General features: G+C 39.8%; 7 protein-coding genes and 5 long non-coding RNA genes across 13 annotated transcripts; 8 read left to right on the forward strand and 4 right to left on the reverse strand.

The window, feature by feature from the left end:
- Positions 1-17,102: 17,102 nt before the first annotated feature.
- LOC134819835 (uncharacterized) lies at positions 17,103-18,581 on the forward strand. The gene has a single exon (XM_063829983.1). It carries the CDS (start codon positions 17,103-17,105, stop codon positions 18,579-18,581), a length of 1,479 nt encoding a protein of 492 aa, XP_063686053.1.
- Positions 18,582-23,547: 4,966 nt separating this feature from the next.
- On the forward strand, positions 23,548-30,334 carry LOC134819459 (uncharacterized). The gene is made up of 3 exons (XR_010160761.1): positions 23,548-23,625; positions 27,049-27,087; positions 30,046-30,334. It is a non-coding gene; the product is annotated as an uncharacterized LOC134819459 (long non-coding RNA).
- A 200-nt stretch (positions 30,335-30,534) lies between these two features.
- On the forward strand, positions 30,535-31,019 carry LOC134819461 (uncharacterized). Its single transcript, XR_010160763.1, has 2 exons — positions 30,535-30,623; positions 30,790-31,019. It is a non-coding gene; the product is annotated as an uncharacterized LOC134819461 (long non-coding RNA).
- Positions 31,020-31,162: 143 nt separating this feature from the next.
- Positions 31,163-32,258, forward strand: LOC134819458 (uncharacterized). Its single transcript, XR_010160760.1, has 2 exons — positions 31,163-31,241; positions 32,023-32,258. It is a non-coding gene; the product is annotated as an uncharacterized LOC134819458 (long non-coding RNA).
- Positions 32,259-32,308: 50 nt separating this feature from the next.
- On the forward strand, positions 32,309-33,571 carry LOC134819460 (uncharacterized). Its single transcript, XR_010160762.1, has 2 exons — positions 32,309-32,480; positions 33,336-33,571. It is a non-coding gene; the product is annotated as an uncharacterized LOC134819460 (long non-coding RNA).
- Positions 33,572-33,705: 134 nt separating this feature from the next.
- On the forward strand, positions 33,706-34,650 carry LOC134819462 (uncharacterized). Its single transcript, XR_010160764.1, has 2 exons — positions 33,706-33,793; positions 34,411-34,650. It is a non-coding gene; the product is annotated as an uncharacterized LOC134819462 (long non-coding RNA).
- A 275-nt stretch (positions 34,651-34,925) lies between these two features.
- Positions 34,926-64,261, forward strand: LOC134819871 (WD repeat-containing protein 97-like). Its single transcript, XM_063830021.1, has 14 exons — positions 34,926-35,009; positions 37,926-38,076; positions 39,196-39,305; positions 39,430-39,549; positions 39,891-40,024; positions 40,526-40,663; positions 40,818-40,887; positions 41,220-41,329; positions 46,430-46,553; positions 46,975-47,142; positions 49,284-49,366; positions 52,225-52,330; positions 59,427-59,519; positions 63,581-64,261. The coding sequence occupies exons 1-14, from the start codon at positions 34,989-34,991 to the stop codon at positions 63,683-63,685; spliced, it is 1,533 nt and encodes a 510-aa protein (XP_063686091.1). The 5' UTR covers positions 34,926-34,988; the 3' UTR covers positions 63,686-64,261.
- On the reverse strand, positions 50,401-51,459 carry LOC134819133 (QRFP-like peptide receptor). Its single transcript, XM_063828908.1, has one exon. It carries the CDS (start codon positions 51,457-51,459, stop codon positions 50,401-50,403), a length of 1,059 nt encoding a protein of 352 aa, XP_063684978.1.
- LOC134819870 (uncharacterized) lies at positions 52,565-58,215 on the reverse strand. Of its 2 annotated transcripts, none has more exons than XM_063830019.1 (2): positions 57,766-58,215; positions 52,565-54,467 (listed from the first exon to the last, which is right to left on the reverse strand). In XM_063830019.1, the coding sequence occupies exons 1-2, from the start codon at positions 57,884-57,886 to the stop codon at positions 52,876-52,878; spliced, it is 1,713 nt and encodes a 570-aa protein (XP_063686089.1). In that variant the 5' UTR covers positions 57,887-58,215; the 3' UTR covers positions 52,565-52,875. The 2 variants fall into 2 exon arrangements, with proteins under 2 accessions (XP_063686089.1, XP_063686090.1); XM_063830020.1 differs by lacking the exon at positions 57,766-58,215 and adding an exon at positions 54,671-54,910.
- Positions 64,262-81,858: 17,597 nt separating the features above from the next.
- On the forward strand, positions 81,859-84,100 carry LOC134819270 (uncharacterized). Its single transcript, XM_063829104.1, has 2 exons — positions 81,859-81,994; positions 82,198-84,100. The coding sequence occupies exons 1-2, from the start codon at positions 81,877-81,879 to the stop codon at positions 83,787-83,789; spliced, it is 1,710 nt and encodes a 569-aa protein (XP_063685174.1). The 5' UTR covers positions 81,859-81,876; the 3' UTR covers positions 83,790-84,100.
- Positions 84,021-99,799, reverse strand: LOC134819838 (uncharacterized). Its single transcript, XM_063829988.1, has 5 exons — positions 99,718-99,799; positions 99,140-99,307; positions 86,848-86,930; positions 84,337-84,442; positions 84,021-84,032 (listed from the first exon to the last, which is right to left on the reverse strand). Exons 2-5 carry the CDS (start codon positions 99,272-99,274, stop codon positions 84,021-84,023), a joined length of 336 nt encoding a protein of 111 aa, XP_063686058.1. The 5' UTR covers positions 99,275-99,307; positions 99,718-99,799.
- Positions 99,800-119,847: 20,048 nt separating this feature from the next.
- On the reverse strand, positions 119,848-129,618 carry LOC134819839 (uncharacterized). Its single transcript, XM_063829989.1, has 5 exons — positions 129,598-129,618; positions 128,443-128,523; positions 128,036-128,180; positions 120,101-120,274; positions 119,848-119,960 (listed from the first exon to the last, which is right to left on the reverse strand). Exons 2-5 carry the CDS (start codon positions 128,521-128,523, stop codon positions 119,848-119,850), a joined length of 513 nt encoding a protein of 170 aa, XP_063686059.1. The 5' UTR covers positions 129,598-129,618.
- Positions 129,619-144,179: the final 14,561 nt, after the last annotated feature.

Genomic DNA, 144,179 nt, shown 5'->3' on the forward strand with positions numbered 1-144,179 from the left:
AAACCACTATCAGAAGTCTCTTATAACCTCATCCCTGCCCCTATGATGGAGTAGATGTGTATATATTTGATTTTTGATATTTCATATTATATAATATTAACCAGCAGATTGTACCGCAAGCCGCAACAAAAGGATATTACCCTGCACAACAACTCTTGCCATCCTGAGTCTGTTAAGATTAATACAGTGAAGAACCTATATAGCGAGGCTTGCCGTATCTCATCTGGCCCAGCGGAAAAGGAGCACTCTCTCAGACTCCTTGATGATCTATTACAGAAAAACGGTTACCAGAACCCAAGACGTTATTGTAACAGTAGTAATTCTAACAGGCGTCAGAGTGTTGAGGATGATTCCAGGACAGTTCTTAATTTAGATTTTATTTCGGACAGTACTAGCAATAAGATTAGAAATTATGTAAAGCAGAACAATTTACCTATTAAAGTAAACTTTAAACCTACTTCGAAATTGAGAAATATTTTATGTAGTAACAGACCGTATGATAAACGTGTGTGCAGTATTAATTCATGTAAAATTTGTCCTTTGATAGTTTGTAATAAAGATTGTGAAGTGAAGAATGTTGTATATAAGATTAAGTGTAAATTATGTGACCAGCTGTACGTTGGAGAAACCAGTAGGAAAGTACATGCTCGTGTAGGAGAACACTTACGTTACGCTACCTACCCTGCTACCCCTTCTAATGTTAGTCAAGCTTTTGCCATACATTATTCGAGCTGTCATGAGGGGTTAAATCCCAGTTTAGAGGTAGATATTTTAAGAATTGAACCCAATACTGTCAGAAGAAAGATTTTCGAAGCGATGTTTATTATTAATCTGAACCCTACAATTAACAAGAGAGAAGAACTGGATACTATTAAACGTTTTATCATAGCTAGTACTGAAGAATTTTAGATATTTTAGTTTCATTCCCTTTTTATTGCATACAGTTTAAGTTTTCTAGCAGTAGTAAGTTTTAATGGTTTTTCACATCTCGCTCACAATCAGTAACCACTCACTATATTTTCACTCACATTGTGTATACACCATCTCACATGTATTGTATCTTTTACCTTATCATCTGTTATCACTTACATCTTATCATCTGTTATCACTGTACATGTCATTCCATCACACGATCACAATCACGTACTTGCTGTTTAGTGGATGTTTTAAGTTTATTGAATAGCAGATCGAGTAGTGTTGTATATATATAGATTTTGATTCTAATTTTAGTTGAGTATTTGAACAATTTGTTGTCGTTTAGCCATTTTTGATTAATAAATTTTATGAGACAGTTTTCTCACATATTTACCAATTTTGTCAGCATGAATAAGAAGTTGTTACTTTGAAACGTCGTTTATCCTAACAGTGCAATATCATTTGTCGCAAATCAGAATAATCAGAAACTATTTGGAAAACCCAAAAACTGTCTAATATTGGTAGCAGTGGACAATTTCCGTTACCTCTGTATTGTGCTCTGCCAATTGCAACACTGGAATTAATTTATTGTATATATACTGTTTGACACTCTTTTTCATAGTTGTGACAAAAAAAATCAATGACAAAATATTTGCCAAACACAGGTTTTAGATAAATAAAGCACAGTACATAGAAGTTCGGACTGCGGTATAGAGGGGTTATGATCTACAGTAAAACCTTGATACAGTGATACCCTGATTTACCACTGTGTTTGAGAGAAAGAGAAAAGCCACAGTATATATACGTATATTGGGGTTTGCAGTAAATCGTGCAAGGTTATGATTGTTTACATTATTTGTTAATGTTGGATTCTGTCTCAACAAACAAGAATTCAATGACGCCCTAGCCCTTAGGTACAACTTTGGAATAAAAGATGCTGCAAGAAAATGTGTATGTGGAAGTGACAACTCAATAAACCACTCATTGATATGCAAAAGGGGTGGGTATGTATCTCTCCGCCACAATTCATTGAGAGATGTGATAGCAGAGCTATTAGAAACTGCTGGCTGTAAAGATGTTACCACTGAACCTCTCCTCATTCCTGTCAACGGGAGAGAACAGAGAGCAGGGGCCAACAAAGCAGATGGAGCTAGATTAGATGTTAGTGCTAGGAGTGTATGGAACCCATTGGAAAGGGCATTTTTAGATGTAAGAGTATTTCATGCTCAAGCTCCTTCCAATAAGGCTCTTGGATCTCCAACCACTATGTACAATAGCCACGAGAGACAGAAAAAGAATTTATACAATAAAAGGATTGTAGAAGTCGAACATGGGACGTTTACACCGATAGTCCTATCAACCACTGGGGGTATGGGAAGGGAAGCTAATAAGTTCTTCAAGAAATTAGCGGATATCAGGCCAACGATATAGCGAGGCAATGACATTTATTAGGAAGAGAGTAAGATTTGACTTATTGAGAACAACAATCATAGCTCTTAGAGGAGAGAGAGGGTTAAAAAGTAGTAGTGCAGTAAAAATAGCAGAATTAGATATAAATTTGGAGCCAGTTCTTTAAACTGGTTTAATTATACTACTTAAAGGGTGTTTATAAATTTTATTTAGTTTTCTATTGAATTTCTATTGAATTTTTATATAGGGTAATTGTTATATTATGTGTATATTGTTTGAATAATTTTGTTCCTTATGTGTTAAGCCCTATTTGGGGGAAGGAAATGACCGCAGTCAGGGTTTGAGGTAAATCTGGGCACGGTTAATTGGGGTATTACTGTATACTGAACATGATTTACCACACACCCCGTATGGACTATTTTGTAAATAGTCAAAACACCAAGTTTTTTGCAAACCCCAAACCAAAAATTTGTTTTCCTAAGAACTGCATCAAAAATAAATACCAAACCAATATTTAAAAGTAGCAAACGTCGAAGAAAGCTTTTGAAGGATTCAAATTTTGAGGGATTTTTCAATAAAAATATTGCTTGCTCAATTTTTCTACCAGGTTACTACATAACAACTCCAATACAAGAAGCAAAGCAGTTATATAATAGAGGCTCAAGTTTAAAGACTTTAACTTAAAGATAGGTGATAGAATAGATCTTGATCTTGACACACGCTACAAACCCTTTTGATCGCGGCCGAGAGAGGTATTATATAAATTGTGTAGCAAAATATATCCATAATTGGCTTCATTTCGACCTTTCAAAATAAACCAAATATTCTAAATGTGACATGTAATTGTAAGATCATAGCAATTATTAACGGGTGATACTCGTAAAATATTTGTTCCAACTCGGTGCGCGTCCTCGATCCTGGTAGGTTATTTAAAAAATTGGATTTTATCTTGAATAAACCCCGCGTGCGGCGCTTGCAGCCGCACCTAAAGATTTTTCGACAATGTGTGCATGTGGCTGTGTGCGCGGCGGGCTGTGTATGTGGTTGAATTTATTTATTTATCATTTATGAATATAACATAATATGTACTAATTTTTTGTGCACAGGAGGACTATTATGGTGCAAAAACTGCTGCTCACTGCTGCTCACTGCTGCTCACTATTGCTAACTGCTGCTGTCGCGCGCGCTTCTCGCAACCACACTTCGGTAGATCGGCGAAATGCACCACTGTGCCTCACAGAGCTTCGAAGGATTGAAATAGTGAATCAACAGTTTCTTTGCACTATAGTCCTCCTGTGTGTGGTAAATACAATTTTTTTCTGTAAAAATATTTTTGAAATATGTTGTAGACATTTTTTAAAAAACCTTTGTTAATACTAGCTTACGGCGCTTACTACTTAACCTAACAATTTTTATTAATTTTTTCCATCTTCACTTAAAAGAAATTGCTTAATGCTTGTGCAAAATGCTAAAAAATAGTTACCTGGGGACCCAGGCTATTATGTTCATAAACATAGCCTGGCGTAATTGAACCCTCTAAAACGCGCAAATAGGCGCGTTTATGCGATTTTACAATCAAATTATCAGATTTTACAATCTAATTCAGCGCGCGGCTCTTGTGTAAGGTAGCGTTCGTGCCCGCCCCTATCACACCTGCACCCTGACTACGCTTACGGCCTCGAGTCCCTACTATACGACTGGAGGCTAACTCTACGTGTGAAGTTATGCACTTATGAATACTCAGGACTGTATATGTTCACAATGACTCTTAGGCCACAATTCCCAGCTCAGTGTGCGATACACAGTATATAACAATCTAGGCTCAACATAGCCGTGGGGAGTAGGAACAAGGAATACGCTTGAATAAACTAAACTAAAGCTAAAACGGATATATACAATAATTGAATGAATAAATAGATACAATTCAGAGGTAGTTGGAATATAACGGCAAGATACATAATATCTCCAAACAAGAGTCTATCGATCTAAAGTAAGCTTCTAAAACATATTTAAGTTTAACTGCTAGTCCTGCTCGATACCACACCTCTTGTGCGGTATCTCACGTGTAGCACGAATGCTAAAGAAGTATAAAGGGTTTAGGGTGGCTATCCGGTTGGTGTCTCGGGGTACATGGCTATCCAAAGGCTGTTCAAGGTTACTGAGGCGCACCCCTATGATCGGTGACACTAAACCAAACTAAAGGCACTCCGGCGTCTTGTTCTCGTTCTTTTATAGGCCTTGTCACCTGACCCGTTTTACACCAATTTATCCATGACGTTTGCCCTCGTGATAACCCATAGTAAGCCAAAGCGATCCATAGTCGTCCATAGCACACCATAGCTACCCATTGTAGCTCATAGTCGTCCATTGCCTTCCATAGACAGCCATTGCGAGCCATAGTCGCTATTAGCGATAACGACCGTACGTTATTGATACTTTGTGCGGATATGATTCATTTAAAGAGCTTCTATAACGACTTAAGCGGCTTGAGGTCAGTGGTTGGCATTTGCACTGTTGAGCGCGCGCGCTGTCTATGTACTCCTCACGACAGCTGATGTTAAATTCAATGAAGAATATTATCCCTGATTGATTCTGATTTGTGTAAATCTTGCATTTACATATTCGCCCGTCCTTTGATGACTGGCGGTGTGTTGTGCCTATTTGCTGTTGCGCTGTTGGCTGTTGGCTGAGGGTGTTGTGCGCGCGTCTATTATGACATTTACATATGTAGCGCATACGTCACTTCTTTTTTATTGGTAGTTAGCGTGCACGTGATCTTTTGCGCGGCTGTAATTGGTTCTGAACGATCACGTGAATGCGAGTCACGTGCGCTCTAACGTCCAATGAGCATTCGCACTTTTTTCAGGGCGGTGGAGGTCGTAATTCACTCAGCCCGAATAAAGATTCGGCGGAATGACAGGCTGAGCGCCGCCCAGTAAAAAAATAGCGCCGCGCATACGATTGGTGTCAATTAAATTTAAATTGGGGGACCCCCAACCAATGTAGCTGAGACACTTCACAGCAAATGGCTTACATATTATAACCAACATTGCTTATATTCTGCCTTGTAAACAAAGAGCAAATCTTCTTAATGCCTTCTTCCTGTCCTAAAACTAAAACTTCATCCTATTAAAGTAAAGGCCAGTTGTTACCACAAGCTATTATACCGTCCCTCTCAAAAACATGCCTCAGCCTCCATCAAAAACAATTTTAGTTTTCAGTCCTTCTAGTTTCCAAAAATCTACCGAGCTAGTGTTCTGGTGTGCACAAAAGCCCCTAAGCCCGTGCATTCCTTGCCCCTGCTAGCTGCCAGTCCTTGACAAACTTCCAATAGCAAAGATCAACTAGTCATTTACAAATTGAGCACTATACAATTTTAATTGTTTTAAATATTTGACTTTGTAAAATGAGCTAAAACATTGATTTATTAGTTTCATTGATTTATTAGTTTCATTGGCTCTTGCTTGTGAATGGTGCGTCAATTACCCGCTGAAGCGGCGGGTTGAGATTTCTCCTGGGATCATTTTGTTGATTGCATACAATCTAAAATAGTATCATAAAATATTTACAAAATTTGCATAAACAAATCTAAAAGATTTAAAAACTTTTCTTTTGAGGGATGAGGTCAAGTGAAACATTTTGCAGCTCTAGATGCGGGGCCGTTGATATTCCATTGATTCTTATTAGTGCAATGAGTGTACTTTTTAACAGATCAAATTTGAATCGTTTTTGAATTGATTTTTGACCTGGCTAATTAGTTACTGTGAAATTGTATATTTTAAGCGTGCAAAAAAAGCGTGCAAAAAAATTGTATATGTTTGCTTTTACCAATGACAACTTTAAATATTTCATTTTGTTGGCTGATAAGAAATGGGAAGAGCCTAATCAAGTAATATTAGTCACGAACAATAGAATCATCAAAAACCAATACAATAAAACATCTTGATCAATAAATGCCTAGCAGCACCAGACAGCAGCCGTGTACCTTTTTCGACTCCGTGGAGTCCCTGATGGACTCTTGTTTACTTTTGTTAATAATCGGACCAACCTTTCTTTCTCGAAACATGTATCCTATTGTATTTCATTTATAATTATAGTATTAAGATGTGAAGATATACTAGATATTACAACGAAATAGAGGTATACCAAATTGGCCCTTGATATGAACTATAACCGTGTTGATGGTTTTCAATTTTGTATGTTGTAAGCACTTTAGTTTGTGAAGCGTTTACTCCTCCCCCTCAGCAAGACAGCTAGATTATAGATTAATGATAATAATTGTCAAATGTCGTTATATATTATATAACAGTTATAAATGTTCAATAGTTGTAGAGCGACTTCAGGAGTAGTGGTCCACAGGGGTCCGAAAAAGCCGTACAGGCACTTGGGTCCTTATCCTTGTCACTAATCTCAATTGGATTCGGTTTACACAAAGCATGAACATTTAGACGTACACATTGACACGATATTTATTAGAAAGCAAAAAGTATAAAATAATACGTGCGTGCGCGGCTTGAGCCGCGCCGCATAAGAACGGATGCGTGCAGGGGCTGGAGTACGCTTGTATGTAAATTAATGAAATGTTGCATTGTAAATATTTAGAATTGACGATATATTTTGATCTAAAAGTAAATTTTACAAAGCTGGCTTTGGATTTAGGTAAGATTATAATTTATTTTTTAAAAAACCACGGATAATTTTAAATTTATTTCTATTTGTCGTTTAATCATAAACAATTTAATCATGTTTTTAAGAATGCGCGGCTTTGGCGGCCAGTTATTGACTTATACATTAAATTGAATTTTAAATAGAAATGTGAATATATCAAAATTTAAAACTTTCAAAACGGAGGCTTATAAATATTATTATATTATGATTGTAAAATAAAGGATAAAATTTTAAATTTGTTTCACTAAATTTGTTTCACTAATATTTCATTTCCTCATCCAGATAAAATTTGTATAAAATTGACCATTAGCACAATTTCCAGTGCATGTGATCGTTTTGTTAATTAATAATTAATTAATACTAGAGGCTCTTACGGGCATTGTCTGCTCGATACGTTAGGGACCCCAGATACACCTTACTAGACGTATTTTTGACCGTAGAATCGATTGAAAGTGGTTTCAAGATGATTGGACTGATTGTTCTGGGGTAAAATCGCAAAAAACCGATTTTTGGGCCAAAAATAGGCCAAAAAACCATGTTTTTTGATATTTTGAGCAAGTTAATTTTGTTGGCATGTCGGCAAAACTTGCATAAAGATAGCTAAAAGACAGCCGCACAAGATTGTATAAAAATAAAACAAATCCCTCTATTTGTTCTGAGGTAAAAATCCAAAAAAGTGGTAAAAATTTTGACTTTTTTGCTTTAAGTTTGAATAATTTTTTGCAGTTGTATTAAATCAACCCAAAAATAGTCACATCGTGTTTGCCTAAATTTTTCCTTTCCGAGAAGTACCCACTTCATATACTTAATCGAAGTTTGAATATTGTCACTCCGCAAGCGTTTTTGCCAAATTTTCGACGCGCACTACGCGCAAAAGCATTTAGTTGTTATCAATTGGCACCTGCGCGTTCATCATAAATTTCAAACAGCTATAACTCAGCGAGATTATGTCCGTTCTAGCTCATATTTTCACACTAAATAGAAAATAATGTGATCTTATTGCTGACAAAATATGGATATAATTACTTTATTTGCCTTAGAGTAATAGACTGTCAAAGTTTAAAACGCGCATTGGTATAGCACGTGACTAATAAGGCCAAATTTATACTTCTTAACATATTATCGATCCTTAGACATCATACTATTGTGTCCAATTAGCGGTTAGGTCTCTAAACTCGTAGCAGAAAACACGTCTTTTTGCCCGTAAGAGCCTCTACCTACTCTTTTAGATAAAAATTATTGGATAAAATTTAAATGTAAGTTCCAATGGTGAAAAATGGTTTAAATTGTACCATTTGGAAAGTCGGTTCACCAGAAAAATCATTCACAATTTTGCACCATTTTACTCCATTTTTCACCATTTGAATGTTTTGATTTAGAAATATCAAATTGAAATATTAAATTTGTATTCTGGAGCTATATGACGATACCAGATCTCAAGATCTCAGTTTTGATGTACCTTACTCGCTGTGTTCACTAAAAGTTACCTGTTTTTGAGTTTTGATTCACCTTTTTACTACTTTTTTGTTTTAATACTTTCAACACTACTATATAACAAATAATTTGAGGACCCGAAACCGCTGAGCAGTCTCTATCTTGAACTTGCTCAACCCCATCTCACTTTGAGAATGGTGGAATCCGGTCAAACCGATCAACAGCCAGTGGGGCTGGGTACCTCAAATTATGTCTTTCAGGAAGATAACAAAGGAAATGACAATGAAAGGCATGATTTGGGGTCCCAGATTAAAGACAATCAGACATCAGCCCCTGCTGCACCTGAATCCTCAGAAGCTGTTGCAGAGAACAGAACCCCTGAGGACTGTGAAGCAGACGTAAGCAGTTTTGTTTCATTTTGTACCAATGCTTCAACACCTTTTGATACAATTCTTTTGGCCCATTCAAAAAACTTACGATCTGAAGTAGACAATATCAAACTGAACTTTTGTAGTACTTTGAAAGTAGAAGTAGACCAATTTGCAACGTTGACCCCTACAATCATCAAAAACTGTTCAACACTTAACAAATATACCCTGGCAGACGGCCTTCTGTCCCTACTTTCTCTGTCAGAGAAAGTATGTGCAGTAATAGGGGGTAAAAGGTTGTCTATCGGTGACAACCCCATCGATGAAGCAGCAGTTGCTTCTTCCGTAGCTGCTGACTCCATTTCTGGAAATGCTACCCTCCATGAATCCCTTCAGGCTATTCAAAATAGCATTCTTAAGAGAGATAAGGTGCACAATGACACTCTCAAATCAATCAGTGGCCAGCTTAACACCCTGACTCTCTCCATTGATCAGTACATGAAACCATCAGATATGTCAACTCCAGATGTACCACGTAACACTGCATTTCCTTCTTTCCCAATAGGCCTTCCTAATATCAATATCGAAAAACCAGATCCTAAGATTGACTTACATACAGTGCAAAATCCTATAGACACCTCCATTGGTCACATTGAGTCATTCACACCAGATTTTGTTGCCCAAGAACTTTCGGATAAACTCACTGAATACCTTGACACATTCAGTGAACAGTTTGATGCAAACTCAGAAAGAGGACATGGTGTCATAAGCTTTGGGGATGCATACAACTATCCAGGAGCCAAAGCTGCAAAACCTATATCCAAAAACATCCCTGAACCCCTAACTGAACTTGTTTCGCTCATCCAGGCCAAATTCCCTGAAAGTGTCATTAATCAGTGTTTAGTGAATCGCTACCTTGACGAGAAATCAGAGCTGCCGAAGCATTCGGACAACGAAGCCTCACTAATGTTTGATAGTAACATCTTCACTATATCACTAGGCAGTACCTGTGATGTTCTATTCAGTAAAATCGAAGGATCTGAAACCAAAACTGTATCAGCTACTGGAAAAAGTCTATATGTTATGAGTAAGCAATCTCAGTCTGTTTGGCAACATCAAATAGATCAATCTCCAACCACACGTGAGAAAAGATATAGTGTTACATTTCGTTATGTTACATCTAACAACGAAAATGCGACAATAATAATAGGAGACTCCAACACCAGATTCTTGAAATTCGGTAGTGGGAAAGGACGTTTCGGTCATAGAATGCCAGGGAAAAGGGTAGAATGTTTTACTATTGATATGATTAACCCAAGTTTGTGTGAAGGTTACAGAAATATTTTTATTCATTGTGGAGTAAATGATATTAAGAAACGGAGCTCAAATATCGAGCAGTGTGCCAGTGATCTCAAGGTAAAACTTGATGATATATGTCGTAAATGTCCATACTCCAAGGTTACCGTTTCGCCAGTACTACCCACTAAGTTTGGCTGGTTGAATGAGAAAGCATTATATTTTAACAAACTTATATTTCAATATGTTGACATGAACCCAAGGGTGGGAACTCTAGATTTTAATGAATTTGTTGGTGAAGATGGTAAACTAGCTGACCAGTTCGGTCGTTTCAAGGATAAAAGTGATGCCATCCATCTTGGGTCTACTGGTATCTTTAAGTTGTCTAGGCTAATAGTGGATAAAATACAGCGCAATCCAATAGATGGGCGCCAATTTAGTGATATTGCTAGGAGTAAAGTTGGGATGTTCAATTCACGTGTTCAAAGAGCTCCGAAACCATGAATAGAACAAATATATGTGAGAACTGTATCTGCTGCAGCAAACCTATTCGTGCTGGACACCCATTTATAAATTGCAATAAGTGTGATTGCATCATTCACAAGAGATGTAAAACACAGGAAAACATTGCCACTTTTAGAGAAAAAACTTACTGCTCAAATTGTATTCAAAATCATGATATAATTCGTTATAATCCATTCTATCAAGCACCTCACTTTTCAAACAACGAACTACTTGACAATGAACCTCACGACTATATAGACTCAATAGGTACAATCTCAAAAACTCTTGAGAACTGTCAATCATATTCTACTAAAAACTTCAACAACCTCATAAAGCAGATTCCTCAAACAACATCAAAGCGCATATTCTCACACTACTTTCGAAATATTGATGGAAATGGTACTAACTTTGACAAATTGGCCTTAGAATTAGCCTGCATAGACCACAAATTTTCTGTGATAGGTTTAGCAGAAACAAACATTGATCCCTGTAATAGTCAGCTGTACCAAATTAAAGACTATACTTCATGTTACCAAAAACGCTTCGTTTCTAATAAGACACAACAGGTAAAAAGTAAAGGAAGTGGAGTTTCTCTCTACATTCACAACTCCTTTAACTTAAGTGTGATTGAAAAGTTATCTGTTTGTACAGAGCAATTTGAGTCCCTATTCGTAACAATAAGTAATGCTCCAGAACCAGTAACAGTTGGAGTTGTATACCGCTCACCAAGCAATCCACTTGCTAACTTCAATGCACAGTATAAAGAAGTTCTTACTGCACTGAAAGGACATAAAGCATACATATTAGGGGACTTCAATGTTAACATAACCAATTTATCAGGCCCAGATGAAGATATATTCGAAGAAGTTATTTATAGTCACGGGTTCACGCCCACAATATCCATTCCCACACACCAAATGCCCCACTGCTCAAAAACGTGCATTGATAACATACACACTAATGACATTCACTCATCAACTATATCTGGAGTAATTCAGGATAGTGCTTCACATCACCAGCCCATTTTCTGCCTTCAAGTAATGAATTCTGATACTAGTTCGGAACAGAATAAATCACCTGAAAAAACAACCATTTATTATAACTATAGTAATGCAAACCTTGATAAGCTCTGTGAAGAAATTGAAAACGACATAGATACATTTTACCACAGATGTGACTCTTTTGAATCCTTCATGGATCTGTTTCAAGAAAAGATAGATATATCTTGCAAATTGGCTTCACCAAAAACCACCAAACGAAATAATATAACAAATCCATGGATCACAAACGGCCTTATCAACTCTGTGGAGAAAAAAGCCAGACTTTATTTTGAATGGAAAAAAACAAAAACATTGTTAATTCCAGATGGGGATCTGGAAAGACATAATGTTTACAAGGACTACTCAAAATATCTTAAAATTGCCATAAAAACTGCCAAAACCAGGTATTATGCTGAAAAGTTTGAGAAAAATAGCCATAACTCCAAAAAAACCTGGCAAATAATTAACGAGCTTCGTGGCAAAAAGAAGAATCAGCTAAAAGATGACTTCATTATAGATGGAACTAGAGTAATTTGTAGGCGGACAATTGCAAACAAATTCAATAGTTACTTTACATCTTTAGCTAGTAATTTAAATGAGAAGGTTTTGTCCGAGAACCAACTGTCTATCCAACCAATGCAATCATTTGTTGAGTTTATGTCGAAATCAGTCAACAGTTCAATACATCTAGAAGAAACTCATCCTGAGGAGATTCTTGAAATAATTCAAGAATTCGTTAACGGAAAAGCCAGTGATATACCAATAGCAGTTATCAAGAAACCGGCTCATCTCTTATCCAACATATTAGCAATTTTGTATAATACATGTATTCAAAAAGGCACGTTCCCATCCATATTCAAAATAGGCAAAGTAACTCCTATCCATAAAAAAGATAATAAAGAAAATATTGAAAATTATAGACCTGTGTCAATATTGCCAATCTTTGGTAAAATATTTGAAAAAATAATATACAAACGGCTTTATACCTTTTTCACTGCTAATGACATTCTCAGTAATGAACAATTTGGTTTTCGAAAAGGCCACTCAACCTCACATGCACTCCACAAATCAGTTCATTCAATCACAACATCAACATCCAGTGGTAATCATGTTCTAGGAATCTTTATTGACCTAAGCAAAGCTTTTGATACTCTTGACCATGGCATTCTCCTGAGGAAACTGGAAAATTATGGGGTTAGAGGTCTAGCTCTAGGACTTCTAAAAAGCTATTTATCCGATAGATCACAGTATGTTTCATTTCTCAACACTACATCAGAGACTATGAATGTAAAATATGGAGTTCCCCAAGGTTCCATACTAGGCCCTCTACTTTTCTTATTATATATGAACGACATAATAAACTGTTACAAAGGCGATGAATGCAAATTTGTGCTCTATGCTGATGACACAAATATATTTATCACTGGACCGTCCAAAGAAGCAACATACTTGAAGGCCAATAAAGTTCTTGATTTCGTATGCAAATTCATGAGAAGTAATCTCTTACATATAAATATGTCTAAATGCTGCTACATACATTTTCTACCTGCATACGAATCTGATGAAACCTGCGCCAGGGTTAGGCCGTATGCCAATGAACATGACAAATCACAAGGAATATTTATAAATGGACACAAAATTGTCAAGGTTAGCAACACCAAATTTCTTGGTGTAGTAATTGATGAAAAACTTAGCTGGGGCCCACATATAGAATATCTAAGAAAAAAAATTAGATCCACTACAGGAGCACTTAACAGGATTAAACATTCAGTTCCAGGGGAACACTACCAAAAAATATACTCTGCATTATTGGAATCACATCTTGCTTACGGAATAAGTGTTTGGGGCTCAGCTCTCAAAGACCAACCAAACGATAAGCTGTTCATAACTCAGAAACGTTGTATAAGAATCCTTTTTGGAGACCTAAATGCATACCTCGACAAACATGCCACTTGTGCACGAGCCAGACCTTATACAAAACAGAGGTTAGGAGCTGCTTTTTTCGAAAAAGAGCACACCAAGCCCATTTTTAATCGACTAAAATTGCTTACTGTTCAAAACTTGTACAAATACCACTGTATATCTGAGATATTTCGAATTATGAAATTTCGCACTCCATACTCGTTGTATTGTACTATAGACTCATCAAAACGTGATACAAGCAATGTCATAATCCTCCCAAGAAAAACCAACACTTTTCTTTATATAGCCTCCAAATTGTGGAATAGCATACATAAACGGATTCTAAATGAGAATGGGGAAATCCTCACTACTTCTGTAGCTTTGGTTAAATTACGCTGTAAAAGTATCATCCTGGGATCTCAATCCATCAACAATAATAACACCTGGACTTACCACAACTTTCACATCGCCCCTCACTCAATCACAGACCAAACCATTTCATCACTCACTCACCAAATTGCCGACCCAATATCTATTGAAGTGGCGAAAATTTTCTAGACAAATGATATTTCGATATTATTGCTGCAGCAGATACAAATACCAACATTATTATATTCCCAAACGTTTGAACCTTTAAATTAACTAGGAAAGTCAATCCTCAACTTGACTTTTACTGTTTTAAACAGATATGATGATATTAACTTAATTTATTATTATTATTATTATTATTTTTTTTTACATACTCCTTCTTAGTGTGGTGACTTGGGGTCCATAAATATAACAATACAAGCTGATAAACCAAAAAGAACAACTGGGGTAGGTAGGTAGCCCTGGTGGGTGCGTAAACTTTACGGTCTGCTCTCTCCAAGATCAGCCTGCTTCTCCATTTTACCGTGAAGCCTAATTTCTAGTTTTTATAAAATATACAATGCAAGTGCAGGTTTACTAATCTTAATCTACTTAACAACTCGATAGCCCAGGTCACCATACCCGTAGTATATTCCATGGTAATAGAAGAGCTTTAAAGTTTTTCAAATTGTTGCTATAATTGATTTAAATAAAAATTTGTTGTTTTCTTGACCTTACCCACCATGATCAACAAAAGTTACTAGTTTTGACGTACCTTACTCGCCAAGTTCACTAAAAGTTACCAGTCTTGATTACCTTCATAACCATGAATCATGATAACTAACAAGAAATGCGGCCGCTTTTCTTTTGTGGATGGCCGCTCAATTTCCCGATCTGTGATGGAGTATTTGATCATATTCCATACCACCTGGGGACCCCAGTCTTCACTGTTTGTAAGCATGCAGATATGGCGGAGTGACAGGCCGAGCGCCGCCCAGTTGATATAATTCCATATTTAATTTGAAAATCGTGTATATTTCTATGTAACCATATGTTTATTGTTTATGCAACCTGACACGGATCTGTGCAAAATAGTAATACTAACTCAAAATAATAATACTATGCTATCAATTAGTCTCTAGCGGGATGCGTACATGGTGAAATTAACAATGTACTTGAACATTTCAGCACCGCGCGCCAACAATTGTTTAATTCAGATTTTTGCGCAAAATTAATTTGCGCAGGCAGACACGTGGGCGACACGTACGCAGGCATGCACGGTTGCAAAGCTACCATATCCCAAAAAAAACCTCGATCGCTAACCCTTGTCCTTGATAAAGCTTTGATAAGACCTCATCTTGAGTATTGTGTCCAATTGTGGAATCCAGTTGTGGCTCATGGAAGTTGGGGGACTGTTTTGGAGCTGGAGAGCGTCCAGAGGCGGTTTACCCGTCTTGTTGATGAGGTGGGTACTCTTCCGTACAGCTGCAGACTGGATATCCTCAATTTGACAACGCTGGCAGAGCGGCGAATACGTGGGGACCTTATCGAAGCTTTTAAAGTAACTAGTGGTTTGACTGAATATGGATCGGGTTTGTCACTGACACCATCACCCGGCAACCAATTTTAAAGTAAAATTTATTATCAATCTGACAACGTTCCCCGTATAGTAGCTCAACGGAGGGGGTAATCAGGGCACGTGTTAATGAAAAATGTACGTGTCCTTCCACAATCCCTTCTGTTGGGTCACACGTTATTGGGAACTGAGATCGCTATCGTGTAACTAGAAGCAGTATATGCAAAGTAACTTTGGTGATAGGTGATAGGCAATATGAAATTACACATCTTACTTTAACTTTATCCTGTCACCCATGGACTTATTAATTAACGGCTGGTGGTGGTGTCATCGTTCGTCGTACTCAAAACGTTTCACGGTTGCGAATGCCGGCCCATCGAGGAAAATCTTTTTACTTTGTATTCTAACCATTATAAAGTATGATTAGTCGGATATAGTACTGAGTTCAAACAGTCCCCTGAAACGAAAAAGCAATCATTTGATTTTTGTTTCGGCGACTGAATCGTTGATGGGCCGGCAAATATTTGTTGTCGAGTAGTGTTGAATACTCATATTAACATGATTATTGATTTAATTTAGGAATTGTATATAACTATCTTTGACCAAGTTTAATTGTTAATGAGAATGCACCCCAGCACTGGTGACTGGGCGCGCGCGCGGCAGCTTTGATGTTAGCGGCTAGAAGCTTGAAGCTAGGCAGCTGCAGAAAAACGCAGCGCGCGTTCACAGTTCAGCGTACGGCTTTTCGTTTTTGATTTTACAAATGACAAAGCAACTTTTAATGATTATTAATGGAATTATCGGATATTTATAATTCAATATGTATTGATTCTTCTGTGGAAAATAAAAATTGTATTTTACTTAAAAAAATTGTATTTTACTTGTTCAGAATGAGCAGATCTGGTCTTAATCTAGTTTCAACCAATAGGTGTAATAAGAGTGTAACTAAAGTTAAGAATCTCCAGTCTTCTTTTCTTCCGGAGCGAGTCATTCCTTACTGGAACAAACTCCCTTCAGATGTCAAGAACTGCTCGACAGTTTTAAGCTTTAAAGTTAGATTGGAAGGATTTAAGAAAGAAATGATTTCTAAAAACAGTGTAAATGATTTTTATTTTTGGAATGTTTCGAATGAAGTTTTAGGGAAAATTGAAGGACCCAGTTATTTAAGCAATAAGGAGACACATAATGAATATCTTTGGTTTCATCCTTTTGTGGCAAAGAAGCGTTTTATAAATCTTTATTCCACTGGGAAGTATTAATGAATTATTTATAGATAATGTATTAGATTTTATTAATTAATAAAATTGAATTTGATAAATTATTAATGTTGATGGAAAAATATATTTATTTAAATTATTTTTTTATTTAGTGCGGTGATATTTTGTAGACACTTGTGATGATGTTATGTCATAATCTTTACTTACTTACTTACTTACTTACTTGACTCTTTTGTGCCTTCGGCACTTTGAGTCATGGATCGGGAAAAAATAACCAGTTTTGCTGTATCTTATTCACCATGTTCACAAAAAGTTACCAGTTTTGATGTAGCTTCCTCACCATGATCACTAAAAGTTACCAGTTTTAATGTAAATTTCCTACTATTTTTGTTTCTTTACATCCTCTAATGGTGGGAGTGCTCTAATGGTGGGAGAGCTCCTCAAGTATGGTGGGAGTGCGCTATGTGTCCATTACGCCAAAATCATCAACACCTGCTCTGAAGAGAACCTGTTCCTTGACGCTGTCGGAGAATGTTTCATCACCCCTCTTCAAAAGCCTGGCAAGACTCCTGGTGAACTGAAAAGCCTCAGACCCCTGACATTATGTAACTGTGCTCGTAAGCTGCTATCCCTCATTACACTCAGGAGAATTGAAGCAAAGGTAGATGCTTACACAGCTACAGGTCCATGGCAAGCTGCCTACAAGCAGAAGAGAAGCTGTGGAGACCTGGTATGGTGTCACCGTATGTTGATCAGCATCGTAAAAGAAAGAGAGTGGTCTTTCCACAAGATGGGCCTAGACATGTCCAGTGCCTTCGATACTATCAGTAGGCAGCCTGTGCTCAACGACGCAGGTTGCACAAGAGATGAGATCAGACTAGTGAGATTCCTCCTGAGCAACACCAAGATCAAGGTGCGAGTCAACGACGCTACCTCCCTTGAATTCACCAGCACCAATGGAGGACCCCAGGCCCAAGGTGATAGTGTTTCAGGCCTCTGTTTCACACTCACTCTAGCTGGTGCCTGCTACCACCTGCATGCCGTGATGCTGCGCCCAACCCCTCCTATAAGCCCTAGCGGCATGCCTGAAGAAGATGCCTACTCTGATGACATCGACTATCTTGGTGCAGACAAATATGCTCTAGAAGCTCTCCTCCCTATCGCTACTAAGGTGTTCAAAGAGTGGAATCTGAATATTAATGAATCAAAGACAGAGTTTGTACACGTCTACATAGCTGGGAAAGATGAGGTCATGGATGATGGTAAACCCCTTAAAATGAATGAAGAATGGTGCAGTAGCAAGTTGTTGGGTTCTCTGCTAGAAAGTAGGAAAGATGTCACCAGAAGAATCATGTTAGCCAATGTAGCATTCCAGAACTTCAAGAAGGTCTGGTGCCAGAGTAAGATCCCCCTACAGAAGAAGCTGATGGTCTATGAGGCCCAAGTAGTATCTATTCTCATGTATAACTCTAGTTGCTGGGGAATGCCTAAATCGTACTGGGACAACTTAGATGCATGTCACCGTAACCACCTCAGAAAGATCATGAATGTCAGCTGGCCACGCAGTATGATGTCCAAAGATACCCTCCACAAACAGAGTAACTCTACCCCTATGTCTGAGCGTGCTGAGTTATCTAGGTGGAAGATGCTAGGACACATACTGAGGAGCGATGAAAGATCACCAGCTCAAGCTGCGCTGTGTTTTGCTGTCGAGATGTGTAGTGAAGTTGGTAGACTCGGGGCTCACAGACGTAACCTCCTACACCACCTGAAGGTTGACCTCTGGAAGCGTTTCATCTTGCTGGAGTCGTATGATGATATTCTCCATTTGAGAGAACTTGCTAGTGACCGTGGTTATTGGAGTAAATTGTTCAATTTTATACTTGAGTACAAGTCAATTTGACTTTTGGGACATATAATCTTACAAAGGATCACGTTTCGGTTCTAAATTATTTTAGGATTGTTGACATTTGTAAGATTGACATGTTTGATAATAATAATAATAATAACTACATCCTCTAAATCGGAGTTAAAAACTAAATATTGTTTTAGAATTATGACATAAGGTCAAAACTGTAGCTAGAAGTCAAATACGTATACTCATTGGAAAATGGCGAATAAATAATGAAAAATATAAAAATTTACAATTTTGGACTATTTACAATTTTGCTCATAGAAGAATAAAGTTCTTAAGGTATATTATCATATTGTGACTTTAAGTCACAATATTCCTACACACTCCCTCACCCTTTTATATTCCCACCTACTCCCCTACCCTTTTATATATTGAAATACGTCCCCTCCCTGTATTTTCAGACATAATGTTATCTAACAATAGTATCGCAATTATGTATCATTACATGTAATTAGATGTATATTATATACACTTTATCTCTCCTAGCCCATGACTCTTAGACTTGCTATTGGTTAGCAAAGGACGTTCTTAACCAATAGGCTTAGTAGCACGTTTCTCACGGTAACGACAATAGGTGACACGTGGTAAACTGTATATAACACACATGTGTGTGAGGTGTTTATAACATGAAAGCTTTACTAGTTATAGAACAATTAACTAGATAACACGTGATAAACTAACTTCCTTGTCGTGACGTCATGTTAGGAGCAGCGCAAATGCTCGAAACACGTGGCATGCACAATAACCAATGGGGTTGTAGAAACTTACATCGCTGACCAATAGGAACCAATGTTTGTCACGAGGGGCTCATGTACTCTCTTGGAGTACATACAAAGTAGGTTGAGGAGAGGGAGAGGGAGACAGTTTTTAGTTTTTAGTTTTTACTCGGACAGTTTTGATTAATATTGAACTCTGTTGTTTCCAATAGTTATAGAATCCATACAATTTGTTTTATTTAGTTACAACACCATCTCAAGTCACCTCACAATATCAACTTATTTCCGAAGATAACTTACTAGTTACCTTTTCCAACTTGAAAGTTAAACACATTGGGTTCCTGCAGTACAACAGGTAAGTTACCTGAGCTAACCCACGAGAGGAGTCTAACAAAAGGGGCGATCTACTTAGGACGTCAGCCAAAATCGCAGATTTTCAGACCACCCCCTCCCCCTGTCCGGGTGTTTCCGAATTTTCAAAACCACCCCCCCCTCCCCCGGACGTCCAGATTTCCAGCTACTTTTACGAGTACAAATAAAACCAACTCAAATTCATTGTTAATAAAATGTGTAGTTACTTGAAATATATGCGAGTTGTGTCTCGGCTCTTATGAGCTGCTCTGGGAATCGACTTCTCGTTCAAAATACAGGGATCTAAACTTACAGAGTAATTGTGCCAAAATTTCCGGACGTCCGGAATTTCAGAAACAGTGCGTGTGATCTTCTGTCGTATCAAATCAAATTTTTTTCACTATGTTTTTAATAAATAAATCATAATATTATGCAAGTTTTAATTTTAAAGTTTTTGGTTTAAAAAAAAAGAATAAACAATAAAGGTTGTAACATCATAATTTTCTACTCTCATTTTCACTTAATACTAAATAAAATTATATTGTTATATATCACATGATTTTGTAAACATTGGCCGGTGTAACAAAAACCCGAAAAACGTTCCCCAAACAAACTACAAACTCTAACATTCTAGTTTAGAACGACGATTTTATCTCGTACTCAGAAAATGTCGTCTAGCTAGAACGACGATTTTATCACGTACTCAGAAAATGTTGTCTAGCTAGAACGACGATTTTATCACGTACTCAGAAAATGTTGTCTAGCTAGAACGACGATTTTATCACGTACTCAGAAAATGTTGTCTAGCTAGAACGACGATTTTATCACGTACTCAGAAAATGTCGTCTAGCTAGAACGACGATTTTATCACGTACTCAGAAAATGTCGTCTGGCTAAATAAAAAATTCATCCCGTAATGTGAAATGAACAGCTGGTTCAAGTTTACAAAATTATCCTGTGGAGATAAAAGACATTTTTCAGGAAACATTTTACATGACGTCAATGGGAAGTGTGAAGGTGGATTTCACTGTAATAATTGTGAGATTCAATAACAGAATTGAGTAAGATAAGTCGGACTCCTTTACAAATACTGTACCCGGTTAGTTACCTGGCAGACACAACTCCTGGTACTACTGTACCTAATCTTCACCGATCACGTTTTTCCACCTAACCCTGGCAAAAGGCCAGTAGTGGTGATATCATGCCTCAAAGTTCAATTTTGCACCTCATCCGGACCTTTTTTGCCATGATTTAATTTGTGAGATAATCTCATTCCATAATTGTGTTGGTATTTGCTCCAAAATTGTCCAGTAACTTGCTCCAGAAGGCTCTAGCACATCACGTCAAGCGCATGATCAGGCGCATGACACTACCACACGGGGTGGTGAGGGGGTATAAAGAGGACCTCTCCGTTCAGAGAGCTTCATTCTGCACACTGCTCAGCGGGGTCAGCTGCACCCTGTTCAGAGAGCTTCATTCTGCACACTGCTCAGCGGGGTCAGCTGCACCCTGCTCAGATAGCGTCATTCTGCTCCCTGCACAGCGGGGTCAGCTGCACCCTGCTCAGCGGGGTCAGCTGCACCCTGCTCAGCGGGGTCAGCTGCACCCTGTTCAGAGAGCTTCATTCTGCACACTGCTCAGCAGGGTCAGCTGCACCCTGCTCAGAGAGCTTCATTCTGCTCCCTGCACAGCGGGGTCAGCTGCACCCTGCTCAGAGAGCTTCATTCTGCACACTGCTCAGAGAGCTTCATTCTGCACACTGCACAGCAGGGTCAGTTGCACCCTGCTCAGCGGGGTCAGCTGCACCCTGCTCAGCGGGGTCAGCTGCACCCTGCTCAGCGGGGTCAGCTGCACCCTGCACAGCGGGGTCAGCTGCACCCTGCTCAGCGGGGTCAGCTGCACCCTGCTCAGAGAGCTTCATTCTGCACCCTGCACAGCGGGGTCAGCTGCACCCTGCACAGCGGGGTCAGCTGCACACTGCTCAGCGGGGTCAGCTGCACCCTGCACAGCGGGGTCAGCTGCACCCTGCACAGCGGGGTCAGCTGCACCCTGCTCAGCGGGGTCAGCTGCACCCTGCACAGCGGGGTCAGCTGCACCCTGCTCAGCGGGGTCAGCTGCACCCTGCACTTTAGAGAGCTACATTCTGATCCCTGCACAGCGGGGTCAGCTGCACCCTGCACTTTTGTTGAGCTTGTCCAGCTTTTCACACCAAACCTGCTTTAGCTGTAGTAGTGCCGAAAATATTTTGTTTGCCATTTTGATGATCCAAAGTAAGGAACAACGAGTTTCTCTTGCCATCTCTGCTATTCCCAATACGGCGAAATGGCGAGAAATTTGAGTAAAAATTAGATCTGATAATATATGTAATATGTAATATTATGTATTCTTGTATAAATTTCTATTGATCCTGTTGTAAAGGAGAATCAGTAGAATTCTCATGAACCTAGTTCACTTTTATTTCTAGCGTCCTATGAAGTTTCAGGAACGTTGCGTTTCAGCCATATAGGACTTTCATTATAAGTTGTTTGAGCCGTTTTAAATGCACCGTTACATGTTTCCGGGTAAAACGGTGTATTAAGGTGTAACTGTTTCACAATTGTTTAAATGGAAGGGTTTATTTCAATTTACACATTTGAGTGTAAGATTGGTTGACTGGCAAACCAACTGTCAGTTTGGAGCCGTCCGCTCACCTTTGCACCTGACTGTCAGCCAGGCCTATTGTTGGTCCTCGCAGCCGCAGGGTGACTGCTAGTGGAGTGCTCATTGGCGAGACTACGTGTCACGTGGTGCAAGCAGATGCGTGTACCGTCACGCAGTATGGCGTGATAGAATTTTGAGAGTACACCCGGAGAGCCGGAAGTGGAGAGCTCACTTCTTGGTTGCCCCTTAATCGTTTTAAGGATCCGATTGACGATAGCCAGTTTGCCTGAACACTATCTTCTGTGATTAGACACGTCGAGTGATCTATATATCACGTCATTGTTTCTCCATTTCAATTTACTCGTTTCATTTCTACCATACGGTACGCCCTGCTGCTCGTGTTACGTGACTAGAGCTTGACTAGCATACACTTAACTCCAAGAAACTCGCTTTCCTATAATCCCGTTTGATGCGACAAGGAAAAATCAAATCAAATTCCATTTCCAAATAAGAGCATTTTTCCTTGTGGCATCAAACGGGATCAATAGAAATTATAGACATTTATACAAGAATACATTGCAACCATGTGACTCATAAACAATATTCCAATCCGGATTTTGCATATAATATTATATTGGTGAGGGTATAAACTATAAATTAACTGGTACACACTAACCCCATCCTGCCTCCCCCTTTAATTTGATCAGCCTGCATGACATCAGGCTTATATTGAGTTGTCATTAATAACGGCAGGATACAGCTCCATATATGGAATAATTGGACGCTCTAAATAGTTTGCTCATTCTCCGAGAGTCATGAGTTGATTTGGCACGAGTCCAGGTAACGGATTATATAGCTCAGTACAGCATCATATGACCATATTGTCAACTTTGTATGGTTACTCGTTACTCTCTACTCTCTGTGTTCCTATCGCTGTTGAGTGACGTGCTGTATATATCATTACTAGTGTACGGTTACTATGGTTAAATACTATGGTTACTTTTGCTGCTGTAGCTCTGGTTTTAACACATCTTATCATCCCATCTTTGTATTCTCTGAACTGTTGTTGTTTTGTTCCGTGTTTGTGTTTCTGGTATAAGTATCTAAATCTCACAAATGAGAGTCTCACAGTCTCAACCAACATAAGAGTTATTCTTTGGTTCGATATTTCAATATAACTAAAGTACTAATTATGTTGGTTTGGCTTCTGTTAATCATTATTTACTTATAATTCAACCCCTCGTAGCGTACTTATAACAAAATGGCTTGTAAATGTGGATGTGGATGTGCTTGCACTAACTGTGCCGGAAAGGCTGACTGCTGTGGTGAGTAAAGTAGTGTAGTTTGCTAACAGAGTAACTTTAGTAGCGTTAGTTACTTAGTGTAGTTATTAGTGTAACTTGCTAATCTTCCTAATCTTCTCAGCTTCTGTATAGTGTATAGTGTATTATCACAATGCTGGCAAGCATAACCGTTGCCCTTATATTCACAACACTATTTACCCCCTATACTATTATATCCCCTTTATTGTTTTCCAGGCATTAAGATTCATCGAAAGTAGTTCATCAGGTATATTTAAGTTCAAAACATTCTAATTCAATGTTAAAGATGACAGGAATAAGAAATAGTTATGTGGAGGTTTTTAAGAAATTTGCGCAAAATACGCGCCAGCATGTTATACGAAATTAGGTAAAAAACCCAAAATCGCCATATTCAGGTGCCTTAAAAACCATGTTAAAATTGAGTTAGAGATCTGAAACTTTGCAGGGCGTCTAGACGTTGACCAAATCGAGTGTAAATGAAATTTCAAGTTTGAGGAGTATCGGGAAGTGGGTTTCCTGGAACCCCTGTTTTACAACAGATTGTCGTGAAGTATAGTATATAATATGTATATATAATATAGACGCTTTGGCAGTCAATTGTAGCCTACATTCAAGTATCTGTAGATTCAAAAGTATAAACAATACAGTCATTTCGAACCATAGGTCTTGAAGATAATCGTTTACACTTCAGTTTACATTACATTAAAAAATAATTTAACGTCATTCTAGAAGCTTACGGCATTCCAGTCAAAATCGTGCAGCTTATACGGCTCATGTACGAGAAGACAATGGCCAAAGTCCTAACTCCAGACGGAGAAACTGAATTGTTCGAGATACTTGCAGGTGTGTTACAGGGTGATACCTTAGCACCTTACCTCTTTGCAATAGTCATCGACTACTGTATGAGGCAAGCCATAGGCGATGATGCGGAGCGACTTGGACTCACCCTCGAACGTAGAAAAAGCAGAAGAGTGGGGCCCAAGATCATCACCGATGTGGACTTTGCAGATGATATAGCACTTATATCTGAGGACATGGACAAGGCTAACGAGTTCCTGCTCAGAGTAGAATCGGCGGCAGCAAGCGTGGGACTACACATAAACGAAGGCAAGACCAAGGTCATGACACTGAATATGGAGGATCGATCTAGCGACCTACAAAGTCGATCCGGGGAAGCCATAGAAAATGTAGATGATTTCATCTACTTAGGCTCCTGGATTGAGAGCACAGATAGGGAGATAAGGGTTAGAAAGGGAAAAGCGTGGGGTGCCCTACATAGACTGAAGGATATCTGGAAATCCAAACTGTCAAAGAGCCTAAAGATTAGATTGTTCATAGCGGCTTGTGAATCAGTACTGCTCTACGGATCAGAAACCTGGACACTGACAAAGGCTCAAGAGAAAAGTTTGGACGGGACATACACAAAGATGTTGCGTATGGTGCTGGGTATCTCATGGAAGGACAAGGTCAGCAATATAACTTTGTATGGTAGCCTCCCAAGGCTGTCAAACAAGTTACGAAGCAGGAGATTAAAAATGGCGGGACACTGCATCCGACATCCTGAGCTACTTGCCAGTGATTTAGTCTTATGGGAACCTACGCACGGTAGAGCACAGCAAGGCCGACCAAGACAAAGCTACTTGTCTATGTTACTGAAGGAAGTTGGGACAAACTCTAAAGAGGAACTGCGAACCCTGATGCGGGACAGGGATATATGGAGGGGGTTTTCTGGCGTAGATCGGACTTAGCTCCGACATAGTAGTAGTTAACGTCATCATTAACACTTGATGACGTCATCAAAGTAGGTGTTTTTAAAACTTGATTTTTGACAAAATAACAACTTTTCTAATCGATTTTACACTATTAAGGAGTAATTTTATTCAAAATCTGAGGAGATTTTGACCTTAGATAATTGTTCAAGCATTCTGAAAATCTACCGGAAAATTTTCCTACCTTGCTCCTTCATAAAGATATTTGCTATTGAAGTTAGTGCTTTTTTGAAGAATAATTTTATAAAAACACAAAAGTTGTGAATTAGTATTCTCTGGTGTTGGGCCATCCCTTGGGTTGTGGAGCTCAATTTTGCTTCTGAAAGGTCTAAATTGTGTTATAGGCTAGTTTTAAAGTTAAAAATCAAAAAGTTGCACACGCCCAAAAGTTGCACACGCCCAAATTGATTTAAAATAGCTAAAATCACTGAAAATTGTTATTTTCATGATTTTTATCAACTTTGGAGTCCCGTTGTGATCCAAGTTCTTTTTAAAATCTTCTGAAACTTTGGATGCTTATCAAACTATATATCAAATACCACTATGCAAAAAGTTATGGTGATTCAATATTGTATGCGCACGCAACGTCCACTCAAAGTTTGCACGTGCGAAAGGTGAGAATTTTGCTCATTCGTGATTTCGAATATATTCTGCTTTCCCACGATATTTAAATGGCATTATATATGAATTAAATGCCAACTTGAATGAGTAAAAAGTACCATTTTTTTAAAAATCTCAACACTTATTTTTACTTCGGACATTCCAACAGCCACATTGTTACACAAGTGTGTAACCAGCCAATTACAGGAAGCCGAAGGATTCAATTATACATTAGGCCAGTGACGGTTAAGGTAGTGTGTACCATACTTTCTTCGCCCGAGACTTTGCTGCAATGGGCAGCTCCTCATTTAACCCTCACACCCGATTTCTCGAGTATTTGGCTGAGTGGACCGGGGGGCTGCATAGACAACTCAGGATCCTTAGCTGAGTGTCGACGACGCTCACCCCACGGCTAGTGACAGAGTCGGGAATCGAACCTGGTACCTCAAGCAATACCAGGCGGATTAACCAACTGAGCCACTAAACCATATTCAGTGTGTTATCGACAGATATACCTACCTAAACACAAGGAAACGTTTTCAAAGGTAAAATTCCGAAATCGTTGAAATTACCTTCTTCTTAATGACGTTTCGACAGTGTAAATTATCCTGACATTATAATCAAAAAGAGATGATATTTGACCAAAACCCATCATCATGGGTGGAGTGAACCGCTGCCAGTGTCCCTCTTTTCCAAACAAAAGGAAATGATATTAATTTGAATAACCGTCCGCAAATGCAAATTGATACCGAGAATGAAATCGGTCGCTCGCTTTTCCCATTCATTGAAATTCACAGCTTTATACGAATTGTAATAAAGCTTATTGAATGGAAAAAGCGAGCGACCGATTTCATTCTCGGTATCAATTTGCATTTGCGGACGGTTATTCAAATTAATATCATTTCCTTTTGTTTGGAAAAGAGGGACACTGGCAGCGGTTCACTCCACCCATGATGATGGGTTTTGGTCAATAGTGTATAGTGTATAGTGTATAGTGTATATGATATCTAGTGTTACAGGAATATTAACTTATTAACAACAACCTTCTTATTTACAGGAAAGAAGTGCTGTGACAAGTGCAAATGCTAGACATGTGGCGAGTAGTGTGTAGTGTGTAGTGTGTACTACAGTAGTTATAGTAGTGTGTACTACAGTAGTTATAGTAGTGTGTACTATAGTAGTTATAGTAGTGTGTACTATAGTAGTTATAGTAGTGTGTACTATAGTAGTTATAGTAGTGTGTACTATAGTAGTTATAGTAGTGTGTACTACAGTAGTTATAGTAGTGTGTACTACAGTAGTTATAGTAGTGTGTACTATAGTAGTTATAGTAGTGTGTACTATAGTAGTTATAGTAGTGTGTACTACAGTAGTTATAGTAGTGTGTACTATAGTAGTTATAGTAGTGTGTACTACAGTAGTTATAGTAGTTATAGTAGTGTGTACTACAGTAGTTATAGTAGTGTGTACTATAGTAGTTATAGTAGTGTGTACTATAGTAGTTGTAGTAGTGTGTACTATAGTAGTTATAGTAGTGTGTACTATAGTAGTTATAGTAGTGTGTACTACAGTAGTTATAGTAGTGTGTACTATAGTAGTTATAGTAGTGTGTACTATAGTAGTTATAGTAGTGTGTACTATAGTAGTTATAGTAGTGTGTACTATAGTAGTTGTAGTAGTGTGTACTACAGTAGTTATAGTAGTGTGTACTATAGTAGTTATAGTAGTGTGTAGTGTGTAGTGTGTACTACAGTAGTTATAGTAGTGTGTACTATAGTAGTTATAGTAGTGTGTACTATAGTAGTTATAGTAGTGTGTACTATAGTAGTTATAGTAGTGTGTACTATAGTAGTTATAGTAGTGTGTACTATAGTAGTTATAGTAGTGTGTACTACAGTAGTTATAGTAGTGTGTACTATAGTAGTTATAGTAGTGTGTACTATAGTAGTTATAGTAGTGTGTACTATAGTAGTTATAGTAGTGTGTACTATAGTAGTTATAGTAGTGTGTACTACAGTAGTTATAGTAGTGTGTACTATAGTAGTTATAGTAGTGTGTACTATAGTAGTTATAGTAGTGTGTACTACAGTAGTTATAGTAGTGTGTACTATAGTAGTTATAGTAGTGTGTACTATAGTAGTTATAGTAGTGTGTACTACAGTAGTTATAGTAGTGTGTACTATAGTAGTTATAGTAGTGTGTACTATAGTAGTTATAGTAGTGTGTACTACAGTAGTTATAGTAGTGTGTACTATAGTAGTTATAGTAGTGTGTACTATAGTAGTTATAGTAGTGTGTACTACAGTAGTTATAGTAGTGTGTACTACAGTAGTTATAGTAGTGTGTACTACAGTAGTTATAGTAGTGTGTACTACAGTAGTTATAGTAGTGTGTACTATAGTAGTTATAGTAGTGTGTACTACAGTAGTTATAGTAGTGTGTACTATAGTAGTTATAGTAGTGTGTACTATAGTAGTTATAGTAGTGTGTACTACAGTAGTTATAGTAGTGTGTAATGTGTAGTGTGTACTACAGTAGTTATAGTAGTGTGTACTATAGTAGTTATAGTAGTGTGTACTATAGTAGTTATAGTAGTGTGTACTATAGTAGTTATAGTAGTGTGTACTATAGTAGTTATAGTAGTGTGTACTATAGTAGTTATAGTAGTGTGTACTATAGTAGTTATAGTAGTGTGTACTATAGTAGTTATAGTAGTGTGTACTATAGTAGTTATAGTAGTGTGTACTATAGTAGTTATAGTAGTGTGTACTATAGTAGTTATAGTAGTGTGTACTATAGTAGTTATAGTAGTGTGTACTATAGTAGTTATAGTAGTGTGTACTATAGTAGTTATAGTAGTGTGTACTATAGTAGTTATAGTAGTGTGTACTACAGTAGTTATAGTAGTGTGTACTATAGTAGTTATAGTAGTGTGTACTATAGTAGTTATAGTAGTGTGTACTACAGTAGTTATAGTAGTGTGTACTATAGTAGTTATAGTAGTGTGTACTATAGTAGTTATAGTAGTGTGTACTATAGTAGTTATAGTAGTGTGTACTATAGTAGTTATAGTAGTGTGTACTACAGTAGTTATAGTAGTGTGTACTATAGTAGTTATAGTAGTGTGTACTATAGTAGTTATAGTAGTGTGTACTACAGTAGTTATAGTAGTGTGTACTACAGTAGTTATAGTAGTGTGTACTACAGTAGTTATAGTAGTGTGTACTACAGTAGTTATAGTAGTGTGTACTATAGTAGTTATAGTAGTGTGTACTATAGTAGTTATAGTAGTGTGTACTATAGTAGTTATAGTAGTGTGTACTACAGTAGTTATAGTAGTGTGTACTACAGTAGTTATAGTAGTGTGTACTACAGTAGTTATAGTAGTGTGTACTACAGTAGTTATAGTAGTGTGTACTATAGTAGTTATAGTAGTGTGTACTATAGTAGTTATAGTAGTGTGTACTATAGTAGTTATAGTAGTGTGTACTACAGTAGTTATAGTAGTGTGTACTATAGTAGTTATAGTAGTGTGTACTATAGTAGTTATAGTAGTGTGTACTATAGTAGTTATAGTTGTGTGTACTATAGTAGTTGTAGTAGTGTGTACTATAGTAGTTATAGTAGTTGTAGTAGTGTGTACTATATTAGTTATAGTAGTGTGTACTATAGTAGTTATAGTAGTGTGTACTATAGTAGTTGTAGTAGTGTTTACTACAGTAGTTTAGATTTATTGTAGGAACCACCGTCACACTGCTCTGCGGTATTTCAATAATTGTGTGGTAAATTGGCTCAACTACATTAGAAAGCAAGCTGTAGACTTCAGAGGTCATTTTTAATTGACAATTAGATAATATTATGGTTACTATGGTTACTGTGATATCATGGTGATAATGTAGTATTCTATTTTAGTACATATCTAGTTAGCGGTAGGTTTGTTGCTTCGTGGTAGCTGTACAATGTGTTGCGTGGTTACTATAGTTACTATGGTTACTATGGTAATTACATTGTGTTGCGTGCTCTTGTTTCCCATAAGCTCTAACACTATATCCAGGATAGAAGAAATGCCAGCTGTAAGAGTGAAATCTCGTGATTACAGCGATTACTGAGGATGTTGTGCATTAAACTTCTGTAGAAAAAAAAACAGTTGAACTGTGATATATATTTTTCTTTTGAAATCTTTTGAAGCCGACTAAATGTTTGAAAAATAAAATGAAAATGAAATTTGTTAGCTATATTTGTTTTTGAAATTGTATGAATGATATATTATTATAATAACAATATTAAGTGTGACTCGTCACGGTACTTACCTATTATTACTCGTTGTTAGCCGAACTATAACATTTGCTTGTTTTAATGTTTCTATCATATTATAATACTCTGACAACTTGTTTAAACTGTTTAAAATCATTGCTGAACTGAGAATAATATCCGGTTATGTTGTAATAGTGAAATAATGTATTGTATGATCTTACAGAGACAAGCACAACTATGAGATTTATTTTGTGTTTGTTAAACCTAACTAATTGTTATTTATATAGCGATAAGCGTGCTGTTACCTGAACAAAATGGCTTGTAAATGTGGATGTGGATGTGTTTGTAAGGGCTGCGCTGGAACAGCTGCCTGCTGTGGTGAGTAAAGTAGTGTAGTTTGCTAACAGAGTAACTTTAGTAGCGTTAGATATAACTAATTTAGTTATTTAAATTTCATGATAAATTTAATGAAAAAGGCTTATAATTAAGTTTACAGAAATGACTTTGTTTCTGTTTCACATATTGCTCAACTCTCATGCTTCAGGAAAGAAGTGTTGTGCCAAGTGTAAATGTTAGACGATGAGGTTATTAAGGCTGATACTGACAGAAGATGGCCTGCATGGAGTATTAAACTAATGTTAAATTAAAAACTCTTACTAATTTGATCTACTAAAATTATAATAAATGACGTAATTATCTAATGTAATATATAATTTCTAATGTAATATATAATATGATATAATGAACTGATTTTAGTTTATCTTAAATTTCAAACTGCGTATTCTTATTCTGTCGAGAAGTTAATTACAAAAGTTGTAAATACCTGAAATAATCAGACATAATGTGTTTTGTTTATAGTATACAGACTGAGATTAATATATTATATTTTTACCTAACCTCCCCAATTTTCATTAGCGTTATACCTGAACAAAATGGCTTGTAAATGTGGATGTGGATGTGTTTGTAAGGGCTGCGCTGGAACAACTGCCTGCTGTGGTGAGTAACACTGTTAAACTGTTTTAATGTACCAATGGGGGGGGGGGGGGGGCACTTTCCTAATGGGGGAAGGGGGGGGGGGGGGGCACTTTCCTAATGGGGGGGGGGGGGGGGGGGTTGGTGCACTTTCCTTAAGGGAGGGGGCACTTTCCTAATGGGGGGGGGGGGGGGGGGGGGTTGGTGCACTTTCTTTATGGAGGGGGGCACTTTCCTAGTGGGGGGGGGTTGGTGTACTTTCCTTTAGGGGGGGGGGGGGGCACTTTCCTAATGGGGGGGGGGGGGGGGCACTTTCCTAATGGGGGGGCACTTTCCTAATGGGGGGGGGGGGGGGTTGGTGCACTTTCTTTATGGAGGGGGGCACTTTCCTAATGGGGGGGGGGGGCACTTTCTCAATGGGGGGGGGGGGGGGGGTTGGTGCACTTTCCTTATGGGGGGGGCACTTTCCTAATGGGGGGGGGGGCACTTTCCTAATGGGGGGGGGGGGGGCACTTTCATTATGGGGGGGGGGGGCACTTTCATTATGGGGGGGGGGGGCACTTTCCTAATGGGGGGGGGGGGGCACTTTCCTAATGTTTTAAACTACAGACGTCAACTTTATTACTGATGCTGATTTAGTGAAAGATAGCAAGATCTCCTGTAATAAAGGTGCAGCATATAAAAGTAACCTGATTGATTGAGGAGCACTACCCGGAGGCACTACTTGGCACTAACCTTAATACGTCTCCAATAATGGGTGAATGTATAGATAGACTTCTCAAGCTCACTGTTCTATTATTTACAGGAAAGAAGTGTTGTGCTAAGTGCAAATGTTAGACGATGAGGTTATTAAGGCTGATACTGACAGAAGATGGCCTGCATGGAGTATTAAACTAATGTTAAATTAAAAACTCTTACTAATCTTATCTTAATCTACTAAAATTATAATAAATGACGTAATTATCTAATGTAATATATAATTTCTTATGTAATATATAATATGATATAATGAACTGATTTAAGTTTATCTTAAATTTCAAACTGCGTATTCTTATTCTGTCGAGAAGTTAATTACAAAAGTTGTAAATACCTGAAATAATCAGACATAATGTGTTTTGTTTATAGTATACAGACTGAGATTAATATATTATATGTGTATCTAACTTCCCCAATTTTCATTAGCGTTATACCTGAACAAAATGGCTTGTAAATGTGGATGTGGATGTGTTTGTAAGGGCTGCGCTGGAACAACTGCCTGCTGTGGTGAGTAACACCGTTAAACTATTTTAATGTACTAATGGGGGGGGGGGGGGCACTTTCCTTAAGGGGGGGGGGGGGGGGGCACTTTCCTAATGGGGGGGGGGGGGGCACTTTCTTAATGGGGGGGGGGCACTTTCCTTATGGGGGGGGGGTAGTTTCCTTATGGGGGGGGGGGGGGGCAATTTCCTAATGGGGGGGGGGGGGGGGGGGGGGCACTTTCCTAATGGGGGGGGGGGGGCACTTTCCTTAATGGGGGGGGGCACTTTCCTAATGGGGGGGGGGGCACTTTCCTAATGGGGGGAGGCACTTTCCTAATGGGGGGGCACTTTCCTTATGGGGGGGGCCGGGGGGGGGGGCACTTTCCTAATGGGGGGGGGGCAGTTTCCTAATGGGGGGGGGGCACTTTCCTTATGGGGGGGGGGGCACTTTCCTTATGGGGGGGCAGTTTCCTTATGGGGGGGGCACTTTCCTAATGGGGGGGGGGGGCACTTTCCTAATGGGGGGGGGGGGCACTTTCCTTAAGGGGGGGGGGGGGGCACTTTCCTTAAGGGGGGGGGGGGCACTTTCCTAATGGGGGGGGGGGCACTTTCCTAATGGGGGGGGGGGGGCACTTTCATTATTGGGGGGGGGGGGGGGCACTTTCCTAATGTTTTAAACTGCAGACGTCAACTTTATTACTGATGTTGATTTAGTGAAAGATAGCAAGATCTCCTGTAATAAAGGTGCAGCATATAAAAGTAACCTGATTGATTGAGGAGCACTACCCGGAGGCATTACTCCGCACTAACCTTAATACGTCTCCAATAATGGGTGAATGTATAGATAGACTTCTCAAGCTCACTGTTCTATTATTTACAGGAAAGAAGTGTTGTGCTAAGTGCAAATGTTAGACGATGAGGTTATTAAGGCTGATACTGACAGAAGATGGCCTGCATGGAGTATTAAACTAGTGTTAAATTAAAAACTCTTACTAATCTTATCTTAATCTACTAAAATTATAATAAATGACGTAATTATCTAATGTAATATATAATTTCTAATGTAATATATAATATGATATAATGAACTGATTTTAGTTTATCTTAAATTTCAAACTGCGTATTCTTATTCTGTCGAGAAGTTAATTATAAAAGTTGTAAATACCTGAAATAATCAGACATAATGTGTTTTGTTTATAGTATACAGACTGAGATTAATATATTATATTTGTACCTAACCTCCCCAATTTTCATTAGCGTTATACCTGAACAAAATGGCTTGTAAATGTGGATGTGGATGTGCTTGTAAGGGCTGCGCTGGAACGGCTGCCTGCTGTGGTGAGTAACACTGTTAAACTATTTTAATGTACCAATGGGGGGGGGGGGGGTACTTTCCTTATGGGGGGGGGGGGGTACTTTCCTAATGGGGGGGGGGGGGGGGCACTTTCCTTATGGGGGGGGTACTTTCCTAATGGGGGGGATACTTTCCTTATGGGGGGGGCACTTTCCTAATGGGGGGGGGGGGGGGGTATTTTCGTTAAGGGGGGGGGGGGGGGGCACTTTCCTTATGGGGGGGGGGGGCACTTTCCTAATGGGGGGGGGGGATACTTTCCTTATGGGGGGGGGGGCACTTTCCTAATGGGGGGGAGGTACTTTCCTAATGGGGGGGGGGGGGCACTTTCCTTATGGGGGGGGGGGGGGATACTTTCTTTATGGGGGGGGGGGGCACTTTCCTAATGGGGGGGGTGCACTTTCTTAGTGGGGGGGGGGGCACTTTCCTTATGGGGGGGGGGGGGGGCACTTTCCTTATGGGGGGGGCACTTTCTTTATGGAGGGGGGGTGGGGGAGGGGCATCTTCCTAATGGGGGGGGGGGGGGGCACTAACCTTAATACGCCTCCAATGATGGGTGAATGTATAGATAGACTTCTCCAACTCACTGCTTTATTATTTACAGGAAAGAAATGCTGTGATAAGTGCAAATGTTAGAAGACGATTATTATATTGATGGAGAGTCATACTGCTACTGAATGAAAGTGGCCTCCATGGAATTTTAAGAATGCAGTTCAATTAGATAATTCTGACAAACTGAAACTTATGATTTTATTATCTGATGTAGCCGATTTATTTTCTGAAAATATTACTATTATGTTATAAAAATATAACTGTTATTATGTTGACAATTTAAAATGTTAAACTGTGTATTTTATTCTTTGTTTGTCAAAAATGTAAGTTCAAAAATTCCAAAAATTTTGAACTCTTGTCACCATTAGAGACGAAAATACGTCTCTGTAACGAATCAAATAGATTACTGTCACATTCCAAAACAATGCATTCAATCAATTATTAAAGGTACAACAATTGCACAAATCAGTTTGCCGTCTCGGTGTAACAATTACATAAATAATCAAATAATAGTTAATACGATACACTTAATTGATACAATAATTGAAATGAATTCTAACGTCACATAGACTTATAGGGATGGAGACTGATCATGACAAAAGGTTCTGAAAATGAGTAGTGTGTAGAACAATGTCTGAAGAGGATGTTCAGGTATTTTTAACTTGAATCATTTAATTATTTGTTTCAATTTTTCTGATTTCTCTTTGTTCAGATCGAGAATTTTTAATATTCAACATTCTCAGACTTCAATCGTATAACATCGCTTCTTGAAAACATTTCATATAATGTTCCAAAACCCATCTATAATCTATATTCTATGACTATAACTAACTTAGCCTCCAGGTAAAATAAAAGAGTTCAACTAATTACTCCAATATTCTAGTTACGGAGCAGCGGCTTTCACTCTAGGCGAATCTGTTCTTGAGACTGAGATTTTATCGTATTACATAGCACTCGAGGATCAGCAACATTATCCAGTCTGAGATTAAATGGTCTCGTATTAAATTGTCCGGATCTAACTCTAGTTATCGTTTCACTTTATCTGAAAAGTAAACTGTCTGAGTGAGATGTGTAAAGCTTGATTCTCCGTACGGCTCTGATTCTACTTTACAAGAGACCGTCTGGTTTCACGTCTGCCTGGCCCGGAATATAAAGACGAATCTCGCCGGTGTTGGGGATGCATGTGTCCTTCAACCATGTGTTTAGGTATTTCCTGTCTTTTGAGTTTACGAAGTGCTCCTAGTAGGTACACTAGCTGAAGTGGTCGCTTCATGGTCGGCCCTGTTAATTCTTTTATCCCATGCTCCTCGACGTTTTGGATCTTTTGGGAAAACCATAAAGCTCTCTGATAGTGACAAGGAAACGTTTAACTAATTTACTTAGTAATTTCATAATTGCAAAGCTCCTACAGTGGGTGCCATATCTTTTCGTCAGAGCCTGCAAAGTATTCTGATTATGACAATACAAACAGTGTTAAACCGACAATTTTCATTGAACCATATCTCCACTTCCGGACCACCGATTTACAAAATTCAAAAATGGGTGTTTAGACTTTTCTCGGACGTTAGAAATTATGGTCATTCGTGCTTCAGAAGAGACTGGCAGGCCTATAAATAAGGGGTTTGATCGCGATAATGATAATATTTATGAAGGAGCACAAGTTTTAATAGCAAGTGACGAATTTCTCTCTACATTGACATTACCATGGAGGTTAAAAAGGAATATCTTTATACTGCATTGTTCGATTTTGATGAAATTTACATTCCGACGGCTGTATCCTGGAGCTGGAGTCCGGAAATGACTTGAGAAAGTTCGTTAAAGCTGCTTTGAATTGCATAGTAGTATAATTATTACTAACCCCACTAGTGAAGCAAGTGTATCGTACTCTAGTACACAGCAGTGTACTGCTGCAATTACTCTAGCCTCTAAAGTAACTGTAATAACGACGGAGCAGCAGGCTTATCTCAACAACCAAGATCTCTTTAATCAGCACAATTTTGTAATTTTAGCCTGTGAAGTTATTATAACCTGCAAACAGCAAAGTCACTGCAGCGTACTGTTCAGCTAATAGCTTTATGTCACAAATCCAGTGTAGAGCTTATAGCAAGCAGTGTGTATTCAGTACCTCGAGACAGTGAATGGTATGTGTGTCAAGAGAACAAGCTGCACATGCTCCGGTTAATTAATCTCTCGCTCCTGGGTCCTGCACGCTATTGTTTTTCTGGGAATTAAGCTGTTTTGTCGGTAAACAAGGTGAAATAGTGACGGGATAAGCAATAGTGGTTCCTGAAACCTAAATTGTTCTTAATGGTATAGAACCTGTGTTCTATAAATTTGCCATTTTGAAAGAATGTAACCCCAGGGGATTAAATAGGGAGGAATTTAGGTATATTGAGAAGTATAGAACTAATTGCTTGGGTTTAAATAGATGCAAAGTTGAAAGATAAGGTTCTTAGTTTTTAATTCTTCTTTTTTGAAGCTTCATTTTTGAAGCTATATTTTTGTGTAGTTCATCTCCATTTACCTTGTGTATTTTATTTAGGTTATTTGATTCTCGATTGTTTGAGGCATTTTAGATCTTCGTATATATAGTACTAATAAAACTAACCAACTTAATTCCTTTGTAGATAATGATGTAATTTAACGAAGTATACACTACATTTGCGTGTTTCACTGTCTAGCCCACCAACCATAAGATTAGAACCTGTGTTGCTTCATTTGATTGAAGTGGTCCGCTCGAGGCATGAGTCCAGTGGCGTAACGTTGCCTGTTGGCGCCCCCCGCCGAAAAAGCGCCCCTGTTGGCGCCCCTTCCCCTTTTTGTGCCCCTCCCTAAAATTGAACAAATTAGGTGATTTTAGAGGATACGCTGGTAAAATCTCTAAAAAAGTGTGTATCGCGCAGTTTTGCTAGTACTTTAGTTAAGTTTTAGAAATTGTCCCACATTCAAACAACGATTTGGCGCCCCCCCCCCCACAAAGCGGGGCAAGCGGGGCCCTTCGTTACGCCACTGCATGAGTCTCGTACGAACTAGAGTTAGTAAACTGGGTGAGTGGGTGTTTACTGGGTGTTTATTAGGAACAAGCTCTAAAGTGCGGGAGATATTAATCACTAGGACCTTCTCAGGTGTAGTAACCATAGTACCTACTCAGGTGTAGTAACCATAGTAACTACTCAGGTGTAGTAACCATAGTACCTACTCAGGTGTAGTAACCATAGTACCTACTCAGGTGTGGTAACCATAGTAACTACTCAGGTGTAGTAACCATAGTAACTACTCAGGTGTAGTAACCATAGTACCTACTCAGGTGTAGTAACCATAGTAACTACTCAGGTGTACTAACCATAGTACCTACTCAGGTGTAGTAACCATAGTACCTACTCAGGTGTGGTAACCATAGTAACTACTCAGGTGTAGTAACCATAGTACCTACTCAGGTGTAGTAACCATAGTACCTACTCAGGTGTAGTAACCATAGTAACTACTCAGGTGTACTAACCATAGTACCTACTCAGGTGTAGTAACCATAGTACCTACTCAGGTGTGGTAACCATAGTAACTACTCAGGTGTACCAGTACGGGTTCCAGCAACGAGCCTCGTACCACCAAAGCGTTAAGAGCTCAGATGTCATCAGCATAGCTTACAGTCCTTTTTCTGGGGACTTCGCTCTACTGGATGGTGCAGGAATAACACATTGGAATAAAGACACCCAAATAGGTATGAGGGGCATTACATCATTCAAAATCAACCACAATATTTCCTATTCTCTGAGATTTAACTTTAAGTATTTAGTATTTACAATTATGTCAGATCGTTTCATCGAACTGTCTATTTTAGGAGGTCTACATTATCGAACTTCAGGAACGCGCGATTGTAAAATTTGTTAATAAGATGCGCATCAGTGGCGCGCATTTGCGCGCGCCACGCGGTTTGCATGTCGATTCACATGCATAACATGCTTCAGGTGCTTCTCCAACGGGGTGTTTGTTATTACTTGACGTGCTATCCACTGTTTTATAAATAGTAAAATAAATGCTACGTAGCAGGCACGTCCACGATGCTATAGTTCTGCCGTCATTCGACATGTATCAGAAAACTCATTTTACCGTTCGAATCACGTGCTGCACCACGCTGATTTGTGCATGTCGAAGGATGTTAGGCATAGTTTGTGGATAGCCGTTGAGGCAACAGGTCATAAATTCGGCCTCATTCTGCGTCAGTACGATACATCATACATGCCGCTGCAAGTATTACAAAATGACATGATTGCAAACAAACGTAACAGATCAACCATGTGGACCCCTATATTTAAATATACAAAAGCGCACACTCATTATGATTTGCTCCTTTATAAACAAGAATTGCGCCCGTTGTTTCGTTTTGGCGGACGCTAGATTTCCATTTCACAATAACTATTAATATATGCTCTAATCAGCTCACCTTATAATAATAATATTGAAACATCAGTAGACTACGCGTGCCACATTCAAGTTGGGCTTATTACAAAATACTATACATTACTAGTATTATATACATTAAAATACGCTCGTGCCGCGCATTCATTGACCACAGACTAGCTATACACCACATCTCCGCAAGCAATCCCCGTGCGCGTGCGCGCGGCAAGTTGACATGGTAACGAACGGAAGCAAGCAAGTAAGGAACACGACATATATTTGACCCACCTACCGCTATCTCCAAAATCCACGTTTTTCTGCAAAAACGTCCATTCGTAACCTTTCACTATTGCCTTTTTTCAAAAGGGTGAAAGGAAAAAATTGTATTGTTTTTTAAAATCAGGACATTATTTTTGAAACACCCTGTATCTTCTTACAGATAAACGGCTGCTAACCTACCCATCGAACAAGAAGCAGTTGTTGAAACAGATTATTTTCATACCAAAGTATGGTATTTACTTTGCTCTTGCGAAGGATAATACACTACAGGTAAAAACTTAAAATATAGATCAGAAGATTACAAATGAATCATTGGGGATGCAGTTATACATAAAAGCAATTCACATTTCATAATCATCCGCAATTTAACATTATATTATATATTTCCCCTCAGCTGCTGAATTCAATGCTGCAATGCAGTTTTGTGTTTGACGCGGACAATGGAACAATTCTCTGCATGCTTTATGATATGAGAAGAGATATCATAATCACAGCTGGAGTCGGAGGAGTCAAGGTGACTTTATCGTTTATCATTAATTTTCATCATTATTACCTGATATTAATTGAAAGTCCAGACAAACATAATATCTAAATTGTTATGTATTTTCGAACCCTCCCACATTTCTTCTAATATTTGTCCGTTACTGCGGACATAGTTCACTATGTGTTTACCGTGTTTGGGTGCCCATCATATTTTACAGATGGGGGCGATATTTTGAACGATTCTATTTTATATTCATCTATTGCTGTACTCTGTAAAATTTGAAAAGTATTTAATAAAAAATTTTAAAAAAACCTCACTGTTAAACTCTAATAGCTAGTATTGAGCGCGTTTAAAAAGCTTTATTTGTGCAGATGTGGAGGTATTTGCACCACAAGTGCGACAGAGACAGTGCGGGAACAGAACAGTTTTTTATCCAGTATAAACGCTACACAGTCACACCCTCTCAGTGGATCACAAGAGTTCAGCTGGACGATACTAACGACAGGTACTACAAATAGCTGATTAGTTATGGGTAATAAATATTGTACATTGGAGAAATTAACTTGAAGCGTCTGAAGGTGAGTAAAAAGAAAATTAAACGTTGCGGGGGGGGGGGGGGGGGGGGCGTTGCGGGCATTTAGTTGTAAGTTATAACATACCAAATCGTTCGTGATAAGTCAGCTTCAGGCTGGTAAATAGTTTCATGAAAGACAGATTTAGTCTTTCAAATAGCCCTTCTATTAGTATAATAATACATTAATACATTAATAAATAGCCTTATTGTCTCGACAGGCTACTGTGTGTGGCACAGAAGGAGATAATAATCCTAACATCAGACTGTGACTACCTGTTATATGTTACCATGGCATGGTTACTAGTTATGTGTTACCATGGTTACTAGTTATTGTTACAGGCTACTGTGTGTGGCACAAAAGGAGATAATAATCCTAACATCAGACTGTGACTACCTGTTATATGTTACCATGGTTACTAGTTATTGTTACAGGCTACTGTGTGTGGCACAAAAGGAGATAATAATCCTAACATCAGACTGTGACTACCTGTTCACAATCTCCACCTCCCCCTGTCTCCCCCTCACAGACTGCTGTTACTGCGCTAAGTTCAAATACTACATCACTGCCAGGTGGGCTATTTATAGAACACTTTTAACATTTTTAGAGTGATTTCAAACAGTGCGTGACATGTGCAGAAAGCTTTTATTTCATTCATAAGATTACAAAAGAAACTGCAATACTTGTTAAAATTGTATAAAATACTTAACAAGTCTGATTTAACAGTATTGACACGGCTCTAAAAGTTTGGTCAGAGCAGGGGACAATGTTACATACCTTCACCTCTCACAGCAAGGTAATATATTGGTAGCAGTCTGCCACAAAATCAATGTAACGATTATTATTGCTTTGCGTACCACTGCACTTATCTATTGTTTTTGTGTTTTTTGATATGATTTGTGGCCAAAAAGCTGTGATTTATAGCTTTAAAACTCAATTATAGCTTTAAGACTGTAATTAGGTTAAAAAGGTAAATAGGTTTAACGAGAAGATGTGGAATTATGAGGTCTCTATATCTCTATAGTAACTATAGTAACTGTGTGTATATATATAACGCTATATAAAATCAGACGGTAACTATAGTAACTGTGTGTTTCAGGCGGTAACTATAGTAACTGTGTGTTTCAGGCGGTAACGAGCGTGTTGATGCACCCTCAGTCAGATCTGATCATGGTCAGCGCCAGTTTGGATAAGAGCGTGAGACTCTGGAATTTGGAGACATTCGAGGAGATTTACAAGTCAGTATTTAGAACACAGATACTACTACTATGTAGTAGTGTTTTGCACATACAACATATTTATATGTTAGAAACGTTTCAATAGTTCATCATGCAACTGGTTAGTGGTTACTGAGTGTAGCAAACAAAATTGTTAATTTTATCATCTGACTTGATTAAAGGGAGATAATCCGTGTAAACTTCTTCTCACGACCCAAACTTGTAACACTCTAAAACATAACTTAATTTCACGCAGAGGGATACAAAATTGTATCCCCAATAATCACGCTTGAGATAAACCAAAAATATTCATTAATGAACAAATAACCGTTACATAGATTTGTCTACAACACATGTTCCGATGAGGCCCGTGTATCAATATTAATTACATTCTTACTATAAGCACGATACACTGCTGTAATTCTCCTAAACACGTCTTTTCGCGCGTCTTTATTGAAATAAAGAAAAACCGCTGGATTAAAGACGGACAAAGAGTCTGGTATAAAACAAAACAAAACAAAGAGCAAGTTGCCGCCCCTTCTCGCAAGTACTTTAGCGTACCCGGACCCTATGTAGTTATAGACTTTACTCTTCACTGCGATACTCACTGCAACTATAGAGGATATGAGGATGAGGAAGAAGACGAAGTTTCCAATGTTCATGATGAGGATCACAATACTACTCCCCCTGTTTCGCTTCTCTGTGTATTTGTTAGAGATCTCACTGTTCTGAGAGAACAGGATCCTCACCGTGAGAAAAGAAGCTGCCACCGCTGACAAAACGTTCACAATGTAAACCATCGCCAGTCCTAAGTGCCAGAACACGTTCAGCTCTCTCATAGCCATCTGTTGGTATGGGAACCAGGCCGTGTTACCATGGTGACCATTACCCCCCAGCAAACACCGGAGCAGAATAGCAAATACAACGAGACTGGAAGCGAGCAGATAGAGTGCTAGCCAGGACTTCTTGATAGCAGTGAGGGGTTCTCTTATCTTGAGGTACCTCGTTACAGAGAGGAGGGTGGTGGTGAAGGAGGAGAGAGCTTGCTCAGTATCGACAACAGGAATATAGTTATCTGAGAGTTGAGGGGGTTTAAAGTTCTGATATTATCATGGCAGACTTTACCAAACATATTAAAACCATACCATTACATGATTATATCATACACATGAGGTAATGACAATTACCCTGGTAACCATAACAATAACCCTGGTATTGCTGGTAATCATAACAGCAATTACTCTGGTAACCATAACAATTACTCTGGTAACCATAACAACAATAACTCTGGTAGTAATCAGATCATTACCTCTAGAGTGTTGGCGGGAAGGACCACGTCCTCCGAATGCTCCTTACTGAGGAGGTTGTAGAGTGTGAAGAAGGATAAGAGACTGGTGATGAGGTCTGATCCGGACAGAACGAGGAAGAGGAAGGAAGCTGTTCCGCTCCTCCTTCTGTAGTTGTGTCTGGAGGAGATTAGGGAGTTAGGTGAAATGAAGGAGTTACGAAATAGGACACACAAAGGGGGACTAAACTACAAATTATACTTTCCAGAAAATGTTCAAACTACTTTATCTTAAGTTTAATAAGATAGTAAGAATATTGGATCCAACAATAAATTCTAATAAGGGAAGCAGAAAACAAGAAGAAATAAACTCACAGGAAGACGATGGGGTTGAAGAGAAGGGACATTATGAGAAGAATAATGTAGATAGTCCCGAAGATGATGTTAACTATCCGACTCTCTAAAGGGTTGCTGTAGAGCAGTACCCTCCCTCTGCCATCAGTGTAGTTCCAGTATATGTCACCGAATATTGCCATCTAGTAGTTACTATGGTTACTAACACGCTATCTAGTAGTTACTATGGTTACTAACACGCTATCTAGTAGTTACTATGGTTACTAACACTAGTAGTAGTAGTAGTTGTAGTCTATAAAGTTATTTTTTATTAAATACTTTTCAAATTTTACAGAGTTCTATACAGAGTACTATACAACAGCAATAAATGAATATAAAATAGAATCGTTCAAAATATTGCCCCCTTCTGTAAAATGAGATGTCGGTAATAACTTGGACCCTAAACATCAAATAAATTTAAATCCAAAACTTTATGAAAAATTATTCAAGAATAAACAAAAACAAATCAATGGCGAATAACTGTGGATATAGTATAGACACGGTTATTTAAATCTTAAACAAAATGTTTACAGAACCCATATACTTTGGAAATAACAGAACCCAATATACTTTGAAGTGGACTACCTGTAAAGGGAGTTCATACCACAGTAGATGGGTTCTGTAGAAATGTTGTTAAAGTTATATAAACAAAATGCTGGTTTTAGTAGGATCCCATCTCGTTAGCTTTTCTTGTTAAAAGCGATTTCTCGACGGTTATCACCTCTTTAGATGATGCTTAAAACATTTGGACTCTGTTGCATTTAGTACAGAGTTTCCCTTTCGTCTCGAACTATTTATTTATTATTTAATTTAATATTTTTTATAATCTATGCAGCCCGTCTGAATTGCCAATGAGCAGTGTTTATGAAGGAGCAGTGTTTATGAATTATGTAACCTATGTATGGACGGGGGACGTAATAAAAACAAACGGAATCAAGAGGTATTATGCGATGTATAGATAGATAAAGCACGTTTTTGCTAAACAGTGGCCGGCCCGTGAGGAAGGTAAATGATGTTATTGTGAGAAACGATGCCTTACAGCGAGGGATATTATAGTGTTACCATGGTAAAGATTATAGACGGAAGGTTTTAAGAAAAACTTCCGAACGTGGAGGTTTTTCCATTCTCCCAAGATGGAGGTAGAGGTACCTAGAGGGAGCAGTCGTCCTGATTCCCGGGATGAGACCGCTGTTACCCTAGAGGGAGCAGACGTCCTGATTCCCGGGAGGAGACCGCTGTTACCCTAGAGGGAGCAGACGTCCTGATTCCCGGGATGAGACCGCTGTTACCCTAGAGGGAGCAGACGTCCTGATTCCCGGGATGAGACCGCTGTTACCCTAGAGGGAGCAGACGTCCTGATTCCCGGGAGGAGACCGCTGTTACCCTAGAGGGAGCAGACATCCTGATTCCCGGGATGAGACCGCTGTTACCCTAGAGGGAGCAGACGTCCTGATTCCCGGGAGGAGACCGCTGTTATCCTAGAGGGAGCAGACATCCTGATTCCTGGGATGAGACCGCTGTTACTCTAGAGGGAGCAGACGTCCTGATTCCCGGGATGAGACCGCTGTTACCCTAGAGGGAGCAGACGTCCTGATTCCCGGGAGGAGACCGCTGTTACCCTAGAGGGAGCAGACGTCCTGATTCCCGGGAGGAGACCGCTGTTACCCTAGAGGGAGCAGACGTCCTGATTCCCGGGATGAGACCGCTGTTACTCTAGAGGGAGCAGACGTCCTGATTCCCGGGATGAGACCGCTGTTACCCTAGAGGGAGCAGACGTCCTGATTCCCGGGAGGAGACCGCTGTTAATTCTGTTTAATCCAAGGGGAGGCTGTATAACAAGGTGATCACTCTATTGTAGTAGTATTGTGTTGACAAAGTGGGGAAGGGGAGTGCTAAGAGAACGCTGCTAGCAGGTGCTCAATATAAAAGTTCGTGTAAAGAAGAGTGTGCAAATCTCCTATAGAAGTGATCCCCTAATCCTGAATGAATGATCTGATTAGCAGGCCAGATGTGATCACGAGTTGTGCAGTCTTTCTTGAGAAATGACAAACGTGCTAAGTTGTACACATGCGGAGCAGTACATTCACGTTAATCTGCAGTTTTAATCTGCGGTTTTAACTGGGAGACTAATTACTATCACAGAATAGAACTCTTCTTATTTTAGGCATACAATGGTATTGTAAACATCCGTTGTTCCTTGAAATAAAAATGCTATCACATAACCAAGCTAATGTTTTATTTGGAGTAATGGTCCACCAGGTGGTATAGGTATATTCCACCTATACCATTTGGTCCGGTAAGTACCTAAATCACTAAAGAGCTTTATATAAGGAGATAATAATTTTTATTTCAAAATTCAAATAAACTTTACATCAATGTATTACAGTAATATTTAGAAAAGTCCACAATATCTCCTGTGAGGCAAAAACATGGAAAAAGAGAGCTAGAAAAATATTCATGAGACTCAACACTACCAGACTGCAGCTGGAGAACATTATGTAAACATCATAGTAAAATTTATTTCGGCTGAACCAAAACACGGTGGTAAAAACCATAATTACATTGGTGCCGACCCTACATAAAATCATTAATAAATAATCAAGAGAACAAATTAAAATGTATACTATACCTTCTTGCTACTACTTCACAGACTTACACAACATAACAACAGAATAACATATTTATATATTATAATATACCAATCTATCTAACCATACCATTGGATCAAAAGAGAAAATAAAGGAGCAGAGGAGAAAATATTATTTTTATACAAGGCGCAGATTAATCAAGTTAACATTACATTACACCATAACGGGACCATAACATAAAGTTAGTCAGTAATATGTTTTATGATGTGTACAGGATATAATTTTGAAAAGACTTAAAGGTCACAGGGGGGGGGGCTCAGTAAAGTGGGCAAGCCATAACCTGCCCGGCACGCAGCCCCCCCCCCCCCCCCCCCCTCAACAGTACAACCCGTACCTTATTATAAACATATAATTATAGTTAATGTTAAATTCGGCATTATTACATCATTTAGTTAAGCAATAGTGGCTAGTATAATAACTCATGACAAGGACTGGCTGGTGGGTATACTGACCATGCAACCTATATCTCATTATATATAATAATTATACAGCGTCATATAGGGTCTTAACTATTATTAAACTAAAGGGTTCTTAACCAACCTATATAAAAGGTTTTTAGACTAGCCATATAATACGTTAATTTATCACATTTGCAATAATTATTTGAATGGTGGATTGTCAGTGGAGCGTACTGCTCAAATTAAACGTTTTTCAATTTATTAAAACTATTGTTATATTTTATATTATAATTATAACTTGGTGGTCGGTATGTTACCAGGACGATAACCCTGGTAACCACTCTTGTTACCGTAGCAACTACCCTGGTAGCCATGGTAACAGTGTGTTCTCCTTCAGGTTGCAGGTGTGCGAGCATGGTATCCAGTGGGTAGGATTAACACGTGACAACTACTTGTACTGTGGAACATCACGTGATCTCAGTGTCTGGTCCATCAACTTCCTCGCTCACTTCTTCTCTCAGGTTACCATAGTTACCATAGTTAACATAGTTAACATAGTTAACATAGTTAACATAGTTAACATAAATAACATAGTTACCATATAGTTACCATAGTTACCATAGTTACCAAAGTAACTTCTTCTGTCAGGTTAGCTGCTCATTTGTATCTTTTAACTTCCGTTAGAATGTTCCAGATGAAGTATCGCCATGAGTCCCTACTATAATAATTAATATGTTGCAACTTGCAGTTAACAGAGAAGTGAACTTGTGCACTATTGTTTATCATACGTTAATACTATGGTGCTGATATGATTTCTCAAGAAACTGTGATGATTTCTGTCCTGCCTGCCTACTATTCATTAATTTAAGAATCTGTTATTGAATCTGTAATTTGATTAATTAATTTAAGTTAATAAATGTTCCAATACAATACTCCACACAGACACGTGTACCAGTGAGTAAGATCAGTCCAGTAATGCACTGCAACACTAAGAAGACTCCACGTGTCGTGGTGCTGGGAGAGGACAGCTCAGTTAGACTTCTCTCAGCTCTGAGTGGTAAAGGTATATCTACAATACTACCCCCTCCTGACATCAGTCCTCTTAACAAGGTCAGTTTTATATTGTTTATATCTTAGTTACCATAGTTACCATAGTTACCATAGTTACCATAGTTACCATAGTTACCATAGTTACTATAGTTACCATAGTTACCATAGTTACTATAGTTACCATAGTTACACTACTAGTTACCATAGTTACTATAGTTACCATAGTTACCATAGTTACCATAGTTACTATAGTTACTATAGTTACTATAGTTACCATAGTTACACTACTAGTTACCATAGTTACTATAGTTACCATAGTTACCATAGTTACCATAGTTACTATAGTTACTATAGTTACCATAGTTACCATAGTTACTATAGTTACTATAGTTACTATAGTTACTATAGTTACTATAGTTACTATAGTTACCATAATTAAGCAATAATCTCTCCTCCTGATATCAGTGCTCTTAACAAGGTCAGTTTTATATCGGTTATATCAGACATATATTATATCATGGTTACCATAGCTACCATAGCTAGTAGCTACCATTGCATAGTTTCCCTATTTCTACTCAAGTATAAGTTCCGGTAATCTGGTCTCCAATATTCTAAGTATAGAGTACTGGAGTAATGAACAATTGTGTAGAAGCTGTTACATGATACTCCACCTAGCGCTGCTATAAATCCTCGCGTAGGAAGTGCAATGCTCATATATGTCCGACACATTGCTCAATCCTTTTTGTAACAAACATCAACATGTAGTTGATTTTAATTTTAATAATTTGTGTTCCCCGTCAAGTGGTGCCATCGGTTCAACTCCATCGAGCAGCGATTCAAATCAGCAGCACCATGAAGACAAACAGCATGACCAAGGGGGAACGGTCATCGTCTCCATTCTACCGACTGGATACGACTACAATGAAGAAAACAAAGAATGTCTAGGAACGGGGGACAGTAAATTGCATGATTGTATATATTTTAAGTTAAGTTCTGTTGATAATGTGGCTGAGAAACTTCTAGGTGGTGAATACGAGGAAATTATCATGGAGGCAACAGTTACACACATAGCAGGTCACAAACGTCCACTTGGATCTCTTAGTAAGGATTACCCACCTGTTGGTTACCACGCATTTTTGGTCCTAAAGACAAACATTGGAATTTCCCTGACACTAGAAAAATTAGGAGACGGCATCTACATTGGCAAGGGTCCACTGATTAACGGCTCGGCTTGTAAAACTTGTGCATTTTCATACAATTCAAAACTCATGATTGAAGATGAATCCAAATATTCTCTTTTAGAGCTGATAGAACTCTTAAAAAATGAAAAAGATTACTACAATCCGGTAAAAGATAATTGTCAGGATTTTGCAGAAAGATGTTTTGATAAAGTTGCTAGAATGAAGCGTTGGGGGTTCGTGTCAACTCGAGAATGTCTGAAAAGTTGTTGTATACTTATCCTTATTCTTCTAGTGATTATACTTATTGGAGTGATTATTATCGGGTTTCTTAATAAAATGAAATGATATTCTCTTCTATTCAATATTTTTTATAAGTATTCAAACAATATACACATAATATCACTATGAACCTATATAAAATGAAACCTTTAAAAATGCAATATATTCCCAACTAAAATATTGGCAGAAACATTTCAAATACACCCTTGGCTCCAAGTTCAAATTGAGACTCTCTATTGTAAATCTACAAAGTTCTTTCTCGCTCCTCTGTCTCCTCGGAGAGAAATCACTGTTCTATTCGATTTACACAGTTAAAATCACCAATGTTAAATGTCTAAAGGTTTTATTTTAAAATATTATTAAGCTTTTTAATTTTTAAAAAGGAAAAAAATATTGAAAATTTAAAAAAAAGAAGCTTGGTATGAGAATTAGTGTGGAAATTAGTGTGGAAAAAAAGAGTTAGTATCGACATGAATGTTACGATTGCAGTTTATTTTTTATTATATTATATTCAATATGTTTATATCACTTTTAGTTTAGCTTTTTACTTACGGAATTCGTGTTACTTGGTAAAATTGAGAAAATAAGCCATCCATCTGTCCATCATTTTTCTCGCAAAGTTGAGAATTTGTTGAGACAATACGGCACCTTCAGAATACGGTACAATCAAGGTAGGTAGGTTACAAAAATGTGAGCTTCAGTAAATCCTACTAACTAAGGTAACTATGGTAACTATTTCAGATTCTAGATGTGAGCTACAGCAGATACTACGGTCTTATCTTCCTCCTGATAGACAGTCTCACTATATGGGTCTACACTTCAAGGTAATTACTTACAAAATAATGTTGTCAGTAATAATGTGAGAGACATCGTTTAGCGTTTTTAATATTTTATTTCATTATGATCGATATCCCAATTATTCCCACAAGATCCCAATTATTCCCAATTATTCCCACGAGATCTCAATTATTCCCAATTATTCCCAATTATTCCCACTCACTCACGGTGATGTCAGATATGGTTTATATTTTCAGCATTTCGTTTTACTACATTTTTCAGTTGATTATTGAAATTAAAAAGACTTGAACCGTTGCGAATTGTTAATCATTGGTTAATCATCCAGATTCCAGTTAACCGCTCACACTTAACAAATCATTAAATTCTTGAAACTCTGAAATCATAATTTGGTTATCAATATTCGAAAATTATTCCAAAAATACTTAATTGGAACCAGAAAATGTATGTGCAGCAACAATTTCCCACTGTAATTGTTTCTAAGTGCCTTCTCAAAAGTTCACCCATAGTATAGTTTCTTCTTTGTACTTGCCGATCAATTACAGTCTCAAAATCAAGGCTAACTGCACCGCCCCTCTTAATACGGTAGCACACGTGCTGTCTCAAAATCAAGGCTAACTGCACCGCCTCTCTTAATACGGTAGCACACGTGCTGTCTCAAAATCAAGGCTAACTGCACCGCCCCTCTTAATACGGTAGCACACGTGCTGTCTCAAAATCAAGGCTAACTGCACCGCCCCTCTTAATACGGTAGCACACGTGCTGTCTCAAAATCAAGGCTAACTGCACCGCCCCTCTTAATACGGTAGCACACGTGCTGTCTCAAAATCAAGGCTAACTGCACCGCCCCTCTTAATACGGTAGCACACGTGCTGTCTCAAAATCAAGGCTAACTGCACCGCCCCTCTTAATACGGTAGCACACGTGCTGTCTCAAAATCAAGGCTAACTGCACCGCCCCTCTTAATACGGTAGCACACGTGCTGTCTCAAAATCAAGGCTAACTGCACCGCCTCTCTTAATACGGTAGCACACGTGCTGGACAGTGTTGTTTGATGAACTTCTTAGATGGACTCCTCCAGAACCTGACTCCCTCGCTCAACAGATCTAACAGCTGAACCCCTCCTCGGGACCCCTCCCCCAGAACCCCTCCCCCCTCCTCCACGCCGTCTCACCTCAGCTGCTGTACTTGGAGAATTCAGCACCCCTACCCTCTCTGCTAACTGTCGGGCTGAAGTGCAGATGAACTCCCTGAAGCTGGTTACAGTGAGACTATACACGTAGAAGTTAGCCATGATGTTGAGGTTGGAGATGAAGAGAACAGTTCTCCAGGTGGAGGTACTAGGAGTCACTGCTAGACTGGACAAGGTCACTACAAACCAGGGCAGGTTGGACACCAGGTACACCACAGTTGTGGAGACGACTGTCAGCACACCCTGCCACCGGAGACACTTCCCTCTCTCCAGGGCTAGCTTCCTTGCTTTTAGGAGGAGTAGAGTGGACGTGGTCACCAGCACTAGCATAGCCAGGAGGAGGCCTCCGAACGTGAAGACAGCAGCAGACCATTCCAACCAAACAGGAGCAGGTGTCTGCCTGTAACTGCACGTGTAGTCCAGATAGTTGAAGTAGAGATCTTCAGAGCTGCAGAAGAAGATGTGGAGGAGCTGACCGGGTTGGAGGAGACCCAGGACCCAGAACACAGCACACACCATGTGAACCCGTCTCTCTGTCCAGGAGCCAGCTCTCAGAGGGTGGACCACTATCAGGAGCTTGTTAGTGGTCAGAACACAGGTTAGACCTGCAGTGGCAGTGATGCACACAATGTTAATATTGGGGTTCAGCAGACAGAACACCTCTCCCAGCACCCAGTCCTGTGCTGACAGGGATATTATTTGGGGAACAGTCTCGAACGTGGTGAGAAGAAGATCACTGACTGCTAGGTGGATAATCACTACGACCACGGCTTTGTGCAGCTTGATGGCCTTGTATCTGGTGATCCCCACTAGGATTACAGTGTCTCCTACCAGGGAGGAGAGGGCTACGAGAATGTTGAAGAAGATCCAGAGGTGGAGTTCAGTGCTCGTGTGTATCCCGAGCTCTGTGAAGTTGTTTGTGTGTACCATCCTGGCCTGGAGCTAGAGAGTATTGTGTTATATATAACATCACAAGAAGAAAACCACAAATAACAGCTGAAAAACCGACAGATGAAAAGATGGTCTGAGACTGACAAAAATTAAGAAAAATTCAAAATTCTGGTCGTCGATGGTCTCAAAATAGCAGTATAAACGGCCCCAGGTGTCTCGAAACCACTCTTTTTAATCTACCCTCTATACTGTATAGGACCGTGTAGGAATGTAACAGAGTAACTACCAAACCACTGGAGCACTGGGTGCAAGTTGTAGTTACGCATATCAGCCTCCGCCAAATCAAACGTGTAGTACGTTTCTTAGGGAGGTCAGGTGCTGTCATAGGAATTTGAACAATGATCTCATATCAGCTCCATATCTCATAGTTGATGATATCAAATATCAGCCCAACAATCACGATACCAGGTCAAAATGCAGTTTAGTTATCTACTCATTCGGGTTATTTAACAGCGCAAAGAATCCGGTAAAAAATTAAATAGTTAAATGATGACATATCAGGGTCTAACACGCCTCCCTCCCTCCCTCCCTCCCTCCCTCCCTCCCTCCCTCCCTCCCTCCCTCCCTCCCCTCCCTCCCTCCCTCCCTCCCTCCCTCCCTCCCTCCCTCCCTCCCTCCCTCCCTCCCTCCCTCCCTCCCTCCCTCCCTCCCTCCCTCCCTCCCTCCCTCCCTCCCCCTCCCCCTTCCTCCCTCCCTCCCTCCCTCCCTCCCCCCCTCTCTCCCCTACTAACAGTGAAAATTCAGGACAGACCCCGCATCTCGAGTGGACCATTGGGAGGAAGATGTTTTGAGGCTGATGCTCCATACTGAGGACGTTTCTGGAACTCTAGGAGTAACCTGTTCTATCCAGGTAATACTATGGCAACCACTTTTGTTAATTTATATATATAATATTAGTTGCCTGTTATATCCATTATCCTTCTTATTAATATGCTATTTCAATCGGGCACTCGGTGACCTGTGTGTTATTCAGTTATTTTCGTATGATTTTGTACTGTTCAATCACAATTTTAACTGATTTGGAACTTAAACTTAACCCGAATTACGGGTTTCAACTGGATACCGCAGTGATATGACAAGTTTTGACAATCTAGCGAAATCTCAACTAAACAAGAGCGTACTTTGTTTCCGTTACATAAAACATTATATCAGATAGTTTATTGAAGAGAAAGTGAATTAACGAGGCAGACATTGCTCACTCCGATTAAAACACTTGACTTTTAAATGTTTAATAGTTTAATGAATCTTTAATAATGGTTTAAATAGACACTTACATTTTTTAAAGCTACGACGAATAAAAAAACAAACATTTTCCTTGTCAGCTAAATCAAGATGAAATCAACAAACGGAATAGTAAATCACTTCCCAAAAAATGGAATAAAACTAGTTAAAAGGTTAATGTAAAATACTAATGAACTCCTTTACATTTGCCACAATCTTCTCGTTACTCTGTTTCTTCAGTAGCCACATTGCTGGGGAGACCATGTCTTCAAGAACGTACATCTCCTCATCAAGTGAACTAGATCTAGCTATCTCCACCATACACTTGGTCACGTTTTGTAGATAGTCCAGCTTGTGAGGGGGTTCTCTTTCAAGGGACTTAGTGATAATGTCAGAAATAAATTTGAAGATCTTGGCGAGTTCAGTTTTTCCTGGAGCAGTATATTCGACTGACTTGTCGCAAGATAGCTGGCAAAGTTTCTTGAAGACCCGCTTGCAGTTAGGAAACTTGGCAATCATCCAAAGCAGTTTGAGGAGTGTTGTATCCACAGGGTTCAAACGGAAAGCTGGTTCAATCACCTCGTTCACAAGGACGCACTCGAGCACTGAGAGGTCCAGAGAACAACAAGACTTAAGGAGTAGAAGCATGACACTGTAGGTGAACTCCAAAGATACTTTCTCCATGTGCTTGGATAACTTCATCTTCTTCCAGACGATAGGCATTATCTCTTCCAACTTTTCTTGCGTAAGAAAGTTCAATTCGTGCTGTTTAATCATTGCCTGAAGACCAGTAGTGACAATAGTAGAAGCCAGTAAGTGATCTCCAGTCTGTTTTAACACATGTGCGAAGGAAGGGATAATATTGTACTCTTTTTCCATAGCTTCAAGCTGGCCCAGACGGTCGGCACAAATCGTATCACGGAGGATCTTTATGTTCATCATTAAAACCAAATTTCGGCCTTCCATATCTGCACATGAAAGACCTCGGCGGCCACATTCGTCTACATGATTTGCGAAAGCAAGACGGTTTATGCACTTGGCAGAGAAGAAAGTAGCCTGCTCTAGAAGCTGTGAGGTATTTTCAAAATCATCAAGAATTCTAGCGATCACCCTTGACACCAAATAAAAAGAGAACGGATATTTATGACCGAACGATATCAAATTGGAGACGAGCCTATTTTCAGGACTTGAAAACAGATCTTTGAGTTCATCGGATTTTGAATCTTCTTCAATGACCAATTCGAAAGCAGTCAAACAGAATTCAGCATAGAAAGGACCATCCCCTACTCTCCGGAACAGCATATCACTTTTCAAGAAAGCCTCCATCAAATGAAGCAGCACTATTCTATCTTTCTTGGGTAAAGTAGAAGGTCCCACATCATTCTGTAGTAATATAAAGTAAGTTATTGCATTTCTAATCACATTGCAGGGATCCGACTTAGAATCGCTTGCTACACGTTGTATACCTCTCGTGCCGGCCTGCGCGAGCTCAAAAGGGGTTACAGCGTGTGTCAAAGAATCGCTCAATGAGCAGAGGTTGGGAGTATTTTGCGGAAATGTGTCCAAAAAGAGGACCAGTCTTTCCATGATTGTGGAGCTGAGAATTAGTTTCAAGTATGTTTCCTGTGTAGAACAACTTTCTGTTACAGCTAAGGAGGAGAGTGTGCGAGCTATCAGTTGTAGAGCATCCGATTCCACCGCCTGTCTGCAAATCTGATGGAAAGCTTCTTGACCTCCATCAGAAGAAACCAGCCAGCTTACCGTTTCTGAAATAATTAAAACATTAATTTAAAGTTAGGACCATTATCTTGTAACAGGGGCCCGGGCCAGGGTGAAATGTAGGGGCAAAAAAGCAAACCAAATTTAATATGATCCTGATTTTATCAAGAATATAAAATAACAAGTACGCTAGTAAAGACGAATTCAGAAAGTTAAAGAGTTTAAATTGCGAATATTATAGTATTTGTACCTTTCAGCAGATTATCTTCTTTATTGATAAGAGCCAGTAGTTGTGTACAGAGTCTAGTCGCTTCTTCCTTCTCTATTGAACCCTTTAGTCGTATCAGTATCTTCTTTACCGGCTCCATCGTTCACTAACGTATTCTGTGTAAAATTATATTTATCCCGGTTACTGCGACAAGTAAAAATGCTCTTATTAGGGAAAAGGAGTTTACTCGACCTTTCAATGTAACTACATCGTATTCATGATTAGATCTAAAAACAAGTGTTACAAATTCAAAACGTAAAAAACATATATCTGAGGCGAAATTTGTGTACATTAATTCTTTAATTTATTTTAATTAATCAACTTTATCCAAAAATGCGATACAAAATTCATAACAAAATTAGTTTATACGACGACAAACTTTTATAGTAAATACCGTACAGTCCTAAAACTACTACAAGACAAAATATACTACACATGATTCATAAGCATGGAATGCTACAACGGTGAACAAGTGCATGATGTGAAGTGTGTAGGAATGTATCTAGTGTGGAGTGAAAATGGTGGGAATGGTACTGACCAATGAGAAGTACGAAACGTGGGAGCCAAATATGGTTTGATTGAGGTAAAGGGTTAGTGTGTTGAATGTGAGGCGTAAGTGTGCGTGTGTGAGATGTGGTCCCTGTACTCAGAAAGTAAACAAAACCTATAAATATCACTAAATATTATCACTACATGTGTAGACGATCCCTGTCTGTAAAGTATAAAATATGTTACATTCCTTACAGTAGAACACTGGTTAGAAGTGTAACTTATTTTACTATTTTCTACTTACTAATGAAACTTATAACTCATGAAGACAAACGATTACGTAAGAAAGAAAGTCACAATATTCTGAATAAATTGCAAATATCAACGGAGTCCTCAAGTGGAGAAACGACATCAAAACATACAGAAATTAGCAATGAAAACAGTTATCAAACTACCAGTTATAACGCAGTCAAACCTTCAAGAAATGTGAACCCTTATTAGCAACTAGCTAATCTCGTGATAGTAATTACACGACGAGTACAAGTACATGTACACGAAATGTACGAAATAAGAGAAGATAATATATTCTCAGCCTCACAACTAATTGGCTCGACCCCATTGTTAATCATGATATGATTAGCTTTAATGACAAGCTTGAGGAAAAGGCATCTTACACAATGTTGAGGCTAAGTGACGTATTAGTCGCGATGTAGAATCGAAACATAACAAGTTTCCTTACTAAATTAAGCTAAATCAAGATGAAATCAACAAACGGAATAGTAAATCACTTCCCCAAAATATGGAATAAAACTAGTTAAAATGTTAATGTAAAATGCTAATGAACTCCTTTACATTTGCCACAATCTTCTCGTTACTCTGTTTCTTCAGAAGCCACATTGCTGGGGAGACCATGTCTTCAAGAACGTACATCTCCTCATCTAGTGAACTAGATCTAGCAATCTCCGCCATACACTTGGTCATGTTTTGTAGATAGTTCAATTTGTGAGGGGGTTCTCTTTCAAGGGTCTCAATGATAATGTCAGAAATAAATTTGAAGATCTTGGCGAGTTCAGTTTTTCCTGGAGCAGCATATTCAACTGTTTTATTAGAGGACATCTTGCTAAGCTCGTTGAAGACCAGTTTGTACTTCAAGGGATATCTGGTCATTAGCCAGAGCACTTTAAGAAGGGGTGGATCAAAACAAATAGCCACTCCAATCACATCGTTAACAAGCATGTGTTCTAGTCTTGATACGTCCAGATTGTGGGACTCTGGGAACACAATTATACTGTTCATGAATATTAAAAAATAATCCATCATGCTTTTGTGCTTCTCCATCTTCCCCCAGATAATTGGGAGGATGTTTCCTATCTTTTCTAGAGTAAGGAAGTTTAACTTATGCTCACGAATCATAATTATGAATGTGTAGATAATGACACCGATCAAGTCATGATGGTCAGTACACTGCAAGCCGTGTAATAAAGAGTCCACAGTTTTGAACTTTTTGTCCATATCTTGAAGTTCATCCAAAGTGCCGGCACTGATGATGACTTGAAGTGTCTCGAGGCTTTTATGAAAAGCACATTTCTGACTCGAAAAACCCCTTGAGTAAAAGGTCATGCTGCTAAAATATTTCTCCTGTGTGACAACAAAATGATTTATGTGCGAGGCAGTGAAAGTCATCACCATTTCTAAAAGATGTGAAGTTTTCTCAAAATTCTGCAGAATTTTCGAAACAATATTTGACGTTGACGAGAGGTAAGATGGATTTCTTTTACTGAACGCCAGCAGTGTCGAAATAATCTCATTTTCGGGACTGGAGAGGAGATCTCTTAGCTCGTCAGATTTTGCGTCAGCTTTAATAATCGAATAGATAGAACTTAAACATGAACTAGCATGTTCTGGTTTTATTCCAAGTGAGTCCAAGTGAGTTTTCTTAGTGTACGCACCGAACTGAAAGATCGATCCCGCTTTGAACACTATTTCACTTTTCAAGAAGTCTATTATCAAATGAAGCAGTGCAATTCTATCCATCTTGGGTAAACTAGAAGTCGTCACTTGACCCTGCAGTTCTATAAAGCTAGTTATTGCATTTGTTATCAAACAGCAGGGATCCGACTTAGAATGGCTAGATGAGCTGGGTTTGGGAGTGTTTTGCGGTAATTTTTCCAAAAAGAGGACCAGTCTTTTCATAATTCTGGAGCTGAGAATTAGTTTCAAGTATTTTGCGGTCATAGAACATCTTGTGACTAAGGAGGAGAGAGTGTCAGCTATCAGTTGTAGAGCATCCAATTCCACCGCCTGTCTGCAAATCTGATGGAATGCTTCTGGACCTCCATCAGCAGAAACCAGCCAGCTTACCGTTTCTGAAATAATTTAAACTTTAATTTAAAATTAGGACCATTATCTTCGCAATATTTTCAAGACATGTAACAGGGGCCCGGGCCAGGGTGAAATATAAGGGCAAAACAGCAAACCAAATTTAATTTAAACCCGATTTTATCAAGAATCTAAAATAATAAGTACGCTAGTAAAGACGAATTCAGAAAGTTAAAGAGTTTAAATTGCGAATATTATAGTATTTGTACCTTTAACCAGCTTCTCGTCTTTATTGATAAGAGCCAGTAGTTGTGTACAGAGTCTAGTCGCTTCTCCCTTCTCTATTGGACCCTTTAGTCGTATCAGTATCTTCTTTACGGGCTCCATCATTCACTAACAGTAGAACACTAATTAGAAGTGTAACTCATTTCACTATTTTCTACTTACTAATGAAACTTATAACTCATAACGACAAACGATTACGTAAGAAAGAAAGTCACAATATTCTGAATAAATTGCAAATATCAACGGAGTCCTCAAATGGAGAAACGACATCAAAACATACAGAAATTAGCAATGAAAACAGTTATCAAACTACCAGTTATAACGCAGTCAAACCTTCAAGAAATGCGAACCCTTATTAGCAACTAGAGCCTCGCGTGGCTGCACTACACGACATGTACTTTGAAATAAGAGAAGATATATTCTCAGCCTCACAACTAATTAGTAATTGGCTCGACCCCATTGTTATTTGTTAATCATGATATGATTAAGTGTATACTAATTAAGTGTATACACTAATTATTATAGTGTCCACTGAACACTTTCTAACGGCGATCTGACAAGCAAAGGGGCGCACAACAAGGACAAGTTCCAACGAGGACAAGTTCCAACGAGGACAAGTTCCAACGAGGACAAGTTCCAACGAGGACAAGTTCCAACAAGGACAAGTTCCAACGAGGACAAGTTCCAACAAGGACAAGTTCCAACGAGGACAAGTTCCGACGAGGACAAGTTCCAACGAGGACAAGTTCCAACGAGGACAAGTTCCGACGAGGACAAGTTCCAACGAGGACAAGTTCCAACAAGGACAAGTTCCAACAAGGACAAGTTCCAACGAGGACAAGTTCCAACGAGGACAAGTTCCAACAAGGACAAGTTCCAACGAGGACAAGTTCCGACGAGGACAAGTTCCAACGAGGACAAGTTCCGACCTAATATCCAATAACCAATCAACCGAACCTTCGCACTATTTGAAAACTTTGAGCCAATCCCAGATAACTCACAGCAGCCTGTATTTCCAGCTTAAAGCCAGTACTAAGTACCGTTGAAGGGTCATGTTGCCAAGCAACGCAGAATTACTAATTAATAAGTGGCAGACAGCACTGTCCAGTGTATACTGTGTGTAATAGCCGGACAGTGCTGTAAGCTGAGTAGAGATAAGATAACAGAGCAAGAAACAAGCGGCACGGGTAATACCCTGCTACTAGATAATAATTAATTATATATATTATCTGCTCAACTGACTGATCCTGCTTAAAGCCGTATTATATACAGGGTGTTTCAATTACATATTACACTAAGATGTACACACTGTTGAAAGTATTAAAACTTTCAACATTATTATATAACAAATAATTTGAGCCTCAAGATGGCGTTGACGCCGAAAATTTGCCTTCATTCTTTACTTCCTATTTCATTTGTCCTTGTCTCTTCCAACTGGATATTATCCAACTATCAATATTTCAACCATGGTAACGTTACAATTTGTCTTAATACAACCCCCTCAGTGCCTGACAGTGTTACACAGTCACGTAACCATGGTAACGTTACAATTTGTCTGAATACAACCCCCCTCAGTGCCTGACAGTGTTACACAGTCACGTAACCATGGTAACGTTACAATTTGTCTTAATACAACCCCCCTCAGTGCCTGACAGTGTTACACAGTCACGTGACAGTAGAAGGAGAGGAGGGACCAGTCACTCCCACATGTGTTAATCTACTCGTCCTAGCTCTACTGGTAATGTTACATATTTAACATAATTAGCAATATAATTTATTGTAATCATTATAATGATTAGCAATATGTGTGTGTGATTAAGCTCGCCTTTTTATTTGGATTTGAATCATCTCGTGGGATATTTCCATATTTATGAATGTTGTAAGGACTTGGCTAAATAAACAAGGCTATCTTTATTTGCTCTCGATTTCCTATTCCAAAGTATAATGAACGTCGCTATATCCGTTATCTTCACCGAAACACTACGTTAAAGCAATTGTCATGGTGATAAATCCTTATCGTCCCTATCAGCCTGGGAAACAAAGATAAAGTTATATTAACGGCACAAATCCTTTCTCCTTCCGTCATCTGATTGGCAGTGCTGTAGTCACGTGGTTTGTCACGTGGGCTTATTCAAAGTGCGCGTACAAGTACAGTCATTGACCAATCATGTGCCGTCAACGTAATTCCTCTGTTGTCATAGGCTGGTCCGTTACCATGGGCGTTACTACCCTCCACAATACTTAGAGACTACAGGGTTCAATGTTTACCCGCGCTTTTTTATTGACTTTTTCGCCTTGTACTTGTATTTCGAGGGGACATTGCCCTGGCAGAAGTCGGCAATGTATCGATACTTATGGGCCATTCGCTGTGGACTAAGGTCTAACAGGTAAGATTATTGCCTTTATTCCAGTCTTTCCTGATCATATCATTTTAATTGTAGTTTTAATCATTGTAACAAATCATCAGAATTTATATAATGTGTATCAAAAGAATTGTGAATAAGTTGGTACAAAATATCTCACAAGACATTGAAATTCTATTGTTTACAGTATAGTAATACTTGTTGTTCTCACAAGACATTGAAATTCTATTGTTTACAGTAATACTTGTTGTTCTCACAAGACATTGAAATTCCATTTTTTACAGTAATACTTGTTGTTCAATAGTCCCGCAACATTCCCAAAACTTCGAACTAAACTTGATTTGAAGCTCAGGATTTCCATTGTATGGGTATTTAAGCGAGTTCCGAGTGTCTTCTCGTTCCATTGATACTGCATTATACTGTTCCATTTGTTTATCATTCCTACTCGTAGTTTACCACTCTGTACAATTCCTGTTGTAGTTCTGGATAGGACAGTGTACTTCATTTGTAGTAGTGGTATTAGCTGACCAAGTTTTCAGTCTCTCCTTGTAAACCGCATTTTGTAGTGTGTGTATAGTGTATAGTGTATACTCTGTAGTGTGTGTATAGTGTATAGTGTATACTCTGTAGTGTGTGTATAGTGTATACTTCACAAGTTCACACTCTAGGCGAGAGTGCTTCATCTGAAGATTTGATGTTTAATTCCTGTTTAATTCTATTCTCGCTTCAGCCAAGAGGAAGTTTTCAGTATAATCCAAATGGTAGTACTGGGCAGAGAAAAGTACATAGTAGTACATAGTAGTAGAAGTGCAACTAGTAGTAGAAGTGCTATTCTCATTAATACTAGAAACCTTGACACAGAGCTAGATCAGGTATTATAACCTTAACAATTAAATGGAGATGTGATCCTTAGCTTAGGAGGAGGAAGCCGGAGACTCTCGATTAAAGTTTTCAAGTTTTGATTCTTGCGGAGTGAAGGATGATTGCGGAGGGTAACATGCTTGAGAGGGGTATGTCTCTTGCGAAGAGTAGGAAGGCGTGTAAGGATGATTGCGGAGGAGGTTATTATCCGTTGGCTCGTGGTACTGTGTGGTGTCCTCCTTCTTCATGAACACTACAGTGAGTACCAGAGCAGCTGAACAATGAATAACCAGGGTGATGTACCCGTATGTCTTGGAGTGGTTAGACTTGATGAGATCACCAGAAGTAGCACAGAACATAGCCCACCAGCCCACTCCCCCTAAAGTTAAGTGTATGATAAGTGAGCCGAGGAAGGTCACCAGTAACATAGACCCAGAAGCCCCTGTCTTCACGTAGTTGAAGATAGTGAGGATACAGGAAACAAGCAGCAGCTCTAGCCAGCTCCCCAGACCTCCTCTCTCGCACAGAAAGTCCGCCCCGTCCGAGATAACATTGGCACAGTTCCAAACTGTGTACTGAAAACAAACCCCCAGTAGGATTACATCTGGATCCGGGACACTGTCTCCCGACGTGTGTGCTTCTGTTTGCTTGCTTAAGAAGTTGACCACAATCACGAGTGATGCTGATGCCATTACCGGTGTTGTAAAATAAGTGTAGTTTTTGGAGGATAGCAGTTCACTGCAACTAAGGGCTAGGTATCCGAGGTTGTTCCCGCTGACGTTGAGAATAAAGGACCCCACAAACGCTAGCACTCCCTGAGCGGTTCTGTTGCCTTCACTTTTACAGGCGGTCAAGATAGCTACCCCAGCCGACAGAGCAATGAGCAGGAACCAGGGCACTCCGTCGTTCTTGCAGACCCACGAGCCATCTACTATAGAGATTATCTTGGATAAAGCGAGCTCCGCAAAGAACCCTGCTAAAATCAAGGAACTGGGTAGGATCTGGTTTGACATGCTGGTCCTGAACAGTGTTATGTTACCATGGTTACGTGACTGTGTAACACTGAACAGTGTTATGTTTAAACTGCTAGAGACTTTACTATTTAAAAGATATATTACATAAGTGTTTAGCGAGTTCTTCTAAGACAGTAGAAATCAGGAGAATTGAGACTATTTAGCAATAATAAATGTAAAACTGGTGGGGTTCTAGAAACATATGAAAAGCATTAATATGAGTGATACTGTAATACTACGTGATGTAGACGTTTAGCACGTATCCTGGGAAATATGTAAAGAATGCCAGCCATTTCTCAACATCTGGAGACGCGTGTTACCCTCCGCAATCATCCTGGAGATGATATTAACAATTTGCTCGCTGTGACGCAGTGAAAATAGTTAACCCGACCAAAAAATATCAACATGCTGGATAAAAATCAAGATTTAAGCAGCACACAACTCTCCTGGTTGCTATGGGAACACAAGTACGATATAGCAACTAAGTCACATTGGTGCGGACGTTGCTGTTTTTAACTGTTTTTAACCAGCACAGAACTGGAAGAGGTTACTGACCGGTGGGAACACTACGGGAACTCTCCTGGATTGGTATTGGGACAGTGTGGGAACTCTCCTGGTTGCTATGGGAACATGCCCGGTCCTTACTCTGCTTGGCAGCTACGTCACGGAGTCGGCACACAGTTAACCCAGCACACTTATTTAGTTCAGATTTTATAAGTTTACAAGAAGTCTAGATCCCAACTCAACATGTAGTTTGACACGACATCCCGGTTGCTATGGAAACAGTTTGACAAGATGTCAGACTAAAGATTATAGTTGTTACGTTAGCAAAGTGTGAGATTAACTAACAAGTCGTATAATTAGTTGCTAGACTTGATTTCCTTCAAGTAACACACAATATCCTGCTTTCAACAGCCAATAACCTCTCGACTGGCTCGAAGGGTCCAAGGGTTAACGACCGGCCCATTTTTGGAATCCTTTTTGGTCCAGGTCAAAACTAGTTACCATAGTTACACTACTAGTTACCATAGTTACACTACTAGTTACCATAGTCAAAACGTGTCTATTAGGGCGAAGTTGTGGTATTTGAGTGCAGTTGATTGGCCACCCTGTTGACTGATTGGGTACCCTTGTTGAATGTGTGGGAACTATATCTAATTGGGAGAAGTTGTTACCCTCCTCCCCCCTCCTGTGTTACGGCCCCTTGAAGTTACAGGAGATCTGTCTTCTAACTGCTACATACTACATACAACTATACTGAGCAAATGAAAAACTTTCAAAGTTTAAATCCGTGACACTGTAATGAGACAAATAATTTGTCGTACGTAAATTTGTATGTAAATATTAAAAGTATCCTGAAAGAGCTAACAATAGGTAACAGAACACAACAACATGAAGAAGACACATTGTAAAATATGCGTCGTAGTACAACTACCTGAATATGTTTAGGCTAATTGTTCAAGTAATAGTACTGGAGTTTATTTAACCAAGTAACCTAGCAACTGTAACCTAGTAACTGTAACCTAGCAACTGTAACCTAGTAACCAAGTATTGTTCTTCAGGACGGTAGATTAGTCTTCATTGATCCTGTGGTTAAAGGACTGAAATATCATGCGATATCTGTGCACAGGGACCCAGTGAGTATTCATTGTAGAGAACATCTTTAACATCGTTTATTTGAAAACAAAATCTTTCTATAATGTGTGTTATATAATATGTAAGTTAACACTGTTCATATCAAGCTACCAGATATAAACACTGTTTATATCAAGTTACCAGATATAAACACTGTTTATATCAAGTAACCAGATATAAACACTGTTTATATCAAGTAACCAGATATAAACACTGTTAATATCAAGTTACCAGATATAAACACTGTTCATATCAAGTTACCAGATATAAACACTGTTCATATCAAGTTACCAGATATAAACACTGTTCATATCAAGTTACCAGATATAAACACTGTTTATATCAAGTAACCAGATATAAACACTGTTCATATCAAGTTACCAGATATAAACACTGTTTATGTCAAGTTACCAGATATAAACACTGTTCATATCAAGTAACCAGATATAAACACTGTTCATATCAAGTTACCAGATATAAACACTGTTCATATCAAGTTACCAGATATAAACACTGTTTATATCAAGTTACCAGATATACGCTGTTGAAGAGCACGGGGACAAGTTGCTGGTTACCACGCTCTCCCACGTGACCACTCTAACCTTCCTCTCTCTGCCTCATCTCATCACTCTGGGAAAGGTGTGTTTATTGTTACTATACGTTACTATGCGTTACTATGCGTTACTATGCGTTACTATGCGTTACTATGCGTTACTATGCGTTACTATGTGTTACTATGCGTTACTATGCGTTACTATGTGTTACTATGCGTTACTATGCGTTACTATGCGTTACTATGCGTTACTATGTGTTACTATGCGTTACTATGTGTTACTATGCGTTACTATGTGTTACTATGTGTTACTATGTGTTACTATCCGTTACTATCCGTTACTATGTGTTACTATGCGTTACTATGTGTTACTATGCGTTACTATGCGTTACTATGTGTTACTATCCGTTACTATGCGTTACTATGTGTTACTATCCGTTACTATCCGTTACTATGTGTTACTATGCGTTACTATGTGTTACTATGCGTTACTATGTGTTACTATGCGTTACTATGCGTTACTATGTGTTACTATCCGTTACTATCCGTTACTATGTGTTACTATGCGTTACTATGCGTTACTATGAGTTACTATGTGTTACTATGCGTTATTATGTGTTACTATGCGTTACTATGCGTTACTTTGTGTTGCTATGCGTAACTATGCGTTACTATGCGTTACTATGTGTTTGCTATGCGTAACTATGCGTTACTATGTGTTACTATACGTTACTATGCGTTACTATACGTTACTATACAACACTACTTCAAGTATAATATAGGGGGGGGGGGGGGTCAACCTCATTTTACCTCATGAGGCCAGCCAAAAAAGGCAAAATTGGGATGAGGTAAAATGAGGTAAATAAATCTAGTTTTCTAAGCCTTTTTTTTAGAGACAAAAAAGGTTTATTCGAAGTCATTATACTATAATTCGAGGCTGTGCATGGTCTCCCATGATATTTAATGGTTTATTAGGTTTGATGTGGTCCCTGGGCCTGGAAAATTGAACATTTCAATTTCCATGATCCATTAGGAAATTGTTAATAGCACTTGCTAAGTTTTGTAAAGGAATTAGCAATAACTTTAGTGTCACTTTGGCAGTTGCCAATTTATTGGGATATTTCCGCATGACATGGACCATTTAAATAATATCTTAAATTGATATTGCGATTATCGAGTCACTCTGAAACAAATTGTGTCTAACTAGACCAAATGTAAACAACAGTTGTGCATGGAACTGGATTGGATATCTACATGAATTTAGTCGAAATTGCATAGTGAAACTTTCACTATGCAATTTCGACTAAATTCATGTAGATTTCACTGTGAAAGGTCATTTCATAATAAATTTCTCATATAAACTCATAGATGGACCGTATGGGTAACGCCAGCGGCGGAGAGACGACAACATCGCCCTCCGTAATGTTTACCTCAGCTACAGGACGATCCCTGTTTGCTACACTCCTCATCAGCTTCGCCACCTTTAACATACGTGGCCTCGGTTCTTGTGATGATCCAGACGACATCCACAGCAAACGGGAGCAACTGGGTACCGATTGTCTACGGTACGGCATAGATATCTGCGCTATTCAGGAGACTAAGGTTGTAAAACCGGATTCTTGCAGTCTTAGCAACGGATACAAACTCTTATTGTTTGAGCAGAAAAATGGCCGGCACTATGGACTCGGTTTTGTTATCAGTCCCCGATTTATTGACTATGTGGTATGCTGGAACAGTATCAGTGATCGAGTAAGCTTTTTGGACCTAGAACTCCCTACAAAATCAGGAAAATTTATCAAATGTAGGGTGGTCAATGTATATGGGCCACACAAGAAACTTGCAGAAAATGATCAACAACTGTTGATTAATTTCTACGGCCAAGTTAGGGACGCTCTAAATGTCCCTGCTAATGTTGAGATATTTGTTTTGGGGGATTTTAATTCAAAGTTGGGAAAAATGACTACTTCAGATAAAGACTTTGGTTTTGGTCGTTTCATGGGTAAACATGGTATGGGTTTGCGCAACGATATGGGGGAAAACTTGTTAGACTTGTTATCATAATTTGACCTCTTTGCCTCCAACACTGGTTTTTATCATCCTGCTCGACATACGACCACCTACACTGGCTGGAGGAAGGACTGGAGTGCCGGGCGAAATAGTAAAAAGACGATCCCGGTCTATTCTCAGATCGATTTCATCCTGTGTCGGAGTAGGTCGAAGCCAATGCTACAAGATTCTAGATCTTATGCAGGCACTTTGACATACTCTGATCACAGATTTGTTGTCACTAGAGTAGACTTTAAGGACATCTGTCTTTGCTATAAACGCCACTCCAAGTCATCCTTAAAGTTCAACACCTCTGAACTCACCTCGAACCCCACCATTCAGGTGAAATATCGTCAATCCTTAGATGATAACTTAAGTAACACTGTTTCTGCTCTGGATCCAAATTCAGACTTGAATGGCTTACTTGAGTCCATAAAGGATGCTGCAAAATCGTCAATTGGTGTCATCAGACACAGGAAACGTAATCGCAGCGACGATGATGAGGTGAAAAACTTATCTAGCCAGCGTTACTTGTTGAGACAGCAGCTTAATGATAACCAGTCTTTAGACAGAACCTCACTTAGATCATCTATTAACTGCCTCACCAATCAGATCAAGCAGAGACTTTCTAACATACGATCAGCTGCTGCTGATGCTATCTGTAATACCATCAGTTCAACAACAGATAGTAAGAAAATGTTTGAAGCTGTTCGAACCCTGAACTTACCTAAAGCCCCTTCTAGTATTGGTGTTCATGATGAGAAAGGGTGCAATATTGCAACAGACACTGGTAAAGCTGCCGTAGTTGCTAAGTACCTTGAGCAACAACTTACTCGTGATGAAGCACCTTTAGAACCTTTTGTAGGACCTCCTCGCCCACTAGTTAAGCCATTCACTAGTGAAGAAATCGGATCAGCTGCCAGAAGTCTCAAAAATGGTCGAGCTAACGGCCCAGATGGAATTCCTAACGAGCTTCTCAAGTATTCTACTGGATCAGTACACAGACGTTTTGCAGACATTATCAATAGAAGCTTCGAGACCAATTCCTACCTTGACCCCATTGGACAGGCAAACATTACCCCCTTACAGAAGCCAAATAAGCCCATTGGTCCAGTGAAGAATCTACGACCCCTCACTCTCTCAAATGCTGTTAGAAAGATTCTTTCAATGGCAACCTTAAAGAGAATTGAGAATAAAGTCAATGCCTTCACTGGTCCATGGCAATGTGCTTACAAGCAGGGTAGATCATGTGCTGACATTGTATGGTGCCAGCGTGTGATGTTATCAGTTGTCCAGAGGAAGAGGTGGGAATACCATCGTATGGGGATCGATATGTCTAGTGCCTTTGACACTATACGACGATCTACCATCCTCGATCTTCTTGTTGAGTGTGGCTGTGATGATGACGAAGTCCGTTTGGTAAGAATTTTGCTTTCCAACACCAAGCTCAAAGTCAACATCAACGGTACACTGTCTGCTGAATTCCAGAGTTTTCTCGGTGCATTCCAAGGTGACTGTCTGTCTGGATGCTTGTTCACACTTGTCTTAGCGGGTGCCTTGCGTGACCTCCGTAACAGGCTTGAAACTGCAATGAATAGGCCTAACCCACCTATCACCGATATCGGTCTTCCACTTGACAGTGAGTATGCTGATGATATCGACTTCAATGATGAAGATGAGGACAATTTGAGGGAGCTGTTGCCTATTGCAACAGAAGTCCTTAAAGATTGGAATCTCTTCGTTAACGAAGACAAAACTGATTTCACTCATGTGTACTTAGCTGAAAAGGGAGCTAAAGACGATCAGGGTAAGCCAATTGCGGGGAACGAGCTCTGGAGAAAGAGTATCACGCTTGGCTCCATGCTTTGTAGTAAGGAGGACATCTCTAGAAGGATATGTCTGGGATATGCCGCGTTTAACAAATACAAGAAAGCTTGGAACCATAAGATCCCTCTGAGCAAGAGGCTTCTGTTGTATGAGGCTCTGGTAGTATCCGTTTTAATGTACAATTCATCTTGCTGGGCTGCCCCTAAATCAGTATTGGAAAAACTAGATATTGCTCACAGACGTCATCTGCGATCAATTTTGAATTACAAATACCCTCACATCATTTCCAACAAGAACTTGTATAAACGCTGCAATAGCGAACCATTGTCAGCTAAAGTGGCTCGTAGTCGGTGGAGGATGCTCGGACATGTACTGCGTGGGCCTACAGATGGTCCAGCCTATTCGTCGCTTGTTTTTGCTGTTAACACCTTACAGCTTCAAGGGCGGCGTGGAAGACCGCAGTCAAACCTTTTCTCACTGATTCTACACGACCTTAGTGTTCGAAAATTATCGTTAAATAATTTATGTGATTTAAACTATTTAACTTTAATCGCTCAAAATAGAGTTAAATGGAGAAGTATGCAAATTGCATGACTTTTGTGTGAGAAAGATTAGGGGACAGAAATGTTTACTTTGTTTACTATCTGTTTCTTAGAGCTTTTGTTTATATATAAACTCATACTTCATACAATTCTAAGTTCTTATGTACATGTTCAATGTTCATGATTCGCTGTAGAATATAGGGCGGTTCAAAAAACCACTTTTCGTTCAAATAATTAGATATCACCTCTAATTAGTTGCTCTATAGGGTCAGGAACAACCAAAAAAATTTTTGTGTCTTTACGGTTTCGTATAATACTGACTTGGGCCACGCCCATATTTTTCACCAATTTTTGAACAGGTAAAATTCTCTAAATCGTCAATTTAGTCACGAAGGAGTATGGGAGGAGATCTAAATGTGTGCTCCTCTAATATATACAGTAAGAAATGATTAACTTTAGTCGAGGTTTCAGGTCTCTACAATGTCGGGAAGTTCCTGCAGGAATTTTCGCATTGCGCTGAAGCGCAAAATCTTCTTGGAACAAGGGAATTAATGAGGTCTTCATTTATTTGGGAAGTTGGTCGTTTAGCTCCGGACAGTCTATGCACGGTCCATGCAACAACAAGAGAACACTCCATGCACGGTCCCTGCACGGTTCCTGCACAATGAACACTTGATGCACGGTCCCTGCACGGTCAGTCCCTGCACACTCCCTGCACGGTCTATGCACGGTCCCTGCACAGTAACATATGAACACCGGCTACTAGCCGGCTAGTAGCCACTTTTGTAATAACAGCTCCTCAACTTCACATTACCAAACCGGCTACTAACCGGCACTTAAAAAGTGGTCACTAGCCGGCTACTAACCGGCTACTAGCCGGCTAGTGATCACAAAGTGGCTACTAACCGGCTACTAGGCGGTCACTAGCCGGCGATTAGCTGAGCTCTAAAGCAGACCTACCGGCTACTAACCTACTAAGCAGACCTACTAAGTAGGTATGCTTTAGAGCCAAGCTAATAGCCGGCTAGTGACCGGTTAGTAGCCACTTGGTGGCTACTAACCGGTTAGTAGCCGCAGGGAGTGTGCATAGACCGTGCAGGGAGTGTGTAGGGACTGACCGCGACCGTGCAGGGACCGTGCATGGAGTGTTCTCTTGTTGTTGTATGGACCGTGCAGGGACCGTGCATAGACTGTCCGGAGCTAAACGACCAACTTGCCATTTATTTCTTCATAACTCGTCACTGACAGTCCGGACAGGATGAGCATTGACGAGATCCACTGATTACTTCATAGCTCGTCATTGATAGGATCAGTATTAAATGAGGTCGAATGATTACTTCATAGCTCGTCACTAACTGGATCAGCATAACATGACTAACAACTAACGAGGTCCAGTGATCTTTTGCTGATACGTCAAGACAAGATCAGTAAATAGCTATAAATATCGAAAAAAATTAGCTTAGAAATTACAGAGTACAAATGCCTTCTTTACAACTAACTCTTTGGCCTCATCTTTTTAAATCACTCAGTCCCTCTGAAACAAGATAATGCTTAGGACTAGGAGGAACTTAGTTAACTTTTTGTATGATTCAGTAAGAGGAAAATTCCTTAGTAAGCTAACATTCTTTTGTAGGATGTTACCACTTATCATATCTGTTATCCAGCATAATCCCACAACTAGACTCTCTTATTCTTGAGTCTTGACAATGACAGCAGCAATGTACACTATTTTGATGCTCGGTCCAGGTCTCCAAGAAAACCTTCCTTTTTATATTCTCATATTGTGTGTTAGTTTGGTGTGAAGTATTATTTTCTTTTTTTAAACTAACTGTGTTAAACTAAATTGATATCAGTTAAAGATGATATATTTTTACAGGTATAATTCTTATAATTGACGATTAAGAGATATGGGAGTGTGTTCAGGACTCTGAAAGTGGCATACTCTCATAGCAATGGTATGAAATGGTTAACTTTAGTCAAGGTCTCATGTCTCTACGACCTTCGCTTTTGGCGCTGTGAATCTTGCGCTTCAAGCGCAATGCGCAAATTCCTGCAGGAACTTCCCGACATTGTAGAGACCCGAGACCTCGAATAAGGTTAACCATTTCCTACTGTTTATATTAGAGGAGCACACATTTAGAACTCCTCCCATACTCCTTCGTGACTAAATTGACGATTTAGAGAATGTTACCTGTTAAAATTTTGTGCCGAGATTTACCTCATTTTACCTCATGAGGCCAGCCAAAAAAGGCAAAATTGGTATGAGGTAAAATGAGGTAAAATGAGGTTGACCCCCCCCCAATATAACTTCTTTACCTGTATGATTCTCTGCTTAGTGCCCATCAACTTAATAACACCAGAATGTGTGTGTGTCTGTGTGTCTGTGTGTCTGTGTGTGTGTCTGTGAGTGTGTCTGTGTGTGTGTAATTTCCGAACGGTTATACAAAAAAAACGGTAATAGTTACGGGACTGGTTTTTTTCGGTATAGTGCTGACAAAACTCTGACGAAGCCCATAAGCAAATTTTATAAAAATCGGCCGGTGGTAAGTGGTTTAATTGATGATTTTGTTCCAGAAATGTGACATAAATGGATGGGAGAGAGAACGAGGAGGATAACATGTACCGTAATTAGTTTAGCCCCACGTAATACTATAAGCTTAGAGCTCACTCTTGCGGCCGCTTTGTTTCAACTGTAGGGAGATTTCATACTTTCATAAGACAGCGTTATGCGTGATATCAAATATATAATGCGGTTGTATACTTTTACATTGCAACTGTGACAGTAAACTGTAAAGTCCCGGCCGAAGGCACGGGTTACACTAGTAATAAGATAATATGCTACAATTTTTGTCGACTTGGGTAATAGTTTGGAGGTAGGAGCTATGATATGTAGATGTGGGATTTGATTGAATTTGAATGAAGAGGTAGGTAAGGTAATATGGGATCCCCCCCCCCCCCCCCCCCCCCCCCCCCCCCCCCCCCCCCCCCCCCCCCCCCCCCCCCCCCCCCCCCCCCCCCCCCCCGCAACTAGATTTATTACCTCATTTTACCTCTTTTACTCATTTTTCCTCATTTTACTCATCCAATTTTGCCTTTTTTGGCTGGCCTCATGAGGTAAAATGAGGTTGACCCCCCCCAAATGCGTTTTAATAAAACATTTTGTTTTTTAAACCAATAACAATTAATTTGTGTTAACTGATGTGGAGGAGGAGGAAGGACTGAGGAGAGGAGGAACTGGGAGGACAGGGAGGAAGACTGAGGAGGACCAGGACGAGGACATAGGAGGATGAGGACGAGGACTAGGAGAGGACTAGGAGGATGAGGGACGAGGACTAAGGACGATGAGGATGAGGACGAGATAAGGAAGAGGAGGAGGACGACCGAGGAGGAGGACTGATTAGGAGGAGAAGGAATTAGGAGGAGAAGGAAGAGAAGAAGGAGGAGGAGGATGAGGATGAGAAGGCAGTATCGAGATAGCCCGACCACTGTCCGCGGACAACTGTCCGCGGACACCTGTCTACCAGATCATATTACTGCATAATAACAGTATCCATGAATCATTAATTTAATTTAATTAAATTGTAAAGGTGTAAATTACTGGATCAAACTATTGATTTCGATTCAAATGGTGGGCTTCTCGGATATAATTAGTTACGAATAATATTGATTGCTCAATGAAATAAATTGAGTACGATTAAAATGTGGTATATAAGGTGGTTCGTTTTTGGTTCGATGTATTATCAGTTGCCATCATTCAACAACAACAACACTATTCCAATTTCCGGACATGGTACTCTTCTGTCTAATGGACGGAATTATGGACCCACCGCCTCCTAGAGAAGCTCGAGACTTACTATTCCAGAAAAACCTCCTAATTCTATAATGAGCTCATGTCTGGTCCTGGGTGTAATGCTGTCCTGGTTCCCTGCTCGTCTCGAAGTTCTCCAGGGGATGGTGTGAACCCTGCTTGATTCAGGGATTGATATGAACCCTGTTTGATTCAGGGGATACTGTATTAGGCAAGTATGATCTGGTAGACAGGTGTTCGTGGACATGTTGTTCGTGGACAGTTGTCCGCGGACAGTTGTCCGCGGACAGTGGTCGGGCTATCTCGATACTGCCGATGAGAACTGAGGAGGAGGAGGAGAAGGACGAAGACTGAGGAGGAAAGAGGAGGACCGAGGAGGGGACTGAGGAGGAGGAGGACTGAAGTGGAGAAGGGAGGACTGAAGAAGAGGAGCAGGATTGTGAGAAGGAGGACGAGGAAGGAGGAGAAGGTGGAGGACGTGAGCGGGACGAGGAGGAAGACTGAGGAGGAGGACTGTTAAAAAGAGAGAACGAGGATGAGGAGGAGGACTGAGGATGAGGAGGTAGGAAAAGGAGGATGGGGGAGGACTAAAGGACGGAGGAGGGACTGAGGAGGAGGACTAGGTGGAAGGAGGACTTAGGAGTAGGAGGAGAAGGAGGAAAAGGAGGCAAAAAGGTGGAGAAGGAGGGAGAAGGAGGAGGACTGAGGAGGAAGGAGGAGGATGAGGACTAAGGAGGAGGATGAGGAGGAGGCTGAGGGGACGGAGGACTGTGTGAAGAAGGAACGGAGGAGGAGGGCTGAGAGAGGGAAAGATGAGGGGAGAAGGAGGAGGACTTAGGAGTAGGAGAAGGAGGAGGAGGACTTGAGGAGGACTGAGGAGGAGAGGACTGACGATGAGAAGGACTGAGGAGGAGATGGACTGACGAGGAGGACTTGACCGAGGGGATGAGGACTAAGGAGGAGGTTTGTGGAGGAGGGAGGCTGAGGAGGACTGTGATAAGGAGATTGAGGCGGAGGGATGAGGAGGAAGATGAGGAGAGAAGGAGGAGGGCTTAGGAGTAGGAGAAGGAGGAGGGGTCTGGAGGGGAGGATGAGGAGACTGAGGAGGAGGAGGGAGGGACTGTTGAGGAGGGGATGAAGATGAGGACTGATGAGGACGAGGAGGAATATGAGGAGGGGACAGGACGAGGACTAAGGACGAGGAGGAGGAGGACGGACTGAGGAGGAGGAATGTTTAGGAGGAGAAGTAAGTAGGAGAAGGAGGAGGACCCCCGAGGAGGATCAGGAGGAGGAGTAAGGAGGGGTGAATGGGCGAGGGACTATAGGAGGAGATAAGGAGGACGAGGACAAGGACGAGGATGAGGTCGAGGTCGATTCATGAGGAGGGACAGAGGTTGAGGGTCTGATGAGGAGGAGATGGAGGTAGGAGGATGTGGGGCGGAGAAGGAGAAGGATGGGAAGGGGGTGGGTCTGAGGAGGAAGAGGTAGAGGATACCGAGGAGGTGGCCCGCTGCTTATTAGTGAGCTGGAGGACTCAGGAGGGGCGTCCTCATGAGGATGAGGAGGAGGACGCAGGAGGAGGAGGACGACTAGGTGGTGGAATGTGGAGGTCGGATGGGGTGGTGTATAGTGGTTCAGGTGGGTATCAGAGAGCTCCTGAGTGCGTGGCGGCCCTCGCTATTGATGATGAGGAGGTTGGTGTGCTTACGGTGTTGGTAGTAAGGTGATTGGAGGAGGACGGGGTGGAGGACTGAGGAGGAGAAGGGGATAGAGGAGGAGGCGTGAGGAGGACTGGAGGAGAAGGAGGAGGGACGAGGAGTCTGGAAGAGGACTGAAGAAGAGAGATAGAGAGGAGGAGAAGGGACTCAGGAGGAGGAAGGACTTAAGAGGAGGGGAGGAGGACATTTAAATGTTTTGTCTGTTTTTGTCCGTTTTTGTCCGCCACTACTTTTTGTCCGTTTTGAAAATACAGGGTACGAACGGACACAAAACATGATCCCCCGCCAAGCATGTGTTACGATACAAAGGTACTTGACTATTCATTTAAGGTGCAGTGTACTAGTGATTTTATGGTATGTTTACTTGACGGACCACAAATATATAACCCGGTACCTAGTGTGGTACTAATACATAATAACAAGTAAACAGGGATAAAATTTATTGAGAGAACAATCCGATCTCCGTCAATGCACTCGGGTCTGGGAGTACATGACAAAACTCCAACTATTAGTGAGCGTACTAGCCCCCTGTAGTGGAACAAACACATAAAACATACTATTGGAATGGTCCTATTGGTTTGTTTTCTCATAACTATATAGCATTATATGGTAGGGTTTGGCGTTGAATTATATACTTATGAGAGGTTTTAGTAGTTAGAGAGCGTACTGTAAATTTCTCAATTTTCCGTTTTTTCCGATTCGATTTTGGCCCCCCTTCACAACCCTTCATATCGGACAGCGGGTTGGCCCCCCACACTCTCCTCTCCTCCCAGTCCTCCTCTCTCCAGTCTCCTCCTCCAGGCCTCTCCTTTTCCCTCTTCCTCCTCCTCCTTCTCTCTTATCACTCATAAGTCCTTCTCCTCCTCCTCCTTCTTCCTCCATCCTCAGTTCTCCTCAGTCCTCCTCCTTCCTCCTCAGTATTCCCAGTCCTCATCCTTATCAGGCCTCGTAGTACGATACCTTCTCAGGGTATATAGATTGCAGGCAACATTCTGCTTCCGACCACAATCATTGGTTGTTACCTAAGTTGGTGTGATCCCTTTCCATTTTAAAACTTGTGTGGCCGCCGTTCCTGATCTGTCGACACCACCAATAGTAATACGCGTATCGATTCCTGCGTGCAAATAATACGGCATGGAACTGGTCACCGTATACAGAAAAACTTGAAACTAATTCTCAGCTCCAGAATTATAGAAAGACTGGTGATTTTTTTGGACACATTTTTGCAAAACACTCCCAACTTCAGCTCATCGAGCGATTCTAAGTCGGATCCCTGCCGTTTGATAACAAATGCAGTAACTAGCTTTATAGAACTACAGAACTACCTTCTACTTTACCCAAGAAAAATAGAATAGTGCTGCTTCACTTGACGGAGGCTTTCTTGAAAAGTGATATGCTGTTCCGGAGAGAAGCGGATGGTCCTTTCTATGCTGAATTCTGTTTGACTGCTTTCGAATTGATCATTGAAGCAGATTCAAAATCCGATGAACTCAGAGATCTGTTTTCAAGTCCTGAAAATAAGCTCGTCTCCAATTTGATATCATTCGGTCATAAATATCCGTACTTTTTTTATTTGGTGTCAAGGGTGATCGCAGAATTCTTGATGATTTGGAAAATACCTCACAGCTTCTAGAGCAGGCTACTTTCTTCTCTGCCAAGTGCATAAACCGTCTTGCTTTTGCAAATCATGTAAACGAATCTGGCCGCCGAGGTCTTCCGTGTGTAGATATGGAAGGCCGGAATTTGGTTTTAATGATGAATATTAAGATCCTCCATGATACTATGCGTGCCGACCGTCTGGGCCAGCTTGAAGCTATGGAAAAAGAGTACAATATTATCCCCTCATTCTCACATGTCTTAAACCAGACTGGAGATCACTTACTGGCTTCTACTATTGTCACTACTGGTCTTCAGGCAATGATTAAACAGCACGAATTGAACTTTCTTACGCAAGAAAAGTTGGAAGAGATAATGCCTATCGTCTGGAAGAAGATGAAGTTATCCAAGCACATGGAGAAAGTATCTTTGGAGTTCACCTACAGTGTCATGCTTCTACTCTTTAAGTCTTGTTGTTCTCTGGACCTCTCAGTGCTCGAGTGCGTCCTTGTGAACGAGGTGATTGAACCAGCTTTCCGTTTGAACCCTGTGGATACAACACTCCTCAAACTGCTTTGGATGATTGCCAAGTTTCCTAACTGTAAGCGGGTCTTCAAGAAACTTTGCAAGCTATCTTGCGACAAGTCAGTCGAATATACTGCTCCAGGAAAAACTGAACTCGCCAAGATCTTCAAATTTATTTCTGACATTATCACTAAGTCGCTTGAAAGAGAGCCCCCTCACAAATTGAATTATCTACAAAACATGACCAAGTGTATGGTGGAGATAGCTAGATCTAGTTCACTTGACGAGGAGATGTACGTTCTTGAAGACATGGTCTCCCCAGCAATGTGGCTTCTGAAGAAACAGAGTGGAGTTGGGTTAAAAACATATAAGAGATACGATGATTTAACTTGTAGAAGCTTTCAATAAACATGTGTTAATCGTCGTCAGCTGAATGTGATGTGGTGGACAATGCTTATATGTGATTGAGTGGTGTCAGGGATGGAGGGTGGGGGAGGTGTGGGTGGGAAAGTGAAAATTACAGTACAATGTCAATAAAAATTTAGTCTTCTGTTGAGGTTGAGAAGGAAATGCCAGATGGTCTGGACTTTAAGGATTTGGCAATTTTAGGAAGAATGGGGTCCCAGAGGGAACTACATTTGGGTGCGCGGTCTGTTCTGTTCATAGCTGGTTGTCGTATTTGTATAGCTGCGAGTTCGGAGGGTCAGGACATGAGGATAAAGCTAAGGTCTCGATTTCAGCAAGGCGGATTTCAGCTAGTTCAACAATGAGGGGGGATCCCATTGTACCACCTTCGTCTTGGGAGTAGAAGGAGCCGTTGAATTCAAGGTATGAGTTGTCAAGGCAAAAGTTGATAAGGGAGCCTATGGTGGTGGTGGTGACATTGGAGGGAAGACGAGAGGGGTTCTGTTCAAAGGAGGAGATGACAGTTTTGAGGGCTAGGCGCATGTCACAGGAGGTGTACAAGGATTGGACGTCTAAGGAGGCGTGGTAGTGGAAGGAGGGATTGAGAGAGGAGTCGAAGCGATGTTTGAAGTCGGAAGAGTCTTTGAGGCGTAAGGGGTTCTGGGCTAGGGGTTTGAGGAAAGATGCGAGGACTTTGTGGAGGGCTTGGAGGGGGGTGTTGTAGAAGCTGACTACGGGACGGATAGGTGCGCCGGGTTTGTGTATCTTAGGTTGTCCGTAAAGTTGAGGCCATCTAGGATGTAGGTTGCGCATCTTGTGGTAGAGGTCGGTCGTGATCTTCTTGTCGGTGTGTAGTTTCTTGAGGACTTTCTGTAGTTTAGTGGTAACGGATTGAGTGGGGTCTTTCGTTAAGAGGGTGTAACTACCTGAGGATAAGTGGTCGGTAACTTTGGTTATGTATTGATCGTGAGTCAGTACAACAGTGGCGTTGCCCTTATCAGCAGGAAGAAATTTCAATTCAGATTTCTTAGATTTTAAAGATTTAAGAGCGGTACGTTGTTGTGGAGTCAAATTGTCGGTGGTCATGTCACGTTTATTGTCAAATTTAGATAATACAGAGGTGACCTGATATGTGGCTGAGGCTTCCATGCCTTCTCCTAGTTGTTTAGTGATATTCTGTATGAGGGGAGCCAGGTCGGGGGTAGGATCTGAGGTGGGTGTCGGGACGAACTTCAGTCCAAGGGAGAGGACGTCAGTTTCGGCTGTGGAGAGGGTCTGTCCAGAGAGGTTGATCACTGTTTTGGCTGTGGTGTCTTTCTTGGGGGTAGGTGAGGTCTTGAGGAGGGGACCATGAAATGTGGGAGAGGGTATGTCGAGCGTTTTAAGAGTGTCGTAGGGTGAGAGGAACGGGGTGTCGTATTCTGAGAGTAGTACCGCGAACTTCTTTTGGTGAGTAAGGAGTTGTTTTCTGTGGGTGTATGAGGATTTTTTGGTGTTGAGGTGTCCTAGTTTCTGAAAATATTGAGGGGTTATGAGTGATTCTATGTGTCTGAGGTTGTGCTCATAAGTGCGTTTGTGTTGTGCATATTTGAGGCGATAGTGGTTGAGTCTTTCAGTGATGAGGAGGTTAGATGCGTGAGTGAGGACTTCAGTTGAGCGTTTGGTGGATAGTGGGTTGGTGAGTCTGAGTCCCTTAGGGATGAGTGAGTGATCACGGCAGGCTTTCAGGAATGATATGTGACATGAGTTAATGGCCATGTGTTCTATGCTGTGAGAGGTGGTTTTGGCCAGTGTGGATGCATGCTGTCCAAATAGTGATATGAGTGAGTCATTAAATGAAAGGTGGGTGGTAGGGTTGATGTGTTGATTAGGTGTTTGTGTTGTAAGGTTGGTGTGTTGATTAGGTGTTTCTGTGGATTCTGCACTGTTTGCTGTCTGATCCATAGGGGTGGTGTTGCGTATCAAAATAAAACTGAGTGGAGTTGGGTTAAAAACATATAAGAGATACGATGATTTAACTTGTAGAAGCTTTCAATAAACATGTGTTAATCGTCGTCAGCTGAATGTGATGTGGTGGACAATGCTTATATGTGATTGAGTGGTGTCAGGGATGGAGGGTGGGGGAGGTGTGGGTGGGAAAGTGAAAATTACAGTACAATGTCAATAAAAATTTAGTCTTCTGTTGAGGTTGAGAAGGAAATGCCAGATGGTCTGGACTTTAAGGATTTGGCAATTTTAGGAAGAATGGGGTCCCAGAGGGAACTACATTTGGGTGCGCGGTCTGTTCTGTTCATAGCTGGTTGTCGTATTTGTATAGCTGCGTGTTCTGTGAGGTCAAGTTGGGAGCGTGAGGTGAGGGATTTGAGGACTTCGATGTTGTTCCAGGAGATGGTGTGGCCGGTGGTCAGGGCATGATGTGCAGGAGCTGATTTGATTCTGTCTGTGGATTCGTCGATGGCGTTGTTGAGTCTGTAACATCGTTCGTGTTCTTTCATGCGGTGGACCAAGGGTCTGTAGGTCTGTCCGGCGTATTTGGAGGGGCACTGTGAGCAGGAAATTTCGTAGATGGTGTTGGGAGTGAGGTGAGTAGGGGGTGTGGTCTTCGTTTTGGTGAGGAGGTTGCGGAGGGAGGTAGCAGAGGAGTGGGTGACTTTGATGTCGTGTTGTCCGAGTATCTTGGAGATGGGTTTGGATAGGGAGGGATGGAAAGGAAGAGAAACACTAAGGGCATGTTCACGGGTCTGTCGGTTGAATGAGGCTAGGGATTGGTGGCGAGAGGGGTTGGTGAATTTCCGTTGTACTTCGTCCATGATGGTGGTGATGCGGTGAGGAGGGAAGCCGTTCTGGAGGCAAACGTGTCGTACTGTCTGGAGTTCGTCGTCAAGGTGTTGGGGTGAGCAGATGTTGTGGGCTCTTCTGGTCAGTGATCGGATGACTGCGTTCTTAGATGAGTTGGTGGTGCAGGAGGAGTACTTGGTGTAGAGGTTGGTGTGGGTGGGTTTTCTGTAGACTGATGTGGATTTGTCAGGGTGGATGAGAACGTCAAGGAAGGGTATAGTTCCGTCTGTAGAGGGATGTTCTTGGGTAAAGTTGAGGTCTTCAGTAAGGGAGTTAAGGAATGTAAGGAAGGATTCTGCGTGGTTTCTGTCTCTGAAAGATCCAAGGCCGTCGTCAACGAAATGGGAGTAAGTGTTCGGAGGGTCAGGACATGAGGATAAAGCTAAGGTCTCGATTTCAGCAAGGCGGATTTCAGCTAGTTCAACAATGAGGGGGGATCCCATTGTACCACCTTCGTCTTGGGAGTAGAAGGAGCCGTTGAATTCAAGGTATGAGTTGTCAAGGCAAAAGTTGATAAGGGAGCCTATGGTGGTGGTGGTGACATTGGAGGGAAGACGAGAGGGGTTCTGTTCAAAGGAGGAGATGACAGTTTTGAGGGCTAGGCGCATGTCACAGGAGGTGTACAAGGATTGGACGTCTAAGGAGGCGTGGTAGTGGAAGGAGGGATTGAGAGAGGAGTCGAAGCGATGTTTGAAGTCGGAAGAGTCTTTGAGGCGTAAGGGGTTCTGGGCTAGGGGTTTGAGGAAAGATGCGAGGACTTTGTGGAGGGCTTGGAGGGGGGTGTTGTAGAAGCTGACTACGGGACGGATAGGTGCGCCGGGTTTGTGTATCTTAGGTTGTCCGTAAAGTTGAGGCCATCTAGGATGTAGGTTGCGCATCTTGTGGTAGAGGTCGGTCGTGATCTTCTTGTCGGTGTGTAGTTTCTTGAGGACTTTCTGTAGTTTAGTGGTAACGGATTGAGTGGGGTCTTTCGTTAAGAGGGTGTAACTACCTGAGGATAAGTGGTCGGTAACTTTGGTTATGTATTGATCGTGAGTCAGTACAACAGTGGCGTTGCCCTTATCAGCAGGAAGAAATTTCAATTCAGATTTCTGAAGAAACAGAGTAACGAGAAGATTGTGGCAAATGTAAAGGAGTTCATTAGTATTTTACATTAACCTTATAACTAGTTTTGTTTCATTTTTTGGGAAGTGATTTACTATTCCGTTTATTGATTTCATCTTGATTTAGCTTAATTTAGTAAGGAAACTTGTTATGTTTCGATTCTACATCGCGACTAATACGTCACTTAGCCTCAACATTGTGTAAGATGCCTTTTCCTCAAGCTTGTCATTAAAGCTAATCATATCATGATTAACAATGGGGTCGAGCCAATTAGTTGTGAGGCTGAGAATATATCTTCTCTTATTTCAAAGTACATTTCGTGTACATGTACTTGTACTCGTCGTGTAATTACTATCACGCGAGACTCTAGTTGCTAATAAGGGTTCACATTTCTTGAAGGTTTGACTGCGTTATAACTGGTAGTTTGATAACTGTTTTCATTGCTAATTTCTGTATGTTTTGATGTCGTTTCTCCATTTGAGGAGTCCGTTGATATTTGCAATTTATTCAGAATATTGTGACTTACGTTCTAACGTAATCGTTTGTCGTTATGAGTTATAAATTTCATTAGTAAGTAGAAAATAGTAAAATAAGTTCCACTTCTAACCAGTGTTCTACTGTTAGTGAATGTAACATATTTTATACTTTACAGACAGGGATCGTCTACACATGTAGTGATATTTAGTGATATTTATAGGTTTTGTTTACTTTCTGAGTACAGGGACCACATCTCACACACGCACACTTACGCCTCACATTCAACACACTAACCCTTTACCTCAATCAAACCATATTTGGCTCCCACGTTTCGTACTTCTCATTGGTCAGTACCATTCCCACCATTTTCACTCCACACTAAATACATTCCTACACACTTCACATCATGCACTTGTTCACCGTTGTAGCATTCCATGCTTATGAATCATGTGTAGTATATTTTGTCTTGTAGTAGTTTTAGGACTGTACGGTATTTACTATAAAAGTTTGTCGTCGTATAAACTAATTTTGTTATGAATTTTGTATCGCATTTTTGGATAAAGTTGATTAATTAAAATAAATTAAAGAATTAATGTACACAAATTTCGCCTCAGATATATGTTTTTTACGTTTTGAATTTGTAACACTTGTTTTTAGATCTAATCATGAATACGATGTAGTTACATTGAAAGGTCGAGTAAACTCCTTTTCCCTAATAAGAGCATTTTTACTTGTCGCAGTAACCGGGATAAATATAATTTTACACAGAATACGTTAGTGAACGATGGAGCCGGTAAAGAAGATACTGATACGACTAAAGGGTTCAATAGAGAAGGAAGAAGCGACTAGACTCTGTACACAACTACTGGCTCTTATCAATAAAGAAGATAATCTGCTGAAAGGTACAAATACTATAATATTCGCAATTTAAACTCTTTAACTTTCTGAATTCGTCTTTACTAGCGTACTTGTTATTTTATATTCTTGATAAAATCAGGATCATATTAAATTTGGTTTGCTTTTTTGCCCCTACATTTCACCCTGGCCCGGGCCCCTGTTACAAGATAATGGTCCTAACTTTAAATTAATGTTTTAATTATTTCAGAAACGGTAAGCTGGCTGGTTTCTTCTGATGGAGGTTCAGAAGCTTTCCATCAGATTTGCAGACAGGCGGTGGAATCGGATGCTCTACAACTGATAGCTCGCACACTCTCCTCCTTAGCTGTAACAGAAAGTTGTTCTACACAGGAAACATACTTGAAACTAATTCTCAGCTCCAGAATCATGGAAAGACTGGTCCTCTTTTTGGACACATTTCCGCAAAATACTCCCAACCTCTGCTCATTGAGCGATTCTTTGACACACGCTGTAACCCCTTTTGAGCTCGCGCAGGCCGGCACGAGAGGTATACAACGTGTAGCAAGCGATTCGAAGTCGGATCCCTGCAATGTGATTAGAAATGCAATAACTTACTTTATATTACTACAGAATGATGTGGGACCTTCTACTTTACCCAAGAAAGATAGAATAGTGCTGCTTCATTTAATGGAGGCTTTCTTGAAAAGTGATATGCTGTTCCGGAGAGTAGGGGATGGTCCTTTCTATGCTGAATTCTGTTTGACTGCTTTCGAATTGGTCATTGAAGAAGATTCAAAATCCGATGAACTCAAAGATCTGTTTTCAAGTCCTGAAAATAGGCTCGTCTCCAATTTGATATCGTTCGGTCATAAATATCCGTTCTCTTTTTATTTGGTGTCAAGGGTGATCGCTAGAATTCTTGATGATTTTGAAAATACCTCACAGCTTCTAGAGCAGGCTAATTTCTTCTCTGCCAAGTGCATAAACCGTCTTGCTTTCGCAAATCATGTAGACGAATGTGGCCGCCGAGGTCTTTCATGTGCAGATATGGAAGGCCGAAATTTGGTTTTAATGATGAACATAAAGATCCTCCGTGATACGATTCGTGCCGACCGTCTGGGCCAGCTTGAAGCTATGGAAAAAGAGTACAATATTATCCCTTCCTTCGCACATGTGTTAAAACAGACTGGAGATCACTTACTGGCTTCTACTATTGTCACTACTGGTCTTCAGGCAATGATTAAACAGCACGAATTGAACTTTCTTACGCAAGAAAAGTTGGAAGAGATAATGCCTATCGTCTGGAAGAAGATGAAGTTATCCAAGCACATGGAGAAAGTATCTTTGGAGTTCACCTACAGTGTCATGCTTCTACTCCTTAAGTCTTGTTGTTCTCTGGACCTCTCAGTGCTCGAGTGCGTCCTTGTGAACGAGGTGATTGAACCAGCTTTCCGTTTGAACCCTGTGGATACAACACTCCTCAAACTGCTTTGGATGATTGCCAAGTTTCCTAACTGTAAGCGGGTCTTCAAGAAACTTTGCCAGCTATCTTGCGACAAGTCAGTCGAATATACTGCTCCAGGAAAAACTGAACTCGCCAAGATCTTCAAATTTATTTCTGACATTATCACTAAGTCCCTTGAAAGAGAACCCCCTCACAAGCTGGACTATCTACAAAACGTGACCAAGTGTATGGTGGAGATAGCTAGATCTAGTTCACTTGATGAGGAGATGTACGTTCTTGAAGACATGGTCTCCCCAGCAATGTGGCTACTGAAGAAACAGAGTAACGAGAAGATTGTGGCAAATGTAAAGGAGTTCATTAGTATTTTACATTAACCTTTTAACTAGTTTTATTCCATTTTTTGGGAAGTGATTTACTATTCCGTTTGTTGATTTCATCTTGATTTAGCTGACAAGGAAAATGTTTGTTTTTTTATTCGTCGTAGCTTTAAAAAATGTAAGTGTCTATTTAAACCATTATTAAAGATTCATTAAACTATTAAACATTTAAAAGTCAAGTGTTTTAATCGGAGTGAGCAATGTCTGCCTCGTTAATTCACTTTCTCTTCAATAAACTATCTGATATAATGTTTTATGTAACGGAAACAAAGTACGCTCTTGTTTAGTTGAGATTTCGCTAGATTGTCAAAACTTGTCATATCACTGCGGTATCCAGTTGAAACCCGTAATTCGGGTTAAGTTTAAGTTCCAAATCAGTTAAAATTGTGATTGAACAGTACAAAATCATACGAAAATAACTGAATAACACACAGGTCACCGAGTGCCCGATTGAAATAACATATTAATAAGAAGGATAATGGATATAACAGGCAACTAATATTATATATATATAAATTAACAAAAGTGGTTGCCATAGTATTACCTGGATAGAACAGGTTACTCCTAGAGTTCCAGAAACGTCCTCAGTATGGAGCATCAGCCTCAAAACATCTTCCTCCCAATGGTCCACTCGAGATGCGGGGTCTGTCCTGAATTTTCACTGTTAGTAGGGGAGAGAGGGGGGAGGGAGGGAGGGAGGGAGGGAGGGAGGGAGGGAGGGAGGGAGGGAGGGAGGGAGGGAGGGAGGGAGGGAGGGAGGGAGGGAGGGAGGGAGGGAGGGAGGGAGGGAGGGAGGGAGGGAGGGAGGGAGGGAGGGAGGGAGGGAGGGAGGGAGGGAGGGAGGGAGGGAGGGAGGGAGGGAGGGAGGGAGGGAGGGAGGGAGGCGTGTTAGACCCTGATATGTCATCATTTAACTATTTAATTTTTTACCGGATTCTTTGCGCTGTTAAATAACCCGAATGAGTAGATAACTAAACTGCATTTTGACCTGGTATCGTGATTGTTGGGCTGATATTTGATATCATCAACTATGAGATATGGAGCTGATATGAGATCATTGTTAAAATTCCTATGACAGCACCTGACCTCCCTAAGAAACGTACTACACGTTTAATTTGGCGGAGGCTGATATGCGTAACTACAACTTGCACCCAGTGCTCCAGTGGTTTGGTAGTTACTATGTTACATTCCTACACGGTCCTATACAGTATAGAGGGTAGATTAAAAAGAGTGGTTTCGAGACACCTGGGGCCGTTTATACTGCTATTTTGAGACCATCGACGACCAGAATTTTGAATTTTTCTTAATTTTTGTCAGTCTCAGACCATCTTTTCATCTGTCGGTTTTTCAGCTGTTATTTGTGGTTTTCTTCTTGTGATGTTATATATAACACAATACTCTCTAGCTCCAGGCCAGGATGGTACACACAAACAACTTCACAGAGCTCGGGATACACACTAACAACTTCACAGAGCTCGGGATACACACGAGCACTGAACTACACCTCTGGATCTCCTTCAACATTCTCGTAGCCCTCTCCTCCCTGGTAGGAGACACTATAATCCTAGTGGGGATCACCAGATACAAGGCCATCAAGCTGCACAAAGCCGTGGTCGTAGTGATTATCCACCTAGCAGTCAGTGATCTCCTTCTCACCACGTTCGAGACTGTCCCCCAAATAATATCCCTGTCAGCACAGGACTGGGTGCTGGGAGAGGTGTTCTGTCTGCTGAACCCCAACATTAACATAGTGTGCATCACTGCCACTGCAGGTCTAACCTGTGTTCTGACCACTAACAAGCTGCTGATAGTGGTCCACCCTCTGAGAGCTGGCTCCTGGACAGAGAGGCGGGTTCACATGGTGTGTGCTGTGTTCTGGGTCCTGGGTCTCCTTCAACCAGGTCAGCTCCTCCACGTCTTCTTCTGCAGCTCTGAGGATCTCTACTTCAACTATCTGGACTACACATGCAGTTACAGGCAGACACCTGCTCCTGCTTGGTTGGAATGGTCTGCTGCTGTCTTCACGTTCGGAGGCCTCCTCCTGGCTATGCTAGTGCTGGTGACCACGTCCACTCTACTCCTCCTAAAAGCAAGGAAGCTAGCCCTGGAGAGAGGGAAGTGTCTCCGGTGGCAGGGTGTGCTGACAGTCGTCTCCACAACTGTGGTGTACCTGGTGTCCAACCTGCCCTGGTTTGTAGTGACCTTGTCCAGTCTAGCAGTGACTCCTAGTACCTCCACCTGGAGAACTGTTCTCTTCATCTCCAACCTCAACATCATGGCTAACTTCTACGTGTATAGTCTCACTGTAAGCAGCTTCAGGGAGTTCATCTGCACTTCAGCCCGGCAGTTAGCAGAGAGGGTAGGAGTGCTGACTGCTCCTGCTACAGCAGCTGAGGTGAGACGGCGTGGAGGAGGGGGGAGGGGTTCTTGGGGAGGGGCCCCGGGGAGGGGTTCAGCTGTTAGATCTGTTGAGCGAGGGAGTCAGGTTCTGGAGGAGTCCATCTAAGAAGTTCATCAAACAACACTGTCCAGCACGTGTGCTACCGTATTAGGAGGGGCGGTGCAGTTAGCCTTGATTTTGAGACTGTAATTGATTGGCAAGTACAAAGAAGAAACTATACTATGGGTGAACTTTTGAGAGGGCACTCAGAAACAATTACAGTGCGGAAATTGTTGCCGCACATACATTTTCTGGTTCCAATTAAGTATTTTTGGAATAATTTTCGAATATTGATAACCAAATTATGAGTTTCAAGAATTTAATGATTTTTTAAGTGTGAGCGGTTAACTGGAATCTGGATGATTAACATGATTAACAATTATTCGCAACGTGTCAAGTCTTTTTAAGTTCAATAATCATTATTCAACTGGAAAATGTAGTAAGTAGTGCACGAAATGCTGAAAATATAAACTATATCTGACATCACCATGAGTGAGTGGGAATAATTGGGATCTCGTGGGAATAATTGGGATATCGATCATAACGAAATAAAATATTAAAAACGCTAAACGATGCCTTATACATTACTGACAACGTTATTTTGTAAGTAATTACCTTGAAGTGTAGACCCATATAGTGAGACTGTCTATCAGGAGGAAGATGAGACCGTAGTATCTGCTGTAGCTCACATCTAGAATCTGAAATAGTTACCATAGTTTAATAGTTACCAACAACAACAAGTACAACAACAATGGCGAACCTAGCAAGCTAGGATCGAGGGGCCGATCTCCTTTTCTTTTTGCGGTGCGGCCACGGTCCTTTCGGTACAGATTTCCCTGCAGCATAGTCGGGACGCAACCCCAGGCATATGAACTCGTGTTATTTTCGCAGCTCTAATGAGAGCCACTACCATTCACACCATGGTTTGGTGAGTGACGGCTGCCCATCTATTTTGAAATCTTGGCCCAACTGGGATTCGAACTCGCAACGTCAGGGGCCAGCAGACAAACAGATTAACCAACTAAGCCACTGAGCCACTAATAGTTACCAAAGTTACCAAAGTTACCTTGATTAGTAGTATCTACTGTAGCTCACATCTAGTTTTTGAAATAGTTACCATATTTGAAGAATTAATTCAGAATTTCCAAAAGCGCAGCTTTCTGGACTCATATTAAAGGCTGATGAAATCGATGTCCTTTCCGATGTCCTCCAAACTTTTTCCATCAACAACGTCCTTGTGGTGAGCCGATATAATAGAAAGGCTATTGAACCTGTTGAACCTGATTCTGATATTAAGTCTAAATTTTTTGATTCCTTTAAAAGTAATATTGATTGTAGAGTTTTAACTAATAATGCCATTTCTGAAAATTCTGATATATTTGGTATATTGAGTAAATGTGCCGTCCAGGTGGTTGGTAAAGTGCCCCCGGGGAAGCCTCATCAGTACAGCGACGATCCAACTGTCGTTAAACTTTCAGCAGAGAGAAAGTCCCTTCAGCAAGAATGTAGTCTCACAGGGATAAGCGACAGGAGTGACCTCAGAAAAAGAATCAACCATCTCAAACGTACCATCAAAAAGAGGTTGAAATCCATCAACGAGGCCACTGCTAACGCCCTAGTAGATGTCATCAACACCACCGACAGCTGCAGAAGCATGTTTGAAGCGAATAGAACTTTGGCCCAGTGTAGGATGAAGAAAGACGGAGTGACTGTCCACGATGCAGACGGGAATACCTTAGGTTCTGACTCATTAAAAGCAGAAGCTATTAAAGAATACTTTAATAATGAGTTCAATGACAAAGATGAACCCCACCTCCCAGCATTCATAGACCCTCCTGGAAGCCTCCTCTGTCCCATAACACCTGAAGAAGTTGGCCGTGCTGTTATGAAGCTGAAATCCGGTAGAGCGTGTGGCCCTGACGGTATACCTAATGAGCTAATGAAAGCTGCTGGATATCCCCTCCACTGTGAGTTGGCTAGGATCTATAATCTCTCCTTTGAGACCAACACATACATCCCAGCTATTGGAGAAGGTATCCTGACACCCCTTCAGAAGCCAGGAAAACCCCGAGGTCCGATAAAGTCTATCCGGCCCCTCACATTGCTAAATGGAACTAGAAAAGTCCTATCCCTCGTAGCCTTGAACAGAATCAATTACCACGTTGATATGTACACTGGACCTTGGCAGGCGGCATACAAGCAGGGTCGCAGTTGTGCTGACCTGGTATGGTCTCAGAGAATGTTGACATCAGTGGTTACCAGGCGCGAGTTTGAGTATAGTAAAATCAACATTGACATGACCGCTGCGTTTAATACTATCCGCAGACAGACCATCATCAACCTCCTCATTGATGCAGGATGCTCTAGAGACGACATTCGCCTAGTTCAGTACCTCCTCTCAAATACAAAGCTCAAGGTGACGGTCAACAGATCTGAGTCTGGTAAATTTGTGATCAATATTGGCGCTTACCAGGGAGACAGTCTGGCAGGTAAAGTGTTTACATTGACCCTTGCCGGTGCCCTGAATCACATCAGAGCCGTGATCAGTGTCACAATTCCTAGACCGAACCCCCCAGTCTCTGATAGAGGCCTCCCGTTAGAGTCCGCCTATGCTGACGATGCTGAGCTTCTGAGTGAAGATGGTCAGAGCCTGGTGAAGATACTAGAGATTGCCAGTGATATACTAAAGGATTGGAGTCTCTTTGTTAACGAATCAAAGACGGTGTTTACAAGAGTGTATTTGGCAGATACAGATGCTTTAGATGCCCATGGCAATAAAATTAGAGGAGATGAAGAGTGGCGAGAGTCAGTGCTATTAGGATCAAAGCTCTGTTCAGAAAGAGATATTGTCAACAGACGCAACAAAGCCAATGTTGCCTTCTACACCTACAAGAAAGTCTGGTTGAATAGTTCAGTTCAGATCAGTGAGAGTAGAAAGCTGAAGCTGTACGAAGCTCTTGTCACTTCAGTGTTGTTGTATAACTGTAGCAGCTGGGCTGCTCCTGAAACCGTAATGGCATCTGTCGACGTTCTTCAAAGGAAGCATCTGAGACAGATAATCAACACCTATTGGCCTACGGTTATCAGCAACGAGAATTTATATAAGAGATGTAATGTCAGACCCCTTACTGAAAGGATCAAGAAAGCAAGATGGAAGATGCTTGGGCACGTTCTCAGAAGCGGTGATGACACTCCCGCCTTCTTATCTTTCAGATTTGCATGTTTAGGTTGTTTTGACTACAAAGGAAGGAGGGGCAGACCTCGTTCAAATTTATTTGATTTATTATTAAAAGACATTATGACAAAACAAATTATTGTGATTGTAAATAAAAGATTTAGTTTAAGTAATTTCAACGATTTAGTGTACAAAGCTCATGATAGACGCCTTTGGAGAAGTTATGGGTGAGTCGAGACTACTCGGCCACTCGATTTTATGATTTAATTTATATTATCTTGTGTTTGCTGTACATAGTTGATTAATAATTAATAAATTGAACCTGTTGACTGACAAGTTGGACCCCTGTATCACGTCGTATACAACGTATAACAAGTTGGACCCCAGCCAAGTTTCAATCCTACTGATTAGCGACTTCCCAGTGACGTGAGCCCTTGGCGTTTACCAAATACGCGGTTATCTGTAAACATTCTACATTTTATGCTATTTCTTCATAGAATATTCAAGAAATTTCCACAATTCTTTCGTTTCACAATTTATTATGAGCTATTGAAAACAGTCCGACCTCGAGCCCAAATTTCAGCAAAATTGATGCACGGCGGGTTTTAAAAGTAGTGAAAGTTAGTTTTAACTTAGTTTTAAGTTTAGATAGTTTAGCAAGTTAATTTAAAGTTATTTTTAAGTTAATTGTTAGTTATTTTAAGTTATTTTAAGTTATTTTAAGTTATTTTTCAGTTATTTTTCAGTTAGTTTTTAGTTAGTTTTTAGTTAGTTTTTAGTTAGTTTTAGTAAGTTTTAGTTAATTTTTAGTTAGCTTTTAGTTAGTTTTAAAAGAGAAAAATAATGAACAGACGGATGGCCTATTTTTCAATCTTACCAAGTAAAACAAATTCTGTAAAACTAAAGTAAAAGTAAAATACAGCGAATAAAACTATCACAAATGGGAAACAGGCGATTTTAAGTAAATCAAGCTTCTTTTTCTTTTTTAAATTTTGTTATTTCATTATTTTTTTTTTAAGAAAAAAAAGATACCGTAGTAATCAAGTTAGTGTTTCTAAAAACTAAAATATAAAGTTTTTTTATTGAAACGAATAAGAAAACGAATAAGAAACCTAGATTTTTCATAAATTCCTCAGCTGTCGTATAATTGAAATGCTTTGTGCAGGCAATTTTATCAAATAATCTTTTTGCAAAATTTTTACAGTTATCTCTAAATAGTTTGTAGTTTAAATCTTTTTCGTTTTTTACCAATTCTATCATTTCTAAAATAGTATAATTGGACTCATCTTCAATCAAAAGATTCACTGGAGAACTGCGTGGACGCGTAGAAAATTCACAAACCGGACCGTTAATCGGAGGACCGATGCCGATTTTGATGCAGTCTCTTTCTTTTTCTAGTGTCAGGAAAATTCCGATGTTTGTTTAGAACTAAAAATGCGTGATAATCAATAGATGTATACTGCTTCCCAACTTTTTCTTTTATGATAGATGGAGATTTACTGTAAGGTGCCTCAAGCGGGGATTTGCAAACTGCGATATGGGTAACTGACGGGGTAATTGCATCCTGGTCCATATTTTCTAGAATCATGTCAGTTATATTATGAACAGAACTGAAATTTAGATATATATATTTTTCTGTTTCCGGATAGTTTCCTTCGTTGTACTCGTAGCCAGTCTGTAGAATGGCTTGGTTGACCGATCTCTGGTGGCCATGGTGTCTGTCTCCCTTATTGTAGTAATCGTATCCACCAGGGTGAGTAGATAGGGTGTCCCTTCCCACAGGGTGATGGTGTCTCATGGTGCCGATGGCACCATGAGACGAGGAACTCAAATAAAAGTTTCCAACTACATTGCAAATTATAACGATTAATAAATAACAGACCATACATGAGCATTGCACTTCCTACGCGAGGTTTTATAGCAGCGCTAGGTGGAGTATCATGTTACTAAATTATGCCATATTTGGGAGACCCTGGATGGGGGTACACGGATCCAATCCGAACTAATGTCTTTACTCTAGATGTGTAGCATATTATTCAACATTATGCATAATTATCATGAGGTTGGATTTTGGGCTGTATGAAGGATTAGTATGAATAATGAGATCAGAGATGTTCTAAGTGGTTCCACCTCGTCTCCGATAACAATGCTCTCAGAATTTAAGAGGGCTTATATCTGAAGAAACTCAAGAACTGTTATAAAACTAAATAAAATGAACCTATAAGCTCTAGAAAGGCACCTTCATCTTCACCTTCATACCAGAGGTCTTTCAAAGAAATCCAGTTAACAGCTCCTAGACAATTTTAGAATGCTGGAGACCAGATTAACAGAACTTATACTTGAGTAGAAATAGGACAACTATGCAATGGTAGCTATGGTGGCTATTGTAACCATGATTTAATATATGTCTGATATCTATATATTATATATGGGATATATTGTTTTTTTTTTTTTTTTTTAGAGAGGCTGGGCCTGGTTGGCCCACGAGAGGATAGCATATGAATGCTTTGCCTACCTCTGGGGTATGGCAGTCCTGTGGGAGGATGCCAGTGGAATCAAGATGTGTAATCAAGGATGATGGTAAGTGTTGTGGGGTGTGTCATAGATAAACGCTTAAGTGGTGGTTGAGTGTGGAAGAGAGAGGCGAAATAAGACGGCGTTAAAGTAGTCGCTATGTTACACCTGTCTGGTCCAACTCCTCTGGCACCACTAAGCGTTTAGTGTGGTTTGTAAAGTTGACAATGGTGGAGATGTGTTGGTTGTCGAATATGTCATTGACAGAGAGGTAGTAGTCCCGGAAATATTGACCTCTTATTTGGGCAATAGCCGGGCACTGTCCGAGAAAGTGTGAGACAGTCTCCTCTTCGTCGCCGCATTTAGGACAAGCACTTGTGTCTGATTTGCGAATGGTGTGTAGGTGTTTGTTGAGGCCACAATGTCCCGTGATGAGGTGCACTGCAGTTCTATAATTTTGTCTGTTGTTACTGAGTGTAGTGTTGAGATTTTTGATGATGTTGATGTTTTTATGTCCAAGTGTCAGTTTAGTGTGTCTGGGACCATCAGTAATCCATGATTCTTGATTAAGTTTTGTGACTTTGTCGTTGATCAGGCGTTTGATGTAAGATTGTGGAATTGGGCAATTCAAAGTGGATTCACTGGTTGTACCATTTTTGGCCAGCTCGTCTGCTTTTTCATTACCCCACAATCCAATGTGTGCAGCTATCCATCTGATCTCTAAGGTGTTAGTGGATCCGAGTGTATTGAGGGTGTCGTAACAGGATATATTGTTTATAAACAATATAAACAATATAAAACTGACCTTGATAAGAGGACTGATGTCAGGAGGGGGGGGGGGGGGGGGGGGTATTGCTTAACTATAGCAACTATGGTAACTATGGTGACTATGGTAACTATAGTAACTATAGCAACTATGGTAACTATGGTAACTATGGTAACTATAGTAACTAATCTAACTATGGTAACTATGGTAACTATAGTAACTATAGTAACTATAGTAACTATAGTAACTATGGTAACTATAGTAACTAATCTAACTATGGTAACTATGGTAAGTATGGTAACTATGGTAACTATGGTAACTATGGTAACTTTGGTAACTATAGTAACTATGGTAAGTATGTTAAGTATGGTAACTGTTAACTATAGTAACTATGGTAAGTATGTTAAGTATGGTAACTGTTAACTATAGTAACTATGGTAACTATGGTAACTATGGTAGCTATGGTAACTATGGTAACTATGGTAACTATGGTAACTATAGTAACTATAGTAACTATGGTAACTATGGTAACTGTGGTAACTATAGTAACTATAGTAACTATAGTAACTATAGTAACTATGGTAACTATGGTAACTGTGGTAACTATAGTAACTATGGTAACTATGGTAACTATAGTAACTATAGTAATTATAGTAACTATATTAACTATAGTAACTATAGCAACTATGGTAACTATGGTAACTATGGTAACTATAGTAACTAATCTAACTATGGTAACTATGGTAACTATAGTAACTATAGTAACTATGGTAACTATGGTAACTTTGGTAACTATAGTAACTATGGTAAGTACAGGGTGGCCCAAAAGTGACTACCCACACGCAACCTCTTAATAACTCACGTAATTCGTCTCCAAATTGCACCAAAATTTCAGAGATTATAGATATGGGTCAAACTTAGATTTCCTAAAAGTTTCGTAAGCCACGCCCAATTACAGTGGGCGTGGCGTGACACTCCCTCTTTTTCACTATTGTCTTCATAAAATGAAAACGCTTCAAGCTAAGAACTCCAAATTTTTTGCACACATTTGGCTTGATAATTTAAAACCTTTCCCAAAGTTTCAAGTTCATTGTTCAAAATTTGGCTGAGCTATGACCATTTCAAAATTCATCGGAAACGTGATCCGAGCACTCAGTCAGTGATCTCTGCACTCAATCAGTGATCTCGTCACCCAATCTGATCAAGAGTAAGGCGTTAGCTGTATTAATGAGGTTCATTAGGCTTTACCAAACATACTGAGGATATGACGACCTGATCATGATTAATTGGATACTGATAATGACTTAGCTAGACAGGAAAACAGTAAACACCAAATTCTTCGTAAAAGTAAGGTCCTAGGATTCCACGAGAACTGATGGCGCACCAGATCGTGACCTTTTCAGGAAAATCAGGAATCACGGTCTAAAAGTTGGTGTTTCTTTGTGATCCGATAGGCCCGGTTAGAAAGATCTCGCTTTAGGATTCGTTGAAGGGATGTTCTGCTGAGGTCTAAGGCAGGAGCTCGTTTTCGGGTGCCAATTTTAGGTGTATCCATCACGTCACAAACAACCATGGTGATGTTTTCTTCGGTCCTCGCAGTTCGTCTTCTGCCGACTCTTCGCCGATCGTTTGCAGAAAAAGTTAACTTGATCTTGTAATGCATATCAAAGCAGCTTTTCCGGCAAGGAGATGGTCGGTTGAATTTCATTTGAAATTGTCGTTTAAGCTGAGGACAGAACTCCCCATTCTCTTTCTTCAGGTAGACAAACAATCGTTGTTCCGCAGTATAGGGAGGATAGTGAACCATTTTCGATGATTCAATGGATAGTTCATTCCTTTTTATCGATTGTAAGGAACGAACCTGTGACTAGCAGGGCTAAGCCCTGCAACCAATCAAGCGGTGCATGTGAGCCAAACAGGCCATTAACCAAGTGCAGAGATCACTGACTGAGTGCTCGGATCACGTTTCCGATGAATTTTGAAATGGTCATAACTCAGCCAAATTTTGAACAATGAACTTGAAACTTTGGGAAAGGTTTTAAATTATCAAGCCAAATGTGTGCAAAAAATTTGGAGTTCTTAGCTTAAAGCGTTCTCATTTTATGAAGACAATAGTGAAAAAGAGGGAGTGTCACGCCACGCCCACTGTAATTGGGCGTGGCTTACGAAACTTTCAGGAAATCTAAGTTTGACCCATATCTATAATCTCTGAAATTTTGGTGCAATTTGAAGACGAATTACGTGAGTTATTAAGAGGTTGCGTGTGGGTAGTCACTTTTGGGCCACCCTGTATGTTAAGTATGGTAACTGTTAACTATAGTAACTATGGTAAGTATGTTAAGTATGGTAACTGTTAACTATAGTAACTATGGTAACTATGGTAACTCTGCCGTTTTCTGACAAAAGTGCTTAAGTAACACAAGGTTCATTTTGTGCAAATTGACTTTAAAAATTTCAATTCTGTAATTGCTCTGGGCTAGCTGCTGTCAAATTTAAACTGCACCCACTATGTTTCTAAGGTACTTTGTCGACTTTTGAGACTTCTGACAAGGTTTCATCATCCTAACTTCTCGGAAAGTGCCTCAAAACTACAAATTATAGTTCGAATTTCTTAGAAAAGTGCTTAAGTACAGTCACATCGGCAAATACTACATGTTCTGATGAAAATGACCCGTTCAAACCATTGGTCATCGAAAGTAAAACGAAAAATTAGCCTAAAACTGTTGTGATGAAACATTGGTTGTAAATAGGGGACACGCTGAAATAGAAAATTTGAAATTTCGTTTTCTGAGAAAAGTGCTTAAGTACAGCCACATCGGCAAAAGCTCCATGTTCTGATGAAAATGACCCGTTCAAACCATTGGTCATCGAAAGTAAAGCGAAAAATTAGCCTTAAACTGTTGTGATGAAACATTGGTTGTGAAAGGGGACACGCTGAAATATAAAATTTGAAAATTTCGTTTTCTGACAAAAGTGCTTAAGTACAGCCACATTAGTGGGAACTTTATCTGCGATCATTCTGACCTAAAATTTTACGACAAATTGATTGGTGTTTGTTTAAGAAAACGAAAACACTCCTTTCTCCCCAGTGGATTAAAAAATAGTCGGAATTCTACCAGCATTTCAACGAAGAGTTGAATGGTGAAAGTACGGGATAATAATAAATAAGTTTCTTTCTTTAGAAATTAAATTAAGAACTCAGATGAGGCTTTCTTCATAAAGACCAAGGATTTGCGAATTATTCATATCGTAACGCGAGGCAAAGAAAAACAAGCGTATAAAAATGTAACATAATTGTAAGTAATACTGTACATAAATAACTGGTAAATAATACAAGAAATAGATGATTTTTAGTCAAACACTCGATTAAGATCTGTTATATCTGTACTATCAGGCAAGTTCATCCAGAATACCCTACTACTCGGGGCCATAAGCCTGCACAGTTTACGTATAATATCTTGTTTTTTGGGAGTAGCTATCCCCCGGGGCTCTTCCTGGGCGAAAGCTATTTTGCAACCTATGGAAATGAGTCTCTCGTCTTTTTGTCTGAGAAATGGAGTGGAATGAAAGGAAACCTCGTCATTATTTGTTTTCCATTCCATTTCTACAGACCCACGCTGGAAAACTACAACTTTAACATCTTTTAAGAGAGGTCTCTTAGTTTTACAACGATTGCTTGTTCTGTAGGACCTTGGCCACGATTCAAAGTCTATGCAGTTCATGCTTATCGCAGTACCCACCTGTTCAACTGCCTGAACAAAGTCCTTATAAGTCTCTTATAATCATGAAGTTGACCTGATTGTTTATATGGACAACTCCACTTTATGGTGGAATGAGTCTGCACTCATAAAGGTGTGCCATGGTTCTAAATATTTGACCGTTATCTTGTCCAGGTCAACATCTGGGCTGTTGATAATTGAACATAGGGCAGTAAATAAAGTCAAACACTTGTTTTGAGCAGAACAATTGTCTGCCCAAAAAATGATCTCCCTGCTACCACCAATCTTGCCTGCGGCAAAATGTTTTATTGCCCTTATCCAAGTCGAGGACACATTCTCATCTTTCCTTCCTGCGATTGACTCATTCCAAAGAATCGCTAAAGCAAAGGAGCTCCGTCTGACCCCAGCCTTGCGAAGGTCTCGTTAAATGTGACAAGGCGTCTTGTAAAAATCGCCTCCTTGTACTCCGGCATGTGTGGTAGTAAAAGAACTTTCTCCATATCAACAGAGAAGGAGCAGTGAGGCAAATCGCTTCTATCTCTTTGGTAATGTTCCCTTGCCTGTCGATAATCCCGCCAGTCTCAACTTATAAGAGAATACAAAATTTTAAAGCAAATTATGACGTATATTTTGAAACGTTCTGCAATCTGCATTGACAAATCGGCAATTTTGACGGCGAAGCTAGCGTTTCTGAAGTTTATGACCATCACCAATCGATCCGCCGTGAAAATTTAGATTTGTTAGTACCGATTATATAGTTTCAGTTGGCAGAATCAACATTTAATTAAACGTATAATGGCACTTAAGCACTTTTGTGAGAAAACGAGCCCGTTTTCACAAAAGTGCTTAAGTGACATAAATTGTTTTTTCCCAGGCCAAAAGACCCACAATCACCAAATTGCCGTCACTAGGCCAGTTTTTGACGTAGAAAACAATGCCACCATTTTCAGTTCCCAAAATGGCACCATTTTTGAAATAAACGGCACCCGTTTTCCAAAATGTTACTTAAGCACTTTTCTCAGAAAAATGACCATTTTTTGCATTTTAGGGGGTTCCAAAAAGGGGGTTTTGGGGGGTCGGCGAATGTATCCAATGGTCCTCAGGGATAGTTCTTGACCCAAAAACAAAAGTTAGACCAAAAAACCCGAAATTTCCAAAATGTTACTTAAGCACTTTTGTCAGAAAACGGCAGAACTATGGTAGCTATGGTAACTATGGTAACTATGGTAACTATGGTAACTATAGTAACTATAGTAACTATGGTAACTATGGTAACTGTGGTAACTATAGTAACTATAGTAACTATAGTAACTATAGTAACTATGGTAACTATGGTAACTGTGGTAACTATAGTAACTATGGTAACTATGGTAACTATAGTAACTATAGTAATTATAGTAACTATATTAACTATAGTAACTAAAGTAACTATAGTAACTATATTAACTATAGTAACTATAGTAACTATGGTAACTATAGTAACTAATCTAACTATGGTAACTATGGTAGCTATGGTAACTATGGTAACTATGGTAACTATGGTAACTATGGTAACTATGGTAACTATGGTAACTATAGCTATGATAACTATGGTAACTATGGTAACTATAGTAACTAATCTAACTATGGTAACTATGGTAGCTATGGTAACTATGGTAACTATGGTAACTATGGTAACTATGGTAACTATGGTAACTATAGTAACTAATCTAACTATGGTAACTATGGTAGCTATGGTAACTATGGTAACTATGGTAACTATAGTAACTATAGTAACTATAGTAACTATGGTAACTATGGTAACTGTGGTAACTATAGTAACTATGGTAACTATGGTAACTATAGTAACTATAGTAATTATAGTAACTATATTAACTATAGTAACTAAAGTAACTATAGTAACTATATTAACTATAGTAACTATAGTAACTATGGTAACTATAGTAACTAATCTAACTATGGTAACTATGGTAGCTATGGTAACTATGGTAACTATGGTAGCTATGGTAACTATAGTAACTATGGTAACTATAGTAACTAATCTAACTATGGTAACTATGGTAACTATGGTAACTATGGTAACTATGGTAACTATGGTAACTATGGTAACTATGGTAACTATGGTAACTATGGTAACTATGGTAACTATGGTAACTATAGCTATGATAACTATGGTAACTATGGTAACTATGGTAACTATGGTAACTATGGTAACTATGGTAACTATGGTAACTATAGTAACTATGGTAACTATGGTAACTATGGTAACTATAGTAACTATAGTAACTATGGTAACTATAGTAACTATAGTAACTATGATAACTATGGTAACTATGGTAACTATGGTAACTATGGTAACTATAGTAACTATAGTAACTATAGTAACTATGGTAACTATGGTAACTATGGTAACTATGGTAACTATGGTAACTATGGTAACTATGGTAACTATGGTAACTATGGTAACTATAGCTATGATAACTATGGTAACTATGGTAACTATGGTAACTATGGTAACTATGGTAACTATGGTAACTATGGTAACTATGGTAACTATGGTAACTATGGTAACTATAGTAACTATAGTAACTATGGTAACTATGGTAACTATGGTAACTATGGTAACTATGGTAACTATGGTAACTATGGTAACTATGGTAACTATAGTAACTATGGTAACTATAGTAACTATGGTAACTATGGTAACTAAGATATAAACAATATAAAACTGACCTTGTTAAGAGGACTGATGTCAGGAGGGGGTAGTATTGTAGATATACCTTTACCACTGAGAGCTGAAAGAAGTCTAACTGAGCTGTCCTCTCCCAGCACCACGACACGTGGGGTCTTCTTAGTGTTACAGTGCATTACTGGACTGATCTTACTGACTGGTACACGTGTCTGTGTGGAGTATTGTATTGGAACATTTATTAACTTAAATTAATTAATCGAATTACAGATTCAATAACAGATTCTTAATTTAATGAATAGTAGGCAGGCAGGACAGAATTCATCACTGTTTCTTGAAAAATCATATCAGCACCATAATATTAACATAATATAATATGTATGAAAAACAATACTGCACAATTTTACTTTTTTGTTAACTGCAAGTTGCAACATATTAATTGCAACTTGTCTCTACTATAATATTAATTATTATTGTAGGGACTCATGGCAATACTTCATCTGGAACATTCGGACGGAAGTTAGAACATACAAATTAAATGAGCAGCTAACCTGACAGAAGATGTTACTATGGTAACTATGGTAACTATGTTAACTATGTTAACTATGGTAACTATGGTAACCTGAGAGAAGAAGTGAGCGAGGAAGTTGATGGACCAGACACTCAGATCACGTGATGTTCCACAGTACAAGTAATTGTCACGTGTTAATCCCACCCACTGGATACCATGCTCGCACACCTGCAACCTGATATGAAGGAGTACACACTGTTACCATGGCTAGCAGGGTAGTTGCTACGGTAACAAGGGTAGTTGCTACGGTAACAAGAGTGGTTACCAGGGTTATCGTCATGGTAACATACCGACCACCAAGTTATAATTATAATATAAAATATAACAATAGTTTTAATAAATTGAAAAACGTTTAATTTAAGCAGTACGCTCCACTGACAATACACCATTCAAATAATTATTGCAAATGTGATAAATTAACGTATTATATGGCTAGTCTAAAAACCTTTTATATAGGTTGGCTAAGAACCCTTTAGTTTAATAATAGTTAAGACCCTATATGACGCTGTATAATTATTATATATAATGAGATATAGGTTGCATGGTCAGTATACCCACCAGCCAGTCCTTGTCATGAGTGATTATACTAGCCACTATTGCTTAACTAAATGATGTAATAATGCCGAATTTAACATTAACTATAATTATATGTTTATAATAAGGTACGGGTTGCAGTGTTGAGGGGGGGGGGGGGGGGGCTGCGTGCCGGGCAGGTTATGGCTTGCCCACTGTACTGAGCCCCCCCCCCCCCCTGTGACCTTTAAGTCTTTTCAAAATTATATCCTGTACACATCATAAAACATATTACTGACTAACTTTATGTTATGGTGTAATGTAATGTTAACTTGATTAATCTGCGCCTTGTATAAAAATAATATTTTCTCCTCTGCTCCTTTATTTTCTCTTTTGATCCAATGGAATGGTTAGATAGATTGGTATATTATAATATATAAATATGTTATTCTGTTGTTATGTCGTGTAAGTCTGTGAAGTAGTAGCAAGAAGGTATAGTATACATTTTAATTTGTTCTCTTGATTATTTATTAATGATTTTATGTAGGGTCGGCACCAATGTAATTATGGTTTTTACCACCGTGTTTTGGTTCAGCCGAAATAAATTTTACTATGATGTTTACATAATGTTCTCCAGCTGCAGTCTGGTAGTGTTGAGTCTCATGAATATTTTTCTAGCTCTCTTTTTCCATGTTTTTGCCTCACAGGAGATATTGTGGACTTTTCTAAATATTACTGTAATACATTGATGTAAAGTTTATTTGAATTTTGAAATAAAAATTATTATCTCCTTATATAAAGCTCTTTAGTGATTAAGGTACTTACCGGACCAAATGGTATAGGTGGAATCTACCTATACCACCTGGTGGACCATTACTCCAAATAAAACATTAGCTTGGTTATGTGATGCCCTTTTTATTTCAAAGAACAACGGATGTTTACTAAATACTATTGTATGCCTAAAATAAGAAGAGTTCTATTCTGTGATAGTAATTAGTCTCCCAGTTAAAACCGCAGATTAACGTGAATGTACTGCTCAGCATGTGTACAACTTAGCACGTTTGTTATTTCTCAAGAAAGACTGCACAACTCGTGATCACATCTGGCCTGCTAATCAGATCATTCATTCAGGATTAGGGGATCACTTCTATAGGAGATTTGCACACTCTTCTTCACACGAACTTTTATATTGAGCACCTGCTAGCAGCGTTCTCTTAGCACTCCCCCTTCCCCACTTTGTCAACACAATACTACTACAATAGAGTGATCACCTTGTTATACAGCCTCCCCTTGGATTAAACAGAATTAACAGCGGTCTCATCCCGGGAATCAGGACGTCTGCTCCCTCTAGGGTAACAGCGGTCTCATCCCGGGAATCAGGACGTCTGCTCCCTCTAGGGTAACAGCGGTCTCCTCCCGGGAATCAGGATGTCTGCTCCCTCTAGGGTAACAGCGGTCTCATCCCGGGAATCAGGACGTCTGCTCCCTCTAGGGTAACAGCGGTCTCATCCCGGGAATCAGTACGTCTGCTCCCTCTAGGGTAACAGCGGTCTCATCCCAGGAATCAGGACGTCTGCTCCCTCTAGGGTAACAGCGGTCTCATCCCGGGAATCAGGACGTCTGCTCCCTCTAGGGTAACAGCGGTCTCCTCCCGGGAATCAGGATGTCTGCTCCCTCTAGGGTAACAGCGGTCTCATCCCGGGAATCAGGACGTCTGCTCCCTCTAGGGTAACAGCGGTCTCATCCCGGGAATCAGTACGTCTGCTCCCTCTAGGGTAACAGCGGTCTCATCCCAGGAATCGGGACGTCTGCTCCCTCTAGGGTAACAGCGGTCTCATCCCGGGAATCAGGACGTCTGCTCCCTCTAGGGTAACAGCGGTCTCATCCCAGGAATCGGGACGTCTGCTCCCTCTAGGGTAACAGCGGTCTCATCCCGGGAATCAGGACGTCTGCTCCCTCTAGGGTAACAGCGGTCTCATCCCAGGAATCGGGACGTCTGCTCCCTCTAGGGTAACAGCGGTCTCATCCCGGGAATCGGGACGTCTGCTCCCTCTAGGATAACAGCGGTCTCATCCCGGGAATCAGGACGTCTGCTCCCTCTAGGGTAACAGCGGTCTCCTCCCGGGAATCAGGACGTCTGCTCCCTCTAGGGTAACAGCGGTCTCCTCCCGGGAATCAGGACGTCTGCTCCCTCTAGGGTAACAGCGGTCTCATCCCGGGAATCAGGACGTCTGCTCCCTCTAGGGTAACAGCGGTCTCCTCCCGGGAATCAGGACGTCTGCTCCCTCTAGGGTAAGAGCGGTCTCCTCCCGGGAATCAGGACGTCTGCTCCCTCTAGGGTAAGAGCGGTCTCCTCCCGGGAATCAGGACGTCTGCTCCCTCTAGGGTAAGAGCGGTCTCCTCCCGGGAATCAGGACGTCTGCTCCCTCTAGGGTAAGAGCAGTCTCATCCCGGGAATCAGGACGTCTGCTCCCTCTAGGATAACAGCGGTCTCATCCCGGGAATCAGGACGTCTGCTCCCTCTAGGGTAACAGCGGTCTCCTCCCGGGAATCAGGACGTCTGCTCCCTCTAGGGTAACAGCGGTCTCATCCCGGGAATCAGGACGTCTGCTCCCTCTAGAGTAACAGCGGTCTCCTCCCGGGAATCAGGACGTCTGCTCCCTCTAGGGTAACAGCGGTCTCATCCCGGGAATCAGTACGTCTGCTCCCTCTAGGGTAACTGCGGTCTCATCCCGGGAATCAGTACGTCTGCTCCCTCTAGGGTAACAGCGGTCTCATCCCGGGAATCAGGACGTCTGCTCCCTCTAGGGTAACAGCGGTCTCATCCCAGGAATCGGGACGTCTGCTCCCTCTAGGGTAACAGCGGTCTCATCCCGGGAATCAGGACGTCTGCTCCCTCTAGGGTAACAGCGGTCTCATCCCGGGAATCAGGACGTCTGCTCCCTCTAGGGTAACAGCGGTCTCATCCCGGGAATCAGTACGTCTGCTTCCTCTAGGGTAACAGCGGTCTCATCCCGGGAATCAGGACGTCTGCTCCCTCTAGGGTAACAGCGGTCTCATCCCGGGAATCAGTACGTCTGCTCCCTCTAGGATAACAGCGGTCTCATCCCGGGAATCAGGACGTCTGCTCCCTCTAGGGTAACAGCGGTCTCATCCCGGGAATCAGGACGTCTGCTCCCTCTAGGGTAACAGCGGTCTCCTCCCGGGAATCAGGACGTCTGCTCCCTCTAGGGTAACAGCGGTCTCATCCCGGGAATCAGGACGTCTGCTCCCTCTAGGGGGTATTGTTTACTTGGAGTCTTACTCTTTTGTGCATACCTTGAATATGTCTTGATAAATGTGCTGTTTGACACTTCTTTATTGTATGCTGTTTGGAAACGTTGGAATAGGGGTCTGCGGTTTCAGGTAAACAGCCGGGGGAAAAAACCCCCCCCCCCCCCCGGTACCCCATCGGGAATGGAAAACCTCCCGTTTAGCCCCACCGAAACTACTTAGATTTTTGGGGGCTGTGATTATTACAGCGCTATTTTGCCCAACTTGTCGCGTGATTGCTCCAATGAAAGGCTGAGAGCTAAGAATATGTAAAGTGTGTGGACAAATAACGCAAAGACAGCGTTAAAATATGAAAAATCTGCTGGCTTCTAACAGTGTATTGACCATTTACAATCACCCAAGCTTCTCCTCTTAAATCCTGAACACTGATGCTTCAATCGTGGCAAAGGCGCAGTGTTTGTCTCACAATATGCTGAATGGGGAATGACGCCCCATTGAGTCATCTCCCGGACCCTGTCACCGGCCGAAGGAATACGCTCAAGTGACAAAGAGTCCCTGTCCATAGTGTGGTCCATAAAGCGCCTTACATAATTTACTTGTATATGAGACAGTTTACCTTGGTGACAGATCATCGGCGCTGGTTCGTATATTTGGCATAGAGCCAATTCCCATAGAAGACTGCCGTAGGTAACTAGGTGGGCTTTATACCTTATAATAACCATAATGACAATTCAATATCGAAATACCAAGAATCATGCTAACGCTGATATGTTATCCAGGCGGCCAAATCGGTAACACACCTCTGTGAGGGAGAGAGAACGAGTTTGTGATATGTCGCACTGAATACTATGAGCGAGACTTTACTCATGCTGATTAGTGGCGAACGACACTCGAAAGACCCGATTCTGAGCAAGTTTGGATACACCCTGAATGTTTGGCCGAAGAAATCTAAATGTACGGGATCTCAAAGCTTCTGGACTAGAAGAGACGAGTAGAGCCATGAACTTGGGTGTTTAACTTGGGGAGCCCGTGTCGTATTCCCGCAAACTGAGAACACTGTAATGGATATTCTGCACGCCACTCACAATTGGAGTAAACAGTATGAAAGACTAGGCCAGATCTTAACGGTTACTTACTGGCCCACTCTTTTACACACAAATCGTAGGATACAGCTCGACGTGTGAGACATGCGCCAAGTAAATGTTAAGAACATGACTAAATCGTTGACCCACCCTGGGCTAAACCATGCACTTTCCAAAGAGTACACGCGACTTGCGGCCCATCCTGGCACAATGTGGCGAATAATTATAAACCTTACAGCAATGGCCTGAAGTGTTCAAATTGAACACAATACAACATCTAGTTGCTACATACGTGCTTTAGATCCATATTCTCTCGTACAGGTACCCCAATCTTGTCTGGTAACATTACACCACATTCGTGTCGGATGAAACTGAGGATATCTGAATCCTGTGGTATAACACCACGAAGTTCCGAACGTATTCTCCAAATCAAACGGATTCTGCGAAACGACCATGTTTTCCGTCGGTTAAAATCCGCCCTGAAAAAGATTCTGTAACCAGTAAGACGTGTGCAAAATCTGAACGATTTCTGCTAACTTACCGCAACACACCCATTCGTCCTACAGGTCAAACACCAGCTGTGATAGCGTTCAACAGAACTCTGCGATCTAAACAACAACCAAATCAAACCAACCCTCGATGAGGGAGCAGAATTGCTATCTGAGAATATGCAAGTTGCCATTAACGAATACCCCAGAACTCGAGATTCCGGGAAAATCAGCTCCCATTTTTTCGCCAAATGGACGACAAAAGCCACTGTAGCAAGCTAGATAAGCAAAAGACCGGTGATAATTCGAACAATTACGTGGTCCAACACGAGACAGGATGTAAAGAAACACTCTGACGCAATAAAACCACGATAGGGCCACGTTTTAAGGAATGGAACGAAAGCATCACTAGTCCGCAAAAAACGCAATTAACCAAGAGATACTCCTCTGACATTACGTTCCCGAAGCTGCATGAAAACAAGAGACGGAGAATGAATGCACTAAACCTAGATTCCCGAACGGCAACAACTGAGGCGTGGCGAAACCCGCGTTCCCCATCAGGATACCTCACCGTCTAAAGAGACTGGAGCGTCCCAACCGAAAAAGTTGCTTCCCCCCTGAAAACCAACTCAAGCAGTCCGTGTGTCTGAGAATGTCCAAACCTACAGCCTACAGGTGGTGCACCTTACCTGAACTGCTGTATGAGACCAACAAGAAAGTGCTAACGAGTGATGCTATCACAAAAATGAAAACCATAGTTTAGAATGAGTAATCACGAACTGAAATCATTGTAACCCTATGTTGTAATTTTGTCATAAACCGCTGTTTTTATCACATTTTTAGAGTCACTCATTATTTTAAATTTACAGATTTTCCTGATTTCACTTAGTATTTTTTAATAATTCGACAGAGACCGTGGCTAATCCATTTTTTATGGAATTATGAGACTTACAAGTTTTTTTAACGTTTAAGAAAGCAAAATGTTTTGCTAATTTTGTCCGACCTGTGGAGAAAGTATTTTATGTCTGTTTTCCTGACAGTTAAATTAAAGACCAGTTTGGTTCCACAAAAGTAATTGTTCCACATTTATTAACGCGCGGCGACGTTTAAGCAAGTCACGCTAAAAAGTGACCAGCCTCCTGACCACAATTTTGCGCGCGCGCACTACTCCTCGTGTTTTAAACGCGAGCCCAAGCTAGTTGTATCGGCCGACTAGCTATAAATGCCGAAGGAGATTGTTTATATATATTGAACATTGATTGCCTATCATAAATTTTTATTAACTATTTGTTCATCCCTAGCCTCTATGTTTACGTGTTAACAACTTGTTTTTATTTCTACGCTCACGCTACAACATTCCCCCGCCAAATGATCTGAAATCTTCCAAGGCACCCTTGAACTGAAGTGTACTGTAAACTTTATCCTATTTATGAATCAGTCCAGTATTACTCTAAAAATGCATACGTTTGCTGCGTTTCTCTTACTCTCTAATCTTAGGCTTTCTCTGTTATGTAAACGTGCAAGCTACAAGTGGTTGTGGTATCACCGTGTTACCAACGACCATGACCATACGCCCCCCCCGGGGGTAGGTGAAAAGGAGACAACATTTGGGTGACTCAGTTGAACTTCTCAGCAAGGCTATGTACGAGATGGAGATCACAGCAAATGAAGCAACTATCACCTTCGTGCGTGAAGAAGATGACTAGAACACTGCGTGTGACTTGTTTGCACGATGCGGTTAAGATATTTGGAGGAGTCACTGGTGTACGTATCCACGACTACAAGATGGCCTCAAACTCAGTTAAACATCTTATGGTTCGAGACACAGGAGACCATCATTAAGCTGCAGTCAGAACTACTAGCCTGCAAAAAATGAACAGTTGAATCGTTGCAGACGTCAGTTAAATCGTCAGTCGGAGAGTCTGTCAGGCTGAATTCCAATCCTTCAGCTCGGTATTACAGGCGAATTGTCCAAATCTCAGAAGCCTGTCAGTTCTGAAATGATCAAGAAAGCTGTGAAAACTGTGGTACAGGAGGAAGACCGAAACAAAAATCTGATGATTTTTGGTTTATCGGAGCAGGACAATGAGGAGCTCAGCTACCGTGGTCAGTGAAGTGTTCTCAGCAATCGGAGAGAAACCCAGAATCGAAGCCTAGTAGAGTCCGGAAAGCTCTAACCTGGCAAGGCTGTGAGACCATTAAAGTGACTGCGGCAAGTGCAACAATTGTTAATCAGATTCTCGCTAAATCGAGAAACCTGCGAGCAACGGAAAAGTTTAAAACTGTTTTTATCAGCCCAGATCGATCTCCAGAACAGAGAGCCAAGCAAAGAGAACTCGTCAGGGACATGAAAAAACTGGTAACTGAGCAGCCTGATAAGCTACACTTTATCAGAAACGGTGCTATAAAGAGTACTGATAAGACTAATAAGACTGCAGAATGAGCTTGTGTGTTTTTAATAATTGATTATTATTAGTGTATTCAAGTTTTTGTTGTGTGGAGGATGTTTTTAACTCACTCTTGTGTGCCCAGTCTTGCACTGTCAGTATTTCTCGACACTTTGAGCACACAAAACTGTCAGTTTTTCGCGACAATTGTCAGATTTCGTTTTCAGTTCTGTCAATTTCAAGCGCTACTAGCTCCTACTACTAGTAGTCTACTTCAGCTCACATTAAAGGGAGTTTTCGTCGTGCGTGTAGCGCCTTTCAAGTTTAACTTGGACGGATAGGATTTATAAAACTTCTGATTATAATATTTATACTATATTGTATTTTGTATCTATGTATTTTAGTAAATGGTCATTAGAACCACCGGCACCGTCCGGGCCCAAACAAACGGATTATAAAAGCTGTGCCGGGGTTATTTATTCAGCGGGAAAAAACTACAGCGGGAGCCGGGATTATCAGAATCTATTTAGCGGGAGCCGGGATTATCAGAATCTTATTCTATCCCGGAGGGGTTTATAAAGGTATGGGAGGAAGAGGTGATCCCTGAGGATTGGCTTAAAGGTGTTATAGTGGTTATCGGAAAGAAGGGCGACACCTCATACTGCTGCAATAATAGGGGTATAACTCTTAGGGCAACGTCTTCTAAGTTCTTCAAATGGTTCTTCTTAAGAGGCTGGATGGTGGAATGGAGTGTCTTCTTAGGGAAAATCAGTGTGGGTTCAGACAGAACCGCTCATGTATTGATCAGATTTATTCCATCCGCACCATTATTCACAACTGCATTGAGTTGAACATTCCACTTTATGTTAATTTCATTGATTTTAACTTTAAGGCAGCGTTTGATTCCATCAGAAGAGAGTTTATTTGGTCAAGAATGAGACACTATGGACTTCCTGAGAAATATGTTAGAATCTTTCAGGCATTCTTTAACGGAACCATGAGTGCTGTCAGGGTTAATGGTGAAATGTCTGATTGGTTCTCTGTTAATTCGGGCACTGGACAGGGTGATATCCAGGGCCCTCCTGTATTTAATTTTTGTCTGAACTTTGGAATCTTTTTGGCCGAGGTTCACAAGGCGATCAGTCATGGTGCTGTACCGCAAAAGGAACTAAAGGGTGCAGATGATAAAGTTATCATGGATAGTGACTACGCTGATGATCTGGCAGTGATGGACAATACTGAAGAAGGGCTGCAAGAGTCCACTGATCTTATAGCTTATTACACCTCTTATGCTGGGTTGAAGATCAACGCTTAAAAGACACAATGCATGGCGATCAGCAAGTGTGCGTCCCAGCGACCTTACACCGAAAGAGACAGTATAAAGCTAACAGTGGGGGGAGAACCTGTTGAACAGGTCAGCAACTTTTTTATCTTGGGTGCCAACATCAGTGGGGAACATCAGGGGAAACCCTGAAGAGATAGAAAACTACCGCCCAATATCTACTCTCTCTATATTTGGTAAAATCTTTGAAAAGATCATTTACTCAAGAATATATTCGTTTGCTAGCTCACAGGGTATAATATCTAAAACACAATTTGGCTTCAGGCAGTCACACTCTACTTCACATGCAGTTAATCACTCAGTAAACCTTATAACTGAATCTCTAAAACTTAAGCATCATGTCTTAGGCATATTCATAGACCTTAGCAAAGCTTTTGATACAATAGATCATGGTACATTACTTGTCAAATTACAGGGCTATGGGATACGTGGGGTGGCAAATGATCTTATAAAAAGTTACTTAACAAATAAATCACAATATACTGAAGTTGTTGGTGAGAAATCTGACGCCTTGAAAATACAGTTTGGAGTCCCTCAGGGTTCGATTCTTGGACCTCTCTTATTTCTCCTATATATTAATGATATCGCCAACAGCTCCAGTTTGGGATCATTTGTCACCTTCGCTGATGACACCAATATATTTGTGACTGGGAAATCTAAAAAGGAGGCATATATGCGTGGTAATTCTCTTTTAGCTAGTTTATATTCCTACATGCGAGCAAACAAACTCCATGTCAACTTGTCTAAATGCTGTTTCATTCACTTTAAACCAGCATCGTCCTCCCAGACTGACAATAATTCTGAATATACTCTAACCATTGATAACTTTCCAATAAAACAAGTTGCATCTGCTAAGTTTCTGGGAGTCGTCATCGATGAAAAGCTAACCTGGGAAGAACATATAAAATCACTTAGGCGTTCTCTCAGCCATGCAACATCAACTCTCTGCCGCCTACGCTGCTCCCTCCCAGATTTCTTACACCGCCAGTTGTATTACACTCTATTTGAATCACACCTCTCCTATTGTATCACGGTTTGGGGTGGGGCAGCCAAAACTCGTATAAGTTCTGTATCAAAGCACAAAAATATTGTCTCAGGGTACTGTTTGGCGACAGGGAGGCATACCTAGATAAATTTAAGACCTGTGCTCGTGCTCAACTGTTTGGCAACCAAAATCTGAACAAAAAATTTTCTTGAAAGAGCACACGAAACCTTTGTTCAAGGAACACGGAATACTTGCCGTCCAAAACCTGTACACTTACCATTGTTTCCTTGAGCTCTATAAAATCACGAAATTCCGTGCTCCGATTTCCCTCCATGAAAATTTCACCTGCTCAAGTAGGAAACCCACCCTTATACTAAGCCAAGCAGACCCCCCTGACAACTTCACTAGCAGAACGACTCGTATTTGGAACGTAATTGTGCCTAAGCTTGGTATACGTGACTACTGTCTAAGTGTGGCCTGCCTGAAGTCTAGGATGAAGCAATCACTGCTCGTCAACCAGCATAACCATGCTGATCTTGAATGGACAAACAAAGATTTCGAATGCTCTAATCTAAATTTTGACATTAAGTCTACCCTAGGGTCCACACATCCAAAATGATTATCTTGAAATTGAAAATTAGCTGGGTGTGCATTTTCCTTTGTCTTACTAACGTGTGTGAGCGCAGTGTAGTGAGAAAGTGTTTTTAACAGATTTATTATTAGACTTAGGATTATGATTTTTAATATATTACATTGATATAAGATTTATTTTTGATAGGTACTTAATAAAGTTGATGAATTTCCCTCCCTATTAAAATTTTAAACCCATTCAGTGAAAATAGATAAACGAAGATCTAGATATTGATACATATTATAACCAACATTGCTTATATTCTGCCTTGTAAACAAAGAGCAAATCTTCTTAATGCCTTCTTCCTGTCCTAAAACTAAAACTTCATCCTATTAAAGTAAAGGCCAGTTGTTACCACAAGCTATTATACCGTCCCTCTCAAAAACATGCCTCAGCCTCCATCAAAAACAATTTAGTTTTCAGTCCTTCTAGTTTCCAAAAATCTACCGAGCTAGTGTTCTGGTGTGCACAAAAGCCCCTAAGCCCGTGCATTCCTTGCCCCGCTAGCTGCCAGTCCTTGACAAACTTCCAATAGCAAAGATCAACTAGTCATTTACAAATTGAGCACTATACAATTTTAATTGTTTTAAATATTTGACTTTGTAAAATGAGCTAAAACATTGATTTATTAGTTTCATTGATTTATTAGTTTCATCATTGACCGAGATCTTGACATCAGGATCCAGCGTGCTAATGGTGCGTTCCATCAGCTTTGGAAGATATGGAACAGTCGAACTATAAGAACGCCCACCAAGATCCGTATCTACAAAGCTGCTGTTATTACTATTCTGTTATATGGAGCTGAAGTGTGGAACACAACAAAGAAGCAGATGAAACGGTTTGAGGTCTTCCATCTGACCTCCCTAAGAAGAATCTTGAAGATAAAGTGGTTCTTCCATGTCTCCAATGAAGAAGTTCTCAGGCGTGCTGGAATTAAGTCTATCGAAACTTTCATCGGTGCGGCTAGACTAAGATGGTACGGACATGTTGTCAGAATGCCAGAGACGCGGTTTCCCAATTTCTTACTGGATTGGAAACCAAACTATGGAAAGAGACTGAGAGTAAGACCCCGCAAAGGCTGGATGGCCTGTGTACTCGAGGATGCAGCTGAATTTACATGTGTCGATAACATCAGCAGAGATGCAGTAAAACAGTTGGCTCTAAAGCGAGTGGAATGGAGGAACATGTTACGCCGTAGAAGAGATGTGTGTGATGCAGGCCACTCCAACGACTAGGAGGAGACCTCTTCATGTAGCAAGTATGTATGTACAAGAAAAAGAAATCTTCAGTCTTTCGACACTCTTTGTCTGTAGCATTGGGGTGTCAAATGTTTGACGTATGAAGCCGACATGTTAGATTTTACAAGTTTGTGTTTTAAAAGTTGAAAAGAAGAGCAAATCTCAACATATTGAACACAGAGCAGCGTGACCTGACGTTGAATATTGCTTTAGCGCCTACAGATAGTAGCATTTGTATGGGCGAAATAGCGTATATAAAGGCTGACAGAGAAGCCTTGCCTGCATTTGAAATTCAAATGAAACTTTTGTTGCCACTAGCTTTCGTCGTTTTATATGACATTATTTCGTCGCAAAAGAATCCTGACCCCATCTCCCCTTCAAATGCTGGTAACTTTTTAAACATTCAAACATGATATAAAAGTAAGATTGTAAATTTCTCATTCATTATTCAGGATATGGTTAAAAATTCAAACTTTTTAATAAGCTTATTTCAGGAGACTGCGAAATCAGGGAAGTAGGAGGTTTCCTAAAATACGTTTGTGACATTCCGCCGCCACGCGAGTATCTTAAGGATAATAATACCTACAATTGTATCAACTCGTCTCAGATTTACAACATCGTGCATGTGCAATTAGGAAGGTTAGTGCTCTATATAAATATTGAAAGGAAATGAAATAAATCATTTATATCCCGCTTATATTTAAAATAAAAATTGCCGACGTCAAAGCGACTGGCATGGTGACAAAAGTGATAATTTAAACTTCATATAAAATGTCCAAAAAAATGTAATGTCTAGTTTTAAATTGAATAAGAAGTAAACAATTATATCTCACTCATCTCACAAATTCTACCATTTCTGATAAAATAACGTTTATTCGGATCTTCCTTGAAAAAACCACCAACTTGGAAACAAAATCTGTATTATTTGGCCCTTTCAGCATTCGGTCAGACCAGCGTTTGGTCCAATCTGTTTACCCAAGGCAACTTTCTAATTAATAAATTAAATAACTATATACAGGATGTCCCAAAAAAAAGCGACTAAGTTAATTTTTGTTAGTAACTCGCCTTAGATTTACCCGAAACTCATAAAGACTGAACTTCTCAGGCCATGCTCCATGATCTGTGTTAAAAATTGAAGCACCTCGTTCACTAAACAGATTCAACTTTCAGGGGCTTTCTCACCACAGTGGATGTTCTCTGTGAAGGTGATCCACACTTCTACCAAGCTTGTGGTATCAATGGAGGAGTCAGCTTGGGGAAAAATGTAGAAAACGCGAACGTATTTTCTTCCGGTGATACCATGAAAAACCATCTACAATATCGTAAGAAATAAATTATAGTGTTCCAGTATATATAACAAATCGAATAAACTCTTTTGCCAAAGCTCGGTCGGGAAAAATTACACTTAGTGATGTTAGACCAGGATGAATTGTAGATTCTCTTGAAGATTCGATCAATAGCGTTTTAATTTTTTTCTTCAGGTGATTACCCGTGTGGATATTTCTGTTCAAATGGAAACAGCTATTACCACATTCCGGATTTAAATTTCAGTGGGTTCTTTGGTTTTATATTCCAAGTTTGTGACGGCAAAAATGACTGTCTCAACACAGATTTAGATGAGAGATACTGTACAGGTTACTCTGAACAATGCAATTCAGTGTGTACAGGTGATCATCATAGCTGCTCTGATGAGAGCTTCTGTAACGGGTATAGTTATGGAGTTTGGTGTAAATCCGGACAATACTTGCCCCCCTATCTAATCTGCCACGGAATTGACGCATGTTTGGAGAAGTCAATCGATATAGATTGCTCAATAAATGAAAATTCTACAACCTGCTTCAATTTACAGACGGGAATGAGAGAGCCCCTTTATAATTTCTCCAGATGTGCTGCACGATATACTGCTTCACAATTCAGTACAACCATGTCGCCTTTAAACTTTTGTGAAAATTACTTTGATCAAACAAACTGTTCGGACCCTTTGAGAGTTGGTGTTATTTGCCCAGTAAACAGTTTCATGTCGTCCATTGCAAAACAGATTATCTGTAAAAGCGGGTCTGGATTTTTTAGTGGTGAAGCCCCAAAGATTCCTCAAATTTGTGATGATGGACTTGATAAAGCCTGTGTTCAGATCAGTCTGTCTTGTTTTCTTCATAAACATTTCATGTGTAATGGTGAGGCAAACTGTGAGGACTTAAGTGACGAACTGCATGAACATTGTGGCCACATGACCACCAAAACATTCTATCGGAGGTTTATAGGGGCAACAGTAAAAGATAAGATTCCATTTCCGCTGAAATGGGTTGGTGATGGGGTTAATGACTGCCTGGATGGTGAAGACGAAGTAGACAATTGGCCTACCTGTGGACAGGGAGTTACGGCTCGATATGTAAGATATGAAAGTCCTTGTAAGGAAGTATTTCTGTGCTACAACATCGACCAACAGTTCATTGAGTTCGATGATCTCTGTGACAAAAAGGAATCCTGTCATAATGAAAATAAAATTTGCTTCATGTCGAGGCAAACGATCACACCCGTCACTATAGCCCTAAGAGATGAGAAAGGCAGAGTGAGGCTTTTCTATTGCCTAAAGGGTTTGAAAGATGTTGAGTATTTGAAAAAGAGCGCATGTTCTCCTGCAATCCATCTTAAATCGAACAAAATTTTCGGCTACAACAAACAAAATTATGAATTCATGGTGCCAGATGCCATGATCGATTGTAGACACGTTTATGGAGAACACTATGTTTTTTTAAGTTGTCTTGGTCGGTGCAGTAATAACTCTATCTGTCCCCTCACTAGACAAATATTGTGGAACTCATGTCCAGGACAGTTTGAAAACAAAAGAGTGTTCACTGAAGGTAGCAATGGTGAACTTACTTTCTTGCTTAGAGATCACAGGACAGGTGAACTAAGCGATGACCTTTTTCGATGTGAAAATAACAAATGTCTCACATATGATAAAATTTGCAACCTGGTTGATGATTGTGGGGATTCATCAGATGAATTTTCGTGCTCCAACCATTACCAGTGTGAAACATCTAAACAGTATCTGCCAATAACACAAAAGTGTGATGGAATTATTCACTGCTCTGACATGTCAGATGAATGTAATGATACTTGTGGACAGAGACTCATTAGGAGCTATTTTATTCGGATTGTCGCGTGGGTTGTTGGGATTTTAGCTATCCTTTTAAATGGAATGTCATTGTTTAAAAACATTTCAACCATATCGAAATGCAAATCAGAACCAGCACTGCTGAATAATGGTCTGATCGCCTTGATAAGTTTAGGAGATTTTATAATAGGATTGTATATCACTGTCATCATCGTCTATGACAGCTACTATGGCACAAAAATACTGCTTGACGCACTTAGACTGGATTTCTAGTGACACGTGTGTCGCCCTTGGTGCCATAAGTACAACAGCTTCACATATTTCGTTATTTTCCATGACCTTCTTGAGTTTACATAGGTTGTCAGGGGTTAAAAATGACTTCATGATCCCGAAAAGTGTTACAAATTCAAGCTTGGAGAAGTTGGCGGGTATGGGTGTCATAATACTAACCGTCTCTCTGGTGATCTCATTGACACCTCTTTTGAGAACACTGGAAGATTTCTTTGTCAATGGAATAAGGTTTGAAGCATCAAATACTTTATTTCATGGATGTCCTAACAAACAAATTCTGTTGTCTATACTGCATGAATACTATGGCAGGATGACGGTGGACGACCTCACATGGGTACAGATTGAGACTTTGGTGAATCCCATGTTTTCAAATGATTATGGTGGAATTTCGTACAAGCGTCAATCATTTTATGGTAACGATGCAGTGTGCTTGTTTAAGTATTTTGTCAGAAAAGATGAGCCGCAGGGAATATTTGTTTTTGTTATACTCAGTCTCAACTTTACGTGCTTTGTTGTGATCGGAGTTTCGTATGGTGCAGTAGTGACGACAACTAGAAAATCGACCAACAGAGTAACCATGAACAATACAGACAAAACAGCTACGAAAATAAACGCCAAACTTCATCGAATCACCATCTGGATCATTTTCACTGACTTCGTGTGTTGGGTCCCTTTTATTATAGTCTGCTGCTTTCATTATTTAGATATTTTTGATGCAACAGACTGGTACTCCTTTTTTTCGCTCTTAGTCCTTCCAATAAACTCAGTCATAAATCCTATCCTTTATGATCGTTCTATGGAAACATTAATTTATTCAATATACTTTAAAATAAGAACAGGAATGATGAACCTGTTATCACTCATCAAGTTAAGACGATCGAATATAGTTCAAGAAAATGCAAATGCCGTTGTAGATCCAGGCATAGAACTACAAGAAATGGAGCCCGCTGTTAATCAAATGGCAGTTGGGACTGCATCTGAACCGCAATCATCAGTTGTAGTTAAACCATCAGTAACTCGATCGACCACTCGTAGACCACTGTTTATTTTTTAAATTTGATAGAATTTATTTTTGTTTTTCAAAAATGATGTTGACTTTTCGATATGACGTAGCTGTTTCCGTATAGCCTAAGTATGCGCGTTTGAAGGACTATGAACATGCTAGCTCTTTTCATTTTGTTAGTTGGGCGGCATTTTGGGATGTCTACTTATATTTTTTTTAATAGTTATATCATTCTTCATTGTAATGGCAATACAATTTAAATTTTGTTTTATTTAAAATGTTGTTTTACTTATTGAAACCTACCTACGCCTTAATATCACTAGCAGCAACCCATCTAACCCTAAAATGGTGTCAAGACTTGAGAGACTAAAATAGATTATTTAGATATTACCTATCTAGGTAAACTTAAAACTATAGGTAAAAATATAATATTAATCATAAGCTAAAATGTACTAATCTTTGTATTCTAAATGGGGAAAAAGAAGAAACATTGTCAGTCAGTCGAGAAAATTGTCAGTCAGGCTATATGGCAGCTTTGTAGATGTTGTGACAATGCTAGTAGTGGTCCCAGGCTTGCGACTGGAATTGCGGTGTTAAATCGATTTAATGGTATACCAACGATCCACCTCCCACTTGTTGTTTGGTGCTTAGCATTAATAGTGTTAGCTGTAGCCATTTATAGCAAGAATCTTAAAACTAAAGGGAATGACAAGGAAAAGAGGAAGGAAAAAGAATAACGGAACAAACAATTAATTAAAGTATTTACAGGAGCATTAGTTATTATAATTACAAGCTTCAATAATAAATCACTGACTAAAACATCTAATTAAAATGACACTTGGTACGCTCGCCCATTTTCACTGGTCAGTCTGAACTTCGGTTTAGCACGTTGTACACTTATTCACCTAAATTTCAGAATTTTTTCCAGTTTAGCAGAGTTAGTACCCGTGTTTCAATAAAATCAAATGATATCAGGGGAGTTATTTAATAATGTTATGGTCATCTAGAATACCAAACTTCCTGAAAACGTTATTATATTTCCTCAGACAACGTTTAATACCTTTAATCAGTCTATCACGGCTATATCCTCTATCAATTAGAATTTTGAATATCTTGTGAAGATGGGAGGTAAAGATATCCAATCTAGTGCAAACATTTAATTTTCGTTTTTGACACCACTTGGGAGTCCAAATTTTGGGCACTAAAATTCTTATTCATTGGCCAATTTTGTATTGTTTCATGCTGATTTGAAGGCCATTAAAGTATTTGACCCAGTCAAAAAAGTTTCAATTGTATATCTTTTACGGTTTTTGTGGAAAGTCGAGTTAAAGTTGATGCCGTGATGTCAGTAAAATGGCACGGATCCATACATATATATCGTCTCGCTTTATATATAGTAAGATTTTTTTATTGACATCTTTCAATTATTATCATCAGAATTTATTACAATATCAATGTTGTATAGAATTTCTAAAAATGGACTAGAGAAACCAAGAAATGCCTTGACAAGTGTACAGCGATGATAACAATCAGGGGACACCAATACACCCAAATAACCAAACAAAAGGCCTCGAGAGACCTGATGAAAAGTCGAGCAATTACATTGGGCCCCAAGTGCAGAAGGAGAAAAATGGGCAAATAATACGAGCTGTGACCTTAGGAGGCATTTCTAGGTTTTTAAGAATAATGGCCACAACCCAGAAATTCTCAATTACAATTGGCTGATTTGTAATATTGTCAATGGAATGACGTTCTAACGATAAAATTTAAATAATTGAATATAAAAGACTAAATCAAAATTGTATCCGAATAAAGCAAAAATGCGTGATGAGTTATGAGTACCTCAAAAAAAATAAAAACAAAAATAATAGATAAATACACTACCCGTAGTCAGGAGAAAAAGAATTGTCAGGATCTGAACTAGGGTCAATATCTACAGATGCAGTACAAACATGTTCCTTCCAGATGTGTTTAATAAGTTCTGTTTTAAACACACCTGGTCTGATAATCTCTCGAAGGGAAAGAGGAAGTCGGTTCCAAGTGAGATGAGCTCGATAAAAGTAAGATTTAGATATAGCTGAGCCAAGTTGAATTGAAGATATTACTGATAAGTGATCAAGATGTGAGCTTCTCAGTCGGCTTGACCCGGAGAAGAAAGTAAGGTAATTAGGCAGAGTGGTGCAAAGGTGGTATTGATGCACTAGGGAATGAAAGAACTTGAGATCATGGTTATCAAACCTGTACTTTAGGGGCAGAATATGGCCATACAAATGTGTGAAAGGTTTGAGTAAAGTGTGATCTTTAAGTCTCGAGGTATGGGCCTTTGATATTGGCCTGAGATAGGGTTTTTCGGGTTTTCAATGGATATCTCAAGTTCGGCTGCTTAAAATTTAACCAAAATCTCACCGATTATCCGTCTCCTGGCCATACAGCGATGTGAAAAGGTTGAAGAAAGTGAGACTTTTGAGTCTCGAGATATGCGCCTTTGTGACCCCCAAAAAAGCCCCTTTGGATTAGGTTTCCTGTGTTTGCAAGAATATCTTGAGTTCGGCTGCTTAAAATTGGCCGTAAATTTCACCGATTATTCGTCTCCTGGCCATACAACTGCGTGAAAAGTTTGAAGAAAGTGGGACTTTTGAGTCTCGAGATATGCGCCTTTGTGACCCCCAAGTTTGAGTATGCAGGGAGGCTACAATGGATTCATCAAGTTGGATTACTATTGTATTTACTCAAGTTGCAATTAGTATCACTAAAAGAGGTGCGCTGTAAATAAAACAATACAGGTCCACTAACAGATAAAACATGTAGAATATAGTTGGGGTGCAGTATCTCCAAAATCGCCTGATAAACAGTTACCATGGTTCCTAGAAGTTAGACTGACCCGATATAGTCTGTTACCATGGTTACTATAAGTTAGACTGACCCGATATAGTCAGTTACCATGGTTACTATAAGTTAGACTGACCCGATATAGTGAGTTACCATGGTTACTAGAAGTTAGACTGACCCGATATAGTGAGTTACCATGGTTATTAGAAGTTAGACTGACCCGATATAGTCAGTTACCATGGTTACTATAAGTTAGACTGACCCGATATAGTGAGTTACCATGGTTATTAGAAGTTAGACTGACCCGATATAGTCAGTTACCATGGTTACTATAAGTTAGACTGACCCGATATAGTGAGTTACCATGGTTACTAGAAGTTAGACTGACCCGATATAGTGAGTTACCATGGTTATTAGAAGTTAGACTGACCCGATATAGTGAGTTACCATGGTTATTAGAAGTTAGACTGACCCGATATAGTGAGTTACCATGGTTACTAGAAGTTAGACTGACCCGATATAGTGAGTTACCATGGTTATTAGAAGTTAGACTGACCCGATATAGTCTGTTACCATGGTTACTATAAGTTAGACTGACCCGATATAGTGAGTTACCATGGTTACTATAAGTTAGACTGACCCGATATAGTGAGTTACCATGGTTACTAGAAGTTAGACTGACCCGATATAGTCAGTTACCATGGTTACTATAAGTTAGACTGACCCGATATAGTCAGTTACCATGGTTACTATAAGTTAGACTGACCCGATATAGTCAGTTACCATGGTTACTATAAGTTAGACTGACCCGATATAGTCTGTTACCATGGTTATTAGAAGTTAGACTGACCTGATATAGTCAGTTACCATGGTTACTATAAGTTAGACTGACCCGATATAGTCAGTTACCATGGTTACTATAAGTTAGACTGACCCGATATAGTCAGTTACCATGGTTACTATAAGTTAGACTGACCCGATATAGTCAGTTACCATGGTTACTAGAAGTTAGACTGACCTGATATAGAAGTAAGACTGAGATCGGAGAGAACTGTCTCCACAGCTACGTTGCTTTTCTTTTTAACGCAGCTCCGTTGTATTGGCAGGTGATATGCTGAACCAAGTGCTAGTTGATACGTAAATAATAAGGAGAGGCAATTAATATCATAATTGTAAATAATTATTCATAAAATTATCAAATATCAAATTGGAGGTTACATGGTAGTGTTGCTATGGTTACATGGTGTGACTTACAAGGTCGGCGGGACTTCATCTGTAGAGGACTCGGTTTCAGCAGCGTGTCTCCAGGTAGATGTATAGGTAACAGGTCTCTGGGTAATGTTATGAGTTCCACTGGAGGGGGACTTGTGCGGGGCGAGGTCCCACACTTGGGCATTTGCCAGGCATCCTGCACTTCCTTTACTAGTCCTGCGTGGAGAGGGGGTTAGACACGACTGGATAGGGGGGGGGGGGGGTTAGAGAGGGATGGGTTGGTGGAGAGGGATGGGTTGGTGGAGAGAGGGTTAGAGAAGGGTGGGTTGGCGGAGAGAGGGTTAGAGAAGGGTGGGTTGGCGGAGAGAGGGTTAGAGAAGGGTGGGTTGGTGGAGAAGGGTTAGAGAGGGGTGGGTTGGTGGAGAGAGGGTTAGAGAGGGGTGGGTTGGTGGAGAGAGGGTTAGAGAGGGTGGGTTGGTGGAGAGAGGGTTAGAGAGGGGTGGGTTGGTGGAGAGAGGGTTAGAGAGGGGTGGGTTGGTGGAGAGAGGGTTAGAGAGGGGTGGGTTGGTGGAGAGAGGGTTAGAGAGGGGTGGGTTGGTGGAGAAGGGTTAGAGAGGGGTGGGTTGGTGGAGAGAGGGTTAGAGAGGGGTGGGTTGGTGGAGAGAGGGTTAGAGAGGGGTGTGTTGGTGGAGAGAGGGTTAGAGATGGGTGGGTTAGTTGAGAGAGGGTAAGAGATGGGTGGGTTAGTTGAGAGAGGGTTAGAGAGGGGTGGGTTGGTGGAGAGAGGGTTAGAGAGGGGTGGGTTGGTGGAGAGAGGGTTAGAGAGGGGAGGGTTGGTGGAGAGAGGGTTAGAGAGGGGTGGGTTGGTGGAGAGAGGGTTAGAGATGGGTGGGTTGGTGGAGAGAGGGTTAGAGAGGGGTGGGTTGGTGGAGAGAGGGTTAGAGAGGGGTGGGTTGGTGAGAGAGGGTTAGAGAGGGGTGGGTTGGTGGAGAGAGGGTTAGAGAGGGGTGGGTTGGTGGAGAGAGGGTTAGAGAGGGGTGGGTTGGTGGAGAGGGTTAGAGAGGGGTGGGTTGGTGGAGAAGGGTTAGAGAGGGGTGGGTTGGTGGAGAGAGGGTTAGAGAGGGGTGGGTTGGTGGAGAGAGGGTTAGAGAGGGGTGGGTTGGTAGAGAGGGTTAGAGAGGGGTGGGTTGGTGGAGAGAGGGTTAGAGAGGGGTGGGTTGGTGGAGAGAGGGTTAGAGAGGGGTGGGTTGGTGGAGAGAGGGTTAGAGAGGGGTGGGTTGGTGGAGAGAGGGTTAGAGAGGGGTGGGTTGGTGGAGAGAGGGTTAGAGAGGGGTGGGTTGGTGGAGAGGGTTAGAGAGGGGTGGGTTGGTGGAGAGAGGGTTAGAGAGGGGTGGGTTGATGGAGAGAGGGTTAGAGAGGGGTGGGTTGGTGGAGAGAGGGTTAGAGAGGGGTGGAGAGAGCTCTCTAGGGTTACAGAGGGAGTTTTGAGGGGTGGAGAGGGGGTTAGAAAAAATGGGATTGTTGTCAAATGAAGTTGACATCTAAGAAGCATCTTATTAAAAGGGGTATGATCAAAATATAGATGGGAATGAGGAGGGTTATAATAGTACAGTAAGTTGTACGGTTACCATAAAAACCACTAGTGAGTGTGAAGCTGCATTTATTGTATCAAGATTATCTTAGATAACGGCTTTCGCTCCGTATCGAATATCTCGAGTGTATATATCTGATTTCAGATGACGTAATCATCAGGACTCACGCAATCTAGCTTTACTGGAGCAATACTCCTCCAAATCTTTAACAGAAATAACAGGAGTACAGGAGAAGTTGTCTATTTCTTTCTGTTTACTGAGCCTCCCAGTAGCTCTGGGCAGGATCCTGAACTCAACACGGGGCAGCAACATCACAAAACAGCTCTAAAATCAGTGGCGTTCCTAGTCCTCCTACATCATTCCTCCCTGAGTATTCAAAACGAGCTGGCAATCAAAATATTCTAATATTCTACTTAACAAAGCGCATTGTGACATGGACATTGTCTGATCATTTTAAAAGTGAAGACATGCGAGCATCTTGTGCCTACATGCTCGTTTGAATATGATCGAATATCCCGGGTTTCACTCAAATTGCGGTAACACCTCCACGAGGGGCTCTGCACCACCGCCGCGCCAAAACAATCACACCTCAAATAGTAGTTTAATCATGCACAAGAGCGAAATCAGAGTTTGCGAAACGCATTATAAGTCGGATTAGCTCTTGCAACTGAAAATGTAATAAAGGCAACACTTGTAAACAAATATACCATATTTATAATACTATCACAGAGCCACACCGTTAACGATAGCAAGATACACGCTAGGTACCGACTCTGACAGAGAGCACAGGAGTTAACAAAGGTCTAAATAATGCAACCTTGATCGTGCAACAAGCCGCTCTTAGCCAGCTCGTATTAATCAGTAGTAGTATTGCTCAGAGTATACACGTCTAATGTAGGGCTGGTTGTAGCAAGCATTTTATTGATAAACAATCATTATTCATTATGTAATGGCATACCGGTACTTTGATAAGATAATAACTATCATCCTCTCTATCTAGATCGTGGGAAATTATTAGGATTGGATAAGAATGGATGATCGTTCCAGATTAGATTTCGCCGACCCTAAATTAAGTTTTCTTTTAGGAAAACTTAAGAAAGAGAACGCATGATTGTTGTATTAACTGATGCGTGATTTTCAAGCAAAACGAGTTAGGAAGTCTGTCAAGAAGACTGTATCGGTAATAACAAATAGTCCGTAAAGGCGGCTCCAAACAGCATCGCTCAGCAGTTATACATCCAGCGTCGCAATTTATTAGCAATACTTCAGGAGAGACCTGCCCTTGTATCTTGTCAGGCTATTAGGAGAGACCTGGACACCTGTTGAAAAGTATCTACTATATCATGTAAATCATGTAGTAAGTAGTAAGTAGTCATGCTAATTGTCACTACTATGTAGCGAATTGTAACTCAGAGATTTGCACCCGCGCAGATGGAACGAGTACACCTCATCTTCAGCAACAGAAATATACTGTGGAGGATCTAACAATCTATAGTGGACGAATAAACGCATAGATTGAACTACATTATAACAGCAACGAAAACACAGTTTCACATCCGGTTATCCACCAATCAATTATGAAATAAAGTAAAGTGTGTCAAAGACGCAATGTGTACCGAATAGGACGCTATCTAAGACGCTAAGCTGCATGCTAACACTTTTATGTGCGAGTTTCAAGATATTTCTCTGTTAGGATAATTGAAGATCACCTGAGAGTTAGATACACATTTACACAACTAGCTACATAGTAGTAGTAACTTGTAACTATGGTAACTACGGTAACTAGTAATGCTACCATAGTTACCGTAGTTAAGTAGTTAGATGTCCTTCCTGCACGTTTATCCGACAAGATACACAGTATAGTAAGGGGAAAAGTGGCATTCCGTTGGATTTGAATGTTCACAAGGATTTCTCAACGGAATATGGTAGTTAAGACCCCTACGAACATAATTAGACTTGTTGCCAATTTTGTATCTCAACAGAAACACCACTTTTACCACTTTTTACCACCTTTGTACCACCTGTCTGGTTTGCCAAATATCTTTAGTTGTGAACGTCGTAAAAGGCTGCAAATTAACCTAGAATGTTTATCTTATCAAGGAGTAAAACTTTTGTGCGAAAAATTTTTACATTGGACAATCAGCTAATTGGATAATTACCAATTAGTTAATCACCAAAAAAAGTGAAAATTTTTTATTGGCTCAAAATGATTGAAATCGTTTGAAACACGGAGAAATGTAGTTTTTAGAAAAACTTCAAAAATTTTTCACTTAAAAATTTTTTTCGAGACTTGGAAAAAAGTTTGAAAATTTAAAAATATTTTTTTCCGCCAAAAGTGATCGAATTGCATGAAACGTGGATAAAAATGCTTTGCAGAAAAACTTCGAAGATTTTGAGATAGGGGAATACTAAAATCATCAATATTTGAAGTTGGAGTTCAGTAAATCTCGACATATTTTAGTAATTAGGAATAGCTTAGCGGAAAGGGCTGAACCTGAAAAAGGTTAACCACACAATATTAGAGTTTCATAACTAATTACAATATTGCTTTATCAAATTCCACATAAAGAAACAGCACAAAAGGACCATTTAAGATCGAACCGATTTTACCTGCTGTACTATCATTTTATTGATTTCAATGATCAAAACCTCTGTACCGTCAATCTTGCCAATCTATACCGGGTATCTGAATGTACCGGACCTCTTATTTACCTCTATAATTAGACCCAGTTGTGCAAGAAATGCGATTTCTCACAGGGGTTTCTTTTAACTGTGCACTTTTTGTCACTCTCGCAACTCGCAAGAGGCCCGGTATTATAGGGGGGTATAGGAAGCGAGTGTAAATATACCTTCCATCATCCACTGTAGCTTTTTTGTATTGGTAATGCGCATGCCGCTTCGTTTGCTATGCAAGATACCTCGAATAACCCCCATATGTCATTGCCAGGGTCGGGATAGAGCTGGAGATAGCATTGAGAGGTTGCTAGAAATAACTAGACTTAGAGTAAACTGGTGGTAGCTGGGTGGTGCTAGCATGGATGTAGCAGAACGTAGCTACACGGGGTTTCATTGGAGTTGGTTATTTTAATGGCCAAAGAGTGCCGGAACTAAAGTTACTTAAGATTGCAGTTGAGGGGCAGTGTAAACCACGGTGTAGTCAGGGACACAGAGCTACAGTGCAGGAGTACTGCAAGTGCAAAAGAACAGTGCAAGTGATACAGTATGCAACAGTAAAACGCCGAAGAAGGAGATAAGATTGTGGCTGCAGAGGAGGAGAGGAGCTGGAACCTGATTTTGTTTGGGTTGAAAGAAGAGTAGGAAGAAGAGTTTCCTGCTCTGGTAACTGCATTTTTGGAAGAGGTGGGGTGAGAACTTATTTTCAAGCGACAAGGGTGGGCTGGAAGCAACCAGGTACAGCTATCCGACCTATTAAGATCACCGTCCTGAGCTTAACAGCCTTTCATCAGAATCTGATGAAAACAGAGAGACTGACCAACCCTTTTTATATTGATTGATCAAAGTGAGTCTCTTTAGCCCTCTTCTTCTTTAGAGCTTTAGGTTAGTGATCAAACTCTTCGCTACTCGCTCTTCACTGGATCTATCAGGACAGATTCACATCTTTTTAGGTCTCAACCAGCCTTAGTTTTCCTGTTTTCATCATGTAGTACGTTCTGCTACCTCCATTTTAGCACCACCCAGCTTCCATCAGTTCACTCTAAGTCTAGCTTCGTCGGCGTTTTACTGTTGCAGACTGTATCACTTGCACTGTTCTATTGCACTTGCAGTACTCCTGCACTGTAGCTCTGTGTCCCTGACTACACCGTGGTTTACACTGCCCCTCAACTGCAATCTTAAGTAACTTTAGTTCCGGCACTCTTTGGCCATTAAAATAACCAACTCCAATGAAACCCCGTGTAGCTACGTTCTGCTACATCCATGCTAGCACCACCCAGCTACCACCAGTTTACTCTAAATCTAGCTATTTCTAGCAACTTTTCAATGCTATCTCCAGCTCTATCCCGACCCTGGCAATGACATATGGGGGTTATTCGAGGTATCTGGCATAGCAAACGAAGCGGCATGCGCATTCACAATACAAAAAAGCCACAATGGGGGCACAGTGGATGATGGAAGGTATATTTACACTCGCTTCCTATACCCCCCTATAATACCGGGCCTCTTGCGAGTTGCGAGAGTGACAAAAAGTGCACAGTTAAAAGAAACCCCTTTGAGAAATCGCATTTCTTGCACAACTGGGTCTAATTATAGAGGTAAATAAGAGGTCCGGTACATTCAGATACCCGGTATAGATTGGCAAGATTGACGGTACAGAGGTTTTGATCATTGAAATCAATAAAATGATAGTACAGCAGGTAAAATCGGTTCGATCCTAAATGGTCCTTTTGTGCTGTTTCTTTATGTGGAATTTGTGGAATGAAAGCTGTATTGTAATTAGTTATGAAACTCTAATATTGTGTGGTTAACCTTTTTCAGGTTCGGCCCTTTCCGCTAAGCTATTCCTAATTACTAAAATATGTCGAGATTTACTGAACTCCAACTTCAAATATTGATGATTTTAGTATTCCCCAATCTCAAAATCTTCGAAGTTTTTCTGCAAAGCATTTTTATCCACGTTTCATGCAATTCGATCACTTTTGGCGGAAAAAAATATTTTTAAATTTTCAAACTTTTTTTTCAAGTCTCGAAAAAAATTTTTAAGTGAAAAATTTTTGAAGTTTTTCTAAAAACTACATTTCTCCGTGTTTCAAACGATTTCAATCATTTTGAGCCAATAAAAAATTTTCACTTTTTTTGGTGATTAACTAATTGGTAATTATCCAATTAGCTGATTGTCCAATGTAAAAATTTTTCGCACAAAAGTTTTACTCCTTGATAAGATAAACATTCTAGGTTAATTTGCAGCCTTTTACGACGTTCACAACTAAAGATATTTGGCAAACCAGACAGGTGGTACAAAGGTGGTAAAAAGTGGTAAAAGTGGTGTTTCTGTTGAGATACAAAATTGGCAACAAGTCTAATTATGTTCGTAGGGGTCTTAACTACCATATTCCGTTGAGAAATCCTTGTGAACATTCAAATCCAACGGAACCCTTAAATCGACCACTTTTCCCCTTACTAGTAGGTAATTAATATGAACGATGCACGCAAAAGTTTTTAGATAACTTTACAAGATATTTTAATAACGGATATGGCAAGAATACCTACAATTTGAGGATCACGTTTTAGTAGTGTTACCATAGTTACCATTCAGTGCAGCTGTGGTAGTAAGTAAATAGTTCACAGAGGGAGGGTATCTTCACAGCTAGCTAAAAGCTATATATTTACAGTATACAATGCAATAGATGACCGGAGGGACCTTATATAGTATTGTCTCATCACGTGACAGGTGACTTGCTATCATATAAATGTAATCTCAAGAAATATTAACGGTGATGCTAGGGTCAAATTTGCTGCACCGTAGTTTTGTAGATTAGAAGGCGGACCTATGGAATATGACTCTGCAAAATCAGCTCTCTATAACACTTTATATTACACTCGGAAAACATTACAGAATCTCTCTTATGAAGTAAATCGTAAGACAATAAATCCGTGATATATTGAAGGAAAGTCATCGTTGTTAAATACGTCAAAAAATCGGCTCAAAATACGGCGTATTAAATGTTCGAGAGAAATACGTAAGAATACGTGAAGCTTCCAATCAATAAGCCCGAAGAAATTTAATTTAGACCCTGTTAAATTTTGTCCAGAATACTTTTAAAATTTTTCCGAAATACGTGCGCAGATCAAATTAACGCCGCGCATTTTGAATTCGGTGAATTTTCTGAGCGTTAAAGAAATAAATCAAAATTCGCGTTGGATAAATCTAGTTGGGGCACACTTTGTCGGAGAAGGAACCCGTGTTGTTAAGAAGTGCAGACTGCAGGTGACAGAGGAATCTAAACAAAGAGCTAAAAGACGCAAAGTTACAGAACTGTTCGATCAAACCACCCTTCTGTGTGCTCAGGGAACCTATCGCGGAATTCTTCCTTGTTGAAGCTATTCCTTTCTCTAAAGTCGAGAGCCCGTACTTCCTTAATATGGTCCAAGCCCTCTCCACTATGGGGAGAAGAGTCTCAGTTCCGGTAAGGCAAACTCTAGCCACCACTCTCACTGATCAGAAGTATCATCAAGTAGCGACTATGGTCGCTAATGCTACTTTAGACCGCGGACCGCAATTTATTGTAAAATATTTATTGTAAAAAATCGTTCTTACTCCACAGTGGAAATCGAAATACGCGAATTTTCGGAGACAAATACGTTTGCGTATGCATACGTTTGCTTGAAACGCTACGTATTTAACAGCATTGAGGAAAGTCAAACTAACCGATATCGTAGTGCTGGATGTAGACAGACTCACTGAGATCACTCAGGGAGATGTTGATCACTGATCTGCTGACAGAGCACTCTGAAGGGGACATGACGATGTCAGTAGGAGCAAGACTGTCCCCTCCTTCACTTTCATTCAGGTTCTGCGGAGAGGGCAGTTAGAGGGGGTTTAGAGGGGGAGGGGGTTGATTATTTATAATTAGGCCATTTTAGATAGTCTTCTTGAAAACTTTTGTATTATCATATATGGTAAAAATGCAAAATTTCCCATAACATTTGCAAGTATTGCTATCAACTCTACTGTCCAGGATCTACTGTGCTCTGTATTGTACCATGTTACCATAGTTACACTACTAGTTACCATGGTAACACTACATGTTGGTGTTGCTTGTTGTCCCCACAAACCTTGATATCCAGTTCAGGTTCCTCAAGGTCCGTGACGCACAGACCCTGCCAATCTGTGTTGTACTTCCCTTTGAAGGGCATCTGAAAAACGTTACGGTCAAAGTTTAGAGCTCCGACACTAATCGTTATACTCCTGGTCCCATCATAATACCTGGTTTTCAATATTACCCGATCCCTCGATTTACCGAAAGTACGTGCTACTCCTAGCCCTGCGTGAGAAGTTGATGTAAATCTGCCTACATTTAACGGTAATACACCCAGTAAATAAAGTTCTGGTCATAAATAATAATATTAATCTTATATTATGCTAGGTTTTCCCTTTATTTACACTAGATTAATGTTTCTCATTCAACATTGTCTCGTGTTTCTATACGTCAGTACTGCACAAGACCAATCACCCGTTCAGCACTTTGCTCCTTCATAAAGGTTTTCGATGTTTATTTTTACTACCCATGATCCGCACTCTGCAGTGTTATTTCTCAGTGTTGTTCACTTAAAACAAATAATATTACATTTTTGACATAACAATCCTACATTAGGGATCTTTCATCAAACTATTGATGTCACTGTGTTTACATATACTTAATCCGCTTAACCTGGTTTTAACTAACACAGTTTTAAACTAAAATCACCGTGCTCTTTTAGTATTCAAAATATGTCTCACGTGACTTATAAACCGTTTTATGATTAAATTTTAAACGGATTCTAAGTTGTAAAAACCTGCTTGCAACACCATATTCTCATGCTGCACTTATCATAATTCTAGCGGCAAAACTATTGAACAGTGCATAAAATGGTGCATAAATAGCGCATAAAACGGAAATTGCTTGTTATGGTGAGTTTCAAGGCAGATTTCAAATCTTTTAACCAACCACGATATTATGTTGCATCAGAACATTCAGGTTTTATTTACATAAAATCATCAAAACAATTATTAACATAGCACGTGATTAAATAACGCTTTTAAAGTCCCAGAACTTGATTAAATACGTTTTAAAGTTCATCAAGTAAAGATCCATTCTCTGGAATTTGGTAGTTTTCAATACTGGTGGAGGAGGTAATGTAACCATAATAACACTGCCATATAACTTATAAGGCAATATATATAACCATAGTAACACTACAATTCTCTAGAATTTGTAATGTAAAACTCACGAGGTAGTTTTCAATGGTGGTGGAGGAGGCAATGTAACCATAATAACACTACCATATAAGGCAATATATATAACCATAGTAACACTACAATTCTCTAGAATTTGTAATGTAAAACTCACGAGGTAGTTTTCAATGGTGGTGGAGGAGGCAATGTAACCATAATAACACTGCCATATAAGGCAATATATATAACCATAGTAACACTACAATTATCTGGAATTTGTAATGTAAAACTCACGAGGTAGTTTTCAAATAAGTTTCGAAGGAAGGGGGGTGGAGTCCTTATTGCAGTCAAGACTGGCATCAGTATTGAAAATGACAAGATTGATGTCAGCTCTAGGGCTGAAATGATCTCAGTCAGCCTAAAATCAAACAACACATGCTACTGCATAACTGCCTGCTATAGAGTTGGCACCCTTGGTGAAAATAATTTTAATGAAATTGAGAAACACCTCAGAAATGTGGTAGGACGGAGAAAGTTTAAGGCCCACTTTGTAGTTGGGGACTTCAATCTACCTGAAGTTAACTGGTCAGACGGTGTGTCCCCCACACTTCTTGGTGGCCGTTTTATAGATCTGTTTAATGACCTAGGCTTAACACAAATGATAAACCAACCCACTCATGATAAAGGGAAGGTCCTCGATCTTCTCTTCTGTAATATGATAAGTGTTGTTGAAAATTTGGCGGTCCTGGGGAAAAATGAGATATGCTCCTCAGATCACTTTGGAATAACTTTTAGTGCTAAAATGAAGTTTAGAAAGAAGGTCACCAAACGAAAAATCTTAAATTACAAAAAAGCAGACTGGATCGGCCTGAACAATGATCTGAAATCAGTTAGATGGGATGATCACCTTAACTGTGATGCAGAAACAGGATGGTTCCGTTTTAAGAAAATCCTGTTCCATCACATACACAACCGAATCCCAACTATTACGATATCAGATAAGGATCAGCCACCCTGGTTTGACTCTGACACTTATCAGCTGTGTCTCAAAAAAGAAAAACTACGAGTCAAATCTAAAAGATCATGCCTAGCTGAGGACTATGAAAAGTTCTCACAATGTAGAAAAGATTTTCAAAATTTGGTCGACCAAAAAATGATATCAAATTTGAATGATGATGATGATCCAGCTCTTATATCAAAGAAATTCTGGAAACATGTCAAATCGACATCAAAATCTACTCGCATACCAGGAACAGTAAACTATAACGGCAGATTTAGAAACAATCACTTAGACCAAGCTGAAATGTTCAATGAATATTTTGCTGCACAGTTTTCCGAAGCGAGTAATTATGATGTTGATATTGATTATAGTAATGACTCAGTAAACGACATTGAGTTCAGTACCAGCAGAATCCGGAAAATCCTAAAAGATGTCAATGTTAATAAAGCTGCTGGTCCAGATGGTATCCATGGCAAAATTTTAAAGAACTGTAGAGATAGTATTGCATACCCACTCTCGAGCCTTTTTAAAATCTCTTATAATATAGGTCAGATACCATCTGAATGGAAATTTGCTAACGTAGTACCTGTGCGTAAGAAAGGCCCCAAAACTTTAGTTGAAAATTATCGGCCAATCTCTCTCACAAGCCTTACAATGAAAATTTTTGAAAAAATAGTGAGAGATGAACTGTTGGCAAAATGCCAGCATAAAATACATGACAACCAGCATGGTTTTCTTCCTCAGAGGTCTTGTACTACACAAATGGTCGGGTATATAGACTGTCTTTCACTGTCTATTAACGATAATATCAGAACTGATGTGGTATACTTTGACTTTGCCAAGGCCTTTGACTCAGTTAACCATGATGTCATCCTAGAGAAATTAAAATCGGAATTTGAAATTGATGGTACACTGTTGAAGTTTATTATGAACTATCTCAAAGACCGCAAACAGTGTGTTATTATTGGGGGATTCCAATCAGAACAAAAGAATGTCAAATCAGGAGTTCCCCAAGGCTCCATTTTAGGACCTCTGTTTTTTGTACTCTTTATTAATGACATGTCAGAATGCGTAAGTGAAGGTACAAAAATTGCCCTGTACGCTGATGACACCAAAATATAGCGTAAAATTGTGGGCTGGAGGGACCATGAGATCCTACAAGCAGATATAGATGCCCTGCATTGCTGGGCAGTAAGAAACAAAATGAAGTTTCACCCCAATAAGTGTAAGGTACTCTCTATATCAAGCAAATTGAGCGAAAAAGGAATTTTGAGTTTTTTCCCCTTTCAGCTCTTTGTCTACACCCTAGATGGAACGGCACTAGACTTCGTCCAGAGTGAAAAAGACCTTGGGGTCTTTGTTAGAACAGACCTTAAGTGGGAGGAGAACATAGTCAACCTTTGTACGAAAGCTAGTTCTCGTCTAGGTCTAATGAAAAGAACTCTACGGTTTATTAACGACCGTAAACAAAAACGGGCATTCTATCTAGCGCTGGTTAGGAGCCTTTTCGAAAATTGCAGTGTTGTATGGAGACCAACAAGTGTTGTCTTGAATAACAAAGTTGAAAACATTCAGCGCAGAGCAGTTAAGTGGATCCTTGGCGAACAGGATCATCACTATAATGACTTAGAATACTTGGCTCGATTAAGAGAGCTAGACATGTTGCCAATGGAGCTGAAGTTTGAATACACAGACTTACTATTATTCCATCAGATATACAATGGTCAATCTGTTCTGAAGCTCCCACCTTATTTAACCCCGATAACAACCAGTGAACAGGGTAGGTTGCGTTCAAACATAAGGCAACCCTCGAGATATAATGAAGTTGATACATCTCAAATGCCTGATATCAACCAGAGGCGACAGAACAGACACGACCACCTTTCCCTGAAGCAAAAGCTCACTCCTTTAAGAGAAGCTTCTTCTTCAGAACACACAGTGTCTGGAATGACCTACCAACTGACCTTAAAGAGATAAGTGATGCCGGAACTTTTAAGGCAAACCTGAAAAAACACTTTTGGGACAAATTGACAGACCCTGACTAAGTTAATGAGTGCAAATGATATTTATATGTGGGCCCCCGCCACTGATAGATCGGTCACGATACTGAATATAACAACTATAATATAAAAATAAATCTATTAAATAATATTAAATAACATTTACGTTCTGTCACCATGATTTGACCCTGGTGCAGTCCTCAGTTAATATACTTAACTGGATTACGCGAACTTTATATCCGACTGTAATCTTGCTTCTAAGCGCTGTAGAGTCAGGTCATGGATACATTATGTATTTATTTTGATAATTCTAAATTTGCGTGTTTAGATACATTTTGTGTGTTTAGATGGAGGTGGTGTTAGTCAGTCTGGGAGTAGAACTATTACTTGTAATACGTATACCCCCAGAACTTGTACCACTTAACCATGCTTTTAAGTATTTATACAATATGGACTACAACTTTTACCCTACAAATGCCTCATGATAATAATGTCGTATATTTTTAATTCTCTTTGCTGTATTGTATAATGTACTATTTGTAAAAGTTTCAAATCAATGGTGGTGGGGGAGGCAATGTAACCATAGCAAAACTACCATATAAGGCAATACATATATAACCATATTGACACTACAATTCTCTGGAATTTGTAATAAAAAATCAAATCAAATCAAAATATAATGACACAAACATCATCACACATCATCAAAAATATATCTACTAAAGTTTTAAAAATATCTTAAATCTATTGGCCTAAACAACCAAGATAAAATGAATCTAATTTACATACTTTCCACTACTATATAAGTTAATAAAGCGTTTCTTAGCAACATGAGGATGACACACAAGATATTCATTGTGCTTCTCTTTATTAGTAGCATAATTTAATCCCTCAATCTTTCCTAATACTTCCCCCCTCCAAAAAAAAGACTCTAACTTCTGTACTCTTTTTCTGAACGACTTTCCTTGTAGTTCCCTATCAAATAGATTAAATCAGAACATCTCCAACTAAATACAAACATTCTTGCATTTTTTCTGGTGAAAGGCACAGTGGACCCCAAATGTCCAAATGTCCCCAATGTCCAAAAAGGAGTAAATCTGATCTCACCCATCACGTGACCTACCCAATATACTTCACGGTTCAATAAACTGAGACGCAAAAGCTCCATCTCCAGCCCTAGAATGTGATTCTTTATATGAATATTCAATTCAACTAGGTTACGAGGGAAGTTTGCCGTCTTCTTAGTTCCAAGGTTGGGTGATGTCTTCCCTAAACAGGGGATACTAGGACCATGTAGAATTCACATTCTTCTCCCTCACATAATCTTTACACTGCACTAACTGGCCCACAAAAGCATTTTTCATTGAAAATGTCATTTAATAAAAGTATCTACCAAAGTATTGACAGTAAAAGTAACAGTACCGGTTTACCAACAAATTTCAAGTATTTTCAGAAAAACATTGTTTTGACGGACTAAGTATATTCAGATAGTTTTGGAAAGTTTGAAGTTAAATTTTAGTTTACAGATAAATGACTATAAATACCCTCTAGTTTTGATAACAATTAAGTAAACTCCTATCTTCGTAGTAACTTACAATATTCAGACTGTAACACCTCATCCAATTATCGTTATCAATCACGGGATGTAACCCCCTCTTTAGCAACGCTAGGAGGTTACTAGTTATTTTTAGAAGCTTTTTCCGCAGCTGCTTCAAGTTCTTCCTTGGAAAGTCGTCCTGAATGTTTATCTCTCTCAGCAGTCCTTTCTGTAGAACATCTAAAGTGGTGTCTGTGCAGTGTTTGGCACTCTTCTATTCTTATCTTCGTCAAACAAGCTCATAGATAACCCTCATTCCAACATTCCGAGATTCTCAAAATCACCTATCTCTTCTTCTTTCTCTCAAGTCAGGTTCTGACTCCGGTTACCACTAAGAAGGAGGGGATTATGTCAATATTCTCGTACACTTCTCTGTTACTGAGATGGTGGGGAGTTTTCTTTGTTTGTGTACAGACGGAGTCTGGTAATAGACTCTGTGTTACACAATGTGTTGATCAATTCGCACATTGTCTGTTTTATACTGTTATGATAACTACTGCTACTTTTATCTGGAGTTTACCAAGTCACGACGTCAGTATCGTTGTGTGTACCGCTACAAGAGGGAAGTTGTCATAGGTTCAGTGTTGTTCGGGACAAAAAAAAAAAAAAGAGAGAAACATATTCTTCTTTTGTGTGGTAGATACTTTTGTTAGTACTTCGCTGGTATGGTCCGCCCTCATTATCTAGAACATAATTCTATCCATATCTTTTGACACCTCCTTCACTTTTTGTTTAATACCTCAGGAATAAACAATTAACATGTCATATTTAAAATCACCACGCAATCATGCACTCATCTACAATTACAAAATATATATTAGGCAGTGGTTACGCAGAAGCAATAGAATTTTTATGTGTTAACAACAAATAATCAAAAGTAAAACTAACTCGTCTGCTCTGTTGTGATGGTTCTCATACAACTCAAGTGCTCGATCAAGACAGGGTAATCAGCCTGGTCCTTGTTATTTACCAACTATACTGTTCCTCATCATCGTCAGTACATCATGAACCTCTGTCTGACATAAGTTCATTATAAGGTCAGGAGGCAGCTCAATTCTATCTATCTCCTCATCTGAGGGACTCTTCATTCTCCCTGGTAAAAGTATTACCATTAAACATATAATATCATAACATTGTTAGTTCAAAAACAAAAACATCCATTGAGAATCTGACCAAATATTTATACAAAAAGAAACACGACAAAATTCTAAAACACGATTATGATCAAGATTCAAGAAGCTATTAAAATCCAAATTAAAATTGAGAAGATATAAAATGTAACTAACATGTCCCCTCCAGGAATTTCTCCCACCACCAGGATAATCTCACAAGTAATTTTATAGAACTCCTCATCAGACATAAGAGAGTCTAGTTAGCCCCTCACATATTTTCATGTGTAAACTCAGTGTTTTCTGCAATCAGTTTTACACACTCTACAGGACCATCTCCGCGGTGAAAGCAGATTCTTGTTTGACAAGTTACTCTTGTAGATGGTACAGACGCAGGTTCTGAATGTAGGAACATCCTAGTTCCTCTACTTCTGGAGCTTCAGCTTTTTTAGGCTGATTAACTTGTCTTACACATTCCATACAATCCAGGGTTTCTACTTTTATCTTTTAGTCTCAACTCTTTCCATTCTTATGTTTACCTTTCTGGACCCTTCTTCTTGTTGTTGGGAGATTTCTTCTTCTTATTGACTACAGGACTGTCTTTGTCACTGTCTGAGCTGTACTCTCACGGGGTTTCGGGGATCAATATAACCACCTCCTCAGTTTTAATCACCATCTTCATACTGATTCAGCAATGTTCATCTGCGACGGTGAGATAATGGTTTATTTATTATACGGAAATGAGTTTCGAGACTACTGTGTCATCAAAAACGAATTTTAACAAAATTTGCAATATTTTGATCTATCACAGTAGCCTTTTCTGAAGCGGGACTACTTAAAGTTGGAGCAGAATTCAGAGGTTGAGAGGTTGTTAATTGTTAGTTCATTAATTTGGTTGAACGGATGAAGATTAAACTTACAACTGTGAGTACTGAAGTTATGTTCCCTCCATTCTTTAAGTCCGGTAACATTCCAGTGGTTCATCTAGTGTCATAAACCCAGTTCCACCACTTATCTCTGTTGTCTCTTATTCCTCTTGTATCTTTTGGAGACTGTGTTCACACACACCTCCACAGTACCTGGCCCCTTCAAACAACTTCCACAGGACTTATGTTCCTAAATATTACAAAGTAGATTTAAGTTGGAAGCAACAGTTAGTTTACAACAGAGAATATAAATATAACTTAATTTAAAATTAATCAAATGTTGGTTCAAAGATATTGCAATATTAGTTTTGAAGTTTTGAAACATCATTGGAAAACTCCACCAGTTCAGAATTATAAAATAACATTACATCGAAGAAAAATATATCCAATAACAATTAACATAAAGAAATTCGTCCAAACTAAAGAAAAACTAACCAAATACATATCAAATCTTCAAACAGGGTTTATTCATGCAAGTAATTTCGTGTTTATTTCAGTCACCACTTCACTAAACCTCCTATCACAGTAAGAACAAGAGTAGGTTATCTCCCCTGTGATGTATCCTCCTGTGCTAGTTTAAATTACACTTAACAGTAAACCCCTTACCAACACACACTACACTTGTGTGGTATTTCTCAGTGTTGTGTCAGAGTCCGTTGCTTCAGATCACCAAATTGTAAAAACAGTTTTTTCCACATACTTACACTCGGTTTGTGAATCTAGCACCACGATCACCATGTGTTCGCTTGGTATCCCGTTGTCCTGCTGTGTTAAAAAGACATTGGACACACATCACACTGTATGTGTAGTGGGTGCTCTGTACTGATATGATCATATATAGTTCCTGTTCAGAAGTTTCTTAACACCACACTGCCTGTACCGACACTTGTATGTCTTGTTGTTTTTTTGTGTTAGTGTGGTTATTGTAGATGTGAAGAGTAGACTCCTGCTCGTAATAGCAGTAAGTCCACAGTGTGTACACTTGTTACTGTTGCCCCGTGTGTGTTTAACATTACTGTAAAAACTCGTTCGTTGGTAATCAGTTTTTAATATTTAACAGTCAAGGACAGCTGTGTCTCCTACCTTATCGTTGTACTGTTCTGATGTGTGCATTAAGTGACCTCCCTCTACAAACATCTTCCTATACGTGTCACACTTGTGTACGTTCTCTTTGCCTGATACTCCTCAGTCTTCCCACATGTGTGTGACCTCCATTTTCTTGTGTGTCTTAAACAGCTTAAGACAACCAGAGTTGCAGTGCTATGATCTTGTTGACCTTAATTAATGGAAGATTCTGAAAGTTAAGTGAGGTAATTGTGGAAATTCATTTTGCATTTTTTTTAGGATAAATCGTACTACTAAAGTTAGAGATTGTTCTCACCATTGTCAATATCAGTCTGCAACGAATAACCCAACTCATGCGATAGTCCTCATCCGTAGAAAACTAGTAATTCCTCTCCCCAACCCCATTGGTTTAATAAACGAATAATAACTGTATTCCCCACCTAGATATAATTATTCCATGATAGAAGGTAATTGCCACAACGATACAATATTTATGTTACTAATAGTCATTAACTCAACTCAATGTTATTTTCATCACCTAGAATACACTAAGTACACACAGCTTATTTAAATCTGTGATGGTAAGTCCCGGTTTTATAACATTCTGCCCAAACATACTTGGGTATGAAATAGTCCCAACTCACGTAAATAGATAAGTAAAAACGTAGAAAACTTGGGCATAGGCACCCAATTTTACTGGGATATTTCTAACCAAGGCGTTCTCTACACATTGAACCCCGAGCACAGTTTAAGAAACAGTTACCAGTTGCTAGCCCTGTGTCTAGCCCCATCGAGTATATAAATCACCGTCCTGTCCCCCCCGGATAACAGCACACGCCAACGCATACCACTCTCTTTATTCTGAAGTCTCTAACTTCTTGTATCTCCTTTCTGATATGACTTTTCCTTGTAGTTAACCTATAAAATAATAAATCAAACAAAACTCACCTTTAGGGTACGAAACATTTTATAGACTTGCTGACTGTGAAAGGGACATGGACACAAAAAGAAGTAAAACTGATCCCCCAGCAAATCACGTGACTTACCCAAATACTTCCTGGTTCAATAAACTGAGACGCAAAAGCTCCAGCTCCACCCTGGGAATTTGAGTCTTTGATTTCAATACAACTAGGTACTGGAAAGTTTTGCAGTCTTCTTAGTTTCCCGGTTGGCTGATATCCTTCTAAACAGGGGAGTAAAGGACCATGTAGGTTCACATACTCCCCTCACATAATCTTTCACTGCCAGCAAACTGAAAAACAGAATTTTCATTGAAAACATCATTTTATAGAAGTATCCACCAAATTATTACAGTACAAAGAAACATAACATTACATTTTAATTTAAGCAAAGATTTAGTAAAATTCTGAGGATCATTATAATTCCTGATATTTTCAACTTTAATTTCAGTTGTGCTACCAAACAAAAAATACCAATATAGTAATCAAATAAGTAAACTCTACGTAATTGTAACTTACAATAGTCAGACTGTAACACCTCTCGCCAGATTATCGTATCATCACACAGTATGTAACCCCTCTTAGCAACTCTAGGAGGGTTACTACGTCTATTTTTAAGAAGCTTTTCCTTGCAGCTGCTTCAACTTCTGCTATATAGGGAGAAGTCTCCTAATGTAATCTCTCGCAGCAGTCATTTCTGTAGAACACTAATGAGTGTCTGGCAGTGTTTGGCATCTCGTCTGATCTTTATCTTTCGTCAAACAAGAGCTCAGTAGATAACCCTCCGTCCAACATTCCTAATACTCAAAATCATCTAGCTCTTCTTCTTTCATCTCAGAGTCAGTTCTGACTCAGTAACCAATAAGAAGGACGGGAATATTGTCAATATCTCGTACACTTCTCTGTTACTAAGTATGGGGGGAGTTTCTTTGGTTTGTGTTACAGACTGGAGCTGTATCAGACGCTGTTGTTACACCATATGTGTTATCAAGTATCACATTGTCTGTTATACTCTATATAACACTGCTACTTTTATCCTGAGTTACCATGTCACTACTTTCAGTATCGTTGTGTGTACCGCCTACAAGAAGGGTAGTTTGTCAATTAGGTTCAGGTTTGTTCTGGCATATTCTTTGCTTTGTGGTATGTTACTTTTGTTTAGTACTCGAATTTGGTATGTCGACATCTATCTAAACAGTAATTCCAATCCATACCTTTGAGCACCCCCTTTCCACTTTTTTGTTAACCTCAGATAACATTAACATGTTAGATCAATTTAAAATTCACCAGCAACATGCAATCAACTACATTACATAAATTTATATAATTGCAGTTAGAGACGCATAGAATTTTTTATGTGTAAGAGAACAAAGTATCAAAAGTAAAAAACCCTAACTCTCCTGCGTCAGTTGTGAGAGTTATCATACAACTCAAGTGCTCGATCAAGACAAGTATCTGCCTGGTCTTGTTTATTCTAACCAAACTTATTACTGTTCTCATCATCGTAGGTACAATCCTTACTCTTGTCAACATAAGTTCATTATAGAGGGTCTGGAGGCAGCTCAATTCTATCTATCTCCTCATCTGAGGACTCTTCATTCTCCCTGTAAAAGTAGTACCCTTTAAACATATAATTTCATAACATGTCTTAGTTCAAAAACAAAAACATCAATAGAATCTGACAAATATTTATGCAAAAAAGAAACACGAAGCAAAAGTTCTAAAACACGATTATGATCAAGATTCAAGATATTAAATCAAATTAAAATAAGAAGAACTAATGTAACTAACATGTCCCTCCAGGAATTTCTCCCCAGCCCACCAGTGATAATCCTCACAATAAATTTATAGAACTCCCATCAGACATAAGAGAGTCTATGTTAGCCTCACATTATTTCATGTTAAACTCGGTTTTTCTGCGATGAGTTACACACATCTCCAGGACCTTCTCCGATGAGAAGCTAGATCCTTGTTGACAAGTAATCTTGTAATGCTGGTACAAGACGTCAGGTTCTGATGTAGGAACATCTCTAGTTCCTCTACTTCAGGAGCTTCAGCTTCTTCAGGCTGATTAACTTGTCTTACACATTTCCAACAAATCTAGCTGTTCTACTTTTTTATCTTTTTAGTCTCACTCTTCATTCTTATGTTTACCTTTATGGGACTTTTTTTTTGGGAGATTTTCTTTCTTCTTATTGACGACAGGACTGGTCTTTGTCACTGTCTTGAGCTGTACCTCTCAGCGGGGTTTCTGGGATCAATATTAACAACCTCCTCAAGTTTTAATCAACCCACCTTCATACTGGGGATTCAGCAATTATTTCATCTGCGATGTGAAGATAATGGTTATTTTATAACGAATGAGTTTTGACACTACCGTGTCAAAAACTAATTTCACAAAATCGTGCAATAATTTGATCAATCACAGTAGCCTATTTGAAGTTGGAGCAGAAGTCAGAGGTGAGAGGTTCATTAATGTTAGTTCTTATTGTTTTTTAACGAAGAAAATGGAACTTACACTGTGAGTAGGCTGAGGTATGTTCTCCCATTCTTTAGCCGGTAACATTCCAGTGGTTCATCTAGTGTCATAAAACCCAGTTTCCACAACTTAACTCTGTTGTCCTCTTATTCTCTTGTAATCTTTTGAGACGGTTTGCACAACCACACCTCCACAGTACCTGGCCCCTTCAAACAACTTCCACAGTGACCATTATTATTCTAAAATAATCAAACTAGATTTAGTTTGGAAGCAACAGTTAAGTTTACCAACAGAGATATAATGAATTTAACTTAAATTTAAATCTTAATCCAAATGTTTGGTTTAAAGTTATGCTGGACAATATTAGTTTGAACATCAGTTGGAAAATGACAAATCAAATACAATTTAAAATTATTAATAACCTTTGACAGAAGAAATATTCAAGTTAGCATAAGTAATTCGAACAAACTAAACAGAAAGTACCAAAAACTCAATAACAATATTCCAACAAGGTCTATCTTGCAAAAAATTTCATGTTTGTTTTTGTTAATCCTATCACAAAACCTCTTTCAACAGAAGAACAGAGTAGTTTCCCCCTGTTGTGTCCTCATGGCCCCTGATTTAACTACTGTTCTATTACACCCTTTACCACACACACTACACTTTTGTGGTGCTCTCCAGTGTGTGGTCGAGCATTTTCTTCAGATTAATCTGATTTAAAAACAGTTTTCCACAGTACTTACACTCGTGTTGTGATTCTAGCCTCACGATCACCATGTGTTCCGCCTGTGGTATCCAAGTTGTCCCTGCCTGTGTTAGAAGACCATGGGACACACATCACATCGATTTTTAGTAGTTGATGCTCTGTGCTGGATATGAATCATATAGTTCCTGTCAGAAGGTTTCTAACACCACACGCTTGTACCGACACTTGTATGTCTTGTTTATTGTGGTTATTGAAGATTGAGAAGTGAGACTCTGCTTTTCGTAATAGCAGTATAGACACAGTTGTTTTACACTTGTACTGTTTGTCCCCCATTGTGAGTTAACATGTGACATGGTAGAGCGTGTATGGTATCAGTCCTATATTTTTTACAGTAGGACAGCTGATTGGGGGGAAAATCTCGCTACCTTATCGTTACTATCCTGATGGTATATGTTAAAATGAATTGGCTCTTCGAGTAAACATCCGTCACCACAGGTGGCTCACTTGTGTACTTTCCTCTTTTCCTGATACTCCTCGAGTTTTCCCACATGTGTGTGTCTCATTCTTGTTGTGTCCTTAAACAGCTTAGACAACCAGTTGGCAGTGCAATTGATATGCTGACCTGTATTTTATGGAAGATTGCTGAAATAAAGTGAGGAATTGTCCACAATAAAATAAAACTAGTCTCGTGTCACTTAATTTTGCATTTAAAGGATGAATCGTAATACTAAAGTTAGAGATTGTTCTCAACCATTTTCAATATCAGGTCTGCAACGAATACCCTAACTCTTCGAAATAGTCCTCTCCGTAAAAACTTAGTAATTCCTCTCCCAACCCAATTGTTTTATATGAATAATACTGTCTTCCATCCACCTAGAATAATTATTTCATGATAGAAGGCATAGCACAACGATACAAATATTTATTTATACTAATAGTCCAAGTTAAAACTAAACCAATGTTATTTTCATCACCAGAATACACACCTAAGTAAAATACAGCTTATTTATCTGTGGATGGTAATTGCAGGTTTATAAAGATTCAGCCCAACATACTGGGTATGAAAATATTCACACACTCATGTAAATAGATAAGTAAAAACGTAGAAAACTGGCGCATATGTGCACCCAATTTTACCCTGGGATATTTCTAACAAGGACGTTCTCTTCACATTGACCCCGCGCACAGTTAAGAAACCGTATCCAGTGCTAGCCCTGTGACTAGCCCCATCTAATAATAACAATCCCCGTCCTGACTAACAGCTCTCCACGCATATCCACTCTCTTTCGAAACTCTAACTTCTTGTACTCCTTTTCTGAGACGACTTTTCCCTTGTAAGTTACCTGATAAAATAGATAAATCAGAACAACCCACTTTAGGGTACAAAACATTTATAGACTTGCTGTCCTGAGAAAGGGCCAGTTTTTTTTGTTTATAAAGACCCGAGGGCCATCCTTTAAGCTTTGAAACCGTTTATTGACAATAAATATATAATATAATATACTGAAATCGTAACATTCATGTCAATACTTAACTGAATAATATAAGCTGTTGTTAAAATAATAAACTTAACTGTCACTTAAATTAAGATATATGATTAATCAAATGTAATCTCTTTTATTTCCACAACTAATTCTCCACACCAAGCTTAATTCACACACCAAAACATTAAATTTTATCAGATAACAAATGTCCTAATATATTACGTCCTTATCTTTTAGTTAAAAAGTCAGGGTGCAGCCTTTTACTTCAATAAGATTAAAACAATTCATCACCTGGATCACGATGGTTAGTCATCAAAATCAGCTAGGCGATATTTGAAATGATGCTGCAGACAGGGCCTCTGTGGTGGTACTGTTATGTAAGTGGTGGTGTTGCGGTCATCACTCACATATATAGGAGTGTTATTATGATGCGTTGAACACGGGCGTCAGATGCATACAGTAGATCGCTAGCGGATGATATGGTGATTGTGCTGTTGTGCTGATATGGCTTTAATTGAGCAATGGCCAGGAGTACTATCAGTAAACTAGTAGCAGGTCTGGCATGAAATTTTCCGATTTTCAAAAGTGGTCGTAATTATTAGTTTTGAAGTGCTTTTGTAACTAAGAAGTTTATTGAGTGAGTGCCTAAATGTTGTTAGATAGTATACCTAATACAAGTTATGTTGTGGGTGTGTGATTTTGTGACCGTTGAATTTCCTTAAAACCTGGAATATTATTCAGGAAAAAAGGGGTTTGCCTAGCCTTCCTCGTTGTTGCCTCTGATGGTGTTTCCAATAGCACACACGTTTTGCCTTAGACTTGTAAATGTTTATTGAAAATAAGCTGGGAAGACAAAAAAAAGTTTATATTTAAGTTTGTTTCAGTGATGGCAAGCAGTGACCTTTAAAACATACTGATTGTCTAAAGTGTTACACCGTATTTAAGAACCAGTCAGAGCTAGTCTCATGGCTGAGTTAACTGTCGGGATATTACTTGGAAAAAGGCCTGATTGATTTTTGGCACTGTTTTCAGGGAAGTATTTCATCCTGTGCATTAATATAAGTGGCGTTTCTTTCACAGATTATTCCATGAATAGTGAAATTCCATACTCTTTCAAAGCTATCCCTCGGTGTGCAGCAATTGGCCGTCCTTGTAGAAATAGTGACGTCACCTGGCATAAACCTTCTCACACCTTGTTTCTGTTTTTGTGAATAGTGACTCAATGTGTGATTTTGGCAGCGAACCCCAGAACGAGGGAGCAGAAATTGAGGTGGATGAACAAGCAGTGATAAATTTGAAGCCTGACTTTTAAA

This window comes from Bolinopsis microptera, chromosome 8 (assembly GCF_026151205.1).
Source record: "Bolinopsis microptera isolate Bmic1 chromosome 8, MBARI_Bmic_1.0, whole genome shotgun sequence".
NCBI classification, from domain to species: Eukaryota; Metazoa; Ctenophora; class Tentaculata; order Lobata; family Bolinopsidae; genus Bolinopsis; species Bolinopsis microptera.

Bases quoted from the DNA above. Each gene is read 5' to 3' on its own strand.
- LOC134819835 (XM_063829983.1), top strand. From the start codon at position 17,103: ATGGTGGGAGAGCTCCTCAAGTATGGTGGGAGTGCGCTATGTGTCCAT.
- LOC134819871 (XM_063830021.1), top strand. From the start codon at position 34,989: ATGTCTGAAGAGGATGTTCAG. The intron at 46,554-46,974 runs GTTACCATAGTT...TACTCCACACAG, and splicing joins TCGCTCACTTCTTCTCTCAG to ACACGTGTACCAGTGAGTAA. The intron at 49,367-52,224 runs GTAATTACTTAC...GTGAAAATTCAG, and splicing joins ATATGGGTCTACACTTCAAG to GACAGACCCCGCATCTCGAG.
- LOC134819133 (XM_063828908.1), bottom strand. From the start codon at position 51,459: ATGGTACACACAAACAACTTCACAGAGCTCGGGATACACACGAGCACT.
- LOC134819870 (XM_063830019.1), bottom strand. From the start codon at position 57,886: ATGATGGAGCCCGTAAAGAAGATACTGATACGACTAAAGGGTCCAATA. The intron at 54,468-57,765 runs GTACAAATACTA...TAATTATTTCAG, and splicing joins AGACGAGAAGCTGGTTAAAG to AAACGGTAAGCTGGCTGGTT.
- LOC134819270 (XM_063829104.1), top strand. From the start codon at position 81,877: ATGGAGCCGGTAAAGAAGATACTGATACGACTAAAGGGTTCAATAGAG. The intron at 81,995-82,197 runs GTACAAATACTA...TAATTATTTCAG, and splicing joins AGAAGATAATCTGCTGAAAG to AAACGGTAAGCTGGCTGGTT.
- LOC134819838 (XM_063829988.1), bottom strand. From the start codon at position 99,274: ATGCACTGTAACACTAAGAAGACCCCACGTGTCGTGGTGCTGGGAGAG. The intron at 86,931-99,139 runs GTCAGTTTTATA...TAACTATTTCAG, and splicing joins ACATCAGTCCTCTTAACAAG to ATTCTAGATGTGAGCTACAG. The intron at 84,443-86,847 runs GTAATTACTTAC...GTGAAAATTCAG, and splicing joins ATATGGGTCTACACTTCAAG to GACAGACCCCGCATCTCGAG.
- LOC134819839 (XM_063829989.1), bottom strand. From the start codon at position 128,523: ATGCCCTTCAAAGGGAAGTACAACACAGATTGGCAGGGTCTGTGCGTC. The intron at 120,275-128,035 runs GTTAGTTTGACT...CTCTCCACGCAG, and splicing joins CATCCAGCACTACGATATCG to GACTAGTAAAGGAAGTGCAG. The intron at 119,961-120,100 runs GTAAGTCACACC...CACTTGGTTCAG, and splicing joins GATGAAGTCCCGCCGACCTT to CATATCACCTGCCAATACAA.